The sequence below is a fragment of the Hemicordylus capensis genome, chromosome 4 (genome assembly GCF_027244095.1).
Source record: "Hemicordylus capensis ecotype Gifberg chromosome 4, rHemCap1.1.pri, whole genome shotgun sequence".
In the NCBI taxonomy this organism is placed as follows: Eukaryota; Metazoa; Chordata; class Lepidosauria; order Squamata; family Cordylidae; genus Hemicordylus; species Hemicordylus capensis.
Window position 1 is genome coordinate 79,753,995 of NC_069660.1, and position 118,560 is coordinate 79,872,554.

General features: G+C 44.0%; 3 protein-coding genes and 2 long non-coding RNA genes across 7 annotated transcripts in view; 3 read left to right on the forward strand and 2 right to left on the reverse strand.

Annotated features, from left to right (window-relative positions):
- Window positions 1–6,668, forward strand: part of GPR61 (G protein-coupled receptor 61) — a 13,072-nt gene extending 6,404 nt beyond the window's left edge. For all 3 annotated transcript variants that reach the window (XM_053313607.1, XM_053313608.1, XM_053313606.1), the window contains exon 3: window positions 4,787–6,668. In XM_053313607.1, coding sequence (XP_053169582.1) covers window positions 5,194–6,558 — 1,365 coding nt within the window. In that variant the 5' untranslated portion in view covers window positions 4,787–5,193 and the 3' untranslated portion in view covers window positions 6,559–6,668. The remainder of the gene's footprint in view (window positions 1–4,786) is intronic.
- Window positions 6,669–18,985: 12,317 nt separating this feature from the next.
- On the reverse strand, window positions 18,986–23,177 carry LOC128324463 (uncharacterized). Its single transcript, XR_008306870.1, has 2 exons — window positions 23,070–23,177; window positions 18,986–19,341 (listed from the first exon to the last, which is right to left on the reverse strand). It is a non-coding gene; the product is annotated as an uncharacterized LOC128324463 (long non-coding RNA).
- Window positions 23,178–24,848: 1,671 nt separating this feature from the next.
- Window positions 24,849–63,446, forward strand: GNAI3 (G protein subunit alpha i3). Its single transcript, XM_053244941.1, has 9 exons — window positions 24,849–25,077; window positions 45,007–45,049; window positions 45,764–45,905; window positions 47,038–47,195; window positions 52,164–52,292; window positions 56,242–56,371; window positions 57,466–57,619; window positions 61,849–62,061; window positions 62,162–63,446. Exons 1-8 carry the CDS (start codon window positions 24,960–24,962, stop codon window positions 62,037–62,039), a joined length of 1,065 nt encoding a protein of 354 aa, XP_053100916.1. The 5' UTR covers window positions 24,849–24,959; the 3' UTR covers window positions 62,040–62,061; window positions 62,162–63,446.
- An 821-nt stretch (window positions 63,447–64,267) lies between these two features.
- Window positions 64,268–92,925, reverse strand: GNAT2 (G protein subunit alpha transducin 2). Its single transcript, XM_053244942.1, has 9 exons — window positions 92,534–92,925; window positions 82,081–82,123; window positions 80,417–80,558; window positions 77,544–77,701; window positions 74,796–74,924; window positions 73,500–73,629; window positions 70,193–70,346; window positions 66,866–67,077; window positions 64,268–65,331 (listed from the first exon to the last, which is right to left on the reverse strand). Exons 1-8 carry the CDS (start codon window positions 92,649–92,651, stop codon window positions 66,887–66,889), a joined length of 1,065 nt encoding a protein of 354 aa, XP_053100917.1. The 5' UTR covers window positions 92,652–92,925; the 3' UTR covers window positions 64,268–65,331; window positions 66,866–66,886.
- Window positions 69,334–70,481, forward strand: LOC128322854 (uncharacterized). The gene is made up of 2 exons (XR_008306032.1): window positions 69,334–69,764; window positions 70,125–70,481. It is a non-coding gene; the product is annotated as an uncharacterized LOC128322854 (long non-coding RNA).
- Window positions 92,926–118,560: the final 25,635 nt, after the last annotated feature.

A 118,560-nucleotide genomic window follows, 5' to 3' on the forward strand; every position in this document is an offset into this window, starting at 1 on the left:
TCTGCTTGGACTAGAAGCCCTGTCAGGTAACGCAAGGGTATCACTAATGCTCCTAGGGAAGGTTGCTCATCCACAGTCTACAGCAGCTAATGGAATCTACCCTCGATTGTTCCCTCATTTCCCATCATCTCTGTAAATATTTCTCCTGGTTCTGGTAGCCGTCTTCCTCACTTTGTCTCAGGCAGCTAAGCTAATATCTGGCTTCCTTCAGCTTCCAACTTTTTGGAAAGGGGAAAAAAGTTTCCTTTACATAGACACGACTCTCCTCTTGAAAGTGCAATTAACCTAGGAAGATTCTGCAGGGAATTGCAGGGTCTTTGGGCTAAATTGGACATGACTTTAATCACAGCATTGGTCCCAGCATGCTTGCTTCCCCCCCTCTAATCAGGTGCCACAGTCCACCAGGACCATGACAGGGGGTAATCCTACCCCCTGCTGTTGTATGGATCCAGATCACCCTATGCCAGGGATTCTCAACGTGTGGGTCCCCAGATGTAATTGGATTTCAACTCCCAGAATTCCCAACCAAAGACACCTGGGGCTGGGGATTATGGGAGTTGAAGTCCAATAATATCTGGGGACCCACACGTTGAGAAACCCTGCCCTATGCTATTTGATCTGGAAAACAAGCTTCCATTGGTTCCCTGAGCATGCCATTGACAGGAAGGTGGTAGTGTGGAAAGCAAGAATACCAGGGTCAATGACATAATTAAAGTCACGTCTAGTTTGGCTCCTATGTCATTGAAGCCCCCCCCCCCCGCTTCTTTGTAATATTTGAATTTTCTGTTACGAGAAAACTGATAAGATTGCCTTGAAGGGCAGATCTGCACAAGACACTTAAACTGGTTTGTTATTCCTTCTTTCCAGAACTTTCTGTAAAGAGGGCCCATCTAATATTCTCCCAGGTTTCTTTGACGGTTTATCTGGTATAAAACCAATAGAAGTTGATAGTATACATAGACCTTAATTCTTGGTTACAACACAACTTCATATGTTGTTTGCCTCCATATTAAGGCTCCTTAGAATGGTGCAAATAGTCCTTAGCAGAAATGAAATCAGGACCTACACTTTGAACAACAAATATAGGCCGACATCCTGACTAAATTGCTCAATAGAAGTCCCACTGAAATGAATAGGTCAAGTTAGTCAAAACTAACATTAATTTCAATGGGACTTCTGTTGAGTAATTTAGTTCAGATGCTAGTCATAAATATTACAGGTCAGAAGCAGCTCATCCATGAGGCGAGGTGAGGCGAGACATGCCCTCGGGCGATGCCTGTGCAATGGGGCAGCAAGTGCTCTGCCTCTCTCACCCAGACATCACCCCACCTGTCTCCTGCTCCCTGGCTCCTGGACACCCCTCTCCCTTCCTGCCCCCTCCCTTCTAGCTTATAGCAGCATCAGAGGGCATGGCCTTCACCCCCTCCCTCACAGACCTGTTCCGCCCTTCCCCATCGCCAAGATGGATTTTAAACTGTAAATCCAGCTGCAAGGGAGGAGAGAAAGAAGCTTCTTCCTTTGCTATCTAGATGGCTGTCTTTCTTTCTCTCCCCCCCCCCACTGCTCCTTCCATCAACAGGCTTGGCATTAGGTGTCTTCTGCACCTGTTGAAGAGCTGTCTGCGGAGAGCCAAGATAGAGTAATGTACAATGGTCAGGGGTGGCTGCAGCACATGGTCACTGGATTGGTGTGCACGGCTAGTGTTTGTGAGGATGTGTCTGACAGTGGCGCTACCAGGGCGTCGAGTGCAGTGACCGAGACAGTACTTTCAGTGCAAGAGCTCCCTCACTAAGCTGCTGCCTTCCTTGCCACTTCGTTGCCTTGCCCCACTGCATCAGTGCACAAACATTGGCTGGAGTTTCCACTAGCAGTGCAGATACACTGGCATACTCTTCCACTGGCATAGTGGTGCAGTTGGGCTGTTGACAGCAGATACAAATCTTGGTTTCCACCCAGAGGCGCTCTTCCCTTGGACTTCTGGGCAGAAGTCCAGGGCCTCCACACCCCCTGGGGACCCCAAATCCTCTTTAGTCTGTCTCGAGTGATGTGGTTGCCACACCACACCGCCGGCTTGCACTGTGCCAGGCAACCAAGCTGGACCTCTGCTTTAGAGATGGAGCAGGGAAAGAAACAGGTGGGATGGGGATATGTTTAGTTGCATGTTGAAGTGTTTCTGCTAATGCATATTTGCATAAAGATACCTGTCTTTATATTCTTACATTCTTGTTAGTTCAGTTGCAGTTTGTGCCCCTCAAGTGCCCACGTGTTAAAAATACTGCATGTGTCCACGGTGTGGGTGTGTAGGGATGTTTAACTTGCAGTGGCGGCGGGTTAAGATGCTTAACTTGCAGTGGCGGGGGGCGGGGGGGGGAGCTCCAAAGGCCTTTAGGTCCAGGCTCCAAAATTACCTAGGTGCACCTCTGTTTCCATCAGCAGACAGGGGTTTATGCCACTCAACTCATTTAAAAACAACAACAACAACAACAACTATAAATAGCAACCAAGATGTTTTATTCTTTGGAGAAAAGATGCTGCCAAGTTATCAAATAGAGTAATAAAACAAAGCAAAGATCCCAAATTCCATTCTCTTGGGAGGTTTTTCTCTACAGGGTCAGTGCCGGTGACACTTTGGCTATTTGCATGAACAATCATTATTTATGAATAACAAAGCTTAGATAGTTCTTTCCACCCCCATTTTCCACATTGGTAATGCAAAGGCGAGACTTACATAGTCTAGCATGTTGCAGGCAGTTTAAAGCCAACTTTCTTCCACTTTCTATTCCACATTCACATTATTTACACATAGAAACATAGGAAGCTGCCATATACCAATCAGACCATTGGTCCATCTAGCTCAGTCTTGACTACCCCCCAGACTGGCAGTGGCTTCTCCAAGGTTGCAGGCAGGGGTTACTCTCTCTCAGCCCTATCTGGAGATGCCAGGGACAAAACTTGGGACCTTCTGCATGCAAGCATGCAGATGCTCTCCCCAGAGCAGCCCCATCCCCAATGGGGAATATCTTATAGTGTTCACATGTGGCCTCCCATTCAAATCCAAACCAGGGTGGACCCTGCTTAGCAAAGGGGACAATTCATGCTTGCTACCACAAGCTCCTGGCCCCATTGATGGTCCAGAGCCTGGGGGAACCCCAGAAGATAGCTCTGAGGGGGCAGGACCAGAACCCAGTCTGGCCTCAGCTCCCAACATCAGACTGGAGCTGGTGGGAGCTCCAGAGATAGAGCCCCCTTTAACAGTGCCTGAGGAGCCTAGACCTTCCCTGGTGACATCCTCAGGGCCTGAGCTCTCAGAAGAACCAGCCCCTTCACCTCCTCCATCTCCCTCACCAATATCCATGTATCAACACCGGCAGCAGACAAGGCAGGAACAACGGGAGAGAAGGAGGAGTTCCAGGCTTCAAGCCAAGAGGCTGCTCCTTTAAGCTAGCTGTGCTCTTTCAGCATGGAGGCGGAGCCTAGCAGGGGTGGACTGGGCTCTCAGCAGTATTTGCCTCTGCCTGCTGCTGTTGGGTCAACATATCTCATAGGTCTCTGTCCATGGTACTGCCTGGACCTAGCCTTGCCTTCCCTTATCTGACTATTGGACCCAGAGGACCCTGAAGTATGGGATGGGACAGGACAGGCAGCTGTGCAGCAACACTGTGGGCTCAGCTCTGGTCTCAGTTTTGTGTATCATCCTGGAAACTGGGAGCCACCGTTTTTCACAGAAGAGGCGCTGACCGTATGTTTTTACACTAGCTACTTTGAGCCCGCCATGCTCTCTGTGCATTAGAGAGGAGAGGTGGTCTTGTAGTAGCAAGCATGAATTGCCCCTTTTGCTAAGCAGGGTCTACCCTGGTTTGGATTTGAATGGGAGGCCACACGTGAACACTATAAGATATTCCCCTTTGGGGGCGGGGTTGCTCTGGGGAGAGCATCTGCTTGCTTGCATGCAGAAGGTCCCAGGTTCCCTCCCTGGCATCTCCAGATAGGACTGAGAGACATTCCTGCCTGCAGCCTTGGAGAAGCCGCTGCCAGTTAGGGTAGACAATAGTAAGTTAGATGGACCAATGGTCTGACTCAGTATAAGGCAGTTTCCTATGTACCTGTGTTCCTGACTGGATCCGGCATGGGTCCTGCTTCTTCAGAGCAGGGATCTAAGCCCAGTGCCGGATCAGCCTCATCCTGGTCAGACTCCTGACTCGCTGTTGTGGGGGCAGGGCTCGTGACATTGCCATTTCCTCATAGAGAAATTGACCACCAAGGACCTCTGTTTCCTAGGGTGCTAAATGGACCAGGGAGACTTAGTACTAGTCCTGGACTTTGACGGGTTTCTATATTTCCTACTTTAGTGACTTAAATTGCAGTATTATTCTGAGGGTGACTGAAGGATCCCCCACAAGATCTATCAAGGCATGTCCCACAACATTGACCATGAATGCAATACTCCACCCTTAAGAGTGCAGTATTCAGTCTACATGTGTTTGTCAGTCTTTTTTTTAAAAAAACTAAACATTTATAGCCTGCTCTTCCACCAAGGAGCCCAGTACATGGTTATATTTATCCTCACAACAACCCTGTGAGGCAGGTTGGGCTGAGAGATACATGACTGCCCAGAGTCACCCAGTGAGCCTCATGGCCGAATGGGGATTTGAACTCAGGTCTTCCCAGCACTAGTCCCACACTCTAACCACTACAGCATGGACTTAACAAAACCTTTCTGGAAAACAGTCCTAGGACTTTCTGCTGGCTGACATGTAGATTAACCTATCAATATGTTTCTTTATAGGTGCTAACAATTGCCTGGAAAAGAACAAATCAAGAGATGCAATAAGACTCTACATGGTTCGCAAAGGGGGGACCTTCTCTATCCCCTGCACAGATTCCACGCTCTTTCTACATCACCCTGCTGTTATCCCCAATGAAGTTCAGTTGAAATGAGATGAAAACATTAATGCCCAATTGACTGTAGTCTAATAGTATAATGGCTTACAGAACTGAGTGGCCACTGGAAGGTATGAGAGTCCTCAGAGTACACAATTGCCTGCTGGGCTTTAACACTGGCAAAGAAGATGGCAAGAACGTGAATCCATTGGAGCTGCTCGTTCTCCACTACCACTGTTGATTCTCTTGATTATTCTCTGGGGACCCAGAATAGGATGGGTGATGGACTTGTGAAGGGAGGTGCTAGTCTCCATGGAGCCAACTCTTCCCACCCAGTGGGTGAGGAATTCCGTCAGGATAAGGAGGCTGCTGCAGACGTCCCAGAGCTCTATGCATCTCAATTCCAGCCTAGACACCAAGACCAGAGATGTGGCCTCCGAGTCTGTGGGTCTCTTCTTCATGCTCTTGATTGACTTGACAGCTATTGTTGGCAACGTAGCCATTATGACGGTCATTATCAAGACACCAGCACTGAGGAAGTTTGTCTTTGTGTTCCACCTTTGCCTGGTGGATCTCCTAGCTGCTGTCACCCTAATGCCTCTGGCGATGCTGTCCAGCTCAGCCTTCTTTGATGACACTCTCTTTGGAGATGCCATATGCCGTGTTTACCTATTCTTGAGTGTTTGCTTCATCACCATGTGCATCCTCTCCATCTCAGCCATTAATGTAGAACGTTACTACTATGTGGTGCACCCCATGCGCTATGAGGTAAAGATGACGGTTGGCCTGGTGGTCTGTGTCCTGGTTGGTGTCTGGATCAAGGCAGTAGTCATGTCCATCATCCCCATCCTAGGATGGCTTTCCCAAGACCACATCAGAGGCTCCCTACCCTACCATGGACAGAGCTGCACCTTGCAGTGGAGTCGGAGTGCCTACTGCAAATTTTTTGTGGTTTTCTTTGCTATTTTCTATTTCCTTCTGCCTGTCTTCATTATTTTAGTTGTCTATTGCGGCATGTTCAAAGTGGCCAGAGTAGCTGCCATGCACCATGGCCCACTCCCAACTTGGATGGATACTCCACGGCAGCGATCGGAATCCCTTAGCAGTAGATCCACGATGGTGACTAGCTCAGGAGCCCCTCGGACTACCCCTCAGAGGACGTTTGGGGGTGGGAAGGCTGCCATCATCCTCCTAGCAGTGGGAGGGCAGTTTCTCTTCTGCTGGCTGCCATATTTCTCCTTTCATCTCTACTCTGTGCTGAGCTCCCATTTCCCTGGCCGGCAGACAGAGAATGTGGTTACTTGGATTGGCTACTTTTCCTTCACGTCCAACCCTTTCTTCTATGGGTGCCTCAACCGACAGATCCGGGGAGAGCTTAGCAAGCACCTCACCTGTTTCTTCAAGCAGCCACCAGAGGAAGACCTCAGGCTGCCAAGTCGGGAAGGCTCCATTGAGGAGAACTTCTTGCAGTTCCTGCAAGGGACAGGCTGCAATGCTGAGGCCAGGAACACTCTCACCCACCCTAGCCCTAAAGGGGACCAGCCTACCATTGATTTTCGGATCCCAGGACAAATTGCAGAAGAGACCTCAGAGTTCCTGGACCAGCACATGAACAGTGATATCACCGTCTCCAACAGCTATATCAGGGCAGCACGTTCACCTAAGCCTGAACTGTAGCTGTTTTTGCACTTGACAATCTACTTTTTTTTTTTTTTTGGTGTGTGAAAGAATGCAGAACATAGCAGCTAATGGGAGGTATTTAATAAATACAACCATGGCAATTGGAACCGTCTTTCTCCAGCTCACTGCTAAAGCCAAGAAACAGCTGCTACTAGTATCTGAGTCATTTCATTCAATTTTGACCAATGCAGGATGGTAATTGCTTTCTCCCTTCCCCATCTAAACCCATTCATATGATTTGGAGTTAGAAAAACAACCTTATCTTTTAAAACTCCTGGCAGTTTCCATCTGTCCCTTGCTAGTCTCCAAAATGTTGTTCATATGTGCCGTCTCGTTCTTTTAGTATCTCTTGAACTTCTCTTTGTGGGAAGTTGAAAAGCAAGGGGACTAGTAAGCAAGCATCCCTCTTCCTCCTCTTGCTATGCTGGCATCCCTTCTCTTATAGGAGTAAGTGTGAGAGCCTTTGCTGCTCTTTGGACCAGGCATGGCTGAGTCACAAGGTCCAGAGGCCGTGGCAGAACAATCCATCTGTTATGATGCAGGGCAGCTTTAAAAATCCATGTTTATGTTCTACTCGCAAAGTGCCCATCACTCTGACTGGCTGTATTTCCTTTCTGCCACAGAAGTCTTTGAGTCCATTGAAGACACAGAGAGCTTTCTCTGTGGCAAAAAGTAAACCAGGCATAGGCAATCCCAGTGTCAGAGGCAGGGGTCAGATTTGCCCCACCTGAACTCTCTGTCCAGTTGTGGCCATTTGACTTTCACCAATAAAAGCTATGGACTTCTGTAGAGAAAATCAACAGGACTTGTCGCAGGGGCTTTGCTAGCTCGAAGCTGAAATGGGTAGTGGTTATGGAGAAGCAAAGTCCCTTTATGCATGGAGTGCATAGAGGCCCATTGTCTCCCCTCCCTGGGATCCTGTCACACTGGGCTTCCAGTAGTTGACATCCTGTGCAACATTCCATGCCTTTAATGGAAAGTGCGCACACGGTTGCTCAAGAGTGCTCTTGCACAACTGTGCATGTGTCCTGTTACAAGGCAGACAGAATGTTGTGCAGTATATAGGCCACTGTCTGTATTCCAATCCTGTCTTTGTGCATCACACAGGGAACCAAGTGTGACCTATTGTGCTTCTGTGTGTATGATGGTGACCCTGTACGTTTCACACCCAGACAGGATAAACAGCCAGCCTCATTATTAGCTGCCTCATGCCCCACTTGGTCCCACCCAGCTTACCCAGAGCAATCTCACCCTATCTTGTTGTCTTCCAGCAACTTATTACAAGTTGAGCCTAAGGATCTGGCTCTCTCTGGACTGCAGTTTCAGTGGAATTTCCTACCTGGAACACCTCTACAGCTCCTGACCCAGTTAGATAGCACATCTTCTGCAGCTGCTTTACAATGCCTCCCTATTTAGGCTGGCTGGTCTCCCTTGCAATGCTTCTAGATAAAGGGGTATGAGGGTGACTGGTGTGCTGACTAGTTCTCTGCTGTCCATAGAGATGAGCAGGATCAGTGCAGTGGGCACAGCAGCCACTCCAAAACACTGACAGTGGCCACACCCATGCTAGTTAATGCCCCCTTCCTAGAGATACACCCCCCCCATACACACACACAATTTCTGCCTTGGCATTGTCACCACTTCTAGAAGTGGTACTTCTAACAGCACCCTCAGAGCCAAACTTGATTATCCTTTTAGTATTTTATTCATTTTTAAATGTATACTCCCCCTTTCCCCTCAAAGACACATCCAAAGTACGTGACAACAACCTTAAAGAACAACCTAAACAAAATAAAAGCAGAAAGCACACTCACTCTACAGCAGTTGGTAAGAAACCTCAGAGGAGCATAGTCTCCCCAGAAATAAACCAAGAAGGCCTGCTGAAGCAAACACCTCTTTGTTGTTTTTTAATTGATAATTGCTGGCATTCCTGAAGGTTCAGCATCTTCCATTTTAAAATGGGAAGCTATCTCAGAAATGGTTACCCAGATTAAGTGACGACTCACAGCTGCCTTCATCCTTTGTCTCTTATGAGTTCCTTACTGTTGCGCTCTCCTGCCTCCCTGCTAAAGGAGCCCGTGGCAGGGTCAGGGTGGGGGTGGGGGCATGTGAGTTTGTTAGCTGCCTAGATTTTTCTGTTTTCAAAATGCATGCGTGAGGACTGCTGATCCAGCTCTGTTGGTTTCTGACACAGCTGAACAACAGTTCTGCGTAATGTATGTGTGAGAAGGTCTTATTCACCTCAGCTTCCAAACATAGCACTCTAAGGTGGAAGAGATCAGCTCTTCCATTTCAGCCTCTAAAGGAACAACTGATAACTAAGCCCTTAAATAAGCAACATTGCTGGCAACTCAGGGAGTGTGGCAATGGGGAAGACACCCACACCAAACCTTTGCAATGCCTCAGGCATTTCCTGCCTCCCCTGTAGCACCCCAAAATGCAAGGTGAGGCCCCGTGATCATGGTGCCCACTTGTAGTACTTTGGTGGCCTAACAATTCTGCATGGATGGATGTGATTGTACTGTGAGATATGGCATCTTGCTTTCTAGTAAAGAATCTGGTGTTTGGTTTGGTTTGGTTCAGAATTTCTGCATTCCCAGCTTTCATTTTTTTTTATCAAGGCCTTACCGCTGTTGCATTGGAAATGTATACATGGAGTTTGCTCAGGAAACAGAAGGGCTGGGCACTCAGTGATCGGTGACAAACTCTGCGTACTCCATAGCTCCCTGTTGTGGCTCTCTTATTCACAATTCCCCTATCTCCCAGGTACAGATGTATGTTCTCTGTTCATATCCTCTGGCACTGTTCATATCCTCTGAACTTCCACCCGCAAAAGTCCTAAGGCTGAGGGGGGAAGATCCAAAATGTTGCAATTTAAAAATTGTGTAAATTATGTAAAGTTATGCCAATCTGTCCACTTTTCAGAATGCATTTTTCTTACAAAACGGGAGTTTTCTTGCGGAATTTGGCTTGTTTCAGTGCAGGATTCTCAAGCTCTTGACTAAGTGGACCCTTGCAATCATTAACCCTTCTCTGCTGGACTTGATGGGACACATTTTGGCCAAGTCCTCAACATGCCATTATGCCACCAATCATCTTGCACTGATCTGGCTCTCCCTCTGGCCTGCAGAAACAGTGTAGCATATGATCACACTGATTTTGATAGGATGACCTTGCAAAAAAAGAAAGAAGGGGGTTCTTATGTAGGACAGCTGAAACCTTGAACCACAAATAAAGCTATTATTTATTATGAAATTTGCTCCCTGTCTCTTTGTGAGCAACAGGGCTCTCAGTCAGCCTCTGATTCTGAAACAAGCGCAGCTAGGAAAGTAGTTGTCCCAATAACACCAACCAGGTCAGATGCTGTTCCTCCAGCAGCCTGGCTTGAATCTCAGGAAGGGTGTTTGTTTTTCTTTGGTCAGTAGCCAGCTGCAGAGTCTTATTCCGGAGGAAATTATGTCCCCTCTCTGTTGCCCTTTTTCTTCCCAGTGTTTTTCAACTGCTGAATCCTGCAGGCAAATTGTGAGTACAACAGAGAACTGAGAGGATGGAGAGCTGGGATTTGCAGAACAGAGTTACAGGCTGAAAATGTATCTCAGGGTCAATCTTCTTTCTTCTCAACTTTCTGCTTTCTTTTAGAATACAAGGCCCTTTGTAGCCATGCAGCAAGCTCAATGGAGCTTCTATCTATGCCAGAGAAAAACAGGATGTGATAATTTCACAGAATGCTTGCTGAGCCACAACAGCAAAAACTGTTTTTCAGGAATCAAGTGACAAGGCAGAGATGCAGATGTGGGATCCTGACAAAATAGCAAGAAGGTCCATGTGTGAGGTAGAAAGTGAGACCTCTGCCACATGATTGCTGCCAAGTCTGGAAGCTGGGAGCCAGAGGTTCTTGGCAAGTGTGTGTCCTGGCGGGCATGTCATACAACAAACCCACCAACCAACAATTCCCAACCTGTCCACCCAAATTCTACTTACTTTCTCCACCTAATTTCAAATCTTGTGTTCAAGTGGATAAAGAAAGTTTGTAGAATCCTGGGCAGATGGGTGGGTTTGAACAATATGCCCATTGGAAGCTCACACTCACTGGAAACCTCCGATTTCCAGCTTCCTGACTTGGCAGCGTTCATATGAACCCACCCCATGTCTGCCAGAGCTAACAGTCTGAGGGAGCTGCCTTTTGAAAGCCCAGCCACAGCCCACGGAGGAACTGTCGGGTTGTTCAGCAATAATGCAAAACAATGGTGTGTGCTAACGATCATGGGGAATCCACACCATTCCCAACCAATGCACAATTGGGATCACTCAGGATAAGGCCTGCTCAGATAAAAGGAGAATCTTGTTGCTCATCTTCTCACTCTGACAAGAATTACTGACACATGCAGCAAAGTGAGATGGTCGAGTCCTGAGGTGGTAGCATGGATTCTACCATTTCAAGAAGCAGATGGTAGGTACCTTCTTCTTCTTCTTTTTTTTTTTGCTTTTCTAGGTACCAACCTTCTCCCAACTTGCAAATAAAAAAGCTGTGACATTGGATAGAAAGATGCTATCCCAGCCCACTACCTACTGTGTTGGTTTTCTGATCACAGAGGGGGGTTTGTTTCATTTTTACATAGGAGAGAATTCAAAACTCTTATTTTCCCTCGCCTACAGTCTGAAATGATACAGTCCCTCTCATCCCCTCAGGATTAATACCACTTCATTCTACTGCATGTGTAGACCACGCCAGACAGACATCCACAACTGTAAACTGAACTGCTGAAGAGCAAACAGTGGATAAAATCCAGCTTTTTCTGCACTCTGATGCAGATATACTGTATGTATGAGGAAAAGGGAAGCTCTGTGCAGGTTGTCTTTCAAAAGCCCCTCATGATAAGGCATGCACTCACACCTAGCAGTGCCTGCCTGTTCAATTACAACATCCCCCACCGACCTTCATTCTGTGTATTCAACACAACTGCAACACCCCATTTTTATTTGTATGCTTTTGAAAACATGTAGAAGCCAGAATGTGATGGTTTGCAAAGAACAAGCAAGCTAAAATGGTGTTCTGTAGTATAGCAAGTTTTATGAATCATTGGAATAGGGAATCCAAATCTCTCATCTGTAGTTCCATCCTCTCATTTGGTAGTTCCATACACGGCCTTTGCTGTCACTCAGCAGGGAAGAATATCCTGTGTTCCAGCATTTTGGCCAGAAACAGACTCACAGTGCTTTATTCTTCCCAAACATCTGAGCAGTGTCCTCCTTTCAAATCCCAAGGCATGTAAAAGGGGCAGATTATTCTAATAATCTGTGACAGGATCCAGTCCCTAGCTAGAGTGGCAGCTCGGCTTCATAGGGGTTGAAGATGGACATCCTCAAGGTTCACGTTTATTTTATTTTATGTATTTTTACATTTCTAAACCCACTCTTTCACCAAGGAGCCCAGAACAGTGTACATGATTTACTTTATGTTTCTCCTCACAACAACCCTGTGAGGTAGGTTAGGCTGAGAGATAAGTGGTCCAGAGTCACCCAATGAGTTTCTTGGCTAAATGAGGATTTGAATTTGGGTCTCGCTGGTCCTAGCCCAACACTCAAACCACTATGCCAGGGCTGCTCAACTTCACACTGGCCCAAGGGGGGAAGGTTAAGATGACATGTTCAAGCAAAGCAGCAGCTCCTCTCCAGCTCACAGTGACACCCACCATCCTATGTTACTGACCAGAGTAGCCTCTTCCCAACATCTCCCTGAGCCAGCAGGCAAGCTCTCTTTGCAGTTTCTCCACAGAGCCCTCCAGCATCAGGAGAGGACTTCTCTGGCCTGTGATGGGCCCTACCCGTGTAGCTATAACTGAGCAGATAGGTTCCAAGAACCCAGGGCCCCAAGTCCTGAGGGCCACCCAGCTCCACCCCTCCCTATTTTTTTCATTAGCTCCCTTACTCCGAGGGGCCACAGGAGAGGGGGCAAACACAGGTCCCTTCTCCCCTAGCCCTACCCCTCAGGTGTAGCCCCCACCCCCAATAAATTAAATTAAATTAAATTAAATTAAATTAATGGGAGGAGGTGGAGGTGAAGCGAGCGCTCCTCCAGTGAGGGCTGTAGGATTGCATAGAAGCAAATGAAGCATGATTCAGTTCAATGGGCTTCCTTTTAAGTAAGTGACTGTTCTCTCTTCCTGCCCTTTGCCTTGTAGTAAGCAAGTGGGATTGCACAGAAGTAAATGATTTAGTTCAATGGGCTTCCTCTTCATTAAAGGTGCACGGGAAAGGGTTGGATTCAGAAATCTGCTAAGCTGCACTAGTATGAGTTTCTTCTGACCAAAGTAGCAAATTAAAAGGGGAATGCACAAAAGAACCCCGGTGGAAAAATAATGATAAGACCCCTCGGATCTCCTCCCTCCCCCTCCCTTTCTGTGTTGATAAGCTCAAGTTATATTGGAAGCAAGTGGAGGAGGAGTGAGGTGTGGGGTTTGGAATCTGGGGAGGAAAGTTTCTCTCCCCGTGGCAAGGGGGCGGAGGAAGCAAGCTTGGGTAGGGGGCTAAGAACTGTCCATACTGAACTGTGCAACATGCTGCAATGCATAACGTAGTGGTTAGAGTGTTGGATTAAGACCGGGAAGACCCGAGTTCAAAACACCATTCAACCATGAAACTCACTGGGTGACTCGGAGCCAGTCATGCATCTCTCAGCTTAACCTACCTCACAGGGTTGTTGTGAGGATAAACATAGCCGGGTACACTGCTCTGAGCTCCTCAGAGGAAAAGCGGGATATAAATGTAAAAATATAAAATAAATAAATAAAACAAAATAAACTCAGTTGCAAGCCTCCCTACCATGGCAAAATACAGCTACTTTCCTGCAACGTGATTACCATGTTATAGGGCCATAACACATCATTAAAATTTGAAACAAGGCATCAGAAATATGGACGGCACCCTGCTGACCACGCAGTGAATGCGATGTCAAAACACTGGCAATACGGAGAGGCACTTATGGGACACATGGCAGCGTGTAATCTGGAAAACACCCAGCACTCCATCATAAGATCATGTTAAATGACTGACTTCTGGGCTTTTACATCATGCCCTACTTTGTCTATTTTACCACCACCCCTGTTTCACAAACGCTTCATTTTGCTTAACATTCAGTCTGATAACAGTGTTGTCTCTAGCTTCTGCAGGGCCCAGGGCAAAAATTATTTGTGGGCCCTCATGATGGCTTTGCCAGAATGAGAAGAATCTCTGTTATTGCTGTGCTACAGGATGGGGCCCCCTTTAGACATGGAGTCCCTGGGGGACTGACTGACTGCCCCCTAGCTCTCCCTTCAGACCCCCTACCTGATGAAACATTCTGGAGAACTCAAGAGTGTGTTCGCTACTTTGTGATACTTTTCTTGACCCCAATAAAGGCATTGTTCTATTTTGTATTTCTTAGCATCAGAAATGTGTAGGCATGAACGTCATGTAGCCTTGAAGAATGAATTGTAAACTTGGGCACAAGGGGCAGGGGGAAGTGAACATTCGTTTGATAGAGCTCACCTCTTTCTTTTTTGACACATCTGCCAGCCAAGTAAGAAAATGTCTGTTTCCCCATTTTTTCCTGTTAAAAGGCATGAAGCTCATAGAATTTAAAAGCAAATGCAATAAAATACAAAATAAATTGGCAGCAATAAAACTACAGAACTAAATAACTAAAGCAACAGGTCCCAAATTAAATGTTAATTGAAACAGTAGTGAAACAGAAACATCTTTAAAAGATGCCTAAACATTTTCTTTCCCTTTAAATATGACCTTACCTCATACTTTCCATATTATTTTGTAATGTATTATTTAATGACTAGTGTTTTTTAGCCCGTTGGATAACGGGTGCTAGTGGAGCTGTGCGCTCCAGACCACCGCCGCCATTCCCCCTCCCGCCACCCACCGCCGCCCGCGGCTGCGGCCGGGCCCGCCACCCACCGCCGCCCGCGGCTCCGGCCGGGCCCACCACCCACCGCCGCCTGCGGCTCCGGGCGGGCCCACCACTGCCCGGGCCCACCGCCGCATCGTTTTCTCCGCCGCCTCGTCCGGTGGCCATCTTGGGCGGCCAGAAGCGGCCGCCCCGAAGAAGCCGGGTAAGCTGCGGCGGCCAGGCCTCTGCCATGGCTCCGCCGCCTCTTCGGCCAGTGTCCCCCGCCGCCGCTTACCCGGCTTCTTTGGGGCGGCCGCTTCTGGCCGCCCAAGATGGCTGCCGGGTACTGGCGAGCGTGTCTCCCTTGCCCTGTTCTGCGCCTGCGCTTTGCGCAGGCGCAGAACAGGGCAGGGAGGCACGGACACCAAGCGTTTTATTAGAGAGGATGATAGCGGCCACATGCAATATACCTATTTTCACATGCCAATTAGATAATGTATTTTAATAAATTTCTGTTGTAATTATATTCTATAGTTGATACACTAATCTAGATAAAGGTTGACACATGGCCATGAATCTCAGCACTCCCAGATGCTCTGCTAAAGGTGATTGATAAACAGTATTAGCCTGGCAGGACATTCATCAGCTGAATGGCAATATTGTCCAGTGGTGTTGAACTTGGAGATGCTGATCAGTGTGTAACAAGGCATAGCTAGTGCGCTCTCTCTCTCTCTCTCTCTCTCTCTCTCTCACACACACACACACACACACACACACCATAGTTATTGGCAGGCATGGTCCAAGACATGTTGCTACCTGAAGTGAAGAACAATATGATCCCCCCCTAATCAGGTGGCAGTTGTGGCATGCAAGCAATATCACGCTCATCTTCTGCTTTGCACGCTGAAGGTGGCTGGCAAGTTCAACCCCTGGCATCTCCAGGAGTTTCTTCACACAGGGTTTTTTAGTTCACATCTCCTCCAGAATGGAGGGTGTGCATTCACATATTGGCCAGGTTTACCCTGAAGTCCCTGCAACTATTGGGGAGCACTTCACACACGATTTGGGTTTTTCATAAACTGAGTGTAGCTCAGTTTATATCTGGAGTAAAAAAACCCCACTTTTTGTGCCAGTTTTGGGGGGCAACTTTGAACTCGCAGTAAAGCCTCCAGGTAGATCTGGGAGCGAGCGACTCTTGCCTGAAACCTTAGAAAGCTACTGCACGCCAATGGATGTGTACCTGTGCCTGGGTATTTCTTCTAGGGGTGTGCATTTTGGAATTTTCTTGTTTTGATTTGTATCCGAATCGAAACATCCCCGTTTTGTTTTGTACCCAAATTTTCTGAATCCGAATCAGCCCTGTTTTGTTCTGTAGCCAAATTTTCCGAATCTGAATCGATTTGGATTTTTAAAAAGGGTCCCAGGGCAAAAAGAGTGGGTTGTGGTGATAGTGTCCAATGGGTGGAAGCTACCACCCAAATTTCAAAGGAATTAGGCAAAGGGCTGATTTTTTTGGTGAATTTTTTTTTAAGTTTACACATCTTTAAGAATTTTCCCATAGGGAATAATGGGGATTCCAGCAAATGTATAGCTTCAAATCAAGGGGAAAGGGATGACCCAGAGCAGAGTGTGGTGGGTGGTAGTGCCCAATGGGGGCAAGGAAACTTCCAGAATTATTTCAAAGGAATTGGGCAAAGGTCTGATCTTTTGTGATTTGTTGAAGTTTATGTGTCTTTAAGATTTCTCCCATGGGGAATAATGGAGGTTTCAGCAGCCCCATAATTCCACTTGGGGGGCACTGGGGTTGCCCAGAGCGAGGGGTTGTGTAGTGCACATAGGGTGCCAGCCACCCCCACACCCACAAGCCTGTGGGGTACTGGGTTTTGTTGTTTCTGAGGTGTTCATTGTAGATTCTCTGGTAGCATATGAGATATGTAAATACTGCTTTAGATGTAACAGTGTATATGGGAAACACCATTCTACTGCTGCCTGGTCTTTTGCTGGCTTCCTTTCAGAGGTAGGTATGTGTGTGTGTGTACACACAACAAAAACACAAGTTGTAGTAGGCCTTGTAGTGGGCCTACCCACCATTCATCCGCTGCCCCCAAGGACTGGCTGAGTCTGAATCCAACTTCTCACCTTGACTTCTCATCCCAGTGGCAGCAGGAAGCCAGGCTGGGGTGGGATGCTGTCTCCAAGAGCGTTAACCAAATAGCTCTCGTGGGGCTGGAGTGATGCAAGCTCCCATGTTCTGTGATTTGTTCACCAGAGACTGCATCCCTCCAGTGCTGCAAATATGTTTGTAAACATATGCATGTCATTGCACTGTACTGAGTCAGACCGTTCATCCAGCTGACTCTGTATGGCCAGCACTGACTGGCAGCAGCTCCCCAGGGTTCCAGACAGGGGTCTTTCTCAGCCTTATCTGGAGATGCCAGGGATCGAAACTGGAACTCTTCTGCAATCAAAGTTACGGAGCCACCACTGTTCCCTTGTAAATTATCAAAGGTACCAGCCCAGTTCCACCCCCCACCCCCAGCCAACTGTGCAAGAAAGGCTTACCTAGGATCTGAAGCCAAGATCTCTCACAGCAACACTCATGCCCCTAGCTCAATAAGCCAGACTCTGAAACAGCTGTCACCAAGGCCATGCTCAGGTGCTAGTGACCTACACTCGAGGCTAAGATTCGACCCCGCCTTGACGGCACTTAATCAATAAATTGTTCACTGTGCAAATATCCAGACTGGTTTTTGATGCTTCTGCTGTGCACCAGCAGTCTTAAGTGCATAGCAGAAGCATCAAAGACTAGCTTGGATATTTGCACAGTGAACAACTGATTGATTGATGAAGTGCCATCAAGTCGGGGTCGACGCTTAGCGACCACATAGATAGATTCTCTCCAGGATGATCTGTCTTCAACTTGGCCTTCAGGGTCTCTCAGTGGTGCATTCATTGTTCTTGTAATCGAGTCCATCCACCTTGCTGCTAATCGTCCTCTTCTCCTCTTTCCTTCAACTTTCCACAGGATTATGGACTTCTCAAGGGAGCTGGATCTTTGCATAATGTGTCCAAAGTAGGATAGTTTGAGCCTGGTCATTTGTGCCTCGAGTGAAAATTCTGGATTGATTGGTTCTATGATCCATTGATTTGTTTTCCTGGCTGTCCATGGTATCCTCAAAAGTCTTCTCCAGCATCAATGTTCAAAAGTGTCAAAGCTTTCTATCTTCTCCAAAGTCCAGCTTTCGCATCCATAGAGTGTTATGGGAAAAACTGTGAATAAAACAGTGAACAATACTCGTTCTCAATTGTATGGTTGTAATACTCCCTGTCCCCAGAGCCTTCTGTACATGTAAAGTGTCCCAGACCAGTCAGAGCTTCAAGGGAACCTTCTATCTAAAAAATCTTCATTCTTTCACATGGGTAAAAAAACAACCCAAAAATGATCTGGTGTGTGTGTGTTTAAAAAAACCCAATTCAGTTTTCTACTATTATACTGAAAATAATGCTTTTATCAACCACAAAGGAAGGTTATTATAAAAACCAGCTAGGCCAGATTCAGTTCAGAGGTGCTACAAAACAATGCTTCTCATGCCAGTCATGCATTTGGTCCCTGGTTAATTCAACTGTATATGGTGCTTCCTTTGGCAGAATACAGCACTGTACAGTGTTGTTTTATGCAACATTGGAAATACTAGGTAAAGGACACTAGAGGGCAATAGAGGGACATGCATGGCAACTTCCCTATTTGACAAACAGATTTTGAAATGGTGGTGACAGCCATAACATTTCCTTTGTGGGGGCTGTTCTGGGAACATATGCAACAGAGATCCTTTGCAAGTGGTTTTTTTTAAAGGTGGTGTTTTTTCCTTGAGTAGAGGCAGTGCGTTTTATACGGCAGTGTTGGAAGGCATCAGAGAAGCACAAACCACCAGAGATTACATCTACTAGGCCAGGGTTTCTCAACGTGTGGGTCCCCAGATGTAATTGGACTTCAACTCCCATAATTCCCACCAAAGGCCACTGGGGCTGGGGATTATGGGAGTTGAAGTCCAATAACATCTGGACTCCCACACGTTGAGAAACCCTGTACTAGGCCATAGCTTTTGAGGGCTGATGGAACACAAATATGGTTGCCAAGTCACTAATGGTGATCATAAATTTAATTCTGGTGACTAGCAGGGGAAGTATCTTACTCTGCCAGAACAAATTTATTAGAAGCCACCATCAACAGAGGGAGATAGTGAATGTTTTGTTCAGTATGGTGGGCTTGTGTTTGGGCTCTGTGTTAGGGATATGGATTGGACAAGTTGCAATGAACACATATCCTGCCCATCGATCCTTCTCTATAAAATCTCCCTACTGGGCGAAACAGACATCCTATCTTTGCCTATGCTATTGCATTCAAGAATCAAAGTGTTTCCCAGTATGCAGTGTCTCCACTGGAGGATACGGTTACAGAGATAGAAAGAGCCGAGAAACACATTTCATAGGAGCAGCTGTGTTAATCTGTTGCAGCAAAATAACAACAAAAGACTCTGTGGCATCTTAAGGACCAATAAATTTATTGCAGAATCACCTTTTTGTGGGGTACAATTCATTTCATAAGATGCATGAAGTATGTCCACGATTAGCAGGTATCTTCTGTTGGTATTTGCTGAGGCTTGAATCAAGATAATGGTTGCCTGTCACTTTACAAATGTTATTTAATTTAGCAATCATAGTATCATAGAATCTTAGAATTTTAGAGTTGGAAGAGGGATCTTGGAGATCTTCTAGTCGAACCCCGTGCTCAGTACGAGCTCCAGCATTCTTGACAGATGGCCATCCAGCCTCTCTTTGAAAACCTTCAGCAAAGGAGACCCCATCATGGCACGAGGCAGATTGTTCCATGTCAAACAGCTCTTACAGTTATGAGGTTATTATAAATATAGAAAATAAATACAGTTATTATTTTTCCAAATGTCCAGCTTATATCTGCTTCCTTGTAATTTCAACCCATTGGTTCTATTCCTGCCCTCAGATGCAAAACTGAACAAGTTCATTCTTTCTTCTTTGTGACAGCTCTTCAGATACTTGAAAATGGCTATTATATCCCCCTCCTTAATTATCTCTTCTCCAGGCCAAACATGCCCAACTTCTTGGTTTCCAGACCCCCTTGCCATTTTTGTTGCCCCTCTTCTGAACCTATTCTAGTTTATAAACATCCTTAAAATGCAGGCTCCAGAACTAGACACAATATACCAAGTGAGATCTAACTAGCACAGAACAGAGTGGGATGATTAGTTCTGGTGATCTGTTCTGGACCCTATGCCTCTGTTAATGCAGCCTAAGACTGGATTAGCCTTTTTAGCAGCTGCATCACACTTCTGGCTCATGTTCAGTTTGTTGTCCACTAAGACCTTGCAGTCCCTTTCACGTGTACTGCTGCCAACCCACGTCTCATGGTGCTGTGATTAGAGTGTTGGACGAGGACTGGTGGGGAGACTCAAGTTCGAATCCCCATTTGGCCATGAAACCCACAGGGTGACTTGGGGCCAGTTTACTTATCTCTCAGCCTAACCTACCTCACAGGGTTGTTGTGAGGATAAACATAACCATGCAGGGGCGTAACTACCATTAGGCAAGGGGAGGCGGCTGCCTGGGGGCCCCCACGCCTAGAGGGGGCCCCCAGAGGCAAGTCACATGACTATATATTGTGAAGTGTGTGTGTGTGTGTGTATCAGTGAGGGGCCCATTTTAAAATTTTGTCTCTGGGCCCACTCCAGCCTTGTTACGCCCCTGTAACCATGTTTATTGCTCTGGGCTCCTTGGAGAAAGAGCAGGATACAAATGTAATGTGTAAGTAAATCCTATATTTGTGCATTTGGTTTTTCTTACCTAGATGTGAAACTTTACATTTGTTTCTGTTGAACTTCATCTTGTTAGCCTTGGCCTAATATATGAGCCTCTCCAAATCAGAATGAATCTTGATTCTGTCTTCTAAAGTATTAGCTATCCCCGCTTCATCTTTATGTCATCTTCAAGTTTTGTTAGAATTTAATGCAAAATTTTGTTATCACCCATTACTACTGTTGTGGATTGTTGTGCTTATCTTACACACATTTAGGTTTTATGTGGAATTGTCACAGACTGTACCTCTTGCATTTCCTTGCCATTTGTTTTCACTATTTACATTTTTTTCTGTTGTTACTATTACTACTATCATTATTCAGAATATTTACATCCCAGTTTTCAACCTCCCCTAAAAAAAAACACCACAAAGCAGTTTGCATAGCAAAATGGCTGAGAAGGTTTCCTTTCTCAATGTGGCATGCAGTCTGACAAGAAATAAGGGAGGCCTGGGAAGGATGCTTTGCTGAGTTGACTTGGGACACTTGCTATCTCCCTGCTACATATAAGGGAGCCACCACCTTATAAGGTCCATAAAAATTGCTGGTGGGCATGTTGGACCACAAGAAAAAAATCCAAAAGCCACATTAGGTTTCATTAGAACCAACTAAAATTGCATAACATTTTGAGCAGCTAGCTTTTGGTAAGAACCCTTCATCATAGCTTTTCATAGCTTTTTGTAAGAACTTTGTAAGAACCCTTCATCAGGTTGGACAGTAAGAAAAGCAAAAAGGGTGAGGACTCATGTCATGGAATACCCTAAAAGGCCTGCATTTTATAAAACCCTTTTTTTTAAAGTCAGGAGCTAAGCACATTCATGTTAATTACTCTCACTTTATAAGGTGCCTCATTGTCCAGTTAGCTGAGCAGGTTTACATCTTCCAACTGAGAATATATTTAATGCATCTGGTGAAGAGGACTGTAGTCCACAAAGCCTTATGCATTTGTTAGATTGCAAAATGCCAGCAAACTCATATTTTTTCATGTGAGATATGTTTAGCTGCACTTATTCTTTTCAACAGCTCATTGAAAGTGTAGACTCAATGTGCGGCAGCTGTGAAAAAGGCCAATTCCATGCTAGGGATTATTAGGGAGGGGACTGAAAATAAAACTGCTAGTATTATAATGCCCTTATACAAAACTATGGTGTGGCCACATTTGGAGTACTGCATACAATTCTGGTCACCACATCTAAAAAAGGACATTGTAGAACTGGAAAAGGTTCAGAAGAGGACAACCAAGATGATCAGGGGCCTAGAGCACTTTTCTTACGAGGCAAGGCTACAACACCTGGGGCTTTTTAGTTTAGGAAAAAGACGACTGTGGGGAGACATGATAGAGGCTTATAAAATTATGCATGTGTGGAGAAAGTGGATAGAGATAAATACTTCTCCCTCTCACGTAACACTAGAACCAGGGGTCATCCTGTGAAACTGATTGCCAGGAAATTTAGGAACAATAAATGGAACTTCTTTTTCACACAACACATAATCAACTTGTGGAATTTTCTGCCACGAGATGTGGTGACAGCCAACAAGCTGGATGGCTTTAAGAGGGGTTTGGATACAGTGTTCCCTCGGGGATTCCCAGATGTGCTTGACTACAACTCCGCCAGGGGTAGATTAAGCTTCTTGCTGCCCATAGGCAAAAAGGCTTTTGTTGCCCGTTTACCTTAAACAAAAAAGGTTTGCCCTTTTTTTAATAAGATAAAAGAGGTGTACTTTCTACTCACCCACTCCACCCTTGCTGCAGCCGCCACTGCCCACAGAGAAGGACAGCAAAATTCGAGGGGCAAAATTTGCTGTAATTGCTTTGTAGAAAGTGTGTTTGCAAGTCAGTGCCTCTGTGGGATGGAAAAGTACAGACCAAAAGAAAGTGTTAAGTCAGCTATCTGCCAAGAGCAGAATAAGTGGGGGTTTGCAGCAGCGGGGAGAGATAGGCTCCCCTGAATAGTAACTGTATTCTTCTAGGAATGTGAAGGCTTCTTCTATTAATTAATTATCTCTCTGCTGTGAAATAGAAACTTAGAGCGCAAAGTCCAGCCTCTATGCAAGCATATGTACGAATGTAATGAACTGATTGGTTCTTTGGGGCTGAATGTTGACGCCTAATTGTGTAGTAATGCCAAATTATAAAAACTTGTGACCCAGGCAGCTGGGCACGTCTCTCAGGTTTTACCGTTAGGTACTGGGAGCGTCACCAGCGCTGGTTTTCAATAAACTGTGATTTTGCTTCCTTCAATCATCCTTTGTTTGCCTGGTTTGTGGTTCTGAGGAATTTGTTGGCCCTCGGGTAACACTGCCATGCCTACTCTGCCTCTCCGTTAATCCATCACTGTTAATGGCTAGTAGTCAGAGGTCTATAGGCCAGCCTCAAAGGCAGGATGCCTCTGAATACCAGTTGCAGGGGGAGTTATAGCAGGAGAGAGGGCACACCCTGCTTGTAGGCTTCCAGCAGCATCTGGTGGGCCACTGTGTGAAACAGGATGCTGGACTAGATGGGCCTTGGGCCTGATCCAGAAGGGCTGTTCTTAGGTTCTTAACATGACTTGTATGATCATTTCAGGCAGTTTAGACACATGAACACATCAGTGAGCAAAACGCGTTCACCTGAGATAGCTGTATAGCCTATTAGATAATTGGTTTACTGCCTGTTTGCTCTTGATAATGTGTGCAGTGTTTAATGAGCGGAAGAGAAACCTGTAGTGACAGTCTGCAACATGGGTACATTAATGGACTACCTGATTACAGATTTGTCACGACTCATTCAGTCTTGTTCCATTATCCGTTTGTCATAAGCCAGTCTCGCTCACTCTCCCCTCACTGGCAACATGGAGCACGTATTTGTTTATTTTTTAAAACTCAGATCTAAATTTGAAAAAAACCATGAATTTATTTGTTTGCTTCTACTCCACACACCCACACACCCCTCCACCCCGGGAGTGAGCACGCTGCTGCCAAAGCGCAACTGCAATAAAGTCCTGGGTTTTCTCCACTGTTTCTTATGAGCAGCTGCTACTTTTATCCCTCTACTGGGCGGGGGGGAGTTGAGATGGCGTCGAAACCCCCCAGAAAATCTGGTTTCAGAATCCAAACAAAGAAATTGCTAGTGCCTTTAAAAAAAGAAGAAGAAGAAGTCGTCTGCGGATACCACGTCCAGCTACTACAGCGCCCAGCATGCAATGCGGCGGCCCTAGTATGAGGATAGAAACAGAAGTAATTGCACTGAGACGTGCGCTGCGACTACGTTTCCCTCTGTCCATTTCGACCTTCGTTGGTAGATACTGTGAGCTAGGTACACAATTGTTGATAGAAAGCAACAAGAGTGACGGATCTAATTCGTTCAAGAGAGAATTTCCGGGTTTATCTTTGAAAAGACCATTTTAAATTTCCGTGGATTGTTACCCATAGAAATCAATGGGGTGGGACGGGTCTAGGATTTTAATGTAGCTGTGCTTTGACAGCATCAGGTCCTCCCAAAAACAAAATGCAGCGAAGGCAAGAATTTGTGGTCTAACACATTTATTTCGCATGAGCTTATTTTTTTTTTTAACATTTCAAATGAAATGTACCCGTGATGCTGTTGAGGCAGCACATGAAACATTTAAAAACTTGCCCTCTCAATGCCAGAATATAATCTATTATCACCTATTGCGGTTGTATGCACGCCTCCAGGAAAGAGCGGCTCTTCAGCCCTGCACTGTTAGCTTTGGAGGCTAGAGGTGCGCGGGAGCGGCTGGTTCGGATTCCCAACCAAACATCCCTCATACAAAGCAACTTCCTCTCAGGTTACAGCAAGGGTCAGTTTTATACTCCCACTGGCTGCAAATCCAATGCTTGACTGCATGATGTAGAAGTTCATGACTCGCATGCAGACGCCTTACTGAGTCTTGAAATATGTTTAAACTATATGCACATACGAAATAAAACCTGACTTCCAAAGAGCCTGGATGCCTGTCTTTGTTGCTACCTTTTGGTTCTGGGTAAACATGCAGCTGCTTTGCTAAAATGCTGGTACTGATTCAGAGGGCAGCAGCCCTCACTCCAGCCCCTGGAGAACGCAGGGGTACAGAGATAGGGAGGAAAATGGGTTGAACTGCCCTGGAGCCCCACAAGGCTGAGAACCACCACATATTGGCTCATATTGGCATTTCGGGTGGAGGTGCAGGAGCTGAGCCCCAAGACTATGTTTTGTCCAGGGGCATAGCTAGGGGAGAGGGGCCTGTGTTCTCCCCTCTCTCTGGCGGCCCCTTGGCGTGAGGGATATAATGAAGAGGATAGGGGGTGGAGCTGTGGGGGGGTGGGGGCCCTCAGGAGCCCGGGGGCTGGGTTCTTTGGACCGATCTGCTCAATTGAAGCCACACCCCTGGTTTTGTCCCGGGCCTCAGTTACTTCTCTGCCGCCTTGGAAAAGCGAAAGAGATCTACTAAGTTTGGGTTGCGCGTCACTCTAGGGTTTCCCCACCTCCGTGTTGGGAGGAGCATACAGAGAGGCGGAAGTAGGCAGGCTTCCGGTGCCTCCCTGCTCCCCCCCTCCCCTCCCCGTCTCGACTCTGCTGCGGCCGTTGAGGAGAGCGAGAGGTGCCGCCGCCGCCGCCGCCGCCGCCTCCTTTGCCCGGTTCTGTCGCCGCCATGGGCTGCACGCTGAGCGCCGAGGACAAGGCGGCGGCTGAACGGAGCCGCATGATAGACCGCAACCTGCGCGAGGACGGCGAGAAAGCGGCCAAGGAAGTGAAGCTGCTCCTGCTCGGTGAGGAGGAGGAGGAGGAGGAGGAGGGTGGGGCCGGGCCCGGGCCCGATCCGCCGACTCTCCTGGGACGGATCGCGATGGGCGGAAGGGGCAGCCAGCTAGGCATACTCGGCGGGCCTTATCCCTCTCCCTGGCCCAGCTGGGTAGAGGGAAACGGCCCAGAGAAGCCTGCCCGCCCGCCCAGGCGCTGCCCAACTTCGTGGCCTCGGCGGGTGGCACTCCCGTGGCCCCAGGCACGTCTCCTGACTGACTGGCTGGCTGACTCGAGCACAGCGAGTGGGCTCCTTCGAAGAGGCCATGTCCCGTTCCTAGCCAGATGGGTTGGTCGCTTTAGGCCGGGGCCCTCCCAGCCAGACGGGACGACGCTGAAGGGAAGAACATGCAGAATCTCCCTCAAAGTAAAAGCGAGCGCCAGGACAGGAAAGTCCGTTCTTGACTTTTGTAGAAAGGGGTGGCTCGAATCTTGGTAGAGTTTCTGCATTCCCCAAGAAGGCCCTGAGTAAGAAGCCCCAGCTCTGTCTTATACAGAAAGCTACCGTGTGCACTGTTGGGATGACAGGGAAAGACTATGCCTAATGGCCATTTCATGTGCTTCTTCACCTAAAAGGTTTCAGTTTGCTGTAGTATCTCTTTGAAAGGTGTGTGTGTGTGGGGAGGGGGGAATTGACACATTTTCTTTAGAACTAGGAACCAGCCTCAGTATTTAGGAGTTGGAAAGTGGACACTTCGTGATGGGTGTTGTGGAGGGAGAAGGTAAAAGGACCTCTTTATCTGCTTCACAAGTAACATACTTAGAACAGAAACTTATTAAATAATTCTATTTCCAGATTTCTCAGTCTAGGTGCCATGGTTAAACTTCTAGGCACCATGGCTTCCTGGTACCTGGAGCTTGTCAAGCCCTGCTTTAGAACACATACATTGCTTATGTCTGATGCTTGTGCTTTGGCAGTATACAAGCCAGGAAGGTAGAGGCAGTGAAGGTGGGGACTCTTCTCTTCCCACCCCTGCCCCCAGCTCTTAGCACCTTGGACAGCAAAGACGGTGACAGTTTGCCCTCATACAACCCAAGCCATCTAACAGACTGTGTCAACTTTCTCTCAGGGATTTGTGTTATACAGCAACAATGATAGAGATGGGGTGAGGCCCAGCTGTCTCACTTGAGTGAGTGGTAGGGTCATTCTTCAGTGGCAGAGAACAGGTAGATAGCCCAAGGAGTTCCAGCATTATGTTAAAGGTGTCGAATGTTAAAGTTTTAAAACTAATTAACAGTAAGAACTCTTAAAGAAACCATATGAGAGAAAATCTGTTTTTTAGAACTAAAATATAAATCAGGGCTCAACAGTTCTCATGTGCCAACTTGCCATGGTAATGGCCAGATGCAGGTTGGGGGAGGAGTGAACAAGAATGGTGGGAGCAGGATGCTCCTTTCTCCTCCTGGTCACATTGGTCCATTGCCTGCCTGATCCAGATGGATGTGACCAAGAAGGAGCAACCTGCCCCTCCATGTTTGTTCATTCTTCCCCCTGGTTACATCCATCTGGCTCAGGCAGGTGATGGACTAACTTGACTAGGAGAAGGTTGCTCATTCCTCCTCCTCATATCTGTCAATTGCCTGCCTGAGCCATATGGATGCAACTAGTGGGAGGAGTAAACAAGCAAGGTGGAGAGTCCACCCCTCCACCCCCCCCCCATGGAGCAGCAGGCAGTCTGGCTCCTAATTTTTTTGATCGACTCCTAGATACAGATGTGCATGAGCTGGTTTGGCACCTCCTCTGGGAAGTGCCAAACTGACCTGAGTACTGGCATTCAAACCAGCTTGGTGGGGTGGGGAGCAGTTCCCTTAAAAAGCAGCTCCTTACCTACTTGCCCTGATACTTTTCTGGCGGCGGTGCCCGTTCTTCAAAAGGTGGAGGCTGCAGGGAACAATACTGCAGCCCTGTGCGGTCTTTTGGAGAAAAACAATAGGGCAGGGACAAGCAGGTAAGGAGCTGCTTACCTGCTTTTTAAGGGAACTGCTCCCTGCCTCGCTGGTGGCTGCCCAAGCCATCCCTACTCCTAGAGTCAAAACTGAGGCCTGATACAAACCAAAAGTATAATAAAACAAGACTTTTTAAAAATCTTATTGCATGTACTTTATTACTAGAATTGGCCTCTTTACCTGATTTCCAAAATGGAATGAGCAGTTACAGGGTCAGATAAAGGATCATCTTATGAATCAGTTCCTGGGGGGTGGGGGGGTGGAAGCAGGAAACAGAGGATAAGAATGAACTTTGGTTGTCATGGTAGAGAGAATGTAAACTGTGCATTTGTGTGTGTGGTAGGATGTCCCCAAAGAGTCTGCATATAACTTGCAAATGACGTGCAGTCTGTGGTGAATTGAGAAATAGCCAAGTTTACAGATGATGGCAAATGATGTAGTATGGTACAGTCCCAAATGGACCATGAAGAAAGAACTCCAGAAGAATGTTTGCAAACTGGGTGACTGGGCAACGTGTAACGATATGTATTTTTAGCATCATAAACTATTGTTTAGCAATCTTTGTAACTGGTTTTACAGCTATTCATTATTCAGTGAAGAGTCTTTCATCTAGTTGTAAAGTTATGTACATGGGGGCGGGGGGTGGATTCCTTAATTAGACTAATGGAGAAGAGATCTTTTGGTCATATTCCTGTGAGAAAAATTGCCTTGGTATGCTGCAGTAGTGAAAAATGCCCATTTAGGAATGGTTTAGAACCCTAAGCATTCCTAAAACTTCTTCTAAACGGGTGTTAGAATAATTTAGGAATGTTTAGGAAAGAGATTAAAAAAAAAAAACTTGCATCCTCAGAATATTGTATGTTGCATTACTACTACAGCCACCTAATGGTGCAGTGGGGAAGTAACTTGCCTAGGGAGCAAGAGGTTACTGGTTCGAATCCCTGCTAGTATGTTTCCCAGACTATGGGAAACATCTATATCAGGCAGCAGCCATATAGAAAGATGCTGAAAGGCATCATCTCATACTGTGCTGGAGAAGGCATTTGTAAACCCCCTCCTGTATTCTACTGAAGAAAACCACATTGCTCTGTGGTTGCCAGGAGTCAACACTGACTTGAGGGCACAACTTTACCTTTACCTTACTTTTCTTCAAAAGTGCTCAAAGTGGTTTACATTAAAAAAAATAACTAAATAAGATGGTTCCTTGTCCCAAAAGGGCTCAGAATTGAAAAGGACATATAAGACACCAGCAACAGCTACTGGAGGGATGCTGTGCTGGGACTGGATAGGGAGGGTTCTCCCCCTGATAATATAAGAGAATCGCCACTGTAAAAAAGTGCCTCTTTGCTTAGCAGGAGGTGAGTTCTGAAGTGGCCATCTTGCTATCACTTTTTAAGGAAGGGTTTTGTTTGTTGTCTCTTTTCCTCTCTTTCTACATTCAGATTTTTGGGGGTGTGGAATTGAGCACTACACCCTTCCAAAATTCTAGTGATGCCAAGTTTAGTTCTTTATGATGGCTGGTCTTACTCAATACTGTATAGAGTTTGCAAACCAGTTCATAGGATCCCCAATATCTCTCTGTTTGTGATGTTGTACTGAGCTTTATGAGATGCTTTATGAGGCTCTTTAATGTGCACATAAACAGTATTATTTTTAAAAAAAAAACTGCTGAAGGGCAAGGTGTGACTTCATTGCAGTATTATTACTTTTGTCTTCATCTGGATATATCTGTACAAATGGTTTTAAAAACAAATGTTTGGTTTAAGGAACAATCTTGTATTATATAGAAGGTGAATTATTTGGTGCCTCTGATTTAATATTTTAAAACTGTAATTTCATTCAAGGGTGTGGCCTGTTCAAAGTTTTAAGTAGGTCAGTAAAGACAAGCTTTCTAATTATAAACATTATAAACTTGGAGTGCGTGTGTGTGTGTGTGTTTTCTCACCTTTGCTGCTTCTGTGTAATAAAAGAAGTGCAGCTTTAGCACTGTACCAGTGAAATCTGTGGAACTTTATCCCATTGTTCCATTTCTATACCACTTTTCATAAAAATAATTCCAAAGTGGTTTACAATATAATTAAAACAATGCACAATTAAAATGCAAAGTATAAATATTAAATATAAAAATAATATATCTCTATTTAAAAGTTTAAAAACCTTTATAAAACAGTAACACACACAACACAAAGCAGCAGCAGTAAAAACTACTTTCATATAAAAGCCTTGGAGAAGAGCCATATTTTAACTTGCTTTCTAAAAACTATGATGGAGGCTGAGGTGCGGATGTCAGCCGGGAGAGCATTCCAAAGCCTAGGGGCAATGACTGAGAAGGCCCTGTCCCATGTGCTTGACAGCCAAGCCCCTCTCACAGCCTGTACGTGGAGCAGAGCCCCCTCTAATTACCTTGTCAGGTGGGCAGAAACACTTGGGAGCAGGCAGTCCTACAGATATCCAGGGTTTAAACTGTTAAGGACTTTAAAGGTCGAAACCAGCACTTTGAATTGGACCTGGAAACAAATTGGTAGCCAGTGCAGTTCAGAATGGGTGTAATCTGATCCCAGCAGGCAGCACCAGATAAAATCCTAGCTGCCACATTTTGCACTAGTGCAGTTTCCAACTATTCTTCAAGGGCAGCTCCGCATAGATCGTTTTACAGTAATGCAGCCGTGATGTGACTAAGGCATGGGTAACTATGGCCATATCTGCCTTGTTGAGACAGGAATGCAGCTGGCACACTAACCGAAGCTGGGCAAAAGTAGCTCTGGCCACCACCTCCCCCTGAGCATCCAAAAGCAGAGCCAGGTCCAGCAGTACTCCCAAGCTGCACACTTGCTCTTTCAAGAGGCGTGCAACCCCATCCAGAACCAGTCAGATCCCTTCATCCTGATTGGCTCTCCTACTGGCCAACAGCACCTCCATCTTGTCTCGATTTCATCTCAGTTTGCTATCCCACATCCAGCGCATCGTGGTCTCCAGCCCCTGATTCAGGACATCCACTGCCTCCCTAGGATCAGGTGACAAGGAGAGATAGAGCTGAGTGTCATCTGTATATTGCTGACAACTCAGTCCAGATCCCCAGATGTCCTCTTGCAGCGGTTTCATGTAGATATTTAAAAGCATGGAGAATAAAATCGAACCCTGCGGGACCCCACAAGCCAATGGCCAAGGAGCCAAGCAGTAGTCCAGCACCAACTTCTGAACCCTTCTCTCAATAAAGGACTGAAGCCACTCCAAAGCAGTGCCTCCAATCCCCATACTTGAGAGGCAGTCCAGAAGGATACCATGGGAATTGGTATCAAACGCTACTGAGAGGTCCAGCAGAACCAATAGGGACACAATCCTCTTGTCAAGCTCCTGGCATAGGTCATGTACTAGGGTGACTGAGACAGTTTCAGTCCCATATCTAGGATGGATGCCAGATTGAAAGTGATCTAGATAATCTGTATCATCACTTTAAAGGTAAAGTGTGCTGTCAAGTCGATTTCGACTCCTGGTGCCCACAGAGCCCTGTGGTTTTCTTTGGTAGAATACAGGAGGGGTTTACCATTGCCTCTTCCCATACAGTATGAGATGATGCCTTTCAGCATCTTCCTATATCGCTGCTGCCCGATATAGTACCAGCGTGGATTCGAACCAGCAACCTTCTGCTTGTTAGTCAAGCATTTCCCTGCTGAATGTTTTGGGAAAAGAGAGTGTTTAATAATTGTGCTGGCCCAATCTTATGAATATTTACTCAGAAGTATGTCCCACTGAGTTTAAAGAGTCTTAATTCCTAGGTAGTTATGAGTAGGATTGCAACATCAGCTATGTGATGTCATTGCTCATAATCCCTTATTCTCACCGCAATGCTCATAATATTTTATTCTCAGTATTGGACATCTTAATAGTATTGCTGCCATGAAGCCTGTAGTAGAGGGAGGGTGAGAGAGATTGTTGGTTAGTGGTGCTTGGCTGCATCTGTTTGATCAGTGAAAGTTCAGTAAAATATTCAAGTTTAAAATCTTCAGCCAGGACTCTGGCAACTGTGTTAATTATAGACCCCTTTCACTGATTGATGTGAAGTGGGTCTATAATAACCCATTTCAAACACAGCCGTTTTGGCCTGCTGGTTACAGTAATTCCTACTCTGATGCACCCTACCCAAGTGAGCTTTACCCATAAGCTGCAGGGCTCTGAGAATATTCACCTTTTCATTGATTTGGTGGCTCCTTTTAAATACAGCTCTGATCCGGCAGTAGTTTTTTCTTTTGACATTGAAAAGGTCTTTAACAAAAGCCCTATTCAGGTGTTATCGTAACTGTGTACACTGATAAAATGCTGTCCTGCCCCCACCCGATGCAGTACATAGCCCCACTTTACACAAAAAGAGCAGATGCTGATGTACTTGGGGGAGAGATACTACCGAAGGCTAGAAATGCTGGGGTGCCAAACACTGTACTTGTGGAGGGCAGGAGTTGGGTTATGTACTGTATCAGTGCAGGGGGTGGAGCTTGCCAGGGGGCATAGCTGCTGTGAACAGTGTACACGGTTTCAATAATGCCTGAACAGGGCTAAAATCAATTGGAAACTTGTATGTGAGGCTGGAAGCTTTCAGTCTTCCACCTCTGTGTTTGAAATAGAGCAATCTCTTTTATGCCACCCATTAATCTTGGGTATTAACACGTGGAATCATATTACCCTGTTACACCTCTGAAGAAAAGCGCACCAGGGATGCCCTCTATTCCAGCTGCTTTTTAATCTTTTCCTAGAGCCATTGGCATGAGCCATCCACCAGACTGAGAACATCAAAGTCAACACCTGGGGGGCATAGGATATAAACTAGCACACAATGCATATGATGCCCTTCTGTTCATAGATGACCCAGTCTCATCCCATCTAGCCTTGGTAACCTTATTTTCTTTATGTATTTTTTTTCTTTATGCATTTAATTTATATACTGCCTGACTCCAAAGCTCTAGGTGGTTCACAACAATAAATACAATCAAACCACAATCAAACAAACTATTAAAATGACAATAGTTTAAAACAATTCTAAATACTCAAAGATTACTCAAAGCCAGGCTTAAAAAATGTGTCTTAAGGGTTCTTTTAAAGGCTGATACAGATGTAAGCCATCTATAGGGAGCGTGTTCCATGGCCCCGGAGCGACTACAGAGAAAGTCTGCTTCCGAGTTGCTGCCAGATGAGTTGACTACATCTGGAGACAGACCTTGATTCAGAAGTTCAGTAACTTTTCAATTTGTTGGATCTCATGAAGTCACTTAGACTCAGTACTTCTAAAACACTATTTGAATCATGACAATTCAGTTGATGCTCAGATATTTTAATGTATCTGGATAACATTATTCCAAGGGACATTTCTCTGATGGTCAGATTAAATCTAGACTGCCTGCTTATACTGGTGAAACAAGAGATGGATAGGTGAGCATCACTACTACTTGGTACTTGGGGCAAAGTCAGTGTGATTGAATGAATGTCATACCACAAGTATCCTATATCCAATGTGGCCTGCCAATTCATATCCTCTTGTATATCATGTTTCCATAGGAAGCTGCCTTATACTGCCAGATCATTGATCCATCTAGTTCAATATTGTCTACACTGACTGGCATCAGTGTAGTTACAGGCAGGAATCTTTCCCAGTCCTACCTAGAGGTGCCAGGAATTGAACTTGGGACCTTCTGCATGCAAACCAGATGTTCTGTCGCTGAGCTGTATCCCTATCCCCATAGTTTATATCCTAGTTTAAGTCATGTAACTTTACTTGGGCATTAATGAAACCACGTTTCTCCCTTAGCAGATTACAGCTGTCACTCCAGGAGGGTGACATTAACCCAGTCTTATATACTAGAGGTTCCCAACCTGTGATACTCTAGCTGCTGCTGAACTACAACTCCCATCATTCCCAGTTACAATAAATTAAAGCCACAATAAATAAAGCTATACTGTCACAGGGCCTTCATTCTCTCCCATATTCTCAATTGGCAACCTTTAAACATCCCTTCAGCTCCAACCTGGGCTCATCAAGACAGCAGTTTACATAATAAAAGATATAAGAAAATGGTTCCATGTCCCAAATGGCTCACAGTCTAAACACACATACTCTTGCATGCGTATCCATGTACAGAGGAGACACCACTTTAAAAGCTTCCTCTTTGCTCAATTCGCAGTTGCTAGCAAGGGTTTGAATCGCATAGGCAGACTAAAACCATCAGGATCCTACTTACAATCTAGGCAGCCTGACTGATTTGGAGAGCCTTTGGGCACAAATGTCGCTTTAACCCCTTTTTACACATCAAACTCTTCATCTGGCATAACCATCACCTCCAAATAGCTGGTAATCCTTTCTTATGGCTCAGCTGAGCACTTCAGATTATAACCTTTGGACCAGCTCTTAGATGGGAAAGATAACTTTTAACATTTCCTAACAAACTAAATGTAATTCACTGTCAGTGTGTACTTGCAGTATGAACAAACTGAGCACCAGTTGACTCATGTTTATGAACTTCTTGCGTGCTTAACTTCTGAAGCTCCCCATTATTCCTGATATTATCTGCCTGGTGGGGCTGCCCAGACTCTCCACCTTTTTATGTTGGTGGCTTATGGAGTCAAGGTATGTCAGTGTGAGCACCTCATATCTTAGGGAGGAGAGGAACAGCAGTGAAGCGTAGAATCTTGATACCAGGGTTTATTTTATTTACATTGCATAAATAAGCCTATTAGTTTGGTCATAATAACAGCAAATGGATCTTTGCTGCACTGCTTGTATTGGCCAGATCCAACATAGCAGGCTATGGTGAAAGTGCACTAGCAAGCAGAAATAATGGCTGCATTAGTCTGATGCAGAAAGTACTCGACCTTGTTTTACAATTTGTAGCCACCAGCCACCTCCTTTCCTTATGCTATAGTTCATTGTGTATTGTGTTTCAACATCCAGTGTGACTCATTGTCCTTGATTTTTAAGTGGAGTGTGAGAGAGCTATGGCTACCACTGGCATTACTTATGTGGTGTTCTGCAGTGGAAAAGTGTGTGAATATCTGCATTTGTCAGTGTTTGACTTTATTCCACCTATTCAAATAAATCTACAAATATTACTAGCCAGCTAAAAGTTTGACGCGTACTTGGTGGCCAAAATGGAGAGGGACAGCTTTTGTGAAACTTCTGTTTGGTTGCCTGAAGGAGACGCTTACTCAGCACAGGTGACCAGGCTGTTTACAAGCCAGCATTAGCTGATCATTCACTAGGCCATATTTATTTCAGGTCAGATACACAAAAGAACCTCCATTTAGATGCTTGTATTTCTTCTGCAAGATTTTCCCAAAGGCCTTCTGAGGCTTTGCAAATTAGATGATGGGTGTTACCTGTAAAGACTGTTGGGGCAGCTCCTCCTCCCACCTTCCCAGGAGTACTGAAAGACCAGTGTGCCCTGAGAGGAAGGCAAGAAAGGAGGCATCCAGGCCAGGGAGCTCCTGAAAAGACCAACAGCATGAGACAACTTTTTAAATTCTTCTGTAATTTGCTTCTTTTAATATTGTAAACTGCTTTGGGTGCCTTTGTCAAGGCAGTATTAAAATGTAGTAAATAAATAATAATAAATACCAATACAATATTTATTAAGATGTTAAACTTAGATAGAACCTTGAGGCATTAAGGATAAGAAAATGTAATCCATACTGTATATTGGCATTTGCTACAGCTATGAAATTATATTTTGGGACAGTAAAGAACAGTTACGTGTGTTAATACTTGTATTATTTTAGTCACTACTCTTAAGTTCTTGATGAGCATAAAGGTTTGTGTCTAAGAATTATGTTAAGAAATTGTATGCATACTATTCAATGAAGTCACTGTGGTGATTTCATTAATTTCATAAAGTGCTGAATGATAGGCATATTCAAAGATTCAGTTTGTGCTGAAGTCAAACCATCTGCACCTTGCCCCTGGCTCCGCATGAAAGCAACTGTTCTCCCGGCTTTCGAAACAATCCATAACACAGCACCAGGGACAGACTGTTAAGGGAACAAAGTTGTTGGAAGTCCCGGTGATGATGTGGAAGGCATGGATGTAATGGTGAGAAATGTAGTCCTTCCCAGCAATGTTCCCTCTAAGGCATGCACGCACTCGCACATTTTTTGATGTCCACTCAGTTAATTTTAGATCCCGCTCAGGTTGAATCTGAAAGGCTGCATTCTGAATGCACGTGCGCACACTGCCTTGATACTGCTGCTTAGAACAAAACTCATTCTGCACACGGATTGAAAAAAAAATTAGAACACTGCTTACCAGTGATTTCCCAGTTAGGTTCTGTTGGGAAAGTGCTGGGAAGGACTACATTTCCACACATTCATGCATTCTGGTGCAGCTTCCACAATATCACTGGGACTTCCCACAACTTTGCTCCCTTTAACAGTCTGTCCCTGGTGCTGTGCTCAGACTGCTTTGCAGAGCGGTAAGGGGGTGGGGTGGGTAGTTCTGCTTCCATGGGGACTGAGGGTGAGGTGCAAATGATCCAGCTTTGAATATTTAATATTTCTGTGCAAATATCTAATATTTGCACAGACCTACTGGATGATAAGATATATCTCTACACACACACACTGCATTAAAGTAGCCGTCTTAAGAAGTACCCTTCCAATTGTTTAGGTTTACTGTATCTGGAAAGTACTGACACTAATAGATTTATTCCAGTGTGATATTAGTAAATAATATGGTATATATTGCCTGAGTATCCCTTTGTATTGTACTCTGTCCCTCAAAAAAAGGTGTAATATCTGTTTTTAGGAAAGATTTTTCATTGTGCTGCTCCTAGCAATTCTTATTCCTTGACATCTGCTGTGTTGTGTGGTGGTGGTTGTAGAGTAATGGTAGAGAAATATGGTGGGAGTATGGCCATTTCAAGAAACAATGGGAAAGTATGTGTTTTTCCATACTTAGTGAGACTTGCTCTTTTGTTGTGGTGGTTCTGGAAGCAGTTAAGTAAAACTTTTGAAAGTGACCATAATTTCCCTTTCTTCAAACAAAGGTCACCAATTTCTCCACAAACAATACTTGAGTCTGTTTTGGCAAGTACAAAAATAAAAGCTGTTAAACAGGTATAAAATTCACTCTAAATCCACTGAGTGTGAAGAAGAGACTTGTTGGATGTCAGGGAAAACCCAAGTAACACATGTTTTTCATGTTTAAAGTTCCCTTGATTTGCTGCTTTGGGTAGTTGATCTGGTAGCATTATGGACACATTTTTAGTCCAGTTGATGAGGTCAGTTTTCTGGTTGTGAGGGCACAGAAAATCTATAAGACAGAAGGAGTGCTGCTGTTGCCCTTCCTCCCTCTTCTCTTTTATGTCTGCTACAGACAGCAACTCTATTGTTCCAGTATTGTGGTGCCCCCAGGGAAAAACACTTTTGTGAAGGACCACTCAGTGTAGCTGGCACATAGCTTTGCGTGATTTTCCTATTGCAGCAAGTGACTAAATGGGCAAAAGCAGTTGTATTGATCTGCTTTCTCAGCTTAACATCTGATCTATATTATTTGCCTGCTTTGGTATAACTTGGAAAGAGCCTGGATCTCGCAAACTAGTTTGGCTGCTATACTCTAAATATGTTTAGTCCCAGTGACTTCACTGGGAATAAGTGAGTTTTGATCTGAGAATTGCTGTGAAATTGAAGGCTGCTCTGTATTTTAAGAGCAGAGTTGTGGGTTTTCTGGGCAGTTTTGAAGAATTTCCAGAAAACTTGCCCATGCATCCCCCTGCTAATTTGCATAATCCCCCCCGAAAATTTCACTATGCAAATTTTCTTGGTGCCATAAATAGATTCTGATCTGATTTGGCATGTTATTTCATCTGTTTAGTAAAATAAGCCCCGATCATATTAATTTTCCATCATGTATCCCAAAGGTTTTTCAAGTAGCCAAGTAGTTGAACTGAAATATATGATAGTGTGTGACAAATCAAAACACTTACTGTGGTTTAAATGTTGTTCTGAAACCTATTCAAAGCCTTGTGTGGATTTTTTTAAAAAATATTAATAAATAAAACACATATACTCTCACACACATTTCCTAGGGATAATCGGCTGAAAAACATTAGTTAGAACTTTGAAATTGCTGCTTCCCTGATATTGCACTGGCATTCATTCTTTACTAATGAATTTCATGAAACAATGACTGACATCCAGATTAGCATTGCACATGTGCAGCAGTGTGTGTTCCAAACTATGGCTGTGCTATTGCTTGAGTGGGGGAAGGGGATTTTCCCCAGACTTACCCTGAAACCCGCAACCCTTAGGGACATGTTTTGCTGATGCACAAGACTTCAGAGGGAAGGGAGATGGTGAAAATACCCCCTTCTCCTGCTCAAGTGACAGCACAGCTGTAGTCTGGAACTCATACTGCTGCACATATGCAATGCAAATCTATCAGCCAATGAAATTCAAGAAAAAGAAAAATTTCCACTGATTTTTTTTAACCCTACATCTCTCATTAGATGGCTAGCAGATAAACTATCTTTACCCTATAGCAAGGAGGGTACATGCTTCCTGCCCCCACTTTTTATGTATGTGTGTGCTGTGGGGAGTCATTTGCACTGTCTCTAGCCCCATTCTACTCACAGCTCCCTGCAGTGTACATAAATAGGCAAAATAGAATATTATAGGGTTATTATGGGTACATGCAGTGTATTGTGGTGTATTTGCTAATTCTAAGATTTGTGCCATGGTCTAGGTATTTGAAAGGTAATACTACATTTTCTTAAAAGAATAGGAAGCTAACTAGCTAAAGCCAGCATATCTCAGTGTTAAGTGGCAATATGAGCCTTATCTAATTACTCTTTCTGTTACATCTTCTTCCTGTTTAGAATGAATTGACTTCTAGTAACTTTATGCCTCCTGTTTTTGAGGTGAAATTGAAGGGCCAATGCTGGAGCTACGTATCATGGGGCGTCCTTGTGTAATAAAACCCCCACTACTGCATCTGTTCTGCAAACTGGTATCAGCAGGGAGTGATTGCAGTGGAGAAGCAGCTGGTGAGGGAGGAAGTTCTTAACTTTCCCCCTGCAATGGGCCTCTCTCCCCTGCTGGGTTCAAGATCCATGTGTGTGACAGAATCATGGGTCAGAAAGGTTGCAGGGGGAGGCAGAAATGTTAAGTGGCCCCCTCCTGCTTTGCAGAGAAATGGTGATGGCTGGGGTCTCGGACCTAAGCTCTTCAGGGCTTTAAAGGTAATAACCAGCACTTTGTATTTTGCCCGGAAACATATTGGCAGCCAGTGTAACTGTTTCAAGACAGGCATAATATGGTCTCTCCGGGTTGCCCCAGAGACCAATCTGGCTGCAGCATTCTGAACTAACTGAAGTTTCCAGACTACGTACAAAGGCAGCCCCATGTAGAGCGTATTGCAATAGTCAAGCCGGGAGGTTACCAGCTGATGCACCACTGTTTTGAGGTCATCCTCTTGAAGGAATGGGTGAAGCTGTTGAATCAGCCGAAAGGGAGAAGCCTGGGTCCAGGAGTACTCCCAAGGTGCGCACCTGCTCCTTCTCGGGGAGTGCAACCCCATCCAGCACAGGAAGATCTAACTCACCCCTCAGACTCTGAGCCCCCACAATGAGCACTTCAGTCTTGCTTGGATTCAGCTTCAATTTGTTATCCCTCATCCAGCCCATAACTGCCATAATAATTTCGAGAATGAGTGCCTTTTCTTGAAGATGAAAAAGTGTAGATTTGGGTGTTATCAGCATAGTGATAACATCCAGCACCAAAACTCCTGATGACCTCATCCAGTGGTTTCATTTAGATATTAAAAAGCATTGGTGACAGAATGAAGCCCTGGGGGACTCCATATAACAGCTCCTGTTCTGAGGAGCAACTGTCACCAAGCTCCACCATCTGGAATCTACCTGAGAGGTAGGAGTGGAACCACTGCAAAGCAGTGCCCCCTATCCCCAACTTCCCCAGGCAATCCAGAAGGATACCATGGTCGATGGTAGTGAATGCCTCCGAGAGATCCAGAAGAACCAGCAGAGTCACACTCCCTCTGTCAGTTCCCCAGTAAAGGTCATCCATCAGGCCGACCAAGGCTGTCTCAACCCCATAGCCAGCAATAAAGCCAGTTTGAAATGGGTCTAGATAATCAGTTTCCTCCAAGACTGCCTGGAGCTGGTTGGCCACCACCCTCTCAATCACCTTGCCCAACCAAGGGAGATTGGAGATTGGAGATTGGCCTGTAGCTGTCCATCACTAAGGGGTCCAGGGAAGGCTTCTATAAGAGTGGTCTAACCATTGCCTCCTTCAGGCAGGGGGGGACCCTACCCTCCCTCAGCGATGCATTTATGATATTAACTAGGCCACCTCCAACAATCTCCCTGCTAGATAGAAGCAGCCAAGTCGGGCGAGGATCCAGAGAACAGGTGGTAGGCCGCACCGCCCCAAGCAGCTTGTCCACATCCTCAGGAGTCACAGATTGAAACTGATCCAATCTAATACTGCAAAAGGAATCGCTGGACACCTCCTCCATAGACCTTGCAGAAATAGTGGAGTCTAAGTCAGCCTGAATACAGGAGATCTTGTTTGCAAAAACCATTAAAAGTGTCACAGCAGAATGACCCCGGGGATGGATTTGAGGTAGAAGGAGCAGAAACCAAACTCTTCACAACCCAGGATAGCTCCGCTGAGCGCGAACCTGCATTCGTAATGCCTGCAGACCAAAATCTCTCTTTTGCTGCACGTACCACCACCGCATAAGTCTTCAAATTGGTCACATGCTATATCCTGTCAGATTCGAAACGAGTTCTCCTCCACTTGCGCTCCAGTCGCCTACCCAACCGTTTCAGCCCCCACAACTCCTCGGTATACCAAGGGGCCATTTTTGAAGCAGGTCGGAAGGGACGCTTAGGAGCAATCGTGTCTACTGCCCTGATAAGTTCTCTGTTCCAGGTTCCCACCAGGGCACCGACAGAATCACCAGCTGCACCAACATCAAAATCCTCCAAGGCCTTTTGAAATCCTACTGGGTCCAGCAGCCTTTTTGGACGGACCATGCTAATAGGTCCACCACCCCTGCAGGGGTGGATTGCAGCTGTGAGACCAACCTTAACCAGGTAGTGGTCCATCCATGACAGTGGGGAAATGACAGGATCCCCCACCTATGGAACACCCCCCCTGATCCAAACAAAAGACCTAATCGAGTGTGTGGCTGGCAACATGAGTTGGTTCTGAAACTAATTGGGATATAGTTTTCATGGCCGCTCTGAACTCCTGAGCCGCATCAGACAAGCCTGCCCCAAATTGGATATTGAAGTTCCCAGGCACTAAGAGTCTGGGTGACTCCAACACCAACTCTGCAACCAGCTCCGTCAGCTCAGTTAGGGAGTCAGTGGGGTGGACAGTATACCAACAGAATCCCCAATCTATCCCTAGTTCCCAGCCACATAAATATGTACTCAGTATAAATCAGCTGTCTCACAGGGGCCCTGGCAAGGGAAATGGTATTCATATGGACCACAGCCACCCCCCCATCCCCTAGCCTGCTCCACAACAGAGTAAACCTGGTAGGAGAAGCTGAGCCCACACAGGACCACTTGCCTCCCCCAACCAGGTCTCAGTTATACATGCCAGGTCAGCTCCCTAATCCATGATCAATTCGTGGACAATTTTGGTCTTATTCTGAACCAACCTGGCATTGCAGAGGAGCAAGGACAGACTCTGGGGGTCGTTGGAGCTGCTCCCCGAGGCCTGAGAGTTGACAAAGCAGTTGGAAGTTGAAACAGTTACTAAATTACTGATTTCCCTTCCTCTGTAATGGCCAGTTGCTCTGCCAGCACCAATTCTTCTATTCCCCACCAGTAATTCTTCTATTCCCCACCAGTACAATAATAGCTGCACCAGAACTGCTGGGCGCACCCCCAGCGCCACCCCACTCAATAGAGCCCAAACACATATCTGCAAAAGGCCTGGCACAACCCAGCCCTCAGCCCCACCCTTGAAGGCCCAGCCCCCAAAGCCGGCCCCCTTTGGCAGCCAGCTTTGGCGACCACCTACAGGCATGCCTTTGGCGAGCCTCCTTGTTTTTAAGCGGACAAGCCCCAACAGCCACTCCTCCCACAAGCAGCTCCCAGGGCATGTGACAGGAGGTATTGTTCAGCAATCTGGGGGCTGGCTACCAGCCAGCTAGAGCTTGGCAGCAGACAAACAGGCTGCTCCCCATCTAGGCTGGAAGTGCCACAAGAGGCAGAGGGGCCAGTTGGTGAGTCCTGGCAAGGCAGATGGAATGGCCTTGGACCTCCTGTTACCTATGCTGGTCTAAGACAGTAATAAAGATTATTCAGTTTTTGATTTGACTTTATAGGTTGTATCCGAAGCACTCATAGCAGATGAGGAGTGGGGCCCAGAGGAATGTCACCTTAAAGGCTGGGCCTGGGGGAGGCGAGGGGGGCAGAAAGGGGAGAGTTGTTGCTAGTTCCAATGGCAGTGGCAAGGTGGGGGAAAGTTCACTTATGCAAAGGTGAGGGGTGTTTCCATCCCTTTCTAATCTCTCCCTTCCTGCTTTAGCCCTCCCAAATCGCATACAGTATTATCCTCCATTGGAGGAATCTCATGTCCAGGGAGCACAGAGCTGTAGAAGGAATGTGAGATCGACAAAGTCTGCCCCTACTTCTTGCATGATTGGAATTTCTTCCGCTAGGGCTACAACATTTGGGATACAAACCAATAGATCTGTCCAAATATTCAGCTCTAAATATTCTTCTGAATAATCCACACAGCCCACCGGGCACCACCCAGAAGTGACCATTCCTATTGCTCACCTTAGTGCACTGCTGTGCTTTTCTCAACACTGGTGGGGCCCCTTAAAGAGAAACAGAACCTTGCCTGGCCACAGTGACATCTGGAAAGGCACATGGGAGTGCTGGAAAGTGGAATCCTTTCCAGAATTTCCCCCTTAGGGAAAGTACTGGAAAGGATTCCAATTGCCAGTGTTCCCTGGGCACTTCCCAGACATCACTGGGGTACAGCAGGGCTCTGTTTCTCTAAGGGGCCCCACCAGTGCTGGGGAAAACACAACAGTGGAGGATTCAAAGCTGAATATTTGCACAGGCTTTCAGTCCAATAAAAGGGGTGCTATTTGAAGTTGTTAGAACTTAGTATTTCTGTTTGCTTTTTGCTGTCCAACACTTCTGCATTTAATTGGTAGTGGTGACCCAAAACATTTAGACAGTTGTACACAATATCATTCCTTCTTGTCTCCTTCTGACAGTTCTTTGGAAATGAAATCCTGTTCAGCTTGTGACTGAATCGGAAGCATCTCAGTCTCTGTTCTGCCACGTGAAAGGCTGTTAATATTTTAAATAGTACTGTGTATTGTTCCCACATGTGTAGGAGTGGTTCAGAGGCATAGCAATTGAGAACTAGTTCTTGGCTTTAAGAAGCAAACGCTGCTAATGATGAAATAGATGTGAACGTTCCTTTCTCATCTCAAGACTGACTCTTGTGTGGTTGTGCAATACACACTTTAGGGACAATCTTCTTGTCTTATATGCTGGCCTTGGGCCGAAATAAACAAATACAATGTTCAGTGTTCAATCTTCTTGTCTTATGGGAAAAGTAATTGCTAGGGTGATTATTTCCAAGGGATTCTCAAGTAGGTAAACAAGTATCATTATTTGATTATATATTATAAACTCCATGCATTTGAGACTTGTTAAACTGCTACTTGAATACATGGGTGTCATTCTCTTCTGTATAGTGTGGGGAAACTAACCCCCCATGCCCTCCAACTTATTAGGAAGGAAGGGGAGACATGAACATTCAAGAGCCTTGCTTCACCCGATGTAGAAGATAGTCAGTGAAAGATGATGAGGGAACCAGTAAGTTGGGTCTACCATGATGCTCCCCTGTTTAAGGTTATTAAAGGAAAGGAAACTGCCTCCCCTTCATTCTGCAGATGGCTTAGAATTACATAATAGTGAGGGTGGAAGCTTTACCTGCAAGCAGATTTCATCAAACACTACCAATGCCATTATAATAAATGGTATCCTGGGACATTGTACATATATGCATATTTTCCTCCACATGAAAGATGCTTTTGTTTAAAAAAAAAAAGAAAAAAGAAAGGGGGAAAAAGACAACTAAGAAGAAACAGACATCAGAAGAAAATGGTATTCCTGATTTGACAGCATACTTTACCTTAGGAAGAAAGACATTAGAAGAAAATGGTATTCCTGACTTGGATGCTCAGTGCGAAGTTACCCACAGAGTCGTCATATGACTGTGAAGGAGTTCTAGCAGTAAGAAATTAGGAAGCTGCCATATACTGAATCAGACCCTTGGTCCATCTAGCTCAGTATTGTCTACACTGGCAGTGGCTTCTCCAAGATTACAGGCAGGAGTCAGTCTCTCTTCGCTCTCTCCTCTCTCTCTCTGCCCTAGCTTGAAGATGCCAGGGAGGGAACTTAGAACCTTCTGCGGGCGAGCATGCGGAAGCTCTTCCCAGAGCGGCCCCATCCCCTAAGGGGACTATCTTACAGTGCTCACATGTAGTCTCCCATTCAAATGCAAACCAGGATGGACTCTGCTTAGCAAAGGGGACAATTCATGCTTGCTACCACAAGACAAGCTCTCCTCCCACAGATGATGATAAACTTTGTCAGCTGCTCCATAACAAATTGTTCTCTGGGCAGCTCACAGCAACATGACACTAAAAACACCTAATTAAAACAAATAACACTAAACAAACAAATTACAGTATGAAACAGAAAATACAAAATACAGTATAAACATTTAAAAAAATTTAAAATCAATTTTTAAAAGGTTGAGTTAAAAGAAAGGTCTTCACCTGGCATCTAAAACAACAAAGTGATGACACCAGCAGAGCCTCAATGGGAAGGCTATTCCATAGACAGGGTGACACCACTGAAATGGCCCTCTCCATAGCAGCCACCCACCCCATCTCATGTGCCCGGATGCAGAAATCAGAGATGCACAAGATATATACAATCCATTCTATACTGAACTGCTTCTCTGTATGTCATAAACCCAACCCTTCCTCTCCCCGCAGTATCTAACAAAGTCTGGATTTGTGCAAAAAATAAACATTTTTGAGCAAAACCCAGGATGCAATTTTGAGTAAAGGGTTCAAGTTCTGTACTTTGGCTTTTCAAGTGATAGAATTTGAAATGTTTTACTATTATCTCTAGAGCTGCACATGTCAGAATAAAAGCTGACTGGTTGTCCTAGTGCTTTTCTGAATTGAATGAATAGATTTTAGTTTTAATTCTCCAATGAGAAGCTGGAAATACCTGGCAGTCGTAATTGAAACATGAGGCAGAGCAGTGTGTAGTCTCCTTAGCTGCTCATTTTAAGGATGGTTTTCTTATTTTAAGAATAGGTGTTCCTGTTTCATTGGATGCAAGAGAAGCATCAACTCACTCTGTTTCTTAGGTCTCTACAGAGGGCCAAATTCAATAGTATTTTTATACTCTGATATTTTGTGTTTTTATGCCTGACACCCCATCTTTAAGAAATCAGTAGGACAGCATCCAGACTGTCTTATCAAAATGGGTGGTACTAGTCATGAGTAATTTGTTTCACTGATTTCAGTGGTGCCAAGTCATGACTGACTATTCTGGATGCTGCCCATAATGTTTTGCTACAGAGATTATGAGGAACTCTCATAGATGTGTGATGGATAGGCCTGTGTGTGTGTGTGTGTGTGTGTGTGTGTGTGTGTGTGTAACCTAGTTGTATGTATAAAGAATGCAGATGACTAGTGGAATTATGATCAGGCTTAAACTCTCAACAGATTGCTTACAGCCAAAACAAAAATTGAAATTGTGTGTGGTGTACTGGTGCTTGGATGCTTCTGAAACAACTGGCTTGTATGGAAAAATGTTCTCACTTTTCAGCTTGGTCGCTGCAATTCTGTTTGTTCACATCAAATTAACATTTGTTGTTTTTTCTAGGTGCTGGAGAATCTGGTAAAAGTACCATAGTGAAGCAAATGAAGTAAGTAAACTGGCTTGTATTTTAGCCTGCTATGCACCGCAGGCACATTGCATCTGCGCTGCAGGCACTATGCTTCCACCTGGAAGATCCCTACAGGACATTGTCCTATGTGTGCAGGCAGCATGACTGGGCTTTAGCAGGAATGGAAAATAGCATTCTGTTAGGTTGTATGTGTACATATGCTTGTAGGTGGGACATCAGTTGAACCCTCGCAGGATCCTTTGTGGCACTTGTTCCAAAGGCAAGTCTTGAATGAGCGGACAAGGCAGGGATCCTGGATTTTTTTCACCAATTTTCCCACTCCCACTGCAGCACTTGTGCTCAATCTCACACAGTTCTGGAGAGTCTCTCAGTCCTCAAGTGCAGTTCTTGGGACAAGGCAGCGGGATACAAGAGTCGCAGCAGGAAGGGAAGACAGGAAAACTCAATTCTACAAATGGTAGTTAGGATCCAACCCAGTTTTTAAAATATGGATGTAAAGAACAAAAGGGAGTGGGGTTGAATTACATTTTTATCAAAGAAGGTTAGGGTGGTGTGTAAGATTCTCTTCTCTCCTGCCTTTCTGTCCTTGTTACCACTTTGTGTAGGCAGAGTGAGTGTCACCGGCCCAAATCTAGTGAGTACTGTATTGTGTTTGAGTTTGGTCAGAGTCTGAACCTCTCCGTTCCTAGTCTGACACTAATTGACTAGAGTTTTTCTTTCTGTCTTTTCCAGAATCATTCATGAGGATGGCTATTCAGAGGAAGAATGCAAGCAATATAAAGTGGTTGTCTACAGCAATACTATCCAATCTATCATTGCAATAATCAGAGCAATGGGAAGACTAAAGATAGACTTTGGGGAAGTTGCCAGAGCAGTAAGTTTGCTTTATTGATAACAGTAGTACTGCAGATCATGACATTTTTTAAAGTACTCATGCATGAAAAGATGCTGGTAGCAGTGTGCATCTGATCATATGAGGAGCTGATAACATTCTGCTTCAAGTGTTTTGCTGCCAGTATTATAAGCCTACTCACAATGTTTTTTGTCTGTGAAACCTTGTGCAGCTCAAGTATTAATTCTGTGTGTTTGCAGATTATGTAGTCTTTGCCACCGTGATTCCATAGTTAATTTTTCAGTACCATTTTCTATAATCATTAAGAAAATCTCCTGCTGAAATCTTCACTATCCCTCTTTTATATCAGGTAATCTTTCCTCTTTGTCAGGACAAAGATAGGTTGTGACTTTTTTCAGAGTCTTAAAACTTTGATCATCCATGATTTTTGATACAGGCATGTTATACAATGTTAATGAAGCTTTTCTTTCTAACATTTCCAGTGTCATTAATCTGTGGCTATAGCCACCTTGTAATTACAAATATCTGACGTCCTGGAATCTACTTCGCCTAATTTTGTTGTTTAAGGCAGTATTAATTTACAAGTCTTGCAGCTTTTAAAATTAGTTCAAATTAAGCTTTTTATTGTTTTCATAAGCGTAAGTTTATTACTAGTACTAGCAAATCTTATCCTAGTGAGTTTTGTGATTGAGCATTAACTTGTGAACTTGTTTCACAGCACTCTATCTATTGTATCACTGTGGCTACCTTAAGAGAACAGCCTATATGGGAGTTCATAGACTGCAACGTATCTTCTTTCTTGGTCGTTCTTATCTGTATAGCCTTTTACATAAACTCTGGTTGTGGTGTGTATGAAATAATGGCTTCTGAAATAAACAACTGGCTGTTTAGACAAAGAACCTTTCAGTGGGTGGGTGGGTGGGTGGGGGACCTACTGGTCACTGGTAGGCAATCAGTCACACCATTGAAAGGCTGCAGCTGAGGAGCACTGCATCTTTATTTATTTAACATAGTTGTATACTGCCCACTACCGAAGTCTCCTGGCTGTTTACTATAAAACAATCCAAGAAATTTAAAAAGATCTGATGCTGAAAGCAATGTGTGATGATGTTCCATAGTGTAACAGCCATATGTAATCTATCTCCTTCTGCAGGATGATGCCCGACAATTGTTTGTACTAGCTGGAAGTGCAGAGGAGGGAGTCATGACTCCTGAGCTAGCCGGTGTGATTAAGCGGTTATGGAGAGATCCTGGGGTTCAAGCATGCTTCAGTAGATCAAGAGAATATCAACTAAATGATTCTGCATCCTAGTAAGAAGCCTTTTTCAGATTAAGCACACTTGCAGACAAACTAATGTTAGCCGCACCCATAATATTGCTTTTTTAAACCATTCCCATACTTTACATTTCAGAACTGTTGTTTACTTTTCAGAGTTGTTGTGGCAAGAGTGAAGGGTACTTCTAGCGAATTGCTGTGGCATTGTATTTCTCAAAAGGCTGTGGGGAAACTCTTGATATGAGGATGTAAAAATGCAATTCGGGAAAATTCCTTAAGCATGGTAAACTGGACAGTGAGCTGTTAATGGAGACTTGGCTTGGAAGATGCCACGGATCATGCTTTAGTTGATCAGAACAAGCTCTGTGGGTCAAAGGAGAGGGCTAGCTGTCAATCCCAACAACTCTTACCTTATTCTACCATAATGGCCACTGGGCAATCTGTTTCTAATGGCATTATTGTTTCCTTAATATCGCCTCTTGGAACTTAAAAATGTACTGCCGGGCAAAATGGTATGTATTCTTTTCTTTTTCTTCTTGCAAAAGTTCTAGGATTAGAAGCAGATTTTGAGGAAAATGCCCTCAGTCACTGTCCTCCCCCGCACCCCGTATTAAAGCACAATAATAATCCTCTTTTAAAAGACAGATATTTGGCCAGCAGATAAATCTGTTATTTCATCCTGAACTTTTCAGGTTTTTAGGATTATTGAGTAACTGATTATGTCTTTGTAGCACCCTTCCTCTGAGAATGAATCGTTATCTCTTCTGGCTAAATAAATGCAAAGAAGCTACCTACAGTTAGGGATGTGCACAGAACTGGCAGGGAGGGGCATACCTTAAAGGTTGGGGAGGGTGCCCTTACCCCTCCCGCCATGTTTCTCCTACCGGCACTCCATTTTAAAAGTGTCGGGGCGGCCGTGTACCTATCTGCCACCCCATGTCCTCTTCGGCCGGAAGTCACAGGAAGTACCCGGCGTACGTGTGCACGCCAGGTGTGTACGTCGCTCGCACGAGCACCCAACATACACGCACACAAACATGACGTGCATGTGCACGCGCCTGGTGTGTGCATTCACACTGGGTACTTCTGGCAGAAGAGGACACGGGGCGGTAGGGAGGAACACTGCCGCCCCAACGGACACTTTTAAAATGGAGTGCTGGCAGGGGAAACGCGGCAGGAGGGGTAAAGTCACCCTCCCCTGCCCTTAAATGTATGCTCCTCCCGCCTTCGAACTAGCCGAACAGCTGGCCATTTGAACCGGTTCGGAGGACCTTAAAAGGGCCTCCAGACAGGTTCATGCAGATCCCTACTTATAGTACTGTAACTGTGGCATAATACTGAGTAGAATTGTGGGGAATGTTCCTCTGAAATGCCCCTTCTTGAGCATTGCTGTGCTTCTTTGACAGTGTGAAGCTCATCTGTGAAGTCCCTTGTAGTTCACCATAACCAATAAAGGGTAGTCTGGTTGTACCTCTCTTTAGGAGGAAAGGGGGGGGGGAATAAACCAAGCATGACTAGGCCTTCGGTGTTCTGTTCCGTGTGTGTGTGTGTGTGTGTGTGTGTGTGTGTGTAGTAGCTCTTGGGGTTTCCAGTTGAATTCAGGATCATGGCGTGGGTAGTGGGGATTAACCCTTCCCTATCCACAGTCCTGATCTAGCTCAGGCTCTCTCATTGGGCTACTGTTTGCCCCAGGAGGGAAGCTGCCATTGGTTAACACACACTCATCCCTGTGCAGTTGCTGTTATAGAACAAAATACATAGAAGTCCAAACAAAGTACTACTGAAATACTGTTCCTTCTTTTTGTCGAGCGCAACTCATTTTTGTGTTGGTTTTTTCTAATGATTTAACCAAAATTTCCTTGGAGATCTTCAGGTTAATATTGGCTTGTAGATTCTTTACTATGAATTGGCTACCACTTCCTATTGCCATTAAAGTGCACCAATGTGTAAGAGTATCATAGCATATGGCAAAGAAATGTATTAATTTCTTGGTGGTGGGTACTTGCTGAATCAGCTTTTCACAGTATCTGACGAGTAAAGCTAAACTACTTTTACTTCCTCAAAGCCTGGCACTGAAACCTGACGATGTTGTGTCTAGATGACTAACCTGCACACAGGCAAAGGATAGCGTCTGTTTAAATAATTTACAGATTCTTGCTATCAAAACTGAGCTGTTAACTGTGCACAAGACAAAGTAGCTCTTGCATTCTTCTGCCTGCCAGCATTTTTCTTCCAAGCCAGTTGCTTGGAGTTGTCATTGAACTGACTTGCATATTGGTTTTTAGTTTCAGGTTGTTTTTCCATTGCCTACTCTAAATGTGGGACAGCATGCCCTTCCTCCTAATGTCGGTCCATTTGGATGGGAAGGCAAGCATAAACAAATGAAAAAATAGTGTAAGCTACAGGAACATTGTAGAACTTTTTCACATGGCTGTAGCTTGGATCTAGCCTGGAAAACTGACAGGATCTTTGTTTCCCAACAGAATTTTTATCACAAGGAGCTGCAATAGTCAATTCTGCCCTCCACAAATGGAGTTAGTTAGCCCTGTCAAGAATGTGCCTCAGCAAAGAAACATTGCAGACTTCCTGATCTGTTGAAAAGGAAGTTGTTATAGAAGCAAGTGGGGTGGGTAGTGGAGGCTGCCTAGTTCTTAAAAATACAGTTCTTAAAGAACTGCAGTACTGAAGTAGTCTGAAATCCTTTCTGAAAAGGGAAGGGGGAAATAGGTTGAAGCCTGAATGCTCTGTAGTGGCAAGTGGCATGTTGAGTTTGGATGTAGGAGATCCAGATTCAGCTCATGCCTAGCTAGTGAAGCTCACGCTCACTGGGTTACCTTGGACAAGCCACTCTCTCTCATTCTCATTTGCATGTTCTAAAGCGAAATACTGCGCTCTTTGGCTGTACAGTGAATGTACAGGTGTAGCTAACAATAACAGAGAGACCGTGGGACAGAGAAATTCTGCAGTTGAAAAGCCGGGGTGTTTGGGCTGTACTCGAGAGATTGTGTGTTTTGCCACAGTGGCTTGAAAGTCTGTTGGTTCTTTGGCTCATTAGAATATTGTGTTATCTTTGGAGTGAGTGGAATTCTGACAAAGCACCAAAGCACTGAATGAAGTTAATCATGACTAACTTGTCTCATTTATTTCAGTGCTGCTTAGTTGTAAATAACTTAATTGGGATGCTACCTGACACCTTTATTATTATTGTTGTTGTTATAATAATAATGATAATAATAATAATTATTATTACATTTTGTATCCCGCTCTTGCTCCAGGGAGCCCAGAGCGGTGCACTACATACTTAAGTTTATTTTTCACAACAACCCTGTGAAGTAGGTTAGGCTGAGAGAGAAGTGACTGGCCCAGGGTCACCCAGCTAGTATCATGGCTGAATGGGGATTTGAACTCGGGTCTCCCCGGTCCTAGTCCAGCACTCTAGCCACTACACCACGCTGGCTTTAGAACTCTGTAGAGATTTAAACTTTTCTTACCTTACCCAGTGATGAATAGAGGCCTTTTCTAATAATAAATCCCTACTATTCAGTTAATTTAGGGGGTTCTCAAACCCCCAACTTAAATTAGGGGTTCTCAAACATTTTGATACCATGAAGCCCCTAAAATAATATGTTGTTACACATCCTCCCCACCCCCTCATTGATTAAAGCTACGGATTTCATAGGATTAGGTAGAGAAAAATATGTTGTGTTAAATCTCCAGTTCTCTGAAGCACCTAGCTCCTTTGTCACAACCGGGAGATGGGGGCCAACAACTGCCCAGCTCCTCTGCCATGCCCAAAGCGAAGGGCAGGCACAGCAGTGGTGCTGCTTTGACTGGTGAGCTGGAAGATTACCTCAGATGTTCCTGCCCTTGGCTGTGTGCCTGGCAGAGGGAGCTGGGTGGTGGTTGGCCCCTGTCTCCTTCCCATTGCCTCAGAGGCACTGGGTAAGGCCCCTGCCTTCCAACAGCTCCCTCCTGATCCTCGACACCCTTTTGTGACGCCCTGGAGGGTTGTGACCCACACTTTGAGAACCAGTGGCTTGAGTGTAATACATGGAGCATTTTGAACACTTATTACTCTTGGCCTTACTTGCAAGTATTGTGCCCATTATTGGGTGGGGCATGTTTGAGGCTGAGGGGTGGTGGTTTTCTTGTTGCTCAACTGAGATGGGGGCTTCAACTCATTCATTGCTCAGGCTCTAAACCAGTACTTGTACCAACGTCTTCCTAATAGCCTCTAGGAAAGTGTATCAACAACTCAGGTAGTGATACACACCTCAGGCCCTTTGTTACTCACCAATATAGTTAACTGTCCTTTCTCCATTGCAACTTTGACCCCCATTATCTTATATTGCACTATTGGTATCCCCTACATGGGGATACGTAACATGAGCAAAAAAGAGAGGCCCCTGCCCTGAGGAGCTTAGAATCCTATATCAGATTTGGAACTACTTTGGTTCAAGCTAGTGAATTATAATTCACGTGTTGCTGTCTGATATTGTGGAAAGCATTGAGTCCCTTGTTATAAGCTATATTTTCCAAGGCAACTCTCAGTGTAGGCCTCTTCTGTAAAAATCAACAGGTTCACTGACCTCCACTTTAAATTTGGACTGCAAACAAAACATCTTTTTAATGTGGAATGAGTGTGACAGATACATCCAGTACAGACGGTGCTCGGCTTCTCTTACTATAACAATTATATTACACATATGACATTCTGGAAGAAAAGACACTGGCAGAAGTTTGGAGATATATGTAGTTGGGAATAAGGCAATCTGATAGTAACATTTGGAGACATATTGGGTTGTATCATGAGTTTTATTGTATTTACAGAAGGAGAGTTCTGCTTGTGAGCGTGGTACTTCCATCTATGTGAGCTCCTCTTGTTCATGGAACAAAAACCTAGGATACGACGCATTGGATGGGACTAGCTCACATTTGTGGCTGCTAGAATAGAAACACTCATGCACTCTCTTGGACTAAGGATTTTCTTTCTCTCCTTCTAGCTACCTTAATGACCTGGACAGAATATCCCAACAGAGCTATATTCCAACTCAGCAGGATGTTCTACGGACCAGAGTGAAAACAACAGGCATTGTAGAAACACACTTCACCTTCAAGGACTTGTACTTCAAGTGAGTCTGTTTGGGGCAGCAGAGTGCCGTTCAGACATACTGCCACGCCACAGTTTTCTTTGGGGCATCATGTTTATTATTTCTACTTCTGCCCATGTTTCTGGTTTCATGTAATGCAATATTTCTCTGCCTTTAAATACTATTCTTGCTAGAGATGCTTTGTGTCAGTTTCACTTTTTTATTTTCATTGTTTTGTTTTTTCAGCTGCTTTTATGTTGGGATCACAGACACAGGTACTGAACCCTTGTTTTACAGGAGCATATATACTAAAAGGATACTTGCTACTACTGTTTTAATATTATTTATTGGAAGCTTAAATGGCCCTACCATACAAACATTTCCAATATGCCATGCATTTGTTTTCCTGTGTTGCAATTGGAGCTGAAATTAACATGGCTCTTTGAACGGTGCATGGCTTTCTCAGCAAAGCTGTAGAAGTTGTACTAACCAGCTAGTGGTACAGACGAATGGCAAGGAGCATGCACTAGTGTTAAAATGCTTGCCATTTATAGTGTTGGATTGAGGACAGGAGCTGTGTATTTCCCATTGGAATGCACAAAAAATGATTTCAGTCGTGGGTCGGTGGCTTGTAGCTCACATTTCTCCATGTGGTCTGCCACTGTTTCTCTTGACAGCCCCTACAGGGATTGCAATATTTTTGCTAAGTGCAGCATTTAAAACCTGTTTGCGGTACTGACTTCACAATATCTGTGAAGTCCCACATCTTTGTGGAATAAGATACTATTGAGAATGAGTGGAGCTGGCAAGAGCTCGCATCCCTTGTGCTGCAAGATGCCAAGCTTCATGGTCAACTACGAGCCTTGCTGCAAGGTGTTTGTATTTCTGTTCTGAGGTATGAAGGAGGAAAATATGAGCCCTTCCTTACAAACATGGGTCCATCTCAAAGAAACTGGCCTGACCTAAGCAGTATCCCTTTAAGTATGAATTCCTGACTGTTGCCTGTTATCCTTCATGCTAGCCATAAGGATGCAGCGAAGTCCAGTGTATTCCCATCTGCCACAGTGCTATCAGGCAAATTGTAATTTCAGACCATATGCTCCACTGTAGACTAGTTGTAGTGTTTTTCCTAAAATCTACTTGCTTAGAAAATAGTGAATTTGTATCATACTTTGATAAATAATTTTGTATATAGTTAGTTGTTAGTTGTTTGCTTTAATTTCTGCTGCAAGATTCCCTTTATAGGGTCTTTTAAGTGTACTTGTTTTCCAGCTGAGGTATTTTTAAACGAAATATTTGAAGTATAACACAATCTAAAACCTAAAGAAGGTTGGGCAGGAATAAAGTTCTGATTATGACTTTAAAGCCTGCTCAGAACTCACAGAATGTGACCTTGGAAAAATTACCATGGCTGGGCCTCTGTTTCCAGTCTGTCGAATGGAAATGGCTCTCTCACACTGAGGATGAATGAGTCTAGGGATCATGTGCTACAAGTACTATAGGAATTCAGAATAATCTGTGTTTCAGATTTGACTTTCTTCTGCAGTTTGGTCCAGTGACTCAAGTAATGGACTCACTGGGTGAGCTGTCTATCAGTCTTGCTTGCTTCCTAATCTGTAAAACTGGAATATACCTAGTAGTTGCCACATAGCATTCTTATGAATTCAAGCTAGGACTTGTTAAGTACTTCTCATTTTGGAAAATGCTAAATGACTAGTTTATGTTAATGCATTATTTAGGAGTTGCTTAACTTCTCACCCTTCCAACCAATGAATTGTTTGTTGGAAATTGCCTTTGTATGCAGTATCCAAGATCTGCTGTAACCACAATTAACTAACTAGAAGAAAACTGTAAATAAGCAGGGCTGCTTGATAACATGTTTTGATTTGTCAAAGCTAGGGAGAGAGAGAAAGAGAGGGGCACATACCCCCTCTCAAGATTTTTTTAAACACTGTGGTTATCATTTTCTCTTCCCCCTTTCATCCCCAGTTGAAGGGCCTAAGCAAGCTGTGAGATAGTTGTCTTTTGCTCTGTAGATACTGTAACAGGAACAAAATCTGATCCCTAGCTTAAGGGCACATCCAAAATTTGGCTGAGTCACTTTAAGATCAAAGAAGATCAAATTGAGCTTTCTTATCTGTCCCTTCAAAGGGCCTGTTGTGTGCTCCAAATAGCCTCATGCACAAAGTGATATGAGTGGGATGAGGGACAGAATCACATTTCTGTCTTCTATGCATGTAACCCCACTCAATCCTGCTAAATGCGGAGCATCATACACAGATGGGGAGAGTGGATCCACCATGCCACCTCCAAATGTGTAGGTAGGTGCACCACAGGTGTGCCATTGGATCTCTGGAATGCACCCAGGTATGTGTGGCTGTTTGCACTCAGGTGTAAACAGCTGTTTATGAACACAGGGGAGAGTGGCTGTCTGCCTAAGATCTGTACATCTGTTCCTAGCAGCTTCTATACATATAACTGCTTATATTACAACTTTTTTAGATGTATGAGGATCTCTGGACCAGGGCCAAAGCACTTATTTTGTGGTGTGAAGAAGCTTAATACATGAAGCCAGATCAATTTAGTCTAGTAATGGCTTGTCTGCAGGAGAGAGTTCTGCCAATTTTAAAAGAATTCCTGAATGTTATGTGGGCACTCTAGCATATCCTGTTGCTGTTTCTTGATTTAAGCAAGCCCAAAGCTATAAAGTCTTAATGGGAAGAATTGTATGTGAGTGCCTTTTGAAGTTACTGCATCTATAGCAGAAGGCAGGGCAGTAGGCTATCTTCTAGCTGGGTTTGTGGTTCTATTCATAACCCTTTAAGGAAAATAAAAACTGAACTATTAGAACACCTTGCTTTACTGTGCTGTTGCTTGTAAAAGTTTGTGACAGATTAGCTTACCTATAGAAAATGGCTGTTAAGCTGCCCCCCCCCCGTGGTTATGTGATCATAGCTGCATAACCAAGAATTGCTGTTCAGCAGCAGCCAAACACAATGCTGTTTCCAAGCAGCAAATGATTGTAAACAAGGTGCTACATAGCATCCTGACATTTACCTTGGATATGTCTTAAAAAGCAGACTCTTGTTGCCATTGTGGTGCAGTTATTTTGTGTGTTACCTTACATTTGCTGGGTCATGGGCCCTTTTAGGTCTCTCTCAAGAGATGCTAATCTTGTTTTTGTTTGCAATATATGGCAGTCACACTTCACTGAAGTACTTAGAAAACTTGGAGGTATGGATGCATATTACTTGAAATGTTTAAAGGAATAGTGTTTCCTAAATAAGTAAGCTTTTCTAAAGTTTCTCTCATAATTTACCAAACAATGCCCTTGGTCAGGTTTCAACAGTTACCGGCTTCTGTAGTATGTATTCTCTGAGGCTTGAATTACAGCTGTACTCCCTGCTCCAGGTCAGAATGGTCATTGCTTATAACTCGGCTTCACCCCTATTCATTAGCATGAGGGGTTAAAGAGACAGTGGTCAGCGCAGCGGTGAGTGATAGGGTCAGTTTCACTTGAGCAGTGTATCGACTGGCCTGTAAAATAACTGAACTTACTTTGTCTGCTAAAGTTATTTTTAAAGGCAGCACTGAGTTAGAGCATTACCTTGCCAGATGCAGCAGCACTGCATGGAGGATGAAGAGAGTATCTCCTGAGAACTCTGCATTCATGCAAACAGGTTAGGGAAGCTTGAACTAATAGTCTCTGAGTAACTCATCTGGCTCTTAGTTATCAGTTACAACTTTGGCTTATTAGAAGCCACTTTGTAGTGATTATTTATGGCTGGAAATATCAGCATATTTGCAATACAATTTAATTTCAGGAAACTCCTTTTTGTGAATTTGAGCCTGGTAGGTTTTGCTAATGGCAAAGGCTTGTTTAGCTTTTTAAATACCTACTGCTTTGTGCTTCTGACTGCACTGAACAAGCATCCTTAGCCTTCATTTGGGGGGCAGCATAACCTTCTAAATTCTTTTCTCTTTCTGCCAGGATGTTTGATGTTGGTGGTCAGCGTTCAGAACGTAAGAAATGGATCCACTGCTTTGAAGGGGTGACAGCAATTATATTCTGCGTAGCTCTCAGTGATTATGACCTTGTTCTTGCTGAGGATGAAGAAATGGTATGCTTCCATAGAGTTAAATCTTAATTGCATGTTTCATAATTTGCACTGTGGTAGAAACTAACTTGAAGCTTTGTGTGGCCTGTTTAAGAATACTTGATCCAAATGATTTGTGTTTTGCTGTTTGGCTGCCTTGAAAATCCCTCATAGTAGCAAAGTTACAAAGCTGCATAGGAACAAGATGTGTTAATGTGCATTCTCAAGATTCCTGGAGCAAGGGCTGGCAATGTCCCTTCTGAAGCTGACATGCTGTGGGAAATAACTGGTCGTCCTTGCACTTGAATCTGCAAATAAATTAATAATTGGCTTAACAGTGGGCTGTATCTAAAGTTTGCTTGCTCCAGAGGAAGAAGGATTCAACCCATTGAAGGAAGTGAGACATCTGGATGACATGTTGTGAAAAATGATGTAATTGCGTGAACTGGAAAAAGGGGAAATTAAGGTTTTTGTGATTCATTTTTTTGCCCAAATGTATGAATTAACCATGGTCCAAAGTTGCAAATGCTTTCCCGTGTGAGCATCAGTTTTGACAGCTTCTGTTCTTTGGACTAGTATCTTCGTTCTAGTTCCTATACAAAGTTGCTCTGATACTCCTTGCGACCACAGAGCCCTGTGGTTGTCTTTGGTAGAATATAGGAGAGATTTACCATTGCCATCTCCTGCACAGTCTGAGATGATGCCTTTCAGCATCTTTCCTATATTGCTGCTGCCCAATATAGGTGTTTCCCATAGTCTGGGAAACATACTAGCAGGGATTCGAACTGGCAACCTTTGGTAGCAAGCATGAATTGCCCCATTTGCTAAGCAGGGGCCACCCTGGTTGCATTTGAATGGGAGATTACATGTGAGCACTGTAAGAAATTCCCCTTAGGGGATGGGGCTGCTCTGGGAAAGAGCAGAAGGTTCCAGGTTCCCTCCATGGCCGCATCACCAAGATAGGGCTGAGAGAGGTTCCTGCCTGCAACCTTGGAGAAGCCGCTGTCAGTCTGTGTAGACAATATTGAGCTAGATGGACCAATGGTCTGACTCAGTATATGGCAGCTTCCTATGTTCCTGTGATACCACCTTTTCAATGCAGTATTTTCCTCTCACAGAATCGTATGCATGAGAGTATGAAACTCTTCGACAGCATTTGTAACAACAAGTGGTTCACAGATACGTCAATCATTCTTTTCTTGAACAAGAAAGATCTGTTTGAGGAAAAGATAAGGAGGAGCCCACTAACTATTTGCTACCCGGAATACACAGGTAAGATAGAAACCTGTAAATTTAGCCTTTCCATGTATTACAGTGCAGTCTGAAACTCAACTTGTAGAAATTCTAACATCTATCTAGGTGAGGACTAGAAGTGGTGTCTTCTCTTGGCACTAAAATCAGATCTTTGTAGCCCCTGTTCTGAAATTAGTGCAGAATATACTCTTAACACCTTCCTCTAATAACATTTATTAAGGTTTTCATTATGAGTCAGGTACACAGGACAGGTTCGTATAACCCAGAGAACCAGTAGCTTAGCCAAATTGCCAGTTTCCTGAGTGTGCCCTGCTTCCAGTGTCAAGATGGCTATGCCGACATTGGACCTGTCACCCAGACTTTCCAATGTCAGCATATTCCACCATACTTGCAGTTCCAAATCCTGCATCTGTCACCAAGATTTGTGGTTTGTTGCAGATTTGTGGTGTGGAACTGCAACTAGGGTGGAATATGCTGACATTGTGCATGTCATCCAAACCTGTCAATGTCAGCATAGCTGCCCTGATACCAGAAGTAGGGCACATGGGTGCACTCTGGAAACCAGCAGTTCGGCCGAGGCACTGCTTCTCCATGTCATGTGAAGCCAGGCCACGGTGTAATTGTTCTTGCATGTTAAGTTGGATATATGCTATACACTACCTGGGTTGTCCCACTTGCTTACATTCATTCAAGTTGCAACAGAATTCCCTGATAGTCTAATGACTGCTAACTAATAGGGATGTGCACGGAACCACAGAACCGTGGTCTGGTACTGGGGGGAAATGTGGCTTTAAGGGTGGCGGGGTAGTACTCACCCCTCCTGCCGCTTTCCCCCTCCGGCACACAACTTTCTAGCAAACATTTTGGGGCGGCAGCATTCTTCCCTGCCGCCCCTGCCCCCATCGTTGCTCATCAAAAGCAGAAGTTGAGAGCACGCATGTGTAGGGGTATGCATGGAACCGCCAATTGCAGTCCGGCACTGGGGTGGGGGGGGTCCCTTTAAGAGCGGCGGGAGGATTTACTTACCCCTCCCGCCGCTTTCCCGATCTTTCGCCCGTAAATCGTAGAGTAATTGGGGCGGCAGGACACCTCCCTGCCGCCCCTTCCCCGACGTTGTTTCAAAAGACTCCCAGGAGCGCATGTGTGCTCTCAACTTCCGCTTTTGATGAGCAACGACGGGGGCAGGGGCAGCAGGGAGGAACGCTGCCACCCCAAAATCTTTGCTAGAAAGTCGTGCTCTGGGGGGGGGGAAGCGGCGGGAGGGGTGAGTACTACCCCCCGGCCCTTAAAGCTACATGCTCCTCCCCCTCCAGACCGCTGGACCAGCCCCAATCCAGACCAGTTTGGAGGCCTCTGCAATGGCCCCGGACCGGTCCGGTGCACATTCCTACTAACTACTGGTACTACACTGAGTCTGTGATGATGTCCCCCATTCAAGGGTGCATGAATCATAACTTGACTGTAATCTAACCATTATTCTCTATTGTCAGTTCTGAAGTTCAAGCTTGCCACAATTCTATCTGCAGTAGTAAGAAAACATCTAAACCAGTGTTCCCTCTAAGGCATGTGCATGTGTGTGCGTGCGCGCCCACGTTTTTTTTAATGTCTGCTCAATTAATTTTAGATCCTGCTCAGGTTGAATCAGGAAGGTCCCACTCTGAATGCACATGTGCACATATTGCCACCTAGAACAAAACACTGATCTAAACTAATAGAACCTTTATCAATGGAATAATTTGCTCACCATGAACTGTGTGGACAGGATTCTTAGTTGAATGCCACCCTGAAGGGACAGATCATATTACTTAAAGGGATTTATCAAAATTCAAGCGTCACAGTTTCAGGTGCAATTGCTATCATTTTTGGCAAAGGTTCATGATCATATTTCATTTAAATATGTGATTGTAAATGTTTTGGATTTTGTTTGTACCAGAAAATGTAAACTTTGTTTAGTTTCTGAACTTTTTATAAAATTATGTGTGTTTTTAAAAAGGGAGGGAAACATACTGTAATACCTACTTTAAATCCTTGTCCTAAATAACTTATTACAAAATTGAAGGAAGAACCGGTATTTCCTAGAACAAGGAGTTCTCTGGCACCTAAAGGTCTGTCACATTTTCTTGTTGCAAGACCATAGCTCAGGGTTAGACCACATGTTTTGCATGCACAGGGTTCCAGGCTCAGCCCATGTTATCAGCAGCTAAAAGGAACTCCTATAGCACTCCTTGGCCTCTGTATTTGGAAAAGCAGCTCTGGAAGGGATTTTCAGCAATAGATATAACCTCAGTTTTGAAAATAGATTCAGCGCTGTCTCTGTCTTTATCTGCTGGATACTGCACAAACTGTGGCATAATGGGATGTTGGTGCTGGTGTGAATTACTGATAAGTTCAGTTGAGATCCTTGGGAGATACCTGGGCCCCAAGGGAAAACAGTGCCTCTCTCTAGATCAGTGTGGCTCTGTCTGGTACTTGGTTAAGAACACCACTGATTGCAGTACTGTGTGCACTAAACAAACAAAAAAAGTAAAGGAAATTTACCCAGCGCATACCCTGCAGATCATCTGCTGCTGATAAACATTCCTTCTTATAGAAGGGCTAGCTGCAGTCCTTACTTCTGAGTAAACATGCATAGGATTATATTGCTAGCTTTCCTCCTTTTCTTCACTTCCCTAAGTGAATAAAACTCTTTCTACATGACAATTAGATCTAATTGTTGCTTTATTCAGTCACATGTAAGACTCAGAAAATTATTAGGGACACAAGAAGTAAGACCGCCTGCAAGGCCCTCCTCTCCCTCAGCAATTTTCTGTCTGGCTTTACCACCTACCCAGATGCCAAACAAACATGTATTCAGTAGTGTTGGCACACAGCTTCATGCAGTGGGATGTGCTTGTGAAAGGGATTCTGGGTGGACAAGTGAGTGAGCTTGTATGTTACAAACAGCTCTGTTTTCCAAGTTCCCCTCCTGCCTCCGCTGCACTGACAGCCTAAGCCTGTGCAGCATTCAGTGCACCTAAACCAGTTGAAATCTAGGGGTGTAGACACACCTAATGCTGCATTGGGCTGTGTAAGCCTCACAACGCAGAGTCACCTGGCTTGAGTTGTATTCTTTGGAGAAGCGTGCCGTTTCCCCATTCCACATTGTGAGCTTCTTCGGAAGGTCTCCTGAGTTTCAAAAATGGATTGCCATGCCATATGGGCTGCTCTTGTAAGAGTGAGGAGAAGTTGGGAGAAGGGAAGTAAATTCCTTACTGGGCCCACAGAAGCTTTCTGGATAATGGGCCTTGTGTTTGACTTTATTTTAAACATCCCCATCCTTCCGTTCTCTCTTGCTTTAACCATCTTTACTTGGTGTGTGGTGATTAGGTCTTCCCATCTCATTTCCTTCTGTTACTTTATAAATTGATTTCTTATTTTGTGGTGGTTGCATCCTATGTTCTTTCCAAGGAGTTCCCTGGTGGTCTTTCACTTAGGTACTAACCAGGCTTAGACTGCTTAGCTTCAGACATGGAACTACATCTGGCATCATCAGGCCATTCCTAAGGCCCAGTTGCATTTCTTTAGCCTAAAACGTTGATGAGTAGCCTATCTAATAAACACTGATATGAAATAACTGTAGTTACAGTTGACAAAGCATGATTGCATGAAACAGAAATTTTCTTGAAAAATTAAAGTATTTGATTTAGGCACTTATTACTTGAGAGGGAAAGCTATACGGGAGGACATTATTAGCTGCAGGTTCATTATCTGCGGGTTTGCATATCCGTGGTTGGGTAAAAGACACCCGACCTTGGCATACGCTGAAAAACAAACAAAGTCGATCTCGCATATCCGCAGGACAGGCGTGGCCGGAAATGACTGCGGAGAGCATTTCCGGCCATCATTGTGTTTCTCGGGGCCACAAATGGGTCGCTTTAAAAAAAGAAGGCAATTTTCAGCCAATTTTTGGGCATGCTGGGGGCACAGCATGATGCAGCGAGAGCAGCAAAGCATGGTAAGGAGTCCTCCCCCCCGTGTGTCCCCCCCCAAAAAAATTTGGACGAAAATCAGCATTTTTTCTCATTTTCCTAGCACCCGGAAACCTAACCCCCAATTCCCCATTGACTCAATGCCTCGCTATTCGCAGTTTCCATATCTGCGATACAACTATGAAACGGAACCCCAGCAAATATCGAGGTCCTCCTGTATTAAGCAAACTGAAAATCCTTAAAGCGATATAGCTTAGCATAAATGTTTGTATTTTCTAGGTTCTAACACATATGAGGAGGCAGCTGCATACATACAGTGCCAGTTTGAAGATCTGAATCGAAGAAAAGACACCAAGGAAATCTACACCCATTTCACGTGTGCCACTGACACCAAGAATGTGCAGTTTGTGTTTGATGCTGTTACAGATGTTATAATTAAAAACAACCTGAAGGAATGTGGACTCTACTAAAAGAAGAGGATGATAATGAAAGGTAAAGCTATGAACTTGGCAAGCTACTCTGAACTGTAACATTGTACACATGTTTGACTAGAAAGTGAATTTTGGCTAATTACTTTTCTTTCAAATTTCAGGATATAGCATTTTAAGAACTGGACTGTTTATTTGCTGCCTTGTGGGACAGCTGCAAGCATGAACAGGACCGGAGAATGAAAACAGCATGCAAAATCCTTGCATTCTTTAGCACAATCTTCTGTACTAGGGACCTTTTTATTGATATGGGATGCTGAAGTTAGACTCCAAAAAATGGAACTACTGTTAAGTGTGATTTTTTTAATCATCTAGGCATCACTTGGATTGCATAGTCTCAAATGTGTACAGCTGTTGTGAAGCTGAGATCCTAGATCCCAAAACTTCAATATGTAGCTTTCTTTCTTTTATAAGCCACCACTACTCTGTGTTTAAGGTTTTTCAGTGAAAAGTATATCTTAACTAAATTCTATTTCTTTATTTGCAAACAAAATCTTGTTTTTAAAACAAAAACAAAACAAAACACTTAACTATGCACATGATGTGACCAGATCACGCAGGAAGTATTCCTCTTAGCAGGAACCTTTTGTTTTTAACACTTGGTATGGTCGGAACTTGTTATTGCAACTACTTTAAGAGCCTTAGAATTCTTGTGGCTAAAGCTATGGCTTCTTCTGATGTATAATTTGTTATCATCTTACTACATATACAGTGTAAGGCTTCTTCTCTTCTCTCCCCACTGTCCCAATCAGTTTCCTGCAGCAAGGTAACAGGTTTTGTCTGGCTTATGGGTTGAGGAGGTTTAGTCTGGGTTATGCTGATTACCAGATCACTAAGAGTGTGACTTGTGTAGCATTGGGAGTCTGCTTCTTATATAAAATGCCTGAAGCAGCTTCCAGTTACAAAGGTGGATTGAAAATTCCGCATTGGAGGAGAGTGTGCTGTTATAAAGCTACTTAACCACTTAATTGTTTGTGTTTGTGTTTGGTCTTAAACTAGTGGGGAGGTTTGTAGACATGCAATTCTTTCTGCATTTACCAGGGCTTTTTATCTTCAAAGATTTCTAAAATGTATCAACAGCATGCCTTTATTTTGTAAATGTGGTGCCAAGTTCCTGTTTGCCATTGTTTTTACTGTAGTGGTGTTATTGACGAGAGTCAGTACATTTCTTTGCTGAAATCATTACATTGAGACTCTTCCCAATTTGTCATGTACAGTTTCAACCTGGTGTAGTTATTGGCAATATTAAAATGGTGAGATGAAAATCTTAAATGTTCCTAACTTTATTGGAGCCATTTCTAGAAATGTATCCCATTATACTCATCAACTTTGTCACTCTCTCTTAATTGCATTTCCAATTTCTGCAAATAAAAGTTTTAGTTAGATGGACTAGCTATTTGATATTGCTAAACCTTTATTTAAATAGTTGTAGAGTTTTTGTGCCTTGGTTTATGAAGAATCGTGCTGCTGGGTTTCCACTGTATTGGCACAGATAGCTTATACAATTGAGGTGGAGAACAGTGACAAGGTTTTTGTGTGTTCTCACCAAATCTCATATTGGCAAGATATTACAGTGTCAGCATATAAAACCCTGCTTAGGAACTACCTGTTACCAGGTATGATTACTATCCCAGCAGAAGAGTAGTACAATTTTCCCTATGGCATGGTAGGATGTTACAGGTGATTGGTTGACTTGGGATCTCTGTGTTACTTCTTGGCAAATGGATGATTACAATGAACATTTAGCACACACCAGCCCTATAAGTGGAAGTACTCCTTTCTCTCAGATGGGGAACGAAGGATGCGAGTTTGCTAGGGCCATTCACTCAGTGAACACTGGTCCACACACTCACATGTGGCACTCAAGCTTTTGCAGATTGATGAATTGCAAGCTAAATGTGTAAGTTGTCACCTTTGAAAAACACTGAGGTAAAGTTTCTGTCGGAGACTTGCTCGGTGGTGGCTAGCCCTTGCCTTGGCATTGCGGTCACTGAGGACATGTGGGAGCCTGGACTGGAATGTGAATCCAGGGCTCCCAAATACAACACAACCCATTGAACTGTATTGGTTCTTAGAGAATTAGGCTTGTGTAGAATGTATGTGTATGTCAGCTGGTTTTTCAACATAAAAATGAAACCTGAAAAGACATTTCTTAAGAAAAGTTACCTCTCAAAATAGAGAACACTGTATCCACATTCTTAATGCACAATTATTTATTTTTTGATTTCCTACAGTTAGTTGAAGCTGTATAAGCAAATTTCTGCAGTAAATATTGATACAAAGAGATCTTGTCTAAGGTAACAGGCTTATTTACAAATGGTCAAGAACAAACACAGCTCTAAATAGAGTGAGAATTCTGACATAACCATTTCCACTTCGTATGTTTTCTCTCTCTTTCCTATGAATGTGAAGTTCTCTAATCCTACGATGTCCGTGGTTTCTTTTGCACATTGCCATGACCTTTTAACATCGGGGACCAGTGAGGCAGCTAGAGCAATCGTCTCCACAGCAGCAGGTAAAGTATTTAGCTGGGATCAGTACTGCTAGGCTCTGTGGGTGAGTTAGTGTGGAAAAAGAAAGTTAGTTTGGGTTCACTAGACCCTCTAATAAAAGCTGAGAGTTGGGTACTACAAAGAACATTAAATTTCCTACTTAAGGCTGTGGGGACAAATTGCACCAGTTTGGGGGAACTGCAAATAGATGTGTACATGTGCTTAGTGGAAGGTTTGAAAAATATCACTTCACTTTTTAAAAAAAATTTACAAACTGGTAAGTTGGTTCTATAATATAGGAATTGTGGGGCTTGGACACTCAACCCATTATGATTTTGACATTCCACAGAATTTCGGTTCAGACCATGTATAGATAAGGAAGTGAGCAGTTCTATCAGACTCCACAAAAGCAGTGATTGTGTCTTTCCCACGAACAGTGCTGCTTTTTTTGTTTAGATCTCTGTTGTATAGACACAAGAAGGTCCAATGTCACTCAGGAGACTTTGTTTGCAGACAAGATTATGTTGGCTTTCTTGCATTTAGTAGTTTCAGAGCTTATGGACTGCAGAGCATTTCAGAAAAGGAAACCAGCCAAATAAAATGGCTGGGAGATGGGAGGCCTTTTAGCTCTCCCCCCGCCCTTCATGCCCTTCTGATATGTTCTTGGAGATCTGCAGTTTGTCATAGATAGGTTGTAGAAAAATATAGACCCTTGAGTGACTTTTGTTTACTCCGTTGGCTCTGCTCAGCAGAACAGTGAAGCTAACTGGAAGTCCTTTTTCCTAATCGATGAAGGAAAAAGAGTATTATGAAGGATGAAATCAAATTAGGTTGCAACATGTCATTTTGATTCTAAAACAAACTACAATACTTTCTAAAGGAAGAATGAGAAGTATAAACTTACTGAATGCTCTGATAAAAGATCTATCTGTAAATACCTGTAGCACTGGGCAAAACCTCCCATCCTGGTTAAGTGCTAACCTTGAGACAAAGTCCTGAGTGGATTTAAGTACAGCAAGGAATAGGGAGGTTCTATTTCTAGCACCTTTTCCCCATCATCTGATATCTGGGTGCTTTGTGACTATGGAGGAGTTGCTTCCCTGTGTGAGTCTTTCATTGCTTCTAATTATATTTACATTTTTAAAACTACCTGGAAAACTACTCTTAGAACCCAGACCCAGGAATGATGTGAACTCTGCTGATGTGAAGCAAAAAATGCTTTGTGACACAAATATATATATAATACCATGAGACAAAGTACAATATCAGGTAATTCAAATTAGAAGATCTGAGAAGTTAGAACTCTTGCTGTACAGTTTGTGTCCACATGCATAACCTATTGCAAACTAGGACTTTACACAGGGTGTAGCCTAGTTTGCGTGGCTAGTGCTTTTCTTTTATATATTATAAACATTCAGATGGAGAGTGAATAGTCTGTTGAATTTGCATGAGAACTTGGAAAACTTGTATCAACTCAAAGTTAGCTCAGCACTCCAATGCAGAAAGCGTTGCCACACCCTTGCAATACATGGAAAAGTTCTTAATAAATGAGTCTGCAAAGCTCAGGTCAAAACTGACTACACTCTGGATGAAGCAAAGACTATTGGAAAACCAAGTGGCTGGCAGGCAGACTAAGGCAGCACCAGCACTGCCAGTGAAGCACTGATACTGTGCTGCTGCATTTCACGCATGGGCTGCTTTGTGTGTGTGTGGCGGGGGGGGGGGGGTTGCCAGTCTCCCCTGCCCTCTTGAAGTGTTCCATGCTACCTGGAAGTGGGTCCCTGAGGGCTGCACAGTCCTCAGGGGTCTACTTCCAGGTCTCCGGGAGCTCTTCTGGTGACAGGGGGATCAGTGAAAATTGCACCACCACCATCCCTGTCATGGCATGTGTTGCCTTACTGTGGAATGTAGCACCAGCACCAGCACTTGATTGGAAGTGCTGGTGATGCCTTAGTCTGCATGTTGGCTAATTGCTTGAGAAAATTGCCTCTGCTGCATGAACAGTGGAGCTGTATTAGACTGCATCACCAGTGCTTTATGAGAAATGCTGGTGCTTTCTTTGTCTTCATGTTGGCCAGTGTGTCCTTAAGATTTCTGCAGAAATGACATTTGTAAGCTTAGGCTGCTAGAGTACTCTCAAGTCCAAGATATGGTGTAAAGTGTGGTTCTTCTAAAAACCTAGAAAGCAATACTTGCTCTGCTCACAGAACCAAGTATGTTCATTCACCAGAGTCCCCCCACCACCGAAAAAAATGGATTTAATCAAGCGTTTAAGTTCATCTTAATTTTTCTATTGTTCCTTTAAAGTGCACTTACCTGGTTTAAAAAGCTGAAGTTTTAGAAGAGACCACAGTCTTTGAGGTTCTCTTTGATGATGACATCCGTGACTGCGTCAAATACAAATTTGACGTTCTCTGTGTCTGTGGCACAGGTCATGTGACTGTAGATTTCTTTCACATCTTTTCTCATATTCAAGTCAAGGAACTGAAGCTTGATATAGTTGCCTGCATCTTCAAATGTATTGGGGCCTTTTGCAGAAAGGAAATAAAGAAGGCAGAGGATGAAATTGTTGCTGAAAGGCATGCAGCTTATTTTAAAGCTTAGGAGCTTCTGTCCATGACTTGGTGAATAGACAATCTAGATTTTTATCCTTTGCTGTGGAAGAACATACACATTTAGTGTGACAACCCAGAACACTATATGAACCTTTCTACAATACTTTTCCAAGTGCATTGGACAAACCAAACCATGTCCCTACTCCATATTAAACTTTTTGGTGAGAAGTAGTGTTCATAAGAAACATAATGTAAATTGAACTGAGGAGTTGTCTTCAGCCGTGAACTGAGAGGCCGCATTCGCATATAACGTGAGACCAGAGGTTGATGAACCCGCGGTTTCAGTTTGAAACCGTGAATCCCATTGCAGATGTTCATCCAACCATGGGTTTGGCAGCCTCCAGTTTCAGGACAGCGTGGCCCCTCCCTTTTCTTGGCCACTGAGGCCATATCCCAGCAAAGCAAGCCATGTCCCTTCTCCATATTAAAATGTTTGGGATTGAGAAGTTGTGTTCATAAGAAACATAATGTAAATTGAAATGAGTTCTCTTCAGCAGTGGCCGCATTCGCATGTAACGTAAGACTGGAGGTTGACCCGCGGTTTCAATTTAAAACCGCAAATCATATCGCAGACATTTGTCCAACCATGGTTTGGCAGCCTCCAGTTTCAGGACAGGGTGGACCCTCCCTTCTCTTGGCCACTGGGTCTGTATCCCAGCAAGCTCAAGTAGCCAGACACATCACATCATCAGAGCAGCTGCGATTGGCCATGATCTTGAAGGGGGCACAACTAAGTGTGATGGTGCCTTTTCGGAACTGTCTGCCCACCATGGGCATGGAAAGGGAATTTAAGTCCCTTTTAAAATGTCAGCATTTTAAGTCTCTTTTAAATTCTATGCCTATGCTTCTGAGAGCGATTGCACCGCCCACATCTTAAGAGCCCCGCAAAAACCCTGTCCCACACAAGCATAATTCCAGGGAGTGGGGTTGCGGGTATTAGGAGGCATTATTTACTTGTTACTCAGGAAAGGGAACATGATGGCTTCCTGGGAGGGGATATGTATATGAGGGAGGGCAAAGTATCCTGCAGGATTGGTCCCGCCATGATCTAGGATGCTCTTACAAGGGCTCACCCTGGCAAAGCAGTCCATGCATACCAAATCACACTCCTGCTCCCCTAGCAGCTTGCTGCCAGTGGACTAGTCCTTTCATGAGAGGGCCAGTCTACTGGGGAGGACAATTGGGTAGGACACCCTAGGTCTTCCATTGGACTGTGCACTCATGAGTTGAGCAAACCCAACAAAGGGCCCCCACTCTGTGGTTAAAGATAGAACTTTTGCATTGGAACTGCCTCCTCCCATGGGAAGCCTTGCATGCACCCAAAGGAGCTTATGATGCTCCATATATTCGAGCCTAGCCACATGTGTGGACAGCGGGAACACTGGGTACAGATCTTTACTCCTTTTCCAAATTCCTGGGTGCAGACTGGCATTGTGCTCTATTCAGATCTGCCACTATAGAGAATCTTGGGAGAGGGGAGCCCTGATTTCCAGCAACCCCAGGAAGGCAGGGTCGCTTTCAGGGCACAAGCAAGGGTGTACATGTCCACATGGGCTGGCAGTGGGCACACTTTGACAGCTATTTGGCAGCAATTGACAAGACAGAGAGCAATTGCCAGGGTATCCGTCCCCATGACTTTCCTGCATAGAGCAACTTGGCTTGATATAGAGCTCCCAATGGCCTAACACTCTTGTGAGAGAGCTGTATGTGAGAGAAGGGGTTGTTTTGTCATCACACATTTTGTCATTGTGTCGGGAAGAAGTGATTCTGCCTGACACCCTGGTCCCCACAGACAGTTCTTCTCATGTATTACAAGGGGGTGTCCCCATGGCCTTACACACTCATGAGTGAGCGGTCTGCTTGGGATCAGCATTCATCATTATCATAGAAGAGGAGTCTCCCTTCTCAGTGTTGGCAATGCTGTTCCTGCTGCCTGACCCTTCTCATGAATAAGCCTAGGGACCACACAGGTACCGCAAGGGAAATTACCTTCCCCAACGTTTTTGTGCAAAAAAACTAGAAATTGGCTGTTCAAGAATCCCTGGTTGTGGCTGCCTTTTCAACCCAACCCTGCAAACACCTCCCCCACCCTCCGCAGCACTGTGATGGGGTGCCCTGCTTATGTTGCCACTTGGAGGGTTTGTGCCTATGAACATATATCATTGTTGCTTCATTCTCGGGAAGCAAAAAACTTAGTGTCTGCCCTGCCATCCTATCTCCTTTCCCTCCTGGTTGCCAGGAGCAGGGAGCAAGGGACAGAGTAGGTAGAGGGAATGCCCCTATGACTCTGCCACTTGACAGGCTGACAAGCTTGGGCTGGGACATGGCAGCGTCCCTGTTGCCGGGCAACTCCATTGTTGCCTCAGAGACAGGAGGGGTGGGGCTGGTGCTCAGAGAGGTGGCCAGCGAGAAGCACCGCAGTCATGGAATGGGCACAACCACGGACAGGTCTGCACTGCCGTGTCTATGATTGCAGTTTCAAAAACCTCACAGAACCACAGTTACGGCTGCATCCGCATCCAAATGTAACACTTCAGCAACCAAACCTCAGGTCTCAACAGCGAACTTTACTGCAAATCGAAGGTTCAGATTGGAGTTTGGTGAGGCAAACTGCAGGTTGCTTTTTGTGGCGAAACCATGGTTGCATGAATTCGGACGTAACCGAGTTCCAACCTCTACCCCATTTAACTCTAGTTTTGCATTACATCTGAATTCGGCCGGAGTGTATGTGTAACTTAGAAGTCCTCTTACCAGCTATGGTAATTTGGGTGCAGCAATTGGTTTTGTAATCAAAGGACTGTTTCTCCTAAATGAGTTGTCTATTCACTTTGGAGTTTTTCAAATTGTTGAATGTAAAGTTCAGTTTTGACTGCTTCACATGTAAAATTTTCCTGAAGCAGAGTAGGCAGATCCTTTTCACATATGATGATCACCAATATATAGTGTGTCCCTCTTTCTAGGAAAAAATTGTTTGTAGCAGTTCTTGGATATGATCCATAAGAAGAAAGAAAGCCATTGACCAACTCACCATCATAATCTGGGAAACAAATGCTGAGGTGTACTTTCTTGATCTTTTCCTCAAAGAGGTCCTTCTTGTTCAAGAACAGAATAATGGAGGTGGCAGCAAAGAACTTGTGATTGCATATACTGTTGAACAGATGCAAAGATTCATGCATGCGGTTCTAGAAGTGGAAGGATCAAACATTTTTTTTTAAACATGAAGCTGAAAAGATTTTATTCAAAGTGTGTGTGTGTTCTGTCTTCAGTACATGCAGCTCGAGAACTTCCTCAATAAAAGATGTGACCATTACACAAAATACCTTTCAGTTACCTTCGTGGTAGGCTTTCCCTACTCAGTTTAACAAGTACAGACGTAGTAGCCAGGTCATAGCGACTTTAACCAAAATTGTGAGTGCCAATGTCAGACTCTAAGCTGCAAGTTAACCCTAAGTTAGTCATTTCTAACTTAGCAGTAGAAACAGTTCCCTCTATTAAAATAATGGATATACTCATGAAGATGTGCTAGATGCAAAAACTGACTGAGAGGGCAGAAGTGGGTTTCTACAGTTGGGGAGGATACCTGATGTATTCAGACAACCCTGATTTTTTGGGGGTGGGTGGGGGTGGGAGAGAGAAGTTCCTGAAAAGTAAAGGCAATATAAAGTTAAGTAAGAGTTGAGATAAAACAAATTGGAACATAGGAAGCTGCTATAAACTGAGTTAGACTATAGGTCCATCTCTCTCAGTATTGTCCACTCAGACTGGCAGCGGCTTTTCCAAGGTTGAGGGCAGGAAAAGAGGCACGATATATACATCATGATTTAGTTATTTTTTAACCACCCATCCCACCCATGTTAATCTGGGCAAGACTATACAGGAATAATTTGGTTCGTGACTGATACATCTGCTACTTTCTCTCTGAGCGTCTTAAGTACAATGGCTGTTTTCCCTAAATGCCTACTTGCTTTTGGTTAAAAAAAAAATACCGGTCTCACCACTTCAGTGCAGAAGTGCTGCCTGCTATTTCTCTTCCAACAATATTTTTGATTCAGACAGGAGATTAGCAAATGGCCAAAGGAGACTAAAATGACTTGCAGAAGGTCTCACAGCAACACTAGATGATTTGGAATGTATATTTGCTGGAGTCTCAGAGCCAAACTCAAAGTTAGTTTAAATGTGTTCAGCAACGAACTTGAGTCTGCAGCAAATAGCTACTTCGGAGGCAAATGGCAGCTGTGCAGGGCAATTTCTAGTAGAGAGATGATACAAAGGAAAGAGTTGAGCCGCCTGCATGCACCTTGGTCCCAATCTGCATGAGCACAATTGCTTCTTGCAAAGCAGAGTTGTCAGATTTAAGCATGCCTCTTAATGACACACTTCAGGCAACCTGTAGTTTAGGCTTTCAGTCCCCTGAGAGATTTTCATTTCAATCCACTATCCTACTACTTTGGTTAGCTTTAACTCTGCTGCAGTCCTCCACAGGCTATAAATGGGCCTTAGAAGTGTAGTCAGGGGTGTAACTATAATAGGGCAAGAGGAGACAGTTGTCTGGGGTCCCACTGCCTTGGGGGGCCCCTCAGAGGCAAGATTCCCCCAGCCACGCACCCGCCTGGACTTCCTTTAGTTGTATTCATCCTCCAAAACTGATGTGAGTGTTAAGACCTGGAGCTACCAGAACAGCATGTCTTTCTCTAGTACCATTAAATGACTTGCATCGTCCACAATTTACAAAACCTTAAAAAAAATAATTTAGGATGATGTTCTATTGTGGCACATAGGTGTTTCTGTCTGTCTGTCTGTCTGTCTATCTATCTATCTATCTATCTATCTATCTATCTATCTATCTATCTATCTATATTTATAAAAAATAAATTTTACTATGCTTTTTGTTACCACTATTCAGCCTCATTCAAGATTTCTTTACTTCTGAGCTGAGCTTCAGTGGGGGGCGGGGGGCTTTTAAAATCTTGCCTCTGGATCCACTACAACCTTGCTATGCCCCTGGTGGTACTGTTCAGGCCTTTGGCATTCCTTGCTCCAGAGCACACACACAATCCTTCAGGACAGCCTCCCACTCTCAGGCCAATAATCTCTTCTAGTTGTAAAAGAGAAATTTATAAACTACATTTGAATGGAATTTCCTAAATGCTTCCCTCATTGCAACAGAGAGTTGCTTTAGGCATGTTTGTTTTCTTTATGCTTGGAGACTAGCTGTTGCTTGCATTTGGCAATGAGAAAGCATCTGATGATTTAGCAGAACACTCTCTCTAGCTTCCTCCTCTGAGTCATTGTATTGCTCTTGATAGAGAGGCTTGTGGGATCAAAACTCAAGCATGCACATTATCAACATATTTTGCACAGCTAGCTGTGCTGCTGCTAATTTCTTCTTCTGAAAGGATTTCCAAGTCTGCTACACATTTTAACTTAGGAGGAGAAGTGGTAGAGGTACAATTAAAAATGCTAGAGCAAATCTGCATATTTTCAATGAGTGGCTGCTCTTCGACTTTTGTTAAAGGCACTCTCTTGAAGAGCAGATCATTTATAGCTGAAACATGCTAGCAGCATGTGTGCCATGTAGCAAATACAGCAGTGTGCCATGTAGCAAACTCCTTGATTTTACTGTTTCCATTTCCCGTCTACTGGTGAAGATAACGTTTCCCTATGCTTAGCGGGGTCTAGGAGAATAACTTGCAACAATAGGGAAGTGCTGCCCATCTGCACTTCCCCTTTTGAAATCAACAGAGGTTAGTTGTTTCCATTGTTTTACAAAAATGGAATGGACAGAATTCCTATCCAGACCTGAAGGAAACCTTTTGCGAAACCAGGGTTTTTCTCCTTTTTATGTCTGTGCTTTTAACAACATGCCCGGCCTTATTGATTTTGTTATCACCTTTTACAATAATAAAGTTCTACCTAATCTTTACAGTGTGGATGGAGGCCTGGTATTAATTCTAGGAAGCTTAATGTAAATTAATTCTAGTTCCCAACTCTTAATTGCTTTCAGAGAGATGTTTATTTTCAGGAAAGGGCAGCCAATGTCAGGCAAATAATGTTTTGCTTCTTGGATTTGCGTCAGAGCAGCACAATATGGCAAAGCAAACAACTAAGTGCCCTCAAGTCTCTTTAATTTCCCTCTGCTCTGCTACCTTGAAGCACAAAGCTCAGCCATGGGTTTGTATAAGGGCAAGAGTCTGACTACAGACATCACTATTCATTCTGTAGGGAGGGCACAGATACAGTTGGCGTATTAGAATAGTGGCTGTTAAGAGCAGAGGCAGTTGCCTTTGGCAGCAGAGCGGGCAGCAATCTCCTGAAGTATGAACTGGGGAACCTACCACTTCGTCATCTTCTACCAACACCATGTCATAAGCACTGAGAGCTCCGCAGAAGATGATGCAGGTCACCCCTTCAAAGCAGTGGATCCATTTCTTGCGCTCAGACCTCTGTCCACCTACGTCAAACATCCTGTAGAAAAAGAGCCAAGGCTGTAGCAGGTATTCATCACTTTTCAACATGACACCTTTAACAGAGGAACAGCATCACTCCTCACCCGTGTCTTTTAACTGAACAGTAATTTGGAACTTTTCTTTGTATATTTTGCCACCCATCAACCTGCTTACAAATGTACTATGTATGCAATAGTTTAGACGTGCAGGTCATGAGCTGTGAAACTTATGCAGGTTGATATAATATTTGTTTTAAATACGTACGGTATGTCCAACTATATCTTCAGTGAACTCAAAGCAGGTGAATACACTGAAAGGCAAACAGCCGCAAAACCATCAGCAGAAGAACATTTGCAATAATCAATTAAAAATGGTGCCGTGGGGAAATGCTTGACAAGCAGAAGATTGCCAGTTTGAATCCCCTCTGGTACTATATCGGGCAGCAGCAATATAGGAAGATGCTGAAAGGCATCACCTCACATTGCGCGGGAGATGGCAATGGTAAACCCCTCCTGTATTCTACCAAAAGAAAACCACAAGGCTCTGTGGGCGCCAGGAGTCAAAATCGACTTGATGCCACACTTTATTCCTATTGCAGAAGAAGAGCAGAACACAAAGAAATCATGATGGCCTTTGGGGAAAGCTACCTGTAGATGGTTGCCTGGTGGAAAGGCATTCCATAAACTGGTGCTACCACTGTGAAAGCCCCATTTCTAGTGGAGAGCTGCCTTACTTCAGTCAGCAGAGAGATACATAAAGCTGGACCTCAGATGCTGAATGGAGTGTATGGGGAGGCACATATAAGGAGGTTGTTCTTAACATACAATAGGATTGCAATAAATAGATTGTGTCCATACTGAAAGTTGCTCAGAGCAAACTGAATGTGTTATGATTAGACAGAGAGCTATCTAATCTGCTAACTGAGCAAAAGATGCACCTTTTAAAATTGGTGATTCTCTTTACTGAACAGGGGAAGCGCAACTAGCCCTATCCATCCCCAGCATGGCATTCCTCCAGTGGCTGTTGGTGGTGTCTATCTTCTGTTTCTTTTTTTAGATTGTGAGCCCTTTGGGGACAGGGAGCCACTTTATTTATTTATATCTATGTAAACCTCTTTGGGAACTTTTGTTGAAAAGCGGTATATAAATACTCATCATATTCCTATGTTGGAAGGGTTTTGCTCACCTGAAGTTAAGGTCTTTGACCCCGAACTTTGTCTCTATGATACCTGTGGTCTTAACTCGTGATCGCAATACATCTTGTTCATTGGGGAGGTATCCGGCAGCACAGATCCGATCCAGTTGGTTCAGGTAACTAAATAAACAAACAGAGAAGCAGTTTTATGATTTCTACAGCACACCTTAAGATAGATAGATAGATAGATAGATAGATAGATTGATTGATTGATTGATTGATTGATTGTTAAATTTATATACCGCCTTTCATTAAAGCAATCTCAAGGCGGTTTACAGCAATTTTTTTTTAACACAAGATGGTAAAAAAGACATAATTAAAATATTTGGTGAGGGGGAAAAATTAAACAAATCTGATTAAAAAATTTAAAAACAAAAGCATAAAAGCAATAAAGACTATAAAGAGCAGCAGCAGAGAATCAAATAAATGCCTGGACAAAAAGCCAAGATTTTACACTTTTTCTAAAAGCTGTGATGGAGACCAAGGAGCGAATAGCCACTGGGAGAGCCTTTATCACAATTGCTCATCGTCACAACTTCTCTGTGAGGTACATAACTCATGCTCCAATTTTACAGATTGGGAGCTAGGGTGAGAATAACTCAGCAGCCTTTATATTCGGCCATACAAATAGAAAATGAGAACATGTGGAAATGGGATCTTAAGACCTACTTGTACAAAACATTGTAATTAATGCTTTAAGAGTATGCAAGCATGCACAACTGTTAACTTGGAAGATATGCAAGTAGTTGCCAAGGTCCCTACTTTGAGATAAAGAACTGTGCAATTATTGCAAGCTGCTAGTTTGCATTAATTATCCCATGGGATGTGTCTTGCTGTTTCATTTTGGTTGGATCTATTTACATTTACGGCTATTTGCTGCTGCCAGAAAGTATACAGAGTTCCTTTAGTGGATATGGCAGGCCTCTGTTTGTTTCAAACCTTTAAATGCTATGTGAGCTAAAATCAAAGGGACAGCTCCTTGGTCAATTGTGCCCGTGGGAAGTTAGAGAAAATTACATGGTTTACTGTGGATTTAGTAAGCACCGTTGGCTCCCAAGGTTCCAGATTGCCCTAAGAAGTTGGTGTGTTTGTGTAAGTATAGAAGAATGTAACTAAACAGCTCATGTTATGTTTGATGAAGGGATCAGGTAACTGTGCACAGCCAAATATTAAACAACATAGCTTGTTCAGGGTCTGAAATATGTAGACAATAATTTGTTTACTGTGCAAATACCTTTGGGATGCAAATACAGTGGCCTGATATAATCAGGATCTGCAGTTCTAGTGAGGAAGTTTGGCGTAAAGTTAATAGACATTTTGTTCTAGTTTAAATGATTAATCATACAAACACCAGCAGGATGTTTCTGCTCTCTTTCTCAGCTTACATTAGTGATGGGCAACATGCACCCTCTGGGCTATGAAGTCATTCAAACATGTTCACTGACTTTTGTGTCCAAATTCCTATTCCAGGAGGCTATTGATCGGGCATGTCCCTTCCTGAAGGTTCCCTGCCCCCTGTCAGTTCTCTTGACCAGTGCTCTAAAAATTAAATGATCCCCACCCACTTCTAGTTGTTTCTAGCATTTCCCATCCTGACGATTTGAGGAAGGCAACCATTTAAAACTAAAGCAAATGTAAGGTAACTATTAAAATTAAGATGCAAGCAACACACACATACTAACAAATGAAAAAATGTGTCCCCAGAGATGTCTGGGCTTCAGTTTGTCCTAGTGGAAGTTGAGCACAGTTGAGGGCCAGCCTTTGAGTGCCTCTCTACATGCTCTTGCACGAGCATGAATTATGTAACTACTAACTGTTGGGAGGGTTGTATCTGCACTTTTCCAGATCTACAGGTCTAGTGCACATCTGGCCTATATAATTGGCACTGGAGTCCACATCCACCTGTGCTAGAGAGAGACCAGGTTGCAATGATGGCACAATGATAAAGTATTGGAGAGTCTGTGAAGTGTGTAAACAAGATGCCATTTTTTCTACTTCCATCACAGTGCTTGTGATGCACCTGCCATGTGAAGAGTGGCTCCCTTATCCTTATTCTTGCTCTTCCATACTCAGGATCTGCTTCTCGGGGAGTGATGCCACCCTGCTGGGAAACGTGAATATTCCAGCCAGATGGATGGAGCAAATCACTTCGGTCTTCCTCATCAATCATCACCTTGTGGAGGACAGGGCATCAATGAGTTGAGAAGGACTCAAGTGGTCCGCTGCATCCATAGCCCTACACACATTATGTTCAACACTCATATGAGTGTACAGTATACACAGGTACAGTTATTCACACATTGTTGAGCACAGGTACAGCTGTGCATCTTCTGTCTGTACCATGCATTTCTGGGGCCTGCACCTAAGAGTGCAGGTACAGTCATTTACACAAAACCATGTACCCATGTACTGACATCTGTACACTTGTACAACATTATGTCTGAACTTAAGAGTGGTTGGAATATTTATACACACTTCCCAGGCGTGTGTGGTTTCACCATAGAGAAGGAGCTCCCTTCCTACAGAGCTATAGGTCTATGAGGCCTCAGTCTTGGAGATGATGGTGGGACATAAAGGAAGTGGTTGCTTAGCAACCAGCCATTCTAGAGGCCTGGGAAGGCAAGTTCATGCTACTAAATACTAAGTCCATTGCTTTGAAGGCTGCCAATATTGCCCTGCCCCACCCTACACCTTCTCCGACTATTCTTTATATTGATGCAACTGCAGAGACAGGCTTACTATGCGGCAGAATCATTGAGCTGGTATTCAGCCGCTCGCTCAAAGCAGGCCTGGACCCCTGTATCTTTCCAGAGTTTCTGTATGCAGTCCACTAGCTCTGGAGGCATGGTTCCTTCTTCAATGGAGTCTGCCAAGTTGCACAGCTGTCGCCCCGCATCCTGCAAAGAAACAGAGTCTGTAAGAGAACTGTGTTTTCTTGGTGACTGAGGGGAACTGGATGCAAAATCCCAGGCTTCAATGTCATCTGTGGTTTTGTGTTTGCTCAGGACTAGGAGGTGGTGGTGGTTCTCCACAGTCAGTGTGTGTGTGTGTTTGCTTGCTTCTGCTGTCTTCCAGAGACAGGTTTCCTACTGGTGAGGCAACAAACTAGAGGATAACTTACTACGCTGGGAGTGGGGACAGAGTGGGGGGAGAGCTGTCATTAAAAATAATTATCAGAGCCACTGAGGAAAGGATAGGAAGTAATTGGTCCAAGTTGCAGCAAATGAGCTATGGGTTGAATATGGAGAAGCTCCTTTGATTTGACAGTAGCTTGATCACTGAAACTCTGGAGTCTTTTTCCACTGAATGTTTGGAGGGAGATGTGAAAAAATGACCTTTTGCAGAAGGGTTAAAGTCTAGGGAATTCTGCATTGCGAAAGGCTGGAATAGGATGATGCCTGCACTTCCATATTTCTGCAAAAAGGGATGTGCTTTTTGATCTCAGCATGATCAGTGCAGTGTTGGTTGCAATGCAGCATCTTTCCAGGAATATTTTCTGCTGGATGGTGTCTTGGCGCACTTTCAGCAACACCACATTGAATCTTCTTCAGTGAGTGCTAAGTTCCCCACCACTAATTGTGTTGGGTAGGAGTGAGTAGTTATGTGCAACTGTAGGAAGATTTCATAGGAAGCTGTGTTATACCAAATCAGACTACTGGCCCATACAAGTCAGTATCATATACACTGACTGAAAGCAGTGCTACAGCATTTCAGACATAATCATTCCCAGCCTACCTGGAGACGTCAGAGATTGAAGATGGAACATTCTGCATGCAAAACATTTACCCTTTAAAAGTGGGAGAGGAGAGCTGGTCTTGTGGTACCAAGCATGATTTGTCCCCATAGCTAAGCAGGGTCTGCCCTGGTTGCATATGAATAGGAGACTTGATGTGTGAACACTGCAAGATATTCCCCTCGGGATGAAGCTGCTCTGGGAAGAGCAGAAGGTTTCAAGTTCCCTCCCTGGCTTCTCCAAGATAGGGCTGAGAGAGATTCCTGCCTGCAACCTTGGAGAAGCTGCTGCCAGTCTGTGAAGACAATACTGAGCTAGATAGACCAATGGTCTGACTCAGTATATGGCAGCTTCCTATGTTCCTAAGTGCAACTGTAGACACAGCTTAGATGCTGCATGAGGTCTGTTTCCTGTCATCACAGTGTGATGAATGTGCTCCTGCTAATCCGTCGATAGAAGACCAATGCACAATGTAATTCTCAAACGGTTTTCCTTAGCCAGCAGATGGCACCATACAATAGCTGCTTTAGCCCGAGGAAGCTTGAAACCATCTTAATATTACCTGTTCCTCCATTATGAATTGTCTCACTACTTACCTTACCTATATTGAAGCTTTGCACAGAATTGGCACAGACTACAGGGCTATTCATGCATATACATTGTGTATGGGTACAGGTGTCTGTGCACACACATGTTTTTCTGTACCTGCTTTCATTTTAAAAGCACAGTGTATAGTGCATAGATTTTTTATCTGTACAACAGCACTGGACCTCTCAAATACAGGGTACAGATGGTGCGTTCTCCAGTACATGCTTGAAAATAGCCCTACACAGATGCTATGTAACTGCATACAACATGGTTACTGACGTGACAGGGAAGTGCCACCTCTATGTGAACATGTTGTGGAGGCTTCCCCTGGCCCCTGCTTTCCACAAACCGTGCTTGTTGAGACAGAAACACACTGCATTCTGGGAGAGATCTCCCCTCTATTTCAAAATACTGGGGCATCAGGGTTCTCAGTCAGGAGGGGAATCTATCATCGAGTACTATCTATCCTCGTGAAATGGGAGGGAGACAGACAGACTTCCTAACAGAGTTGGTTACAGCATATGTGGTTACACAATGCCTAATTAGGGCAAATATGTGAACAACTGTATGCATAGACCAACAGTATATGTACACAGACTGTACATGTGTGTCTCAGACTCTGTAACAATGTGAATAGCCCTTATACTTATTGCTTTGTATGACTATTTGACCTCACTGTTTTCCTTAATGTTTCCTCTACCTCCATGAGTTTTTAATCTATATCTGCCAGGTCAGCTTAATGGCAACACTTCTTTTCAGGCACCTGATGGAGTGTAGCCCACTAGAGTTTACAAGACAATAAATGTGTTACTCTTTAAAGTCCCACAAGACTTGGTGTTGGCTTGCTGCTGCAACATCTGTAACACAGCCTCCTCTCTGGAAGCTCAAAACAATCTTTGTGTGACACATTAGACACTAAGGAAAGCGCTCCGTGTATTATTTAAGACCCTTTCTTCACAAAATCTCACCATTCTGGTTCTGCCCTTCCACATCTAAGGGTTCTTGAAACACCACTTGGGAACAGAGAGAGAGACCATGTGCTGGCATTTATTCTGCTATTGTATGACTGTATAAAAGGTGTGGGTGTGTATGTGCATGCATGCACACAAGAAGCTTTAATAGCAGTGTCTTTTTTCATATTAAATTAATCAGTATTGCGCAAATTAATCACAGTACACAAAGTCCTGTGTAAGAATCAAAAGAAACTACCAGCGCTCAGCCCTGCCCCTGTTTCAGCTATCCTAGCTGACAAAGGGGAAATTACATTGCTGCTCAGTAATATAGTACTGACCGCTTTGCTGGAATCACCATAATCAATCCCCAAAGTGGTCATGGCTCTGATGATGGCCAGAATGGACTGTAGTATGTTGCCGTAGATGACAGCTTTGAACTCCAAACATTCTTCTTCCGTGTAACCATCTTGATGGATAATCCTGTAGTAAGAAGGGAGAACAGAGTCCCTGAGGAGGAATGCTACTATAAATGTCCCTGTCTATGCCAAACACAGAGCAAGGGGTTCTGATGTCAAGCAGGGTTTTTTTTCAAGCTGCCTTTTTCTTCTGCTTGTACCACACCTTTGCAGGTAGTAGATGGTCCCGACTGTGCAGAGGAGTGAGCAGTAGCTTGCCTCACAGGTGTGCCTGTAAGGAGGGAGAAGCTTCTCTAGTTGCTGCTGCCACCAGATCTCTCCTCCGCTCTGCATCCCTCCCTGACATGTACAAGAGCTTCTCTACTTGTGTGTGTAAACTGAGAACTATTTTGTTGAAATGGCTCTATGCATTATCTAAATAATATTTGTGTCATAGAAAATAAATATTGTCTATCCTACTGATAGGTCCTTTGCATATTACCCGGGAAGTAGAAAAACCACCTGAGAAAATTCTCCACTGTATGTTCTTGTGATGAACCCTGACATTCTCTTCACATTTCAATTTTTCATTAGAGAAACGCTGAGATTCTCTTTGGAATTTCACTCTGGAAGGATTTTGATTTTGTGCAAAGTGATGGTCTATAACGCCATCCTAGATGAATTCATCTCTTGCCAGGATACCTTCTTTTTGCCAATAAAATAAAATAAAAATGAAACATTTCATCTCCTGGGCTGAAATTGTAGCATCAGTTTACTTGCTTTCCCCTGAGAGACTGCTAATTGGGCTGTGAAACCATAGCAAATAAAGATCAGTTTGCAGGTGAAAACTGATCAGTTTCTTATTAGAGCATAGCTCATTTGAGGTGCATTTGTAGCCTCATTTTGACATGTTACTGTTTTAGCAGTAGAAAAGTATCCCTATTCTAGAAGCTGGGTTTCCACTTTCCTGGTAGCAGTTGTTAATGTTAAATCCAATTTAATTTCCATAGGAAGATCCAGCAGTAGTTGTAAACATCCCAGGGGAAGCAGCACTGAAGTAACAGTAACAGAACTGTATCCATCTTTGTTATACTTTCAGTTCATCCGCATATACATTTCACAAGGTGTAACTGCTTAGAAAACTACTCAGTCAACAGCCTGTATTAAGGCTGCAGTCCTAAACATACATACTTAGGGGTAAGCCCCCTTGAACTCAATGGAACACTGACTTCTGAGTCAACATGCATAGGACGGTGCAGCTCATATTCTGGGAGTGATATAAATGGAGGAATTGCCATAGTTTGGTCAATGCAGAAGCTGCAGTATGAAGATGAAAAGCTAGTTCTGCTCAGGATCAGTTTATGAAGCAAGCAGGTGCTCCTTGTCGTCCTAGCTTGGTTTAACTAAGTGCTATTTTTATTTGTGTTTTAAGCCTCCCATAATCTGTTTAAGTTATTTGCCTGAGTCCAGCCCTGTTGCCAACAACACTAATGTTCCTATAAATATGCCACACTGGGCTTGTGTGGGGTAGGCATCTAGAAGGGAGATTCTAAAGAGCATGCCTCTTTTCTGGGGCCTTGGGCCCTCATCTCCAAGATGGTACTCACTTCATTTGTTTGACAATTGTGCTCTTGCCTGACTCGCCAGCACCTAGAAGGAGTAAAAGGAAACCCATTAATGCCAAAGACAGACAGACAAGCAGTTCACTCTGCAAACAGATGGGTGGGGCGGGTTTGTGCTAGCACTTACTATTTTGATTTTACCACTGGAATGACTCCTTATCGCCAAGTTCACTGGTGGAGCTGGGTCAGACATTATATCAGCGGGCTTATTCAATGCTTATGTGAGTTGTCTACTTAGGTGGGTGATATAACGGCAGAGGAGGGAGCATAAAGTTTCCTGTTTATGAAGGAGGAGCTGCGATTTCTGACAAGCCTCTTCCTTCGATGTTACAGTGTGTATGTGAGTAGGCTACTTGCATGGGCATTAGTTATATGAAAAAGCCTTTTGCTAGGGGTCACTACTAACTAAATGATATTAAAGCACTAGCACGCAGGTTCTGGGGCTATAAGTATTACTGGATATGCTGAATTAGCATGCTTGCTTTGTATTCTGTCCAACAGGCCCTCTGAAAGCTGGAGGATGTGATCTTGTGTATAGTTCACACTTTTAATTTGATAATCCAGCACGTTGAAAGAGATGAATGGGATGTGAGGATATTGGGCAAAATGGGGAAGAGAAAAGGATATAGGAGGAAATAAAGCCCTATTCAGACATTTCATTATAGGTGTGTTCAGGTGTCTATATACATGCACATTTATGTGTGTCTGAATGACTGTACATAAGTTTATTATAAAAGTTAATCTGGATACAGACAGTCTCAAATGCAGGAACAGTTAGGAAATGTCCTGTTGTACATGCATAAAACATACAAGTGTACAGATCTGCATGTGCATACCCTGTATGCGGATTGTACATGCATTAGCCAGCATGGTGTAGTGCTGGACTAGGACCGGGGAGACCCAAGTTCAAATCCCCATTCAGCCATCATACTTGCTGGGTAACTCTGGGCCAGTCACTTCTCTCTCAGCCTAACCTAACCTACATAGTCCAAAGGGTTTGAAGCATACTCTTGGATGGGCTGCAGGAGGCCTTTCAAACCTCTGTTGCCCTATATCTTGTCAATGCTGCCTTATGTACAGTGATGAGAAGTTCTGGGGCTCACACCTGCCTTGCTCATGCTCAGGTATCAATAAGGATTAAAGCTTTGTTAGTGCTGAGAGCAAGGCAGTCTGCACATACTTTGATATGTTCTTCATTACCACTACTTCACATATTCCAAAATGGAGCCCTTAAAGAGAAGTTCCAGTGGAACATAGGAAGCTGCCTTATACGGAGTCAGTCCTCTGGTCCATCTAGCTCGGTAGTGCTTGAGCTACACACACACGCATGCGTAATGTATTGAATACCATTCTGGTACTGTTTGCTTGTTTGTTTGTTTGTTTGTTTGTTTGTTTAATTCATTAGATTTCTATACCAACCTTCCAAAAATGGCTCAGGGCAGTTTACACAGAGAAATAATACATAAATAAGATGGATCCCTCTCCCCAAAGGGCTCACAATATAAAAAGAAACACAAGATAGACACCAGCAATAGTCACTGGAAGTACTGTGCTAGGGGTGGATAGGGCAAGTTACTCTCCCCCTGCTAAATAAAGAGGATCACCACATTAAAAGGTGCCTCTTTGCCAAGTTTGCCTGTGGCTTCCAGCGGCATCTGGAGGGCCACTATGCGAAACAGCTGGACTAAACCCCCAAGGGGGTTTGATCCAGCAGGGCTGTTCTTATGTTCTTAAGTTAGCAGGGCTACTATTCTGGCTACTAGCCAGAAGAGCAAAATTACTGCTATCAGTGACAAGTACTGACTGGCAGTACTTGATCTCCAGGGATTCAGTCAGAAGTTTTTCCTGGCCATATCTGGAGTTTCCTGGGATGGAACCTGGCCCTGGTACCTTCTCCGCATGCAAAACAGATGCTCTGCCACTGAGCTATAGCCCCATCCCCCCAAAGCTAAGCTCTGATGAATTGCTGGAATGGTTGTTGTTGTTGGTTGTTGCAATTATGATCCACCCATCCAACTTATTTATGCCTTTCACAAGTGCTGCTATTTGATCTGATTCTTCTGTAGACTATATCTATGTCGACCAATAGCATGAACAACTGCCATCAAAACCCTTACTCCCTGTATCATTCTTCTTCAGGGCTGCTTCATATATTAAGCTTCTGTATGTGAAGCATAATGAAATGGTAAGAGTTCTGAAGACGCCAAAAGGGCCATCCCACTCAGGCCGCAAGTGGTGGGATTCATACCATTTGCACCATTGGTACCATTGTAGTGGCCATGTAGACCAGGCCTTCTATTTTAGCAGTTACCTGTGCGAAAACTAATATGTGAAATGGCTCTGTGTGTGTGTGCGTGCGTGCGCGCGAGTGAGAGAGAGAGAGAGAGAGAGAGAGAGATATTTTAGACACTAGGAGTATAAATAGCAAGGAGTTACTATGGATGTGTAATAGTTATCTATCTATCTATCTATTTATTTTGATTTCTATACTGCCCTTCCAAAAATGGCTCAGGGCAGTTTAAATTTAAATAAAACTAAAATAAAAAAACTGTTAAAATTGAAAAGTGTGAAAACAAAAAACCATTATTAAAACATTAAAACAGTTTTTAAAACCCTGGAAAACCAGGACAAACCTTTACAGTTTAAAAACCCGGGAAGGCCACGCCAAACAGATAGGTCTTAAGGGCTCTCCTGAAGGCCAACAATGAATTCAGACTATGGATTTCTGGCAGGACCGCATTCCAGAGCCCAGGAGCAGCTACAGAGAAGGCCTGCCTCGAAGTCACCACCAGACATGCTGGTGGTAATGGAAGATGGAGCTCCTCCAAATACCTGCAAAAAAGAGATTACCTGCCTCTCCCCTTCATAGGCCAATTGAGGGGATTCCCTTGTTTGCCATCATACCAAATGCTTTCCCCCGCCCCACTGGCCAACACAAAAAATGTGTATTGGACAATTTCCAGACTAGTTAGTCATGACTAAGCATTATTTAAATCAATGAGACAAGTCATGACTAACTTAAGTCCCATTCATTTCAATGGGGCTTAGTCATGACTAACTTAATCTGGATGCTGCCCATTATCATTTACTGAGTATCAGGAAATGTCTCATCTTCCTATATTTTTGTTACAACTCTAGTGACTAGGCACTCTTTAAATATCTAAACAAATTAGCATCTGGGCTAACATTGTGCGCTATCTGAGCATCTGCTAGAAAGCCTGGCAACCCTACCACTGGTATTTCCCTTTTGCCCCCAAATGGAAGATGTCCTCTAGAAGATGGATGATACGTAAATGGAAGCAGACAGCTCTCTATAAATAACAGACCGATAGCCACTATATCAGCACATCCCTAGTAATAGTTCAGTGTTAAAAGTGTTTCAGTTATTTGCTGGAACACCCAGTACAGTACAAAGTGTCTCAATGTGGACAATTGGAAGATGGTTTTTTAAAAAAACCATTGCTGTCTTTGTGAGCAGAAATTATTTTGAAATGCAGTCAAGACTCTCTATATGCTTTTACTCCTTGCAAAAAGAATATGCATTATGCCGTTCCCAGCATGAAGTGTAGGAAAGGAAAATGGGAATTTCCATGGGGGTGGCTATAACACGAAGCCACAAAAGCGGCAAAGTAATTATTGAGGATGTTACCATGGGAATAGAAATGGATGTAGGGCAGGTCATTATGCTTGCAGGGCTTCTACATGCTGTGTTTCGCATGCAACCACACCGCCTTTTCTATACCCTCCATTTTGTTGTTGTTGCTGGAGCTCTTCAGTTGTCTTCCTGCCTCTGGTATTGTATCAGCTGTTTCAGGGCAAGAGTTCAAGCCAATATGGATGTATGTTCTGGGTGGTATCAGAGAGAGCACATGTTTCTTTTCTTTTCAAGCAAAGGGGCCTGGCAAGATTCCTTGCGGCCTCCACCGGGCTCTTGTGTTTCTCCCTTATTGATGCATACGCTGAACCTTTTCCTTTCCTTGCACAAAGTAGCACACTTATTGCTACTGAGAGTGTTCTATGGAATATGATTACCTGAAGCTCATGGGCACCTATTGAGTCGTGCTTGTGACATCATTAGTGACAAGCAGTTACCTCCACCCCAGAGACGCCATTTCAGATTTTGCTGCATGTGTCCATACATGTGTGAGGGTTCAAAGGTCTACTTGTGATACACTTGAGCTCTAATTCCAAAAAGCAGTAAAATTTGAGAGCATTTGTTGTGGTTGTTTCTTTAATAATTCATAGTAACCAGAGATATAGGTGACCAGAGATCTAGTAACCAGAGATACAGGTATATAAGGAATAATCGAATGTGGTCTGAAACAGAGGTGTATGTCACCATTACCCCTGCCCTTCAGTCCTTCTTCTAATATTTTTTCATCTCTGTGAGGAATGAGTTTTGTTCTGGGTGGCAGTATCAAGGTAGTGTGTGCGCATGTGCATTCAGAATAGGGCCTTCCTGATTCAACCTGAGCGGGATCTAAAATGAACTGAGTGGACATCCCAAAACTTGTGAGTGCGCACGCCTTAGAGGGAACAGTACTGCCCTCCCTAAGTGGTGCTCTGTTTCACATCATTAGTGAACTTTCAAAAAGTTGTATATTTTATTCACAACTTTAAAAGTTGAACATTTCCCAGTTGAAGCAGTTACAGGTGCAAGTGCTCATGTAATCCTTTTTTAAAAGGTGGCAAGCATCAGTTTGGTAACCCTCACCTCAGACCACCAGAGCCTTGCATTTCTGTAGAATTTTTGCTTCAAGAAGAACAAAGTCTCTTTTTTCTGTACCTCAGGGCACATTTCCCTTCTCCCCGCCCCCATCAGCAGACAGGAACATGCCCTTCAGGAAGGCGGCCAGTTTGGGGCATAGCCAGGTTGGAGTGGGCCCTGGGGCGAAAGTGGGAGGGCTGCCCCATAGCCCCCTGCTTGCTTTCTTCCCTCCATGTCTCTGCTCCATAAGAACAGTAAGGACATGGTGAAAAGCAAGATATTATTGCCTTGCCCTTTCTCTTGCTCCTGTGCAAGTAGTATCACACCCTCCCTATGTAGCAGGCTCACCACCTTCAGGGTCCAGGAATATGTGTCCCACATTTTTCAGTTATAGGGGTGCCCCTGCTATCCATTCCTCTGTTACACAGGGACTGATAGGAGTTAGCATGGGTACAGAAGAAAGGAAAAAAACTGAGCTTTTAGTAATCTGGAAAGAACTTATGTATATTCCCATCACAAGGGGCAGATCTGACAATGCTTCTGAAATTATTTCCACAACTACGTATACATGTGATGGTTTTGGGGAATGTGCTATTCATAAAGATTGCACAGACAGTCTTGAGCACAGAACTATCCGGGAATTCCAACCACAATTTACAAATCTCTTTGGGAAAGTACAGTGAATCATGTATTTGGATGAACTCTTTTCATGTATTATATACATCCATGGAAATCATTCCAAAAGCCCATTCTACTGCATGGAACTTGGGTGAAAATCAACCCATCAGAGAATTCTCAGTGCCAGGTTTTTTTTTCTTGTATGCAAAAGCACTTGGCTTTTACTAAACATGGACGATTGTGAACAGGAGTGAGCAATAGTGCTAATGCTCCCCCCAGTGTTTCCAACTATATCTGATTTTACAGAAATTCTTTCAGGTTTATTATGTGCCAACTGACCTAAAGTGAGACACTTTGAAATATGGGCCATTAAAATAGTGTTGAAACTATAGCAAATGCTTCTTTAAAACAAAACAAAACAAAACAATACAAAACAGGCCACTTAAATATGGTGGTATTCTCAACAGTGAAAAATTGATTCATTACGAGCCCCTCCGTCCATTGCGGTCGTCTCTGGAGGTCCATCTCCAGTTGCCGCCAGTTCGTCTGGTGGTCACACGGAGACCGGCCTTCTCAGTTGCTGCCCCGGGACTATGGAATGCGCTCCCTATTGAGATATGATCCTCCCCATCTCTGACAATTTAAAAAAAAGATTTAAAAACCCATCTTTTTACTCAGGCTTTTTCAGCTTCTTGATAATGTATAGGTTTTTAATTCTCTGATTGGTTTTTAAATTGTTAGTTTTTAATTGTTTTTATGTGTTTTTATATGTGTTTTTAACTGTTTTATCATTGTGAACCGCCCAGAGACACGATTGTGGGGCGGTATAAAAGTGAAATAAATAAATAAATAAATTTTGATTGCTCTGGTATCCAGGCATATTTTACCCTGATCAATAGATATTTCCATTCAAGATGTGCTAGCCAGGAAGCATGTCTTCTTAAGGCTCTCTGTCTTTCCTAGCTGTGTTCTTCTTCTCTTGCCCTTCAGTCTTCTTCAGCAACAACCATGGTATGTTTCCTCATTTCATCACTTTAAGCTGCTTTCCTCGTTTCATCACTTTAAGCTTCCAAAACAGGAAGCTGCTTAGAATTAGGGCTTAATCACCCTGATCCCAACCTCCCTGCTGTCACCTGGATGAACCCTTGTTGCACAGAGGCAAGTACAGACTACCTGCTCTTAGCCTGCGCAAACATCACTGCTATTTGATCTGTGCTGTTCTCTGTTTCTAGGGAAATGTTATCTCAGTAAGCCATGTTGTAGGAGTGATAGCATACGTTTCCCTGCAACTCACAGCTCTTTGTGGTTTCCAATTCTTTGGGCTTATTGTTGGCCGACTAAAGAGTAGCAGTAGCAACATCCTTTCCTTGGCCTTTTATCTTGGTCTTTGAATCTCCAGGGCATCTGGACATGCTTTCCGTTCTTTGCATGGGATCTGTGTTTGTATCTATCCATCTACCCATCCAGGCTTTTTTTTAATGCCTGAAAGGTCTGTGTTTTTCAAACCGCTATAGAATGTGGTCCCACAAGGTGCCATCTTTCCTTTGCCTAAGAATAAAATATGTGCATTGCTGCTTGTTGATGCAGGCTGCACTGAGGCTCCCTTAAGTTGCACCTGAAGTCCTCAGCTACTGGAATGTGTGCCACCAGAGTGCCAAACACTCGGGCAACTGCTGGAAGGTGTTCTATCATTTTCCTTGACTATGGGTTTTTCTGACTCAAATATCCCTTGTGTCACCTCTTGTAAAATCTTCTGTGGGCACTTTCTTCCTACTAATTAGCTTTTTCAATTAATTTAAGAAAACTGAGAGGGCAGCTATGAACCACAATTGTGTCCCATCCAGATGAGTTTATATGTGCTGAGGTTAGGAGCTCAGGAGGTTGCATGTTCCTAATGGTATTGCACATCATAGGTTGTACTTGGAAGGTCAATAGCTATAGCAGCAGCTGATCTTCATGGTCAGCTTTGAAGGAGCAGGAAAAGAACATCACAGGAACAAGTGACTGAGGTTATGAAACTGGAGCTGTCACCATCACAGAGAGGTATAACTACATTGCAATAAAAAAACACAAAACCCTATTATCCCAATAGACTTTCCTGAATCACCAGTGAATGAACATATCTTGGTTTTTGGCCTGTTATAGTATTTCTCTCGTGTTCTCATGATTAAAGAGGCAGAGAAAGGAACCACATGATGTGGGGGGGAATCCCAAACTTGAACTGAGCCCCAGTCCACAAACATGATGAATGTTTGGAATCAAGCAACATTCCTCCAGCAGAAGGATTGTACTGAGGATACCTTTGAAAGTAATATTTTGATAACTGCTGTTATCAAGCAAAGGTCTGCTTTTGCTGCACAAAAGTGTATAGCCCCTGAAAGGAAGCAAGACAGTTTGTGCCTTAATACCCACCTTTTCTTGAGTACCACATATCTAAGGATCTGGAAGAACTTAAGTCATACAGATCTTTTACTCCCTGTAGCTGCCTTTACAGCCTCAATCCCTTAAGTCTCACAGCTCACCCTAGGGGACTTGTGATATGCTAAGATTGCTGAGCGTATTGTTTTGACAGAGTCAGTTTGGGATTCCTAAGCTCTTTCATTTATTTATAAAACAAAATGTTAATAAAAATATTGAGTGTATCCCAAGAAAGTTAGTCATGATTAAACGCTGTTGAAATCAGTGAGAGAAGTTAGCCATGATAACTGAAGTCCTATAATTTCATTTTTTAAAATGCTTTTTATTAATTTAGAAAAGTAAGATAAAGATTGTACCTTGAGCCACCAACTTGTCCAATAATACAAAATATGATATATCACACATGTTCATACCCATGTATGTGCTACGTACATTCATACTTATCATAGTTAATCATTTACATACAGAACAGATGCACAAATAAACTAGATCTTGCCCTTCAATAACTTTCTAACACAAACCCAGTTGATATGAAGAAGAAAATTATTTTTAAAAATGAAAAGAAAAAAAGAGAGAGAGAAAATAATAATTGAACAACTCCCACCGGACCTGTCAGTCAACTAATACCTAGATTATAATCTTGTCTTGGGAAAATGGTAATTTGATTATAAGTAGGAGAGAGAGAGAGAAAAGCGATCAAATTATTTAAAAATAAAAACCTATATTACTAAAATAAACATGTTACAGTTATTTTGAATATTATTTTAAATTGCATCCACAATTTTCTGTATCTATATTCTGGTTAAATTTCCTATAAACAAAACATATTCAGAACTTTAATGTGTGTTACTGAAGTCCTATAATTTCAATGGGACATGGTCATGGCTAATTTTCTTGGGATACAACCTATATTTTTATCCTACCCTTTAGACAGAAATCTCTTACAACATTAGCAACCAGGAACAACAACATGTAATAAAACAAGATAATAAAAATAATGCCACAATATAAAAACAATAGAGTCAGTTAAACACGACACACTAAACAACCAGGGCAAATAAAAAGGGTTTAGCTTGGCGATGGAATGAATGCCATTCAGTGCCAGGTGTACTATCTCTCTAAAGAAGGCATTCAACAAATGGAGTGCTACCACAGGAGAGATCCTTGATAGTGAGTACTGAGACTTTAGGCTTCTTCACACGACCCTAAACAGGATCAGAGGAGCACCCAGCCAAGAGAGGAGAGCTGTGTGCACCTCCTATCCAGAGTCATGTGAACTCAAAAAGCAAGGTAGGAGGAGGGGAGAGTCCTTATGTGGGAGGCAGGAGCTGGGTAGGATGACTTTTCATCCATCCTCAGTAAAATGCTGAGGACGGAATCTGGGTAGGGTGCACCCATCCTACCCAGCTCCCGCCTCCCACACAATCACTCTCGCTGCCTCCTACCTAGCTTTTTGAGTTCACATGACCATGGATCAGGAGTGCACATGGCTCTCCTAGCTTGGCTGGGCACTCCTCTGACTCTCTTTAGGGTCATATGAACAAAGCCTTATATTTCCTTATGTGAGAAGACAGAGAACTATGCCAGGTCAAATCCCTTTTATTTTCACAAGGTCTTTAGAAGGTAGGCAGACCAAACCATCATCTCAGCTTGTGAAATGACATTTCGTGTATCCAAGAGAGAGTTTTGCAGATCTTAAAATAATATGAGCCACTGCTTTCCCTCATGTCTCCTTCAGCCATATCCCTTCTTGGAAACACTTAATCTCTTCTGACAACCATGGTGCTCTGGATTGCTTCACTGGAGAGGGTTTTGGTGACCTCTTGTTACATCTAAATGGTCTGAGAGATCTACGTTCCTGCTAATCAGCTGACTTAGGAAGTCATCACGCTAATGAGAAACCATCTGGTGTTAGTTAAGGAAGAGATACTTCTCCAGAGGGTTTTAGACAAATGATGTTTCTTTGTGAGCTGAAGTAAACTTAGATCAATTTGCTTTTCTTCTGTTACCTAATATCTTCAGCCATTAACGATGGCCTATTGCCTGACGACGACAACAACAACGTAACTTCTTGTCCAAACCTGGACAAGTTTGTCTTGGAAGACAAGAAGTTAGAGTATAATTACATTCATTCCATGTGCTTTTTGGCTAATCAGAACTGAAGGACTTTTCACAGGGTAGGGGTGTTGTTATACTTACTGTCAATACCCTATTGAGATTAAATATTTTCCCACCCCATCTCTATCATTGTACACAAATGATACACAAATAAAGTCATTGTGCCGTTGAGTTGGTGTTGACTCCTGACAGCCACAGAGCCCTGTGGCTGTCTTTGGTAGAATACAGGAGAGGTTTACCATTGCCATCTCCCATGCATCTTCCTATATTGCTGCTGCCTGATATAGGTGTTTCCCATAGTCTGGGAAACATACCAGTGGGGATTAAAACCAGCAACCTCTTACTCCCTAGGCAAGTTACTTCCCTGCTGGGCCATTAGGTGGCCTGTACATAGAATAACTAGGATCTAATTTCAACTCCATAAGCCATAGGTACATTCAGGAAACCTGCACATAGGGTAGCTCTAAACACAAAACTGCACACCATTTGGTCATCAATGGTGGGATCCCTCTGCAGCCCCCTCCCCCAGCAAGAGCCGCAAGGACCCTCCAAAAGGGCTCATCATAGTCCACTTACCTAGCAGCAGAAGCTTGACTGTCTTTGCCTCTTTGTCTGCATCTTCTTGTAACTTCTTTTCCAGCTCTTTGGACCTCTTGGCAAGTTCCTTATCTTCAGCACTTGCTCCACTCCCCATCTCGCCGTCTTCTTCTTCCTCCTCCTCCTCCTCCTCCTCCTCAGGTTCCTCTAGCTCCACCAACTCTTTTGTTTGTTCCAGCTCTTCAGACTGATTGACTCACCCTTTGTCGGGTGGAGATAATAAGAGACCAAAATAAGATATCTATGTGGAATCCTCCAGTGTGATAACGAAGGTGCTCCACAGAGCGGTCTTGCTCTGGAGCTCTGTGTTGAAAGGCTGCTGGCCCGAGATTGCCAAGAAGGTATAATCAAAGCCCTTCACCTTGCACTCTTCCTCCTCTTCCCTCCCTTAATTCTGCAGGGATAACCCAATTTTGTTACGATGGATTGAGAGCTTTTTATCTCACCATGTGACCTGGGAAATCCAATTATAAAAGCCCAAGATGGCAAAGATTAATGACTAATAAAGAAGAACACTGAAACCAAGCTGTGGAACTGTGTGGTATGGAGAGGATGGTTATGTAATATTATGGGAACGGGTTAGCTGGCCTCCCCACTACCTTCATACAAGGCAAGGACTCCTTCTACTGGCAACGTTCTGAATCTCAGGGGATGAGTCCCTGTGACTGCTCCTCTATCTGTTCCTCTGGAGGCCTATAAATGCTTAGAGCTGGTGAGAAAGGTAGCTTAAGAACACGTGCCAGGACCAAATATATAAGCTAGCTCATCTACTCGTTTTGGCAGCGGCAACCCGGTAAACTGAATAGCAGTTATCCCCGACAGGTGCCATGTCGATACTATGTAAATGGCATCACTGAAATACATGTGTAATTGGATGCAGCTATTTATGTTTCATGGCTGCTCTTCTCCCCTATGCAGTCAGGAAGGGACTATCTAGAATGCTGACAGCATTGTCTCTCATCCAGAAAGGAGGCAGAGGCCCAGCAGTCTCCCTTTCCATCTTGCAGCTGAACAAGTAGGGCAGGAGGTCTGTAGAAGAGCTGCAGGGAAGAGATGGCTCTGGTCTGGCCTCTCCATTCCAATTCCCAGAGTTTGTAGGAAAGTGAGTTGGTTTCAAAGATGCAAAGACCAGCAACACAGATGTTCTGTACATCGTGTCAGGGAAGACGGAGCCTCTTGCTTTTTTGATTGCTTTATTTATTACTTTGCTATTTGTCTGCTCCAGATAGCTCACCTTCTCCTAAGCAGGGCAGGAGGTCATAATCCTGGAAGCAAGCACTGGGCATTGGAATAGTCTGGGTGTCTTTTGTGCCTCTGGTTGTAGGAGCTTGAGTTGGCTGCAGTAAAGTAAAGAGTACGCGGAACATTCCTTTCATTCCCACCCACCCCTTTCTTGCCGCATTCTTCGTTATGATAAATGAGATAATTCACTGAGGTGGGTTACAAGTGAATTTAATCCATAAATACTGGCAAGAGGAATTGCACATGCTAATCGTGCTTTTCTCCATCCTGCCGTTTAAGCTCTTTAAAGTGTTTAGCTCTGCTCACAAAATCCCCCCCTTCCCCCACCTGCAGCAAACTCCCACCTCAGGGGAGGCGGGCTTGCTGCTTTAGAAAGATCAGGAAATCTCTGCTCTCCAATGTCTCCATGCTGGGGTAATGCCTGACGGAGGAGGCCTTCGTAAAGCTTACAGCAGGTTCTGGTAACCGCACTCTTCCCACTTCCCCTGCTGACTGCTTTGCTACATTCTGTGTTCTGCAGGACAGTGCTTTGACCCTGATTCAGAATGGAGAGCAGCTGAATAACATCTTTGCAGACATTCTATTATTATTATTATTATTTTTTAAATGAGAAAGCCCGGGGAAAAGGTTGATACGAAAGTTCCAAGATTTAGAGCATTCAAAAAATGTGCAGAGCTGGGTATGATTTATCTATTTATTTAATGCGAGCAGGCAGGGCCAGCCCAAGGGTTTTTGGTGCCCTAGGCAACGTTTTTGGTGCCCCGCCCCCCACCACCGAGTAATTTGGAGCCCCAGCTTTACCTTGAGCCAGGCATGCTGCTCATTTGTGAGCAAGACAGAGAGCTGGTCTTGTGGTATCAAGCATGACTTGTCCCCTTAGCTAAGCAGGGTCCATCCTGGTTGCATATGAAAGGGAGACTAGAAGTGTGAGCACTGTAAGATATTCCCCTCAGGGCATGGAGCCGCTCTGGGAAGAGCATCTAGCTTCCAAGTTCCCTCCCTGCCATCTCCAAGAGAGGGTTGAGAGAGATTCCTGCCTGCAACCTTGGAGAAGCTGCTGCCAGTCTGTGCAGACAATACTGAGCAAGATGGACCTATGGTCTGACTCAGTATATGGCAGCTTCCTATGTTCCTGTGTGAGGCCGAATTACCAGCCTGTGCTGATGACCAGTGAATGACTACCCTGTGCTGGTTTGAGGGTACACAGAGAGTGAGTTTGCAGTCTATTATGGGGACAAATCCCTAACATGACCGAGATGAAAAGATGCTGCTGCTAAGTGTGAAATCCAGTCTGAGACCATTTCTTTTTGGAAATGAATGCTGAGGCAGGCAATTCACATTCAAGAGAGGGAGCGCAGCTTATGAGACTGCCTATTGGGTCATGACGTGCAATGATCAAAGAGGACTGTGTATTTTGGGGTGCAGAATGTGAAGGCCCTTTGGGGAGCAGGATGCAGTATTACATATTACATTCCTGCACCACTGTGCAATACTTCAGGGATGCAATACAAGAGGGGGAGAGAATAATTGGCAGTGCTACATTCTGGCACTATTTATCACCACCACCCAGAATTGGTGCCCTAGGCAACCACCTTGGTCTGCCTAGTGGATGAACCAGCCCTGCTAGCAGGATTGTCTGTTGGCAACAGTGAACTATGTATAGTAATAGAGACCCTAATTTGTGGTCTCACACACAGCTCACATAAACTGGACTAGGGCTGGTTCTTTCCCCCTTAGACAGTATCCACAGTAGAGCTCATAAACAGTGCAAATCTTTATCTAGCATCACAGTCCTACATTATTGACTTTCCCTCACATATGCCCAACATACTGTCCTTCAACACACTTGTATTCCAGAGTTCTTTTATTTGGTCCCATCCAATATATATATATTTTAAATGTTATTTACTGTATTTATATCCTGCTCTTACTCTAAGGAGCCCAGGGTGTACATGGTTATGTTTATTCTCACAACAACCCTGTGCGGTAGGCTCGGCTGAGAGAGAAGTGACTGGCCCGGAGTCACCCACTGAGTTTTGTGGCTGAATGAGGACTTGAACTCAGATCTCCCCAGTCCTCGTCTAACACACTGACCTCTATGCCACAATGTTATCCCTCGGTGCATGGATGCAGTTGTTGTTAATCCTCCCACCAGAGGCTTCTCCTGAAACAGTAAAGGGTAGGCTTGGAATGTTGACTTCGGATCAGATTCCACACTCTGCTACTTAAGATAAAGTTTCCTGCCTCCGTCTTATTGGAGTGGAATGAAGAAGGGGAGATGGATGGATGTAGATCTCAAGGAAAGACTGAAGGAAGCAGAAAGACAGACCAAAGCAGAGGTTGCTCCTCCATGAGGCGAGGTGAGGTGACACTCTCAGGCAGCAAGTGTGCCACGGGGCAGCGAATGCAGGCACCACATGCATCTCCTCACCCGCCTATTGCCTCTGCCTTGCCTCCCCTTCACTGCTTGCTGCCTCCACCAACCATGTGGTGTTGTGTGTCCCCCCAGCCCCAGGTCCTGTTCCCCTTACCCAGAGCTGGCTATCACCCCACCCCCCTTGTGGGCCCTGCCCCCTGCCTCAGTGGTTCAGATACCTCCCATCTTTTCCTTGCACCATCCTCCTCTGCTGGGCATGCGCTGCCCTCTGGTGCACAAATGCAGCTGCAACATCCTAGTAGCCCCTCCTCCGACACCAGGGCTTGCTTCCTCTCTTGCTGGGTCTCTTAAGGGTTTGGTGCTGCTAAAGACACAGTGAGTGGACCAAAATTGGTTCTGAAGAGACCTAGCAGGAGGGAAAGTGGGCTGCAGTTGCAGCAACAGTCCAGAGAGGCCAGTGGGATGCTGCAGCTGTACAGGTGTGTGCCAAAGGGCAGAGCATGCCTAGAAGGAGAAGCAGGCGGCAGGGCAGGGCCTGGGATGCTGAGAGGAGGGGCGGGGCTGGTGCAACAAAAGGCAATCAGCCAGCCCTGGACCAATGTGTACACAGCTGAACCACTTTCCAGTTTGGAGAGAACTACCTAGGTCTCATCCTGATTTTGTTTGTTTGACTGTTTGTTTGTTTGTTCATTCATTCATTCATTCATTCATTCATATATTCATCCAGTCATTCATTCATTCATTTATTATACTGCCCTTCCAAAACTGGCTCAGGGTGGTTTACATCAAAATAAAAACAATTAAAATCAATTAACAATTAAAATCAAAACTAAACCAATTAAAATCATTTAAACATTAAAATCCTCAAAACTGAAATCATTTAAAACCAACATGAAAAATTTAAAACATACATCTAATTTAATCTAAATCTAAATAAATCTAGTATCAGTCGAGAAAGAACTGCCTCATACCCTAACAGATTCAGTGATATGCACTGCTGCTTGCGGAAGCTTGCAATAAAAGCAACAAACATAAAATATGACAAATACAAAACACCAGCAACAAAAATTGCAGGTAATTAAAAACTTAAAAAGCAGCAACACAGAAGCTAACATGGTTTAAACTAGGCAACTGATTAAAACCATATTTAAAATATCTCTTGGAGGAGGGTTTTCAAGTTCTTTTTAAAAATCATCAGGGAGGGAAACTGGTGAAGCTCTTCTGGGAGGGCACTCCAAAGAGAGGAGGCCACTACTGGAGAGACCCTGTTCCTAGTCCCTACCAGCTAATTCCATGTCAGTGGTGTGGCCAAGAACAGAGCCTGTGAAGAGTAGTGAAGGACCCTGGCAGGTTTCAAGCCATTTAAGGCTGTGAAGGTCAAAATCAGCACTTTGAATTTGACCCAGAAGCAAATTGGCTGCCAGTGAAACTGACACAGGACAGATGTAACACTTATGTAGTGATTAGCAGCCACAATCATCCTTGTGGCAACATTCTGAACCAGTTGAAGTTTTTGCACTGTCTTCAAAGGCAGCCCCACATACAGCACATTGCAGTAATCCAGTCTGGATGTAACCAGTGCATGGTTAACAGAGGTCAGATCCAATTTCTGCAGATAAGGTTGTAACTGGAATATCAGCTGAAGTTGGTAAAAGGCACTCCTGGACCTCCAATGGCAGGATCAGAGAACCCCCGAACTTTGAACTCAGGGGCAGAGTGTGACCCCATCCAAGGCCAGACTTACTTCACTACTCAGATTATTGGTTTTATTTACACATATTGCTTTCACCTTACCTAGATCAAGGCTGCTCAACTTGGGCCCTCCTACAGATGTTGGCCTATGGTTCCCATAATTCCTGACTATTGGCCACTGTGGCTGGAGAGTATGGGAGTTGTAGTCCAAAAACAGCTGGGGGGGGCAAAATTGAGCAGACCTTATCCAGATTAAGGTTCAGTTTGTTTGCCCCCATCCAACACAGAATGGCCTCCAGCTACAGTAGATGCACCAATGGTCTGATTTGGTATAAGGCAGCTTCCTATGTTCCTATGCCATGGGTTCAGGACATAGAGACATAGGAAGCTGCCATATACTGAGTCAGATCATTGGTCCATCTAGCTCAGTATTGTCTACATAGACTGGCAGCGACTTCTCCATGGTTGCAGGCAGGAGTCTCTCTCAGCCCTATCTTGGAGATGCCAGGGAAAGAACTTGGAACCTTCTGTTCTTCCCAGAGTACCTAAGGGGAATATCTTACAGAGTTCACATGTGTAGTCTCCCATTCATATGCAACCAGGGTGGACCCTGCTTAGCTAAGGGGACAAGTCATGCATGCTACCACAAGACGAGATCTCCTCCACATCAACTGCCTCCCTTGTATCAGTGCATTTAAATGGTAAGTAGAGATGGGTGCCATCCGCATATTGATGATACTGCAGCCCATACCTGTGGGTGATGTCTTCCAGTGGCTTTGTGTATCCATTGAATGGCATGGAGTACAGAATAGACTCCTGTGGCACCCTGTAGGCCAATGGCCATAGGTAGAGCAGGTGCCCCCTGGTGTACCCAGAAGGTAGACACAGCCTCTAAGGAAGCACCTCAGCCACTGTAAAATGGTGCCTCCAAGCTCCAACTCAGAGAAATGACACAAAAGAATGGTACTGAAAGCCATTGAGATGTCACATTCCCACTATCTATCTCCCGGCATAGGTCATCCACCCAGGAAACCAAGGGAGTTTCAGTCTTATACCTGGGCTGGAAGCTGGACTGGAAAGGATTTACATGGCTGGGGATGATGGGGGTTGTAGTCCAACAACATCTTGGGACCCAAGGTTAAGAAATCCTGCTGTAAGGGCTTTTCCTTTTCCTCCTTCCTTTATGGAAGGAGGTTGGTGAGGACCTCGCTGCTCAGTGGTAAAAAGGGGAAAAAGGCTCTGCACAGGCTCAAAATAGTTTGTCATTTATTGTTCCTTCACACAGGTCCAGCCTGTCCACTGGGTACCAGTTCTTGGAGGGTGCTGCAGCTTCCTAGGTGGAAGTCGAGTGGGCAGAGCCCACCTCCTAGCTGGTCTCTGACTTGCTTTCCTCCCCCTCCCCCGCTGACTGCACTCTGTCCCTGCCCCTCCCTGCCTTGTGCCCCTCTGTTACTGCTAGAGCTGCTCAGGGCAGGGGGTGCCTCCATGCTGGTTGCTCAAGAGTTTGGATCCAAAACAGGAAGTATGTGGTGTATGGAATGGTTGGCTTGGCTGTAGTTGGGTCTGGTTGGTCACAGGGGGAAGCTCCTCAAAGCACCGTTGAAAGCTGCATTTCAGGGGAACAGAGAGAATGGTTGGGCCTCAGGATTGCAGGGCCTGCACTGCTGAGGGGAGGGAGGCATCAGCTATAGAGGGAGGAAAGGCATTGGGCGGGTTCCAAGCTGCTCAGCTCTTTTCCTTCTCCCACTGTATCTCCAAATCAGTGCAGGCCAGCAATTTGCTGGTCATCCACACAAGTTGGTGGCCACTTGACCCTGCGAATGAGCATCCTGCACAGCTCAGGTTAAAGCTGGGGCACCAGCTTTATTAAAGGGTTATTTTATTATAATTAAATTTATAATTAAATTATAATTTATTATAATTAATTAAATTATAAATATAATTTATACTTAAATTATAATAAATTATAATTTATTATAATTATATTATTTTATTATAATTAAAATTTATTTCCCAAGAGAACTTCCCAAGAGAACTGAGACAAAACAAAGAGAAGACCTGCTCCTTAGAGAGGTTAGGGAGTCCAACCACATGAGCCACTGAAAAGGGAAAGGTGTTCAGTGCTCTGAGGGAGACAGGAGCTCCCCAGATTCAGTGTCTCCAATTGCAAGGTTGCAACAGTGGGGGAAACTGCACCTGCTGGACAACATTCTGCTACAGAACTCTTAAAGGGGTATAAGCCCTCTTAGTTTTGAACTGTGGTCAACATGTGTAGCATAGCTCTTTAATGTTGTGAGGGAATACCGTGAGAAAGTGGTTGTATACTGTCTCTTTATGAAGTAAGCCAAGAAGACTTCAGAATAAGAAGGCCATATGAGAGTACCTGGGAAACAGCGTCAGTTCTGTAGCCTGTGTGAGTCATCATTGGTCTGTATGATTTTCTCAGGGGGCATTGTGCTTGGATGAACTAGAAACTAGAAATAGTCTGTAGAGATATAGTGGGGTGTGTGTGTGTGTGTGTGTGTGTGTGTGTGTGTGTGTTGTCGTCGTCGTTGTCCCCACCCCAATCTAAGTTTTATGCACTGGGCTTTTCCAGTGAGTTGTTAGCAATAAATACTGTAAGTAGAACTAATCAAGTTCTAATTCACTCTAAGTAGAACTAATGGAGCTGTTACTAGAACTGCTCCAGAGTGCTGGCTAAACACTCTTATGATTTTGGGCTAATGTGGGGAATCAGCTTTGCTGATGGGGGAGCAGTCTGTACAGTATTAATCTGCTCAATGTTTTGGTCTGGAAATGATGAGGAAGCATAGATGCAGTTTCAAGATTTATTAGGATAAAATTGGGGTGCAAGGAATGAAAAAGGGTTGGTTAGGCAAAGCAATATGTTTTTAACTAGCAGACATAACAAGAATCTCACCAAGAGGAATTTAGCTTAAAGTCCAAATTGTAAATGAATCAGCTTAAGGCTTGCAGTAGAATGGGCTGAGAAATGGAAGCGAAAGGGGTGAGAAGATTCAGAGAGGCTGAAGGTTAATTTGCCTCTCCTTGTCTTGTGGTGCATCTGGTGCACTTGTAGAATGGGAGCAGATATCTTCGCTGGGGGAAGGCAGCAGAAAAGCAGGAAGAGGAAGAGGCAATTGATGTGAAGCTGCCACTCTTGAGAACCCGACTGGTGTAAAACCAGGGAGACTCCAATTCCGAATCAAATACAGGTTTCGAGGCCATGTGGCTGGAGCAGGAGTACTTGTACCCCAAAACATGGCCGGGGGCAATGTATAGATCACACTCCCATATTGGAGGGGGTGAAACTTGGGCGGGACAAAGAAGTTCATAGCTGCATGAACTAGTCAGCTTGGGTGTCAAGCCAAGGGACAAAAGGCTGGAAATATGAAACAGAAACTGAGCAGATCAAAGAATGTATGATAAAATGGATGCAGAATATTAATAAAATGATAGATATTTCGCATTGGGAACATCAATGGAAGAAGAATATTAAATTTACTTTAAGTAATAACAAGGGAAAGCTGGTACAAGATGTTTTTAGGTGGCACATAACCCCATTGACTATTAATAAGATTGATAATCGTTTTCCGAAGGAATGCTGGAAATGTGGTCAACAGGTGGGGACATTTTATCATATGTGGTGGACTTGCAATAAAGCCCAATTGTTCTGGAAGCAAATTCATTCAAAAATGGAGCAGATTTTGGAAATTAAATTTCCCTTTTTGCCAGAACTTTTCCTTTTAAATATGACTAGTCCCATATTCCCACTAAGTTGTCTGAATTATCTTTATATATGATTACTGCTGCTAGGATTTTCTATGCTACTAATTGGCGTATTTTGATGATTCCAGTGCTAGATGATTGGTTTCTTAAATTATGGGATTATGCCTCTATCTCTAAACTTTCTGTTTATATGAATAACATGTACACAGAGTCATTATGCTGGTTTGGGAACTCTTTATAAATGTTAACACCCGACAAGGTTGTCATTTATTTCCGAGATCAGGGTTTGATTTGTAGGTGTTTGGTTGTGCTGTATACCTATGGTTATTGTTTTTGTACCCAGGCCAGCAGATGATGTAAATTCTCACTTTTCCCTTTGTATTCTTTGATTTGCTTTAATAGTTTTTACTTGTCTTATGTTTCAAGGGTTGTAACAATATTCTGCCTTGTTCTTTTTTTAGTTGTTTTTATTACTTCAATAAACTTTTATAAATTTCAAAAAACAAAACAAAACAAAAGGCTGGAAATGGCTTGGGTGAAGTATATGTGCAGGTTTGAATAGGTGACCTTAAGCTTATCTGAGAACTGGGATGTCTCTCCCAGGTGGGGAGATAAGTTTTTCCTAACTTCTAAGGACTTCATTCCTTGGCTCTCAACAGTGCCGCATTATGTTATTGACAGTGGGGTGGGGATGCACCATGTTTATCTAAGTTACTGCAGATGAGAGTCATCCCTTGCAGGAGGACATTAGCTATTCCCACTGAGAACATGCTTTTAACCTGAGGTCTACTTCACTAGCCTTCTTCTCTTTGATAGAGCAACAAAGAGAGGTTTGGGGGGATGACTCCCTTTGTTATAATGACTTTGGGATAGCATTGCCCCATCTCTTGCTTATGCTAAGCGACCACTTGCAAGTCTTGCCACATATGGGCATGTGCAGAGTTCACAATCCCTTGAGTTCAGATATTCCAAAACGGAAACTATGATCCCTCAGTTCCAAGTCCTGTAGAGTGGTGCTGTTTCCAGCCTCAAGATAGGCTGTTTGGCAACAGAGCCTACTTCCCACCTCTTTTAACCTGGTGACTCTTATCTAGGACCCCCTCCCATATGTGAATTTTATTTGTATCTGACTGTCAGCACAAGAGTTAAAAGGAGTGTTGCCTATACTTTGAGTGGCTGCCATTTTGAAACAAGATGCCAGATAAGCAAAAAACAAACAAACCACAGACCTGTTGAGGTCTCCTAGGATTCTCTCCCATGTGCTGTGAATTTTGCTTGTATCAAAATGTAAACATAGGAGTTATTAGAGGGACACACACACACACATACATGCATGACAATCTCATAATCTTGCTTCTCTTTGGAAATGGGCTTCCTTTCTTCAAGCTGTGCTTCTGTTACAGAGATAATTGCATTTTCTGAGCATTCAAAACACAATGGTCTGGGGAAGTGCAATATTTTCTTCAGGTAGTGCACCTTGCTGTGATCACCGCTCGTGTGTGTGTGTGTGTGTGTGTGTGTGTCCCCAATAACTTCTGTATTTACATTCTGATACAAACAAAATTCACACCAATGGGGTATACCAAAACATGGTCCATACCTGTACCATGTTATTGCCACATGACTGAGGCTTAAGGGGGTGATAAAACTGCCCAGTGGGCAATGTGGTTGGGACTCTCTTTGATGGTACAGAATGCACAAGATTAGTGTGTGTGTGGGGGGGAGCGTGCTATCCAATGATGAACAGCCTGATCTACAGGAGGAGGCAAAACAACTGTGTCCTATTGACCCAGACTGATTCTCCTCATCTCATTCTTGCTACAGTCCTCCTCACATTAGCCTGTATTGCACTGGTTATCTGAGAGCTGTAGCTGCTGCTGGTAAGGGCTGGAACTACTCAAGGAGCTGCTGTGTCTATTTCCGAGGTTAGCCCAACCCAGTGTGTAGAACTGGAAGACCTGACCACAGATTTCCCTTCAACCACGGGCCCTCTAGATCTGGAATGCCAAACTATGACCCTCCTGGGTATTTTCCACACTGGACGCTGCAACATATTCAAAATGTTTCTGTTGAGTGCCTGTCCAGATTGCCCTCGATGTCGCCACTTTGTAAGAAGGGTGCCGTGCCATCCACATTCCCCACACCTGGATTCCAATCATAATGATGCAGTTTTGCCCTACAATGCTTTTAATGCGTCTCAGGAAACTAGCTGTATTTTTCCGTATTGGGGAGGCTATATGCATACTTAATGCACTGCAACTGTGTGGCAGTCTGGACAGATGTTTATATTTACTCTGAAAATGACATCTGCTTCCTCCTGCCTCTTTAAATGTTCAGCTCTCATGGTGGGGGGCAGCAGCGAGCCTTACATATGGAGGGAAGGCCGCTGAAGGCTGCTTAAGGGGGCACAGGGGAATAGTCTCCCTTCATCAGACTCCCAGTTTTTTGTTCTTGCAGCCCCTCTCCGACCCCTCCAAGGCCTAGGAGCTCCCACCAGCCTCTTCTCCCTTTTTCAAAACAGCTCGGAAATATTTCTGCTTCCGGAGTCTCCACTTGGGTGTGGGTGTGTGTGTGTTTCAGAGAAAGGAGAGTGAGAGGAAGCGTCTCAAGCTTTTTCTCCCTCCCTAAAGATGACTTGATGGGAGCTGAGAGAAATGAAGGAATGGGGGGGGGATATTCTACAGAGAGATAGCAAAAGCTGCCGTGTAAATAAAGAGAGCAGCAAACACACCGAATAATTGGAAACAAAACAAGCCAGGAGGAGGAGAGAGAAAAAGAGTTCTTGCTGGTCAGTAAACTTGCAAGCAGCTGCTGGGATAAGGTCATTGTTGTAAAAATAAACTAATTTGAAGCATTTGAAACTAATCCCAGTGAATAAACTCAGTCCGAGGGGAAAGGAGGGGGTGGGGGAACAGAGATGGGGTGGTGGAAAGCAAGGGAGAGACACGACTGTAAACCTCCCCAACTCCCTCCCCACCCCACCTCCCTTCAGCCTTCTATCGCTCAAACATGCCAACATGAGCAGGCAGAAAGTTTTAAGCAGAAGCAGAACCCCCAGCTGAGTCTGCAGACTGCTCACCTCCTCTGTGCCTCCTCCCTCCCTCTCCACCATTGGATTTTTTAAGTAAAAAAATATCTTTGCTTGTCTTGCGCCAGCCTGCATTGAAAAGGTGCTTTCCCCTCCTGTCGGATTTGTGCAAGTGCACAGAGAAATTGTTAGGGGGGAAAAAAGTCCTGTTGCATCAGCAACCGCCCCCCTTCCCCACCAACCCCATTGGCCCAAGATAGAGGAGGAGGAGGGGCCAGTCAGTGGATGCTTCTAGAGGTAGAGTATGGAAGCTCCTTGCCTGGAAAAACGGCTGCACATGAGACAGATAACTGCTTGACAATTGCTGGGCACCATGCCTCACTCCGTTACACTTTGCAACACTTTAAGCGTTGCAAATCTTGTACTGTGGAAAACGCCCAGGGCGTTGTTGGCCTACAACTTCCACCATCCCTGGCTACTGGCCAGTGTGATGAGGATGATGGGAGCTGTAGTCCAATATAAATAAGGTATCCCAGCGTGGTGTAGTGGTTAGAGTGCTGGACTAGGACCGGGGAGACCCGAGTTTAAATCCCCATTCTGCTAAATACTTGCTGGGTGACTCTGGGCCAATCACTTCTCTCTCAGCCAGCCTAACCTACTTCACAGGGTTGCTATGAGGAGAAACTTAAGTATGTAGTACACCACTTTGGGCTCCTTGGAGGAAGAGCGGGAAATTAAAATGTAAAAAAATAGTAATAATAAATAAATATTTCTCAGTGTAAACTGCCCTGAGCCATTTTTTGAAGGGCAGTATAGAAATCAAATAAATAATAATAAATAATCATAACAACAACACCTGGAGGGCCACAGTTTTGACTCTCCTGCTCTGTGTGGTCTTGTGTATACCAGTGTTGCTGAGCCTCTTTAAAATTATCTTTCAAAATGAATCAGAACAAAAGGGAACTACTTCATAGGGTGGTGAGGAGACAAGCAAGGCAGTGTTATCTGCACTGAATCTAAGTAAGCTATAAATCAAGGTGAATAATTTACTCCCCCAGGGCTGTCCATAGGGCATGGCAAGCAGGGCAGCCACCTCAGGCCCCTCTCTTTTAACCCCCATTAGAAGGGCTGATTTGCCCCAGGCCCCTCACCCCGCCAGGGCTCCCTAAGGACAGCCCTGTACTCCCCCCTTCTGGCTTGGGGAGAGGGACTTGGGCTGCGGTTGGGATTTTATCAATCCTCCCTTCTGGCGGCTACCTGTTGCTTCTTTGCCTTTATTGCTAAAACATCCTGCAGCTGGGCTAGGTTTGTCTGATAGGGAGAGTGAGAGGCATGCCTATTGGACTCTCAAAACCTTTGGCCCTTTATAAAGGTGGGCAGCATGGGGGGGGGTTCATCTGCCAAAAGGGCCGGCTTTTGGTGGTGGCTGGGATGGGGGACTGAGTGCTGGGGCAGAATTTATTGTGTGTTTCCTAAAAGAGAGACTCCTGCTGACCATGGTGCTACTGCTGTCAAGCATGCTGTTGGGCCTAGCAGGGGTGTATCTAGGGGTAGGGCAGGCAGGGCACATGCCCCGGGCGCCACTTGAAGGTGGGTGCCATTTTGTAAAATTAATTTTTTTACAAAAAATGGCTGCCAAAACAAAATGGCCACCGTGTGTGCTCAAATGGCCTCTGTGAGGCTCTAGGTCATGCCAGGCTTTGCAGAGGCCATTTGAGCACGCGCAGTGGCCATTTTGTTTTCAGTGGCCTTTTTAAAAAAAAGATTATTTTTAAAAACGGCCACTGCACATGCTCAAATGGTCCCTGCGAGGCCCTAGAGGCCAGCGGGGTGAGGGGGAATCTTTGCAAAAAAACCCCAGCCTTTAGGAAGCCCCCCAAGGGGGCTACGGGTAAAAATAATAATAATAAATATATAATATAAGACACTGTACACATATTCAGATTGGCACTATGTACAGAGAATCAGGGCTTGTGAATACTGAGCTGACGCTTAAGAGCTAGGATTGTATTCATTTGCTCTTACTTTGCTTCTTGTGATAAGTGAGTTAAATGTGATGTCTTGCTAATATGGCTATTAATGGTGAGTTTGTCTTTGAATCAGTGTGAAACCCTTAATATTAAGGCCCACTGGGAGTTTCTTGCTCTCTTTCTCTCATTTTAACTGTCTTTCTGAAAGACTAGAATATATTCCAAACAGTGACACAGTTTACTCTGCATATCCTTTAATTATTTACAGAGTATCTGGGAAAAGTCAAATTCTCCATTGATTTTTAAAACTTATGTAATGGTGATGCTACAATGCAGAGTAGAGAATTAGACAGGCACTTCTGTTTAGTTTTCCAAGTACATCTCCACATAGTATTTGGGTATTTCATGAGCCCCCACATACTGAAATTTGTAGTTTTCCAGCATTTTTTGGTCTGGCTAAGTCCACTGCTAAATAGTTTTTGAAATATTAAAAGATTAACGAGCTTGACTTGTATTTTTCAGCTGATATTATGGAAAAGTTATCTGAAAGATGGGTGTCAGATGCTTGGACAGGGGGTGCAATTTCAGTGTTTGCCCTAGGCGCTATTTTCCCTAGATACGCCTCTGGGGCCTAGAGCAGGACTGTCCAAAGATGGGGAGACTGGTTGTGCTGTCCAAAGATGGAGAGATTGGGGGTGTCTCCATGGTGGCTATTCCAGTGGTGGTGGGGATCTGATGAAGATATGACTTTGGTGGGTCAGCAGGCCACTACAGGGGAGGGGGATTTAGAAACTTAATAGCAATTCTCCTTCCACCTGGCCTGCCAGCTCTTTGACCTTGGGGAGCAGTGCCCATCACCCACAGAACTTCACCTTGCTACATCATGCATCACCTTGTAAGGCTAGGTTGGTCCGAAATAAATCTGAGATCACCCATGACTTGATTGTGGATGAAGGAAAAAACCTGGTATGCATTACAGAGACCTGGTCAGGAGAGGCTAGTGGTCCCGTCTGGTCCCAGCTTCTCCCAGTGGGTTACTCTGTGGTGAAGCAGGTGAGAAGATGTGGGCAGAGAGGTGGTGTGGCTGTGGTCTACAAGAATACCACCTCACTTACCAGGATCCATTTCAGGCAATTGGCCTATACTGAATGTGTGTACCTAAGCCTAGGGACCAAAGATAGAGTGGGATGTCTGTTGGCAGGGGTGGAGTCACCATTGGGCGAATGGGTTCAAAGAACCCGGGCCATGCCCAATCAGGGGCCACGCCTCGCGGCCCCAACACCGCCTCCGTGTCTGACATCAGACATGGGGGTGCTGGTTTAGCTCTCGAGTGGGGGGCGCGTGGCCCCCGTTCGGGAGTTAAATGGCAGCTGTGTTTGTGGCGCGGCCAGCAGTGGCTCTTACCTGCCTTTAAGGAGGAAAGATCTGCTCCTGCCTGTGCTGCGGATGCAGCCCCAGCCCCAGTCTAGCTCCCGAAGGGGCTGCGCATGCAGCCCCTTCGGGAGTTAAATGGCCAGCTCTGCGTTCACTGCCTTAAGGCAGGGAAGAGCAGCTCCTGGCAGCACCGCGAACGCAGCACCAGCCCAGTCTAGCTCCCGAAGGGCCGGACTCCAACTCCTGAACGGAGCCGTGTGGCTCCATCCGGGAGCCAGACCACACACCACGTTTCTGATGTCAGAAGTGGGGGGCGGGGTGAGCCGGGCCGTGGCCACACATGGGCCACTTGTGGTTAGGTTCTGTGCCTGTCTGTTGATGTACTTACTAATCAACCTGCTGCCCAACAGAGTCCCGAACTGAGCTGACAGACCTGATTGTGGAGTTGGCACTGGAGTCACCCAAATTGTTGGTCGTGAAGGACTTCAATGTTCATTTTGGGACTGAATTGTCTGGAGCGGCTCAGGAGTTCATAGTGGTCATGACGACTATGGGCCTATTCCAAGTGGTCTTGGGACTGATACATGATGCTGGTCACAATTTGGTCTTTTGCTCTGATCAGGGTGGTGTTCTGTGGGTGGAGACTCCTGTTATTTCCCCATTGTCATGGATGGACCACCATGACAATGGGAGGAGAGCTGGTCTTGTGGTAGCAAGCATCAGCTAAGCGGGGTCAGTATAGCATACTACAGGAACTGAAGCAGTGAGGTAGATGACCAGAGCGCAAGTGGAGAAAGACTTGATGCAAATCTGATAGATTATAATACAGAGCACATTTGAAGATCTATTCTCTGGCAATATGGGTGGCACAGAAGTGGTTCTTTTCTGCTCACATTGCTTTTGCAAGTTCATGTCCAGTGGTGTTGTCTAGGGTTGTGAGCGGGCTAGTACATGCCCCCTCCCCCTTGAACTCAGATCTGGAACCTTTGATCACCCACTGTGACATTTTAAATGACATTTTTGGTGGAAAAAAATTCTCATATTCGGGCCAAACTAGATACTACATTTATTGCAGAATCTACTAGGGAGGTATCCAGCAACTCCTGGGATCAGATTGGATCACTTTTAGTTTGTGACTTGTGATGATGTGGACAAGTTGCTTCAGACTGTATGTCCTACCATGTTCTCTTGACCCTTGACCAACTTGGCTCATTTCATCTGCCAACAGTACTATCAGACAGGGTTTGGTACATATTATAAATGCTTCTCTGAGGGAGGGCAGGATGCCTCCTTGCCTTAAGAAGGCTATTATTACCTTATTTGAAGGCTATTACCTTACTTGAGGAAACCTCCACTGGATCCCTCAGAGCTAGCCAATTATAGACCTTCTGTGGTTGGGCAAGGTGATTGGGAGGGTGGTGGCCTCTTGGCTCCAGAAAGTCTTGGAGGAAACAGATTATCTAGACACATTTCAAACTGGCTTTCAGGAGGGCTGTGGGGTTGAGACTGCCTTGGTTGGCCTGATGAATGATCTCTAATTAGGTATTGACAGAGGGAGTGTAACTATGTTGATTCTTTTGGATCCCTTGGTGGCTTTCGATACCATCAACTAGGGGTGTGCAGAATGTCCTGATCTGGGAGATTCCAAATGTTCCAAGCTCGGAACAGCTCACTTTAAAAAGGGGTTGTGTTTTGAGCTTGGAACAGAATGACCCAGTTCTGGCCAGAATGTCCTGACCCATTCCAGCCATCATTTTGGATTCAGAAATATTGGCTGCACATCCATGATGGCCATTTTAAAATTCAAAATGGCAGCTGGGGTGTTCCAGCTGGAATGGGGTTCATTCAGTCGGAGCATTTTGCATTCCATTCTGGACTCGAAATGGAACGCAAAATGCATTCCATACACACCCCTACCATTGACCATAGTATCCTTCTGGGTTGCCTGAGGGTGTTGGGATTGGGTGGCACTGTTCTATAGTGGTTCTGTTCCTAGCTCCCTGGCAGATTCCAGATGGCATCGCTTGGAGGCTATTGCTCTGCAAAGCAGGAATTAATGTACGGAGTTCCACAAGACTCCATACCTTCTCCATACTTTTTAACATCTACGTGAAACTGCTGGGAGATATCATCAGGAGATTTGGTGCAGGGTGTTATTAATATGCTGATGACATCCAAATCTATTTCTCCATATAAACTACATCAGGTAATGGCATAACTTCCCCAAATGCCTGCTTGGAGGCAGTAATGGGCTGGATGAGGGATAACAAACTGAAGTTGAATCCAAATAAGACAGAGGTACTGACTGTGGGGGGTCAGAACATGAGAGAGGGTTTAGATCTTCTTGTTCTGGATGGGGTTATATCCCCACTCCCAGAAAGAACAAGTGCGTAGCTTGGGAGTGCTCTTGGATCCAAAACACTCTCTGGTCTCTCAGGCTGGGGCAATGACCCCGGATGGTTTTTATCAGCTTTGGCTGATATGTCAGCTATGCTCATTTCTAGAGAAAAATGACCTTAAAACAGTTGTACATATGCTGGTAACCTCCAGGCTTGACTGCTGTATGCACTCTACATGGGGTTGCCTTTGTACATAGTCCAGAAACTACAGTTGGTGCAGAATCCAGCAGCCAGACTGGTCTCTGGAATAACCTAAAAGAGACCATATAACACTGATCTTAAAAGAACTGCACTAGCTTCTGATGAAATACAAAAGTGCTGGTTATTATCTATAAAGCCCTTAATGGCTTGGGTCCAGGGTATTTAAGAGAGCGCTTCCATTGTTATGAACCCTACCACCTTTGAAGATCATCTGGGAAGGTCCAGTTACGGCTACCACCAGCTCATTTGGTGGCTATGTGGGACCAGGCCTTCTCTGTGGCCTCCCCAGGGCTCTGGAATGCACTCCCTGTTAAAATCAGAGTTTCTCCATCTCTGGCTGATTTTAAAATGACCCTAAGTTTTCTCAGGCTCTTAACTAATTTTAATTGGTTTTATATCATAACTGTTTTAATCATTTTATCCTGTTTTTATATTGTATTTTAACTAATGTATACCACCTAGGGAATGCACATGTCAGGAGGTAAAGAAATATGCTAAATATATAGATTAAATAATATTAATCAACAAGTGTGGTGGCAGTATGAATTACTCAGGGACTTGATGAGGCCATGACCTTGGACAGGTCATATTCTCTCCTCCACTGGAAAAAAAATGAGGTAACCTATTTTTGCAAAGCCCTTTACAACCTACAGATGCAAAAATGATGGATTAGAAGTTGGGTAAATGTTGCCAGGTAAGGTGTACAGAATAGCATGGTTGGGAAGCACAGTACGTCCCACCCTAGTCCTATTCTGGGATCCGCTCCCAAGAACATTGATGGCTCAATTCCCAGCCTTTTCTTCTGTGCACCACATACTCTCATTCTGGGCTACTGATTATTCTACAGTTTAATTATAGCTCCTGCGTCTCCCAGTCACCATAAAATTGTTATTACTTCCTCCCTTGTTTTGCCTTCGACATATCCTGCCTGCCACCAGGCACATGCTTTGAAAAGAGCCCCAAGAGCAAGTATGCAGAATTCCCTTTGCTCAGAGCTGGCATTCCAAAAATATCCCATTCTCTGTCCAAGGATTAAAGTGTTTTTGCAGAGCAAAGGCCTAGAATAGGTTCCTAAACCTGCCACTGAAATTTGCCTCCTCAATTTATAGGCCTCAGATATCCTGCAGTGATCTCTGTGAGGCTCCTGTCAGAGGCAGAGACAGAAATAGTCAAAGGGGAACAACAGGCAGCACTAGAAGAAAAGCATACTGAGCATCAAGAGTGGTCCAGTGAAGGGCAGGAGGTCTGGGATATATATATATATACACACACCCATAAGGTCTGACACATCCGGAGGCATAAAAATATGATAAATAAATAATAAACAGACACGTGTTTCTTATTGGAAACCACTTTGGGAGACAGTGTGACTGAAAAGTGATCTATAAAAAAGCCACTGAACAGAGGAGAAGTACTATATGAAGTGCTGGGCTTGCTCTCTGTGCAGAGTAGTTGTGAGGTGGTACAAATGGTCCTTGGGAAGCTTGTCATAGTTCATCTTTAGGGGGTGGGTGAATATGTCTATCACTGGCTATTCACTGTGATATTTAAAAGTGGAACTGCACTAGTCAAAGGTTGCACCCCTGATAGCTAGATGCTGCCAAAATTAATAATTGAGTCTGTGTTGACTGTAGGCCCATTCACACGTTATTTTCAACACTTGTACAATGAGTGTAGAGGCATTTGAAGGGCCTGTATCCAAGTTCACTTTTAGAATGAACACAAATGCAATCATTCACACAAACACAAGTATGAGGAGTGTACAGACATCTGTACACATGTACAGCATAATGTGTGGATCTGGTTTGTATTTCAAAGTTATTTTTGTATTCTAATTGAGTTATCTCAGCTGAAGGCAGGGGTGTAGGAAGCATTGAGCAGAGGAGACAAATGTCTTTTGCTTGCCTGGGAGCCTCATTGCCCCAGTACCACCTCACCTCCCTGGAGGATCCCACAGGGCATCCAGCTAGTGAACGAAGTTCTCGCTGTCTGAGAGAGGCTGTTGGGTGGTTTGTCCATGCTCCAGTGCCAGCCATGCTGCCCACATGGGCATGCTTCTGATGTGAGTTCAAAGGGCATAGCTTGTATCGGGACATGGATGTGCTACCCAGTGGCCTCTTCCAGACATTGAGTGCTTCAACACATTGGCATCAGGGGTATGACTGGCATCAGGGGGCATGGCTGGAGAGGGAGCCCATTTTCAAGGCTGGAGGTCCCGGGGTCACCTCCAACCTCGCTATGCCACTGAATGAAGGATTTGATATAATTATAAATGGAGCCTTGCTGACCATATTGGTGCCCCATGCCAGGTAGCTATGCTCATTAGCTTGCTTTGAAGAACTAGATGTCTGCTACTTCAAAGGGACTTTGTGATAAGAAAATTTCCACACCTTACCATGTTAGCTCCTGACAAGTGAGTGGACACTAAGCAGCAGGAGTATGCCCTTTTGAATTATTAATCTCCAGCAGAGCAGAAGCTTGATTATCTAGCTTAATTTGCATGTGTGTTTGAACAAAGAAGATGTCTAGGGGACTGATAGTTCTCTAAGTAAGTTCGGTCTCTAAAGGTAATTCAGCTTGGTTTCCCAAATGATCTGTGGGACCCATCCAAGACTGGCTAGGTGTTACATGCCTTTTGATGTATTACTCTTACATTTATTTCCACTTGTTTTCTTTTAAAAGAATTGTTCAGGAACTGCCCATTGTCTTGTGCTACAAGATGACAATTGATCCTTGACTGTGTATGTTATGACAAGAGAAGCTGGCTGCAATTTCCTAAAATGAGCCCCAAAGAACAGCTGTTATGGAATGCAATGGTATGCAGCCAGTTCATGCATACTTACATGGAAATAAGCCAAATCCCACTGAATTCAACTGGGCTGACTATCAATGAAGTGTGGATTAGACTGCAGCCTTTGGCGATTCTGAGTGCAACTTTATTCACGAATTCTGTGCTTTGCCTTTATGAATGTTTTCTAACTAAACTCAAGATGTGTGAAAAGTGAATACATCATGCTGTTTATTTTCCATAAGTATCTGTAGTGTTCCATTACCTAATAAACCATATTTGTTAAATTGCTCCTCCTTTTGCCTGGGAACGCAAGGGTTCTGGCCCCACTTTTAAATTTTTTGCCTAACTACTTCTTTACCACAGCCCACAACAGAAAAAGGAATGGATGGGGAAAGGTGAAGGGACCTTGCCCTCAACTAGATGAGGCAATGCCTGGACCTTGTCACCATCCCTGTGCTCTGTCTCCAGGTTCGCTTACTTAGATTTGTTAAATAATAAGTGGGATCCTATTGAGATAGGGCTCCATGCATTCCTCTTGTATATTCCCTGCCATGGTCTGAATCTGAACCTGAGGTGAGAATAGTGTGGTGACTTTGATAGGCCACTTAGAAATATCAGACACAAACAATGGCAAATATAACAGGTCTACTTATTATATTTATATTCAACTTTTCTCCCATCATGGAAGTCAAGGTAGCACATGTGGAGTTCTAATGCAGTCTCCCATGCAGGCATTTCCAGAGTGAGACTTGCTTAGCTTCAACCAGCTGATTATAGTTTATTCTCCCTCACGTTCTGGGACATACTTTAAAGAATGTCTCAGAAAGCTAGAGAAAGTACATTGAAGGACACACACACACACACACATCTCCAAATGATATGAATAAACCCCAAACTGACTAAAATTCCTGTTGAAAGATGAAATGCAGATTTGAAAACCACATAATAACTACTACTACTACACTGCTTTTCGACATAAGTTCTCAAAGCGGTTTCCATAGAAAAAGTAAATAAAATAAGATGGCCCCATGGCCCCAAAGGGCTCCCAATCTAAAAAGAAATATAAGGTACACACCAGCAACAGCCACTGGAGGGATGCTGTGCTGGGGTTGGATAGGACCAGTTGCTCTCCCCCAACTAAATACAAGAGAATCACCACTTTCAAAAGTGCCTCTTTGCCCAGTTAGCAGGGGCAAAGTTAGCAATTGAGCCTCTGTTGGATCAGTCAACATTGATTAAGCAAGATGTCTTCATAGTGGGTGATCATCCATGGCAGATGTGAAATCAATGCTATAAGATTGCCAGTGTGGTGTATTGGTTAGTGCTGGACTAGGACTAGGGAGACCCGAGTTCAAATCCCCATTCAGCCATGGAACTCACTGGATTACTCTGGGCCAGTCACTTATCTCTTAGCCTAACCTATCTCACAGGGTTGTTGTGATAAACATAACCATGTATACTGCTCTGGGCTCCTCTGAAGAAAGAGGGCTATAAATATAAAATAAATAAATAAGGTGTCATTGATGTGACTTTAAAACTTGAAATGATTTCCCCACCAATTCCACGCCTCCTGTTCTGGGAAAAACCTCAGTGGACAGTCAGTGCAACTGCATGCATTTTGAATAATGCCTCAAAGGTACTGGAATCCTTTAATTATTTAACTATAGCATTTGCTCATTAAAAGATTATGACTACCATCTCAAATGTCCAGTCACTCAAACTGCCTCCCCACTAGAGTTTTCACCTTTTTATGGGTCCTGCCTGTTGTGCTTTTAACACCAGCTTATCACATAAAACATTGACCAATGAACCCTTCCCCATTGTTTGTCTCTAGGAGAAGTTTCATTGGCTAAATTTATCTATGTGACATTGCTATTGAAGGTACAGGAGTAGTCTCTCTCTCTCTCTCACTCACACACACACAGACAATGAAAAAAGTCAGTAACTCTGCTCTTACTCAACTCCATGGAGAACTCAGATGCTTTATTTTCCCCCATATGGTAACATGACAGCTGGTGACTGATAATGTGCATCTTTCAGGCTGCACCTGTTCACAGGAAGTTTGGAACAGAGGAGAAAAAAAACTCCTATATAATTATTTGGGCACATTTGCATATAGTTATATTTGCATCAGAGAGGCCATAACATGTTCTGTGTGTTTCTAATCTTCTGCTTTCTAGAAGTGAACAGTATGGAGAGCAATAATTTCAAGCTTACTCAGCCACTTCTTTGGAAGAATTCAGAACTGGCATCTATTCAAGACAGGCTACCAATCTAGACCAATTACTGATAGGCCCCGACATGTAGATTGTCACTAATAGTGCTGCTGCTGTGCCTTCTGTTGCAGTTGGACACCCAGAAATTCAGCAAGTAAAGCTGAGCCTGGTGTGAAAATGAATGGCAGAAAAAGCTTCCTCTGAGAAACGCCTGTGTTTCAGTTCCTAAAAGCACAAGAGCATCATCCAATAAACAAGTAGATCCTACCAGCATAGCAGCCTAGATGCCTGTAAATGCATTGCAGAGCTTGTATCATCTCCAACTCCAAGTGCAATAGCTTTGTTAACCATATCCTATTAGGTCCTTCAAGAAAATGCTCTCTAGCCCCGACTAGTGGCTAACCTTATGTAAGAGAGCCTAGGAACAACCGCAAGGCTGAGTTATTTTTCATAGAAAGAGGGGAGACATGCTTATTATCAAGAATAAGTCTTGGGCCTTCGAAGTCTACCCTCCAAAGGCTTGAGCTGGTGATATTTTCAAATCGATCTATCAGTTATTATTTGCCATACCGATTCCCTTGAGCACAGAAGAACACTCTTTTATAATATGTAATATAAAATAAAATAAAATATAAAAGAGAGCCAGCATGGTGTAGTGGTTAGAGTGCTGGACTAGGACTGGAGAGACCCAAGTTCAAATCCCCATTCAGCCTTGAAACTAGCTGGGTGACTCTGGGCCAGTCACTTCTCTCTCAGCCTAACCTACTTCACAGGGTTGTTGTGAAAGAGAAACTAAAGTATGTAGTACACCGCTCTGGGCTCCTTGGAGGAAGAGCGGGATATAAATGTAATAATAATAATAAGGTAGAAAAAGACCAAAATAATCCCAGTGGTAACTGGCGCCCTGGGTGCAGTTCCAAAAGACCTTGAAGAGCACCTCAACACCATAGGGGCCACAGAAATCACCATCAGCCAATTACAAAAAGCAACTTTACTGGGAACAGCCTATATTCTGCGACGATATCTATAACAACAGCAACAACATTGACAATACAATTCAGCCATCCCAGGTCCTTGGGAAGGACTCGATGTCTGGATAAAACAAACCAGTCAATAACACCTGTCTGACTGTGTAAATCAATAATAATAATAATAATAATAATAATAAGAAGAAGAAGAAGAAGAAGAAGAAGAAGAAGAAGAAGAAGAAGAAGTATGCTTCACACCCAATCCAAAACCTGTTTACTCATGAGTAAATTTTGAGTAAATTTACTTTAAATGAGTAAAGAACCAGCGTGGTGTAGTGGTTAGAGTGCTGGACTAGGACCGGGGAGACCCGAGTTCAAATCCCCATTCAGCCATGAAACAAGCTGGGTGACTCTGGGCCAGTCACTTCTCTCTCAGCCTAACCTACTTCACAGGGTTGTTGTGAAAGAGAAACTCAAGTATGTAGTACACCGCTCTGGGCTCCTTGGAGGAAGAGCGGGATATAAATGTAAAATAATAATAATAATAATAATAATAATTTTTCTTAAAATCAATGTAACTTTGAAAATTGCAGGCAATCAAGGGTTCAAGTCAAACTCCCAAGTGTTTATTAAGTAACCAAATACAGGGTCATCTAAATTGTGTCCAACTTTAATTGATGCACCAATAACATATTGGTGTATTATTGAAAACTGACCAGCTTTACATTCTATGGCTTCTTATTTTGCTAAAGGAGGAAGAGAAAACCAGAATAGTAACTATCATATACTAAAATATGAATGAATACACATTAGTTTTATGTTGTGATTTCTTAACATTAAAAATTAAAAGGGTCTATGAAGAATTTCATTGTCAAAGGGACAAAAAACATATCCCTGTGACATCTGTATTATTATGGATGGTAGGACAAGAGAGGAAATACAGATCAGATATCTCTAGAGCCAGTGCTGGGAATGGGGAGACCACATGAACAGAGAAGACACCCATACAAGATAGAGAGAAATTACCTGGTGATATTAATCCATATTTAAATATGTCCCCTGCTAACTGAGCAAAGAGGCACTGTTTTAAAGTAGAGATTCTCTTTATTTAGCAGGGGGAGAGCAACTGGCCCTATCCATCCTCAGCACAGCATCCCTCTAGTGACTGTTGCTGGTGTCTATCTCATGTTTCTTTTTTTAGATTGTGAGCCCTTTGGGGACAGAGAGCCATTTTATTTATTTATATCTATGTAAACTACTTTGGGAACTTTTGTTGAGAAATGGTATCTAAATATTTGTTGTATTCATATTAATATTTAAATCAGGTTCAGCAAATGATGTCAATTGGAGGAGTGTGCCATGTTTTTAATGCTTGTTAGGACATGACTCTTATGCCCTGAAGGATGTTTGGCATGATGTTTGGTATTACCAAAATGTCACATATCACACTGTGGGTTGCATAGTTATAGGCAGGGCTTCAGAGCAATTCACTTTCTTTGTGGAGAAGCATGGGTGCTGGATTTTAAAGGCAAGGATGACTAGGATGTGGAAAGAGAAGTTACAAACAGGGCATTAACAGTACAGCACGATGCACAAAGATAACACAAATGTTGGTTATTCCCAATGAGGCGTAGGACTGCAGCCTAAAGTCATCAACTACTTTGTCAATGGGATGAAAATGTCCCTACTATTAAAAAGTATGTAATAAATGACTACATGAACATCTAATTCTGCAAATGTTATAGCCACCAACAATCTTTCATAAAACCTAAGTACCTTTTACATAAGCTAAAATGGAAAGCTACTTTTGTTAGCACTGGATGTTCATTCATCACATAATTCCAAAGCGTGGCTGTGATTGCACTACTTTACTTCTCTCCGACAGAATCTTTTTATACTCGAAGCCACTTAGTGAATAAGTGATGTTTCCATCAGGCAATCTGGATTTTCCCACTTTCATTCCATGTATATTTAGAGACTGAAGACTATAATTCATGATGTAAGTGTGTGTGTGTGTTC

Excerpts from the sequence above, each read along its gene's own strand:
- GNAT2 (XM_053244942.1), bottom strand. The coding sequence starts at position 92,651 with ATGGGGAGTGGAGCAAGTGCTGAAGATAAGGAACTTGCCAAGAGGTCC. Across the intron at positions 80,559-82,080 it reads ACAATTGTCAAACAAATGAA|GATTATCCATCAAGATGGTT; the intron begins GTGAGTACCATC and ends TTCTTACTACAG. Across the intron at positions 70,347-73,499 it reads TGGTAGAAGATGACGAAGTG|AACCGCATGCATGAATCTTT; the intron begins GTAGGTTCCCCA and ends TTCCACTTCTAG.
- GNAI3 (XM_053244941.1), top strand. The coding sequence starts at position 24,960 with ATGGGCTGCACGCTGAGCGCCGAGGACAAGGCGGCGGCTGAACGGAGC. Across the intron at positions 52,293-56,241 it reads TTCAAGGACTTGTACTTCAA|GATGTTTGATGTTGGTGGTC; the intron begins GTGAGTCTGTTT and ends TCTTTCTGCCAG. Across the intron at positions 57,620-61,848 it reads TTGCTACCCGGAATACACAG|GTTCTAACACATATGAGGAG; the intron begins GTAAGATAGAAA and ends TGTATTTTCTAG.